This window comes from Thamnophis elegans, chromosome 1, assembly GCF_009769535.1.
Source record: "Thamnophis elegans isolate rThaEle1 chromosome 1, rThaEle1.pri, whole genome shotgun sequence".
Classification (NCBI taxonomy): Eukaryota; Metazoa; Chordata; class Lepidosauria; order Squamata; family Colubridae; genus Thamnophis; species Thamnophis elegans.
The window spans coordinates 119,432,571-119,576,749 of record NC_045541.1 but is presented as its reverse complement, the minus strand read 5'-3'; the positions used below and the strand labels follow the sequence as shown (position 1 = coordinate 119,576,749).

The 144,179-nt window shown below is 37.8% G+C and overlaps 3 protein-coding genes and 1 long non-coding RNA gene across 4 annotated transcripts; 2 read left to right on the top strand and 2 right to left on the bottom strand.

Moving 5' to 3' along the window:
• Nucleotides 1-6,739: 6,739 nt before the first annotated feature.
• LOC116517040 lies at nt 6,740-8,460 on the bottom strand. The gene is made up of 2 exons (XR_004256414.1): nt 8,280-8,460; nt 6,740-7,311 (listed from the first exon to the last, which is right to left on the bottom strand). It is a non-coding gene; the product is annotated as an uncharacterized LOC116517040 (long non-coding RNA).
• A 43,149-nt stretch (nt 8,461-51,609) lies between these two features.
• On the top strand, nt 51,610-64,767 carry THBS1 (thrombospondin 1). Its single transcript, XM_032229763.1, is given in 20 exon segments — nt 51,610-51,906; nt 52,264-52,357; nt 54,083-54,314; nt 54,316-54,655; nt 55,216-55,234; nt 55,237-55,290; nt 55,749-55,936; nt 57,020-57,130; nt 58,658-58,679; nt 58,682-58,750; nt 59,518-59,677; nt 59,679-59,689; nt 60,134-60,310; nt 60,498-60,671; nt 60,953-61,080; nt 61,177-61,329; nt 62,228-62,446; nt 62,991-63,098; nt 63,636-63,795; nt 64,270-64,767. Coding segments are annotated over 19 exon segments (2,559 nt in total). The 5' UTR covers nt 51,610-51,906; nt 52,264-52,290; the 3' UTR covers nt 64,437-64,767.
• A 699-nt stretch (nt 64,768-65,466) lies between these two features.
• LOC116517024 (thrombospondin-1-like) lies at nt 65,467-71,093 on the top strand. The gene is given in 9 exon segments (XM_032229775.1): nt 65,467-65,864; nt 65,867-65,941; nt 65,944-66,069; nt 66,692-66,718; nt 66,721-66,920; nt 67,643-67,910; nt 68,146-68,243; nt 68,365-68,506; nt 68,905-71,093. Coding segments are annotated over 6 exon segments (750 nt in total). The 5' UTR covers nt 65,467-65,776; the 3' UTR covers nt 67,877-67,910; nt 68,146-68,243; nt 68,365-68,506; nt 68,905-71,093.
• A 14,088-nt stretch (nt 71,094-85,181) lies between these two features.
• Nucleotides 85,182-140,255, bottom strand: FSIP1 (fibrous sheath interacting protein 1). Its single transcript, XM_032213630.1, has 12 exons — nt 140,130-140,255; nt 139,709-139,868; nt 138,542-138,640; nt 136,679-136,857; nt 135,971-136,064; nt 135,291-135,386; nt 129,922-130,043; nt 127,801-127,905; nt 125,485-125,649; nt 123,982-124,113; nt 87,903-88,481; nt 85,182-85,238 (listed from the first exon to the last, which is right to left on the bottom strand). Exons 1-12 carry the CDS (start codon nt 140,253-140,255, stop codon nt 85,182-85,184), a joined length of 1,914 nt encoding a protein of 637 aa, XP_032069521.1.
• Between the last annotated feature and the right edge of the window lie 3,924 nt (nt 140,256-144,179).

Here is a 144,179-nt window from a genome sequence, read left to right as displayed (position 1 = left end):
TTATAAAGAAAATTGAGTTTTCCTTCCATGACTTATTTATTTATTCATATTTGTTCAATCAATTTATATCCTGTCTTTCTTCCTAGAGGTCCCATGCCTCTATTCCTCCCCTCCTCCCACCCCAAAAAATCCTATTGGTTACATTGGGCTGATACATTGTGTAACTGGCACAAAGCTATCCAACAAGCTTATATGGCTGGTGCAAAATTTGAATTTAGAATTCCCTACTTTTAATCCAATACATTAATTACCACAATACAATGGCTATCCACACATTTATCTAGACACAAATCTGTCAGAAATGCTCCTTGGAGAATACAGAATCTGCCTTCCTATTATTTTATGAAACCTTGTGCCAGACTAATATGTGGCATTGTGACATCTTGAGCCCCTTCACCATTGATCAGGAAAACAACAGTAGTGTGGAAAGGAATGGGACAAAAACATGGGTTGAATGTGGAAACTTGGCATCATTCCAAGGACCAATCTCAATAATTAAGAACTCCCAGTCATTATGACTGCCTGTGGTTGCTATTGTCCTTCCCTCCCACAATCCTGATCTCCTTAACTCCCTCCATCTGTTTAATCACAGAACAGCATCACCCATGCTATCCCCCCAAACTCAACTGCAGAAAGCAGAAGACAAGCAGCCAGAAGAAGTATTGAAAAGCCTTTTATTCCCCACCATCCTCAAGCCAATCTCCAACTTGGTGCCTCAGAAGAAATGCATTTGCAAATGCTTTGCAAGGAAAATGTTACTTTTAATGAGGGAGAAAAGCAACAACATAGAAGAAAGATTTCCCCGATCACAACAATACCCACAGGAAACATAATTCAAGGGCTGGAGAAATGGGGGTGAGAGGAATAGGGTGGAACTCAGGGTACTTACTTAACATCCAAGGCACACTCTAGGAAAGAGGAAACAGTGTTAGACTACACTGGAAACACAAATAGGGTTTCAAGAGAAGCTCTACCAGGATAGTAATTGACTTCTACCTGGATCCAAGAACTCAGGAGTTATCCAGACAAGGCATCTACCCCTCAAACCCACAATCCATTGGGATGTCATCTACTACAGAATGCTGACTTCACTACTATGCATCCCTAGCAAAAGTAGCAGTTTAAAAAACTGCTATTGCAGAATACAAGGGATGATAGGATGAAAAAGCAATGTGGAACCCATTATATTTCATGTAATGCAATTGATTTGACCGAATAGCTGTGGTTAACATTGTAGTAATACATTTCATAAAATATAAGCAAAAATTGTCTTGTGGACCCCCTAGATGATTCTCATAGAGCCCTGGTGTTCCAGAATTGTGGTTTCAAGACCGCAGAACTAGAGCAATCCACCATAGAATTCCAGCCACAATTTCCTGTAAGTACAATGTATGAAAGCAAAAATTATAGGCTAAGTAAGGGAACAATCTTTCCTTTTATCACTTTTGGACATGATGCACGCCATGTCTTAAATGAATAAAAGTGCTTTCATGACATATGGTGATTGAATCTTTTCAGCTCTCTGAGCTATCACTGGGGTGGGGGGTTCTCTCTGTGTGTGTCTCCCTCCCTCCCTCTCTTTCTTTTAGCCTACTTTAACTTCTATCAGTCTACCTTACCTTCAAATTGATGCCCTCTAGATACTTTGGGATCTTGACTGTTAGGGGACCAAGGATGGCCATGGGACCTAGGATGAGAGCAGCTGCTATTAGCAAGTTACAAGCTCAATGTCTATGAAGATTCTCAGTCATCCAGGTCATGGTTTGTTTTAAAAGTGCTTTTTCAAGAGGCAACTGGACTTTCTTGTTTTTCTTCAAAGACATTTCACTTGTCATCCAAGAAGCTTCATTTTAGGAAATGATAAAGAACAATACTTGAATAATGATTATGAGCTGCTCATTCAATAAAATGCCTCTCTAGTTATCAATAGTTTACTTCAGAGCAGGAAGGAAAGACTGATTCAGCATGATAAATAAAGTTACTGGCCTTTCTTCTTAATGAAAGTTCTCTCTCTCTCTCTCTCTCTCTCTCTCTCTCTCTCTCTCTCTCTCTCTCTCTCTCTCTCTCTCTCTTTCTCCATCCCTCCATTCCTCCTTCCCACACAAGTGATCAGATATCTGTTCCAAAATGAAAGAAAATAATTTTGTAAGGATTATTCTAATTATAGCTATGGTGATTTGTGACTTATGGGTGATCTGTTATGATAAGCACTTCATCTTACAGATGTCCAGGTAAAGTCAATCTGCTTGGGAAATCAACAGGTCTGCCCCACTAATAGCAGCTTATTTGTCTCCTTGTCAGAAGTCAAAGACCTTCATTGCAATCAATTGCACTCCACTCTAGGGCTGCTGGGGTGATGTGTGCAGCATGACTAGTTCAGTTGTTGAAAGTCACATGTACAACTGACCTAATTGTTAGGTTTTTTTAGTTGTGAATATACAGAATGTACGTATTAAATATGAACCTAATATATGTGCTTATAGCTTATTGTGACTATGTTATTGTAAAACTGAAATACTTTCTTGTAAATAAGTTTCTTGTAACTGATCATATAATGAAGTCTGCGCTAGCCTCCCACAATTTGGTGCCCTCCAGAAGTTATACTACAATTGCTATTATCTTCAGACATAATAGTCTGGCTGGGATTCTGAAGATGTAGTCCCTGCCCACGTGAAAGATGGCAGTGGAACAAAGTGCCTTAGGTCAGCGGTTCTCAACCTGTGGGTCGCGACCCCTTTGGGGGTCGAACGGCCCTTTCACAGGGGTCGCCTAAGATCATCCACCTCCACCGGCATCACTCATGCTCAGGAGCACGTCCTGAAGTGGCAGGTGCATGAAGAGCACCGGATGGCAAAGCAGCCTCCTCCCGGCTTCAGGTGCAACCCAGATGTCACCCCGCCCGGGTCTACATGCCAGGGAAAGGCCAAGGCGCTTAAGGGGAGAGAGACGGTTTCTTCTGGGTGGCGAAAGAAAGAAGAAAGAAAGAAAGAAAGAAAGAAAGAAAGAAAGAAGAAAGAAAAGAAAGAAGAAAGAAAAGAGAATGAAGAAAGAAGAAAGAGACGAAAGGAAAGAAGGAAAAGAAAGAAAGAAGAAGAAAATGGAGGGAGGAATGGAAGAAAGAAAAAGAAGGAAAAGAAAGGAAAGAAAGAAAAGAAAGAAAAAGAAAAGAACGAAAGAAAGAAAGAAATAAAGAAAAGAAAGAAAGAAAGAAAGAAGAGAAAGAGAGAAAACTGGTGGGTGTGTGGGGGGAATGGAATTCAAAAAAAAGTAAACTTAATAAAGTGAAACTCAATGAAACCCGACTGCTGTTGGAGGCAGTGGAGGGAGGTCGTTTTATCCTGGAAAATCCAGCCTGGCTGATCTTCTCCCAAACCAAGATTGGCAGATTAATCACTATGCTTTAATTATGGTCATTTGTAATAATGAAAATACATCTTGCATATAAGATATTTACATTACAATTCATAACAGTAGCAAAATTACAGTTACAAAGTAGCAACGAAAATAATTTTATGGTTGGGGGGTCACCACAACAAGAGGAACTGTATTAAAGGGTCGCAGCATTGGGAAGGTTGAGAAGCACTGCCTTAGATCAAGAATGAAGTAATTGCTAGCTAGAGTCCAAATGATAAATCTTGAGAATATTATGTGTTTGGCATCCTGGTTCAACTTATGTTTGTCTCGATGATTCAGTTTTCAAAACTTCTGCATCAGATACAGATAGGTTTTGGCAAAGATACATTTGTGATGGCTGAATCATCTGCCAATTAGTCTATGCAAGAATTTTTTTTTCTCTGCTGGTTAAAAAAGGAATAAAATGAGGTTTTAAAAGTAAAATGAGTGTGATAAATAAATCTTTGTCAAATTCAGTGGAGTTTCCTAAATTCACTCTATGTCACCATGATGCTTTTGGAAAATAAGCCATTCCAAAATATTGAAGAATTTTGTTATAACCAGCAACTCATTAACTACAGGAAATATCATTCAGTATATGAGCACTACAGGAGGGAAAATACCGTTACATATAATTTGAAACACAGGATTACAGTAACAATTGAATTCACATTTGCTACACATATTTCTCAAGTATCCATCAAAGAGATCAATAAATTTATGAAGCTAAATCAAAATAATATATAATTAATCAAGCCCACATATAAGACATTTCTACTGTTTTATGCAAATGAAATGTACTACTACTTATATGTCTATCTTTTTTCAGCAATGCAGCAATTCAGAACAGTGCTAGGTCTACTAATTCTGACATGTGTTTTAGATCGGACAAGTGGAAGCAATTACTTTCAGCAATATACTGGAAATTCAATTTTACACATTGTTGACAGTTCTAGTTTTGATACACCATTGTCAAAATTCAGAAAAAAAGGCTTGTGCTTATTTAAAACATAAGCTTTGTTGAATACAGTATAAATCATATTTGGTTTAAGAGCTGAAAAAAATGCATTCTCAGCAGGACTGGTGATCTGCTATACAGTGGGGGCAATATTTTAAATGTGAGGAATTCATTTTATTGAAGGTCCAGAATTTCATTTTTGCTGAAACAAGATGCAGAGTGTGCAACATTTTCGACTCTTAATATCAAACCCATGTGCAAAAAATATCACTTATGCACACTTACTAGACTTCTGTATTGATGTTATAAATCTGGAAACAATCTACATGCAGGAAAGGTGTTTAGCTGCTGGTTATCCCTCACTCTTGACTTCCTCCACTTGATCAATCATTGCGTAAACCCGTATTGTGGAACAGAAATAATTTTTATTTGTTTATGTATTTATTTGCTTCTTTTTTTCCTCTGCCGAGCAGCCAGGGCAGCTAAGGAAACTTTAAAACATCTTAAAATTAGAAAGTATTTTCACTTAGAAAGTATTTTTATTGTATTAATTTAGTCATAAAATGGTTTTGCTGTGTATTTGTGTGTGTGTGTGTGTGTCTGTGTCTGTGTGTTTGTTTGTTTCAGCATAAATCTGGAACACCTCAAGCAATTTCAGCTAAATTTGGTATACAGATGACTACTCTCTGGAAAGAATTATTGTGTGGGTAAGAAACCCCTAAAGCCCTGTTAAGACACAGCTTGTTGTGCCTTAAAATGGCTTCTACTGTGCAGTGCAATGGAGTTGCAATGGTAACGGCTTCACAGTATTCCACAAGGGGGCTCCCTCTGTTAAAGGGGAAATTACGTTTGGTCCAGACAGTTTCCCCCTATAAATAAATATGCAGGCAACACCGGGTTATTGGCTAGTCCTTTCATAATTAAGACCCTGTCAATTGAGTTTTTACAGATTTGCTAACACCTGAGAGGGGTGGTGCAAGGGAGTGTGAGAACAAGAGAAGGCTTCTCTTTCTTTTTTCAGAAAGATGAGTCTCTGATAGCAGATCTTCAAAAGAGCCTCTTCTTTATATTTTTAGAAACTGAGCAGTTTCATATCAAGGAAAGGCAGCTTTTACATACACAGGCCCTCTTCCCTTTAGAGCTTTAAAGCTTTTTTGAACAAGTTAAATAGTATTCTGCAAGGAATCAACAATTGGTGCCGATCTTTCAGTGCATATCATAATTATAATGTGTATCAATTCATAACCTAATGGCCACATCGTGCACCAACTGCAACTTCCAGACAACTTAACAAGGGGAGTTCTACAGACAGGGCATAGCAGTAATCAAAACAGGAATTTGAATTTATTATTGTTTGCAGTATACATTTATCTAACTGAATTGTCTATTACACAACATTAAATTTAGCTATCATGCAGAATTCACATTTTGTAAAGCAGTTCACCAATTTTAAACATTTACATATTAGGGAAAGCCCAGATAAAAATGCATCAAAATGTACAAAAATGCATTATATTTTGGGGAAGTCTTTGGAAATAGGTAGCAATAGGTAGAGAAAAGTACATTGGGGAAAATGTACAGTAAAATCCATACAATTTAATACAATTTTTTTTTTTAAAAAAAAAACAAGCTTGATGAATTAATTTTAATTGATTTACGAAAACCCCACACCCCACAAACTTAGAAAATAAGATACTGAAAAACCCTTGAAATATATTTGGCTGTTCTTATGATCTGTATCAGCAGTTCTCAACCTGTGGGTCAGGACCCCTTTGGGGGTCAAACGACCCTTTCACAGGGTCGCCTAAGACCATCGAAAACCATACTTCGATGGTCTTAGGAACCAAGACACCAATTTGATGGTTGGGGGTCACCACAACATGAGGAACTGTATTAAAAGGTCATGGCATTGGGAAGGTTGAGAACTACTGATCTATGTGCAAATAAATTATATAAATAATGTAAATGATTCACCTAAGGAATCATCATTGCACAGAGATCAAATATTTATTTATTTATTTATTTATTATTTATTTATTTATTTATTTATTTATTATGTATTAGTTGTCAAACATGTACAAGATAGCAGGTATAAGTATGAACATGGACATGAACAAAGGAAATGAATACAAATAAATGGGGATAGTAGGTACGCTGGTGCGTTTATGCATGCCCCCTTTAGGGACCTCTTAGGAATGGGGTGAGGTCCATGGTAGACAGTTTGAGATTGAAACTGTGAGGGTTTGAGGCTGTAACAATGGAGTCAGAACTTTCCCATTCATAAACACTTATTGATTATTAGTACATATTGCTTAGCCCTAGCTGTAGACTAACTGCATATAGTCACTGCCCCATTGTAACCACTAATGAAACCATTCTTCAGTTCTAGAAATCTTCTCTTCTGAAGTCTAAATCAATGTCTGAAGATGAAAGAGTTGTCCAGGACTCATAATAATTGTTGAAGGACACTTCTCAGAAGCTGTAACTTCAGGGTCATTTGTACTTTTCAAACACATAGTAAATCAATTTTCACAGAGACACAGATTTAGTGATTTGGAATAGAATTTTTTTAGAGTGTTAGACAAACACTGTGTTCCCAGGATAGTGCTACTCATTTCTGGGGAGTTTATCCTGTGATCACATTTATTTATTTATTTATTTATCAAATTCAGGTGCCACTCATCTCACACTTCGAGGTGATATCCTGCAAAGTACCTGGAATGCATCTCCTTGGATTGCACACAGCATTACTTGTTACAAAATGCTTTGGACTAGCCCCGGCCCTCTCCATGTGCTATCCGAACATCTCTTTGCACTTTGCCATTAGTGACGCAAGATCTTTTACAGGGAGGTGCTTTGTAAATATGAAACAACAGATGGTTCTTTTACCATCCAACTAACAGCGTTCCTGTGGTTTTCACACATCTTCCATCAGATAGTCTGATTCCATTATCTTGGCTCTATAACAAAGCGAATATGTTTAAAATAAATAATTGCTGGGACTGACATCAACATAAAAGTTTTTGTCCCCTGATCCTGGAACAATCTTGGTGATTCAGAAATAATTGAAACGTTCTCTATCTTAGCTCAAGGCCAGACTAGACATGATGTGAGCAACTATGCTTGTGTAGCCATGAGTCTTTCCGCTTACACATAAAGTGGGGGAATTAGACCAATTTCTCAAAAAACAGATATGTTAAATTAGAAACTATTGCCCTAAAAGGAAAGTGTCATCAAATAGAGGCCATGGATTGTATACAACATATATGTAAAGATGTATAATTGGAACTTTGTGCTCTATTTAAATAGAAAGCAACAATGAAGGAGGTTGTGAACAAGGTCCTTATTCCCATGCTCAATCTAATGAATAGTAATTCAAGGTCTCCCCACGCTCCCTTCGTTATTGTTAAGCAGAATATATATCAAAAATATGCAAAAAGTGCCTTAAAGGTGAAGAAAACTCTCTCTTCAGAATCGAGGTTGCACACAGTTCATTTATGCCCTGTTTTCCTTTCCACTTTCTTTCATATGAAGTTTCTTTCATATATGACAGAGAAAGGTAAAGAAAGAGGGAAAGGGAAGGAGGTTGACTTCTCTTAGAGTAACCTGTGTAAAATAATGATTCATCAGAACTCTTTAGAAAACTTGGAGCACAGTATTCTTAATTCAATATTGGTTGTTTAGTCTTGTCTTTGTGGTTTAATTAAAGGTATAGATCACATTTCATACAAAACCATAGTGAATAAAATGCAAGACAACAAAAATTAAAACCAGTGCTAGTAATCAGCAAAACACCATCAGCACAAACAAAAGGCCTGCCTGAAAAAGTAAATCTTAAGCATTTGATTTATTCCAGATGTTGGTCTGAAATAGAGGATTCACATAGAAACATACACTTTGAAATGGGACACCTGGCCATCCAACTTACCTTGACACAGACCGAGACAAAAATGCCTCAGGCCATGGAGCACTGAACAATGCCCTTTAGATAGGTTTCCTTTCTCACATGTGAACCAAATTGTCAATCCAGATTGCATTTACTTTGGTCTGGGAGACTTTGTCCTCTCCTGCCTGTTTTGCAGAATACCCAGTGAGCAGCTATTCAAATAAATGCAAGAGAGAAGTGGTTCAGCCTGAAATGCTTGACGGGAATTTGGAGTGATTCTGGATCACTGACCCCTGACCAAAGTCGATCACTAGCTGCAGTGAAGTCCAGAGATGTTGCCTTGGCAACTAATGCCAATTAGCACTGCCGGTACAGTGAGGCTAGAAGTAAACCAGGATCATCAGGTCTTGTTCTTCTTAGAGATTGGAAATAATGGGATTTAACTAGCCGATATGGAAAAAAACAACACATTGTAAAAGCCCAAACAAAGGAGCTGTGAGTCAGAGGAGGCAAACAGCCATTGCAGGCTTAATAGCCATTCTCTCTGCCTGTAGGATTTTTCAACCGTCAAAATTCAGTCCAGCCCAATAGAGGTGGGTGTTTAAGCATAGATTATCAATAAGGAGCTCTAACAAGATAAACACATTTAATGTCAACAATTTCAACAAGCATGCTTCTTCTCCTTTTTAAAACTTAAGTCTTAATGCTTTACAGATTTCACAGGAAATCTCCTATCAGCCAAGCATGATTGCACAAATAAAGCATCTCCATCTTTCAGACAATGTGTGGGCCAATTGTTTGCTGGAAAAGTAAAAACGGCAGACGTTTAAAAAGAACGATACTCTTTTATGCCAGTCATACCCTTGCATGTAAGGGCAAGAGCAAAACTTCCTTGGTAATAGACCAGTGGTTTTTAAGTTTACTTTTTGCAAGCTCCTGCTTGCTTTTGAATGGAAGGAATGCCACTGCAAAAAAAAATTCTCTGCGGCCCTGAACAAAACGTCAATTAGTCAAGCAACAGATAACATTCTATGATGAGTGCACCTGGCAAATTCTTACAACCAAGTTTATTTACTCCTTCGATGTAATGTCTCAGGAAAATTGATGCTGTTTTTCATTAAGGCTTGACTAAAGGCTAAGGCTCTTATAAGGAAGAAAATTCTTTGGAAAAGAAACAACTATTTTAAAAGGCTTTCTACTGCCACTCTACTTATGAGTAAATTCCCAAGGATCTTGGAATTATCAAGTACTTGATACTGCATGTTTATGTGTCTTTTTATTTTGGTAAGGAGCTTGGAAAAAGCAGGCATTGATGCTCCACTAAGTGTCAGCCAAATGGGTTAAATCGAGAAAAAAGAACTGATTCAAGGACATTATATGAGTTTTGGATTTGGTTCCAGAGCCAAATACAACACAGCCTAACCATCATGCCTCAGGGAGCGTGTTGTTGTGCTTAGCATGGTGAGTTACACATTGGCCAAGCTTGAACTAAACATTTCTGAATGATGCTCTCCAGATTATTTCCTTGGAACAGCTCTGCATAAACGGCTCTGATCAATTTGTTTCATTGCTGAACTGCCCTTATAGTAGTCAATCTCAATTTACCTTCCTAGGCCTTGGCCTTGACCTTGAGCAAGAAATATAATGAAAACAATCTTGTCTCTGCTTTTAAGACAAGATAACTTTTATTGTCATTAATTTTTATTGTCATTATTTTTTATTGTCATTAAATTTTTCACTGGCCTACATAAAAAATGAAATTCTGTTGCCTGCTATCAAAAGAAAGTGTGTAGCTACCCAAACACATCCATAACACACATATACATATGCTACAGTATATAAATACATAAATATATACAACATCAACCATCTGTTCCAAACTCAGCTGGCCATTAGAAGCCACTTTCTTCAGCCTGAAGAATAAAGGGAGCATTGGAGTAACATGGTGGCAGAATGGTCCATTCCCCAAGTTATTTGTTCTCTGGTCCATTTCTAAACAGATGCGCAGTTAAGCTCTGGAAAAAGCTTTGCTTGTATTGTTGAAAGCATTTGATGTATGGAAGTAGTAGTGGCATATGGCACAATAATCTCTTCTCCACCACAACCACCATTAAATCTCTTCCATTTATAACAATCTGAAGAATAAACCTTTATCTTTTATGCCCAGCTTTGTCCCTCTGCTTGCTTATATCTTTCAATGAGAATGCCCTTTCTCTTTCCAGACTGTCGTGCGGCATCGTATTGCCGACATAAAGCAGCCTACAAAACTGTACGTAGAAGTGCTTTCAGCAAGCCAAAATGATCGTGCTGGGCCTAGTAGAGCATAGAAAGATAATAGATGCAGCCAAGCTAGTCTGAAGCTCGTCCATCTGTTATTGTTTAAAGTCAATGCATTCAAGGCTGATGAACCAAGTATTCCCTCAGTTACACTGCCTGCAGTAAAATACAGGTCTTGCAAGCAAGGATCTGATCATGTACCTGCAGATATACATCCGTTTATTTACTCTATTTAATTGTTATTCTCCCCCCCCTTTCTCTCTCATAATTCAGAGTCAGATGGTATCAATTTCTTTCAGTCCTGAAGAGTTTGAAACAAAGCAGATTCCTATTTTATTTACTTATTTTTCATTTTCTGGCTTGCCTATCTCTCTCAAATCTACATATTGATTAGACTCATGTAGAATGACTTTTTTTCCTACAAAATGGAGAAACTTCCTTTTCTCTTAACCACAGTGAGCAGAAGGATCCTGCAGATTTGAACACTGGGCCCTATCTAACAAAATAAAATGGGTACCTGAGAGACCGCCTCCTGCCGATCACCTCCCATAGACCGATTAGATCACACAGGTTAGGTCTTCTCCTGATCCCATCTGCCAGCCAATGTCGGCTGGCGACTCCCCGGGGGAGAGCCTTCTCTGTCGCAGCTCCAGCCCTCTGGAACAATCTCCCCGTGGAGATCCAGACCCTTATTACCCTCCCGGCCTTCCGCAAAGCCGTTAAGTCCTGGCTGCTCCAGCAGGCCGAGGGGCTTTCGAAATATCCAATTCGGAAATTGTGACTGTTGTGTATTTTAATATGTTGTTTTGTGTATTATCCCCTTCCCTTGTTTTATTGTAAGCCGCCCGGAGTCCTTCGGGAGTGGGTGACATACAAGATCAATAAAACTAACTAAACTAAATTCAGTGGTGGGAAAAGTAAGGTTCTACATAGAATAGGTTGCACCTGGCTCAACAGTAGTAACTGTGAAGGTATAAGTAACAGATTAACAGAGTTGGAAGGGACCTTGCAGGCCATTTAGTCCAACCAAGCAGGAGTCTTAGTGGACAATCACATAAATATGATCCAGCAGGGTGCTGCATCTGCCAAAAAAAGCCAATGCAGTCCTAGACTGCATTAACAGGGATAGAATCAAGATCATGTGAAGTATTAATACCACTTTATTATGCCTTGGTAAGACCACACTTTGGAATATTGCATCCAGTTTTGGTTACCAGATATAAAAAAAGATGTTGAGACCTAGATAGAGTGCAGACAAGAGCAATAAAGATAATTAGGGGCTGGAGGCTAAAACATATGACTAACAGTTGAAGGAACTGGGTATGTCTAGTTTAATGAAAAGAGGGACTAGGGGTGATATGATAGCAGTATTCCAATTTCTAAGAGGTTGCCCTAAAGAAGAGAGGGACAACCTATTCCTCCAGCACCTGAAGGCAGAAGTAATGGATGAAACTAATCAAAGAGAGAACCAACCTAAGAGAACCAGAACTAAGGAGAAATTTCCTGACAATTAGAACAGTTAATCAGTGGAATGGCTTGCTTTCAAAAGTTCACTGGAAGTTTTTAAGAAGAGATTCAGCACCATTTGTCCGAAGTGGTATAAGGTTTCCTGCTGAGCAAGGGGTTGGACTAGGAGACATCCAAAGTCCCTTCCAACTCTGTTACTCTATTATCATAATACATTAACACAATGGCAGTTTATTAGAGCATGACACATTTGTGCTGCTCTGCATCAGAACTGTGTAAGTGTGACTTCAACGGCACTGATGCTTCAGCAGCTCATTACTTGTGATCACCAGGAAAATATGAGTATAGATAGAAGTTACTGGTTTACTCTTGGTCCCCTCTTTTTGCTGCAGATATAGTTAAATTTTGATCACTTCTTTCTATTTTCCAGGCACAAATGGACAGAGACTGTGAAGTTCCAGTCCTGCCTTAGCTAGGTGACCTTGGATTACATTTTTTCTCAGCTCTAATTCACCCCACAGAATTGTTTTTATAGCAGGAAAAGGAGGAGGAAGGAGTATTAGGTATGATCACCGGCTTGACTTATTAATAAAAAAATAATAAAGTTGAGATTTTAAAAATCTTAAAAAAAAACCAACCCATAGTTAACTAGGTGCTAAGTTTTACCTATCCCTATCACATCATTTCTTAAATAAATCTATTTCAATTGTAGTCATAAAACATGTTAATCACTGCTCAGGTTACAATCCTGCTGTCAGAAATGCTCCTTCTGCACTTACCACCAACAGAAAAAATATTTGTCTGACGCTGAGGTCAACCAGTCAGGATGAACTCCTGGAGTGAATAGAGTTAGCCCTGCAGTACCGCATTTTAACCACTGCACCACAACGGCTCTTAGGTAATATTATATCTACTGTTTGTTTGTGACCTGCCTATTTGTACAGGCTTCTTTATATTGTTCTGTTTCCTGCAACTATCTTTGTTCTTATTGCTCCATTTCAGTGGTGGGTTTTCAAAAAATTTTGGAACCTCTTCTGTAGGTGTGGCGTGCTTTCTGGGTCCACTGGTGGAACCTCTTCTAACCGTTCAGTAGATTTGATGAACCAGTTCTACCGAATAGGTGCGAACTGGTAGGAACCCACCTCTGCTCCATGTGCCTAGTTTAGTTGATTGATTAATGGATTAATTTCTGGTTAGAGGGTTTGTTGTTGTTTTTTACTCTATTGTGAATCCTGAATACAGCAATTTCAATATTTTAAATAAATTAAATTAGCAGTGACTAAGAAATTTGGGGAGAAATGTTGGGACCAAGCTTTCTGAGACTACATTAACACTTCTGTAGATGTTTCTGTGGTACCATACATTATCTGAGGTAGTAGATATACATTGTATTATTGTGCTGGATTGCTGTAATGGACTCAGCTTGGGACTGCCCTTGAAGAGCAATTTCAGCTAGTGCAAAATGCAGTAGGATGGGCAAATTATGTGTATGCCTAGATCAGTGCATATTACATTTATGCTCCACAAGTAGCTGCCAGTTTCTTTCTGGATTCAGTTCAAGGTAGTGGTGATACCTAAAAAGCCATACTTACAGGGGTGGTGCTTCAAAAGTTCAGCAACAGGTTCTCTGCTCATTGGTGAATGACGTGGCTTAGTCAGCCTCCTGCACTACAGCGGGGGGATATTCACCTTCCCCAGGCTCCAGAGGCTTTCCTCGAGCGTCTGGGGAGGGCGAAAAACTGCCTCCTCCAGGCTCTGGAAGTCTTCTGGGAGGCCTAAATCCCCCCTTCCCAAGCCTCCACAAGGGCCCTGCTTTACCTCGCATCCAAAATGGGCTGCAGGGAGACTCCTGTGAGGGGCATGGTGGGGTGGCAGGGGCAGGGCGTGGTGGGCCAGGGGTGGGATTTGAACTGATCATAACGTTAGCTACAAGTTCTCCCGAACCCGGGCAAACCCATAGCAACCCCCCACATACTTAGCATAGGACCAGGGTATTTGAGGGACTGCCTCTTTCCATTGTATCTATTCACCCCACCAAATCTAACAGAAAAGGTGTGTTGCAGGTCACATCCTTGAAGGATGCCATCTGGTGGGGACTCAGGAGAAGAGAAAACTTTGGAATCGCACCAAAGGTAAGGTTGGCCCTGACCTTATTGGCCTTCTGGAAGAGCCTAAAGCCATGGCTTCACCACGTGGTTGGGGATCCAATGATGTTGGTGGACCATACAGATAATGCTACAGATTATAGGTGGGGTTGTAGTTTTAATGGCTTTTTAAAGGTTTTAATTTGTGGTTATACTTTTGGTTGGGGTTTTTTTGTATTCTTTTTGGGATTTTCAACTTTATAAATTTCCCAGAGTCATAGGCACCTTACAATCGAACCTGATTCATGAGTGGTATTAGGACATGTTAATTCCATTCTTTGTAATATACATTAAAACAAACAATTAATATAATAGTATAAATAATTGGATCAGAATCATTTATGTGCAAGGAAAAGCCTAAGAAACAGAGCAGTGATGATCAGTTTGGATTGGAGTCATAAAGAACAGGCCTATTCTTTTTTCTTCAACATCACATCTAGATCCAAGAAAATTCTAAGCCATATGGACTATGTCAGTGGAAATTTAGAAACCAGATGTTTCCTCTTCATATCTAAATACTTGTGAGGAGATTAATTGAGCAGGAAAACATACAGGCCCTTAGAATTTCCATTTTGTTGTTAAACACTGCCTCAAGATAGTGATTTAAGATGGAGAATTTCGTCAAGATTTTTTCATCAACAACAAAATGTTTGTTCCATCTCCCATTCACCATAGTCAAATTCCCAGGCAACTTTCTTCATTTAAAAAAACAACTAAATTACATTGATAGTTCCAGTTACTGAATTCCAATATATATTTTGATTTGATGTAGGTCAAATAAATTGTTTACTCCGAGTATTTTTAGGCAGCCATTAATATAGGGCCGTGATGGCGAACCTATGACCCACGTTCCACAGGTGGCACGCAGAGCCATTTGTTAAGACACGTGAGGCGTTGCCGGTGTCAGCTCCAGTGTGCATTCACGCACTGGCCAGCTGACTTGGCCTTCTTTTCCGGCTGTTTTTCGCCTTCCCTGAAGCTTCACAGGGCAAAAACAACTCAACACGCAAACTGGAAGTTCGGGAACAGGCTTCCAGTTTGTGCATTTGGCCATTACCTCCCTCTAGAGGCTTCAGGGAAGCTCCTGAAGCCTCCCAAGTGTGAAAAACAGCCCTACGAGCTACCCAGAAGTGACTTACAGTTTTCCCGTAAGGCTGTTTTCATCTCTGGAGCCTACGGGCAACCCAGAAGTGACAGGGAGGGCAGGGTCACGTGCGCATGTGCACATTGGGGGGTGTCACACACATAGAATTATGGGTGTGGTCACACCCGCTCACACCCGCCTGAAATCCCCTGCTTTTGGCACACAATGGGGAAAAGGTTAGCCATAACTGATATAGGGGATATGGTGCTGATATTTTACTTGATCTGCTGAAAGCTTGTCTAAGATGAAATATCAGGCAGTATTATTATTCCTTCAATTATACTAAAAAAAAACAACCTCCTGCCTCTAATCACTGAGGCTTTTAAGAAAAGACTGAACAGCCCTTGTCTGGAATGGTCTCCTGCTTGTGCAGAGGGGTGGACTAGAAGACCTCCAAAGTCCCTTCCAACTCTGTTATTCTGTTCTGGTAAGGTAATGGTTACCATCTCACAAACTCATACCATCCATTCACACGTATCACAGCCCAGTCTGTTATTGGGTTTGCATGTTTAAATTTGATTTTACTGTTGTTTTGAGGTTACTTAATCATATAGCTGGGAATGATTCTTTAAACTTTTGAGTCCAACCCTCATCTAATGAAAAACACTAAATTAAAGCATCCCTAAAAAATCTCCATTCAGCTTCTACTCGAATACACCCTGTGAAGAAAAGTTCACATCCTTCTCTAGATTACGGGTTCCGTTCTTATTGTTAGTAAGTCTTGATTTATTCTGACTCTTGCATTCTGAGATGGAAATAACAGGTTTTAATTGTTTGTTATGTCCTTTCAGAGAGTTGAAGATGCTATCACATCCCCCCCCCTCACAGTCATGACGGTGTCTCACGCTGTCATCTTTTTAAAGGACAAAAACATACTCAGTTCCCTCAGTCTCTCCTCATAGGAATTGGTTTTCACCCCCCCCCCAGGTCCCCTGGATGGCCTTCATCTCTACAGGTTCTACTTCATCTGGATCAGTGGTTTCAACCTTTTTTTTACCACAGGCCCCCTTTAAATGCCTTTTGTGGGCACGGATCATGGCCACCGACCACCAAGATTTAAATCATAACATTTCTTTAAGCCTTCGTGGACTCCTATGATCATATCATACCCCTCCCAGGGGTTCACAGAACACAGGCTGAAAACCACTGATCTGGATCTTTCTGAGGAAGCCAGTGGCAATGTAATCATAGACTCAAGGCAGGAAATTGGCCACCACAGAGTGATGTAGACCATTACTGCCTGAGATTAGGCTTACATTGATGCTACTAAAATTCCTCATTACATTCTGCTGCCTGACATTCAGTTTGGATTCTAGTATAATTCTGCCATCCTTTTTACACATCTCTATTGCTAAGTATCTGCCTTCCTATATCTTTACATTTAATTTATTTTTCTACTTGAGTAACTTTGTGTTGGGCTCTGTTAAATTAAATTCAATTAAATTCACTCCCAGTATTTTCAGCCAGTCTAAAATCTATGGCATTCACTTTGAACTTAATTTCTTAGAGCATGAATCACTCATTTCAAACTCAGCCCTCAGATACTAAAAAGATCCCTTTCACCTTCTCATCTGTATCATTATAGAAATAATGAGGAGATACTGGAGTTTTAACAATGGCGTCTTAATAACTTTTTTAGTTTGAGGAGGAATTATACATGTGCACTCCTCAAAGTTTTCAAGCCAGATGTGAATCCTTTTAACAGGAAAGTAATCTAGCTTTAATAGCCAAGACTATATAAAAGATGAAAGCACATTTTAAAAGAATGGGGATAAAATTTATAAGATTTATATAAAACTGGACTTCAAAAGGAAGGGTGCTGGATGAACTTGATGCAATGTCAAGACACTTAATTACTAAATGTTTAAAAGGTTTATTTTGTTAAAATTACTTATGTATGCATACATTCTGGATTTTTGTTTCTTTTTTCATATATACATATATTTCACTTTTTAACTTGGTAATTTCTAGCTTTTGGCTTGTTTTCCTTCATTTTTTTTTGGGGGGGGGAATGAATAAAAGGGGTTTTACATTTTCTGAATCCATGTTGTAAGATAAAACCGGTTATGAAATGTAGGGTAACCAAAGTTTATTTTTCACCCAGTTGACAAATCAGGAAGAAGTATTTGAATAAAAGATGAGTGGTATCAAGTATATGATTTTCCCCTAAATAAATGTCATATGAGGTTATAGAAAAATATGGGTCACAAAAGGACCAGAACCCCCAAAACACTAACTTCCTGTTGAGACTTTGTCTACTCCTGGTTTATACTTCTTTTTGGCAACGATTCAATATCACAATATGATTAATCTCCTGTTAACAGAAGTTTCACATCATCCTACCACAGTATCTAATTTCACTTTTTGATGTTCCAACTATTGTTGATGTAAGACCAAATTTCTGTTTCCTTTAGGAATAGTTGCTATCACTAACCACAATTTATAGGATTTTGTCCAATTCCTCATTTTCATTTTGTCTCTTCTTTTCCCAAAACTAAGGAAATCAGCAATTGGGTTTTACTGGTGCACTCAATTCCAAAAGTTGTATTTTCTTTTGGCCAGTCATTTGGAGGAGAGAGATGTCATACCATTCTAATATCACTTCATGATCAACAACACAGAAGGAGGGAAAGGAAGCCGTGGTGTGAGCTGTGGGAGAACAGACAGACACAATTATTTGTGATGGAAGTAGAAAATGCCTCATATAGTGCCTCTATCTGTGTCCGATGCTTATGAAAGAAGCTCAGTAGACAACGTTCTGAACCACCTTAAACTATAACACATACAAATCCATTGTAAGGAGTTTTGGGTGGAAGAACACTGTGCATTTAAAGTAGGAAAACAATTTGAAAGGCAGTCCTGATAGCTGAGATTTGACACTAATCATATACTTTTTTTTTTTTAGTTCAGAGGAGTTCTTTTTTCCCCTGAAACTACCATAGAGGGGATAAATGAGTCTCAAGACTTAACAGGATAAAAGAATGTATGTCCTCCTCATAGCAGCCCCGCTCCCTTGGCAACCAGCTCCCCAAGGAATTAGGAAGTCATGCCTCCTAGCAATTCCTCTTTACTTAGTCTCAACTCTGCACCTCTGTACTAGGCAATATTTATCATCACAGGTTTAGTTCCTTTTCTAAAGCCTCAGCTGATGTTTATGTGGTGCATAAAACATGGTGTAGGAGAACATTAACTTTTGATAGTGATTAGTGATGCTATGCTTGAAAAACAACTTTTTTTTCCGTTTCTTATTCCGTGCACTATTATGTGCTGAGATCATTTTTTTAAAATGAACTTTTGAACCAATTCTTACTTCTTCAACTGTGTCTTGGGAATATTAAATCTGATAAATTTCTCCTGTTGTTGTTTATTGATATTTGCTGTTATCAAAATCAGCAAAGTATTTTCTGATGCCTGCCAGGCAAAACTATTTTACTGGTTATTACCCAGTTATTCATTTAATAAGATAGATTGTTATCTATGAATATTCAGTACACTGTGCATATTCAAACTTCTTCAAATATCACAGTGCAATTAGTGTTCTTTAATGAATAAAATAGAGATACATAGAGACAAGCCAATTCAATTTTCGATCCAATTTGGAATTTCAGAGCTATTATCATCTGACCTATATCAATTACAGTTAGTTCAGACTTATTAACTTTGTCCCAGATAACTAAAAATCAATTCCAATTCCTCACGATATTGTAATTGGTAGTGGGGAGAGGGGGAAACCACTGGATTATCACTCAAAGATTTGAATAATCACATACATAGATCAGTACAAGTTCAAAAGCAATTATGTACTGTGTACAGAAGAATATACTGTCTGACATGAAAGGTCAGGACCACATACAAAGTTCCAATTGAATTGATTACTACTTTGATCATGTCTATATACAGAAAACCAATCAACTAACAGTTAGCACTATTTTGCCTCTAGATAAGGGTAAGTGGAATTCAAGAGGAGTTGGACTTTGTTTGTAGCTATGCAGAAACTCCAAGCTGATTTGTCTATGGAGATTCTCAATATCTATGGAGATTCTTAATCATTCAGGTCATGGTTGTCCAGGCTGACTCCTCCCCCAGATTCTGCTACTCCTTCTACAGATAGACAGAAAGGAGCCATAAAGCATTTACAACTTGCTAGTGTATTTTGAGAATGGCAAATAAGGAAGTATGAAAGGGACAGAGAAAACATATTGTTTAACTGAGTAGAAGACTGGTTCCGCATTTAAATAATTTGGCTTGTGGCCATGGTATTTTTTTTCATGTATAGAAAAACTTTTGCTTAAAGATTCTGTAAGTACGATGGAAATTTTGTTTCTTAATTGCATTATCAAGCCTAAGTATAGGAAATTATGCTGTACTCTGAACCTTGTTATTTTACTTAAGGAAGCCATAACAAGCCACTGAAGAAGTAAATGAAAGACATCTGGCTTGGCTGGAATTCCCAGATGGTTCCTGTAGCAGTTTTGGCAATCCCTTCTATTGGAACTCACTTACTATGGACGGAGGATCAGAGAGTTGAGTTTGTATCCATGGATGTGGGCCAGTGATGGTATTCAGCCAGTTCAGACTGGTTCAGGCGAACTGGTAGTGGCGATCTGCAGCCCACCTGCCCCAGCTCCCTGTCTATTTAGCCCCATTTTCTAAGCTGTGTGCATGCGTGGAAGCCGCGCTTACGAGCAAAGTGCTCACAGTTTCAGTGCGCAGCGAACTGGTGGTAAAATTATGTGCAACCCACCTCTGATGTGGGCTCTGAGAACATGAGAAGACACGGCACAACAGAAGGGCCCACAAGGATTGTCATTGCATCTGTGTACTGTTCCTATAAATTCCACCCTTTCTTTCTTTACACATGTGTGTACTGTAGTCCTTTACAGAAGTGTCTATGCAGGAGAATGGGGATCAGAAAGGCAAATGCTGCACAATTGAAGTCCTGTCCTTTTTTATCTGCCTCTTATAGCGGCTTCCCAACTTTGGTCATTTTGACAAGATCTGGATTTCAACTCCCAGAATTCTCAGCAATGGCCATGCGGGCTGAGGAATTCTAGATAGTGAACACCCCACACATCTGCAATTTGCCGTGATTGGGAACCACTGAATTATGCAATCATGGCCACCAATCTTAACTGCTTTGATTGCCCCTGTAGATTAGTATGGTCGTTTTCTACTTGCTTAGTCATATTAAATACTTTTTATTTAAAACTGCACAGTTTGGCCTAGTATTTCCATTTGATCTTTTTGATTAATAGTGTTAGGGCATCAAGCTTGTCAGAAAACTGATATATCCAAGTATTCCTTTATTTGTTTGTTTGTTTGTTTGTTTGTTTGTTTTATTCATTCGTTCATTCTCCATATTTCTGAACCACCCATCTCCCTCAAAGAGGAACAATTTTGGTCTTACTTTCTTATGGGACAAATAATAATCATCTTTCTGGAGTTCTTTTGGTATGATTCCATTCAATGCTAACAAAATAATGTTAAAGTAACAACATGTTAAAGATAATTTGTTGTCTAAAATTGTAAATGGAATCATTCTCCATCCTTTGTTAACACATGATAGCTTTACTTCACATATGAGCACATCAAAATACGTTTCTGGGTTTGATTGGAAATCTTGAGATTAATTAACCTTATTAAACTGTAAAAGTTATATAAGATTCCTGAGTAATTGTTCCAAAATTTGGCTCCTTAATTATGTCCATGTTTATGCATAATTATGTCTACTAGCATTTTAGCACCACTCGTGCAAAAGAAAACAAGATGTTCCACTTTGTATTTTTTTTTCTATTCCTAGTCACTGTATAATAAAATTAAATTAGAATTCAGTCCCTAAAGGCTGGGTAATGTATGGTAATAAACTTAAAGCAGAAAATATAACAAATATAGAAACTACAACTGTTATGTTAATGAAAATAATAGCTAGTAGCAAGGCTGATTATTTTCCAAAATATGAATGCTAATTTCATTTGAGGTTGGTTGCTGGTTTTTGTTTTTTGTTTTTTCCTGGCTAGGTTACAATAATGAGCTGTGTCAAAACAAAGGAAAAGGAACTTTAGGAATTTATTTTCACTGTTTTAAACTGGGTTTGTTTTCCTCTGGTCCTATTTATGCATCTTCCCATCAAATTGTAGTGATTTATAATTCTATGGGTATCCCCTACATGTCATTACAAAGCCTGTGTATTTTTTTAATTAGAAACACAGGACAAGATCATTCATTTATTTACGGTGTGTTGTTTATAGTGTATTTTATGCTCTCTCGACAAAAAGAATATACAAGTAGCCCTTGACTTACAACCACAAATGAACTGAACATTTCTGTTGCTAAACAAAGCAGTTGTTAAGTGAGTTTGTTGCATTTTGTGAACTTTTTGCCACAGTTATTAAGTGAATCGGTGCAGTTATTAAGTGAATCATATGGTTATTAAGTGAACTTAGCTTCCATTGACTTTGCTTGTTGGATCAGTTACAAATGGTGATCATATGACCCTGGGACAAGGCAACTCTCATAAGTACATGACAGTTGCCAAGCGCCTGGATTTTGATCACGTAACTATAGGGATGCTCCTATGGTCATAAGCAGGGGTGGGATTCTGCTGGTTTGGATCAGTTCGGGCAAACCGGATGCTAATTTTATATCTAGTTTGCTAAACTGGTAGTTGCAAGGACTGGCTGGCCCAGCCCTCCCTTCCCCTTTCAGGAGTTTCCACATGACCCATTTTGGATGCCAGGTAAATGCAGGGCCCATGTGGAGGCTCTGAGAGAGTGAAAAATGGGCATCCCAGAAGTTCCGGAAGTCAAGAATCGGGCCCAATTCTGACCTCCGGAGGACCTCCAGAGAATGGGGGAGCCCATTTTCACCTCCCGGAGGCTTGAGGAAAACCTCCAGAGACTGGGGAGGGCGAAAACGCCCCACCTCACCGTGGTGCAGGAGGCTGAGTAGGCTACATTTACCATGGCCACACCCACCTAGCAACCAGGCAGAGAACCCGTTGCTAAAATTTTTGAATTCTACCTGGTCATAAATGTGAAAACTGGTCTATGTCACTTTTTTTCAGTGGTATTGTACATTTGAACAGTGACTGAACAAAGAATTGTAAATTGAGGAGTACTGTACAATGAGAAAGAAAAGCGGGGGGAAACAGCTCACTATCTTTCTTTTGTTATTATCAGTTCCAGCATGAAGGTGGAACAGCATAGATGGGGTTCAACTATTGCTGTGACTCAAAATAAAAGTGGGATTCATTCAGAGCAGGGAGCCTGGAGGAAGTAAAATTAGAACCAAGAAGGAAAAAAAGGTTCAACAGTGGACACATGCAGGGGTCGGCTGCTATGGGTTTGCCTGGGTTCGAGAGAACCCATAGCTAACACTATGGCTGGTTTGGAGACTCTCTAAATCCCACCAGGGGCTGGCCCTGCCCATCCAGTTCCACCCTCCCAGGAGTCTCCATGCAACCCCTTTTGGATGTGAGGTAAATGCAGGGCCCATGTGGAAGCTCGAGGAGGGGGAAAAACAGGTTTCATGGAAGTTCCGGAATGCCAGAAACGGGCCCGTTTCTGGCCTCAGGAGGGGATCCAGAGTCTGGGAAAAGCAGTTTTCGCCTAACCAGAGGCTCGAGGAAAGCCTCCGGAGCCTAGGGAAGGCGAAAACAACACCCCCCACGCCTTGGTGCAGGAGGCTGACTAGGGCACGCCCGCCACGGCCATGCCCACCCAGTAACCAGGCAGAGAACTCGTTGCTGAAATTTTTGAAGCCCATCCCTGGACATAGGATAAAGAGGAGAATGTAAGCACAAAAGCTGATACAGTTAGGAAAACTGATGGAAACCATGGCAAAGAAGCAGCAAAACAGAGGAATGAAGAGGTGGCTGTTTAAAAGATTTCAGAAGAATTTTAGACAGGGAAGACTATCTTACAGCAGTGGGAGAAAGGTATGCCCACTAATTAGAATTTCCTCTCTTCCCCAAAGCATCACCCTCAGCATCAGAGAGAGAAACAGGAATTGGCAGAGAATGGCTAAAGGAAGAAACAAGCTGACAGGGTAGCCAGCATGGTACTGTAGCTCGAAGAAATACAGCTAGGAATTGTGGTCAAAGGAGCCATGGCAAGCAGCAGAAACACCCATTTACCACCTAAATTCCTTATAGGATTGTTTAATGTTATACCTAACTCCAGTGATAAAAGATTGGTCAGATCTACACCAGGGTGTTTTTGTTTTGAAGATGCTCTTTCATCTCTGTTTCATTTTAGCTACTTCACTTTATTACATAATTAGCATTACTATTGTTTTTCTGATTGTTATGCTTTTGTCCATGTCCAAGAGATGGTAATTCTAACATTATGCTTACATTTCTCAGGAAGAGCTTGGAAATTGCCTCAGAGCTCCCAAACACCAAACTTTGTTTAAAGAATAAGCACATTTTTGTTACATCTCACTAAAAGTAAAATGTTATATTAGTCCAAGAAATGTTTCCATTCCCATCCCTGCATATTCTCTTGAATTTGATTTGTTACATGTGCAATTAATCAAGGTCAAGAGACTATTCAGGGATGGAAATTAAGTGTTTTTGTAAAAGTTGTTCTCAAGACGCACACAGTGGATGATTCAAAAAGAGAATCATCAGTGGCATAGAATGTGGAATACTACAGCTCTCTAACATTTGGGACCAGCTAGGTTATAGTGCAGCCACTGCAGTGGGAGGTAGTATAAATTTCATGTTCTCGATCTTTAAGGAATTAGAGCCGAGGTGGCACAGTGGTTAGGGTGCAGTACTGCAGGCCACTTCAGCTGACTGTTATCTGCAGTTCAGCGGTTCTAATCTCACGGGCTCAAGGTTGACTCAGCCTTCCATCCTTCCGAGGTGGGTGAAATGAGGACCCAGACTGTGGGGGCGATATGCTGATTCTGTAAACCGCTTAGAGAGGGCTGAAAGCCCTATGAAGCGGTATATAAGTCTAACTGCTATTGCTATTGCTATAGATCTTCCATAAGTAGCTTAGAGAGACGTTTCTGTTCCTTTCTTGGAGTTGATCACTTCTTAATTTATACATGTATTCTTTATGACTTTTTGCATATGTGCATTTTCATTTGACCAGGGTGGATCACAAACTAAGCAACTTTCTAATTTTGAAAACTACTGAGTATCTTCTGATAGGTCTTGGTCTGGTCACCTGTTATGGAATTTATTGTATTCATAATTCAGTCCATTCACAGGATCTTTTAGTTCACTTTATGGCTAAACAGTAAGTCGCTTCTGGTAAGAGAACTCTCTTAATAAAGATACCTTGAATCTTACAGCTTTGCTATAGCAATTTAGGATGTCATGAAAACATCTAAAGCCGGGGATATTGAAAAATTATTATTTTATTTCCTTATTCTTCAACTATACAAGCTTTGAACTAAATTTATATTCTCCAGCTCTCCACCTGACCCTGTATTTAGAAATTCAGCAAAAATTACAAAAGTCTACAGGACTTTCTCAAACTTATAGACATATACACATCCAAATTCCTTAATAATCCCTACATTCATTATTTCAAATGTGTCAACAGATACATTTGAACAGATTTCAAGCATTAGTAAGTTGGCAAATTGAGAAAGGAATCGATTCGTTTATTGAAAATGCTAAGAATCTGTAGAAATGTGGGGAATCAGAAGTTAGTTACAATTTTTTTTAAAGGAAGGGAATAAAGAAATGAGCCTCGGTGACACAATAAGATGGAATTTACCCCAGCTGTTTGCCTTACATGGCTGCCTCAGATAAGCCATAATGAAGACACAAATATGTAACTCCAGATGGCAATAAATTCCATTTAGCCTTCCATAAAACTAAATCCTAACATGCTCCTACTTATTAAAGTTGTTTCAATTAAAAATTTTAGGTAAATGTTTCGCAATATATTTCATATTACATCTGCAATCTGCAGAGAACTCCAGAATAGTTGGGCCTTCTTTGATTATTCAGTAAAATATACAACTCTGCTTATGTTTTGTTCTTTCCTACTCCCTTTAATCATGATCTTGCTGAAAAATAGCCATGATCCCAGTCCATTTGATTTGGGTATCATTGAATACATTGGGCCACCCCTCCCCCAAAATAGATTAATTTAGTAAATAGAAAATGAGTTGTAAAAACGTACTCAAAGTAAGATAGCTGGTTTTCCTGTGTTTCTATCACCATATTGTTTAAATATAGTCTTTGTTTCAATATGGTTATCAAAGTTTGTGTTTATCTTGAGAAAAGCAACGTCCTCTGGCTAACCGCACAACTATACAAGTAAATAACAGGAGGAGGAGGAGGATTAGTTTAGCAGAATCAAATCCCTTTTAATAGCTACTTTGAGGAATGATATAGAGCAAAGCAAATTGCTGACCTTCAACATTGTTGCTGTTGACAATAATGCTTCGGGGACTTATGTAGACTGATAGGTATTCATAAAAAATTAAAATGCTGTATATACAGTATGAAACAATGTCTTGCGGTTGACTCTAAAGAAGGTAGATGCTTCTATCTCCAGCATCTTCCTATATCAGTGGTTCCCAAACCTTCGCAACTTTAAGACTTGTGGACTTCAACTCCCAGAATTCTCCAGCCAGCAGAGTTGTCAAGTTTGGGAACCACTGTCCTATATCACTACTGCTCAGTGTAGGTCTCTCTTGTTTTAGCTAGGCAACTGCAATGACCTACAATAGTCTTGGGTGAATGCTGGGATTTTATTCATGGCATATATTCCTGGCATTCTTCATCCATCCAAGAATCACACATCTTGCTGCCATAAGGTTACACAGCAGGGCTTAGGGAAGTATTGACCAATAGACATTCTTACTGATAGATCATTTTGACAAGTAGTCGTACTTCACAGAAAGGCCATTCAAACAATTTCATATGTGCAGATGGAAAATATGAATTGCATCAGAAATTTGTTTAAAGAGAAAAGCAAGAAGAAAGGGGAAGTAACTTTATGGAGATTTGTCCAAATCTTTCAATTAATCATTTTAAAGGAATTAGTGTTAACAGCCTAAAACCAGATCAGAAAGTTAGATTGAAACAGATCTCATGTTAGATAATTATTTGGCCTCTTTGCAGCACCCAAAGAATAATCAGTACCAGGTGTTTACAACATGGGCTTCATTCCTCAGAGCAAAGCTTCCTTTTTTATAATTTTGCTATATTATAAAAACTCATAATTTTCTATAAAGTATTTCTTTTTATAATACATGTATGATATATTTAAATGGTGAGATTATTTTCTTTTCATTTGCTTAATCTCAAATCTTGGTATAAAGATATGAATAATTGTTCATAAGATCCCATCGGTTGTTTCTCATTCAGCATAGGAATTTTCAATGCTGAATTTTGATTCTGCCTTGGAATCAATACTCCATAGGGAGGGAGGTTCTCAGAATTTACACTACAGTAAGTTCACAAATACACGAGTGGCATCATGTGCAGTCTGTCTGTCTGTCTGTCTGTCATCTAGAGATTTGCCTGATATTGATGTCAAACATTATAATTATATTTGGGTCCTTTCTTTCCCTGTTTTAAACACAGGAACAAAAACTGTCCTGTAGTCCTCTGGTTCTGTATTTATGTTCTATGATTTTTCAAACATTGCAGAAAGAGACTCAAAGATAACCTTCAAAAACGTATTCAGGGCTCTCAAATGTAACTGTCCAGAATGCGGCCGCGCGAGTGATCGTGGGCGCACCACGGTTCGCCCACATAACACCGATCCTCCGCGAGCTGCACTGGCTACCTGTCGATCTCCGGGTGCACTTCAAGGTCCTACTCACCACCTATAAAGCACTCCATGGTAGTGGATCTGGCTATTTGAGAGACCGCCTTCTGCCAATTACCTCCCTGCGTCCCATCAGATCGCATAGAGTTGGCCTCCTCCGTATTCCATCCGCCAGTCAGTGCCGACTGGCGACTACTCGGAGGAGAGCCTTCTCTGTTGCGGCTCCGACGCTATGGAACAATCTCCCCGTGGAGATTCGTACCCTCACCACCGTCCAGGCCTTCCGCACAGCCCTCAAGAACTGGCTAGCCCGTCAGGCCTGGGGATAAGTCTACTTTCGCCCCCCGAATGTTGAGTGAATGTTGTGTTTTACTGTTTAATTTACCTTTGTTCACACCTCTTTTTGTATTTGTCCTACACTCCCTTTCCCCTTTGATTGTAAGCCGCCCTGAGTCCCCTCAGGGAAAAGGGCGGCCTATAAATGTGCAATAAATACAAATACAAAAAAAAAAAAACCTGATCTACTGCTGGAGACTAAAACTAATTCATGGCATTTAGCTGATCTGTAACCATTTTTACTTACTTTACTTACTCCTTATGTCAATTGTTATGGTTAGATCCAAATTCCAAACTCTTGTGGAAAAGATGGAAACAAAAAACTATTTGAGGAAAATGCCTTGTCTCCATCATATGTTACCATCCTATTATCTTCTCCAAGCAACCCCTCTCTTCCTCCCTTTTTCTCCAATACACTTTTCCTTCCATTCCTAAATCCTTTTTGTCCTTTAGTGTTTCTGTTTTTATGTCTGCAGATATTACCTACTTGTTGCCATGCTTCCTTGATGATTATATTTGTTTATTTTCTGTTCAGGTCTTATTTGACTCTTAGATTACTCAGAAGCTGCATATGCATCCACAACAGTTTCTTCAACCAGCCTAGTTCCTACTCTATTGGTATGAGAATTGCTAAAAGAATATGCAGTTGTACATTCAATATCTTATTTTGACATTCTCAACTCTATTGGGTTTTCTTTGAAATATTTTTGTCCATGAGATCCAGTGGTGGGATTAAAAAAATGTTTATTACTGGTTCTGTGGGTGTGACTTGGTGGGCATGGCATGGCTTGGTGGGCATAGCATGGCTTGGTGGGTGTGGCAGGGGAAGGATACTGTAATATCTCCATTCCCTTCCCCTTCCCTTCAAGGGGAAGGATACTGCAAAATCCCCATTCCTCCCAATCAGCTGGTACTCGGGAGGCAGAGAATAGATGGGGTGGGGCCAGTCAGAGGTGGTATTTACCAGTTGTCTGAACTACTCAAAATTTCCCCTCCCGGTTCTCCAGAACTGGTCAAAACCTTCTGAATACCACCTCTAATGAGATCCTAACTATAACTTTTCTAAGCTTATTTAAATTGAGCCTCTTAAAATCTAGTGTGCACGTACAACTATGCAGAAAATCAAACAAATTGGTCTTCAGATTTAAACCTATGAACCTATTAAAATACTTCTGTCTTTTCTTTCAGCATGCATGTATGTGGATCCAACCAATGTTCTAGAAATATGAAGAAAAATAAATTCAGACCAGTATCCATCATTATTCCTATGCTGGCATTTATTTTGCTTTGTTGATGCTTAGAGTCTAGGGTAGCAAAAGGTTGAAAACTGTCGGTGCAAAGGACACAACAGCTGACAACATCCCAGCCAAGGACAAAGAAAAACCTTTCAAGAATTCTTCTCTTCATAGCTTTGTTATAGAACTTTGATGGATTATCCAATTCTGGTGTTGCTAAGTGACCAATGGAATTCATTCTTCTCAGGCTGTAGTGGTGTCACAGAGGGGGTTATGATGTCATGAATTTGTCTCCATGTAGTGCTCTCCTGTATGGTCCAGAGAACATATAGCTTTTCATTTGACTGGAAATGTTGAGTTGAATCATTATCTGGGCAACTTTGTTTACCAAGATAGTGCAACATTTGTGAAATACATTCTTTCCATGTTTCTAATATGAAAGGTTTTAGTAATTATTAGGAGAAGCAGGGGCGGGGAACGGAAGAGAGAAAACTGATATTGGCAGATTTATTAATTTATTCATGTATTCATTCGTTCATTTATTCATTCACCCATGTAGTCATTCATTTACACCACCTAATTTCCAGCAGTTTGTGGCAGTTCATAAATAAACTGTGAACTGCCCCAAACAATAAAATGATCCAATAATAAAAACAAAGAACAGGACATGGCAAAAGATGGTAATTGATAGAAGAAGAAAAACAGAAGAAGCAAATAGACACTGTCCCAGAAGTTGGGCACAAGCCATTTTAGTTTGTGTTATACATTATTTATAACTTGACCAAGATAATTAAGAAAAATAAGTCTTATATGAAAATAACAATTCATATAATATAAAGCAATACAAACCTTTCCCAGGCAGGTTTTAATACAGGGGAGTTTCTCAGTTGTTTAAATTGGGAAAAATGTTTGTTTACATCTATTCATATGCAGCACTTCCTCAAGTCTCCCCAAATCTATGACAACAGTTTGGAAGATATAATAGAATATTGTAGGATAGAAATGTGGACTGTTTTCCACTAGCAGGGACAGTAGCAAAAAAAAATTTAGGCAAAAAATATAGACTGCCACACACAGATAAATAAAGCCACAAATAATATCCTTCAAAAATGAACCTCAGACATTTCCGCTCTTGTTCATATTCAGATTATTACTATTTCACTTGCACCTCTCACACGTCCCTTCTTTTCTCTCATAGTCCTTCTAGCCTTCTGTCTTATCTTTTTTGATTTAGATCAATAACAACTGAGCAAACAACTTGTTAGTCATGAGGGTCACTGGCCTTGTCTCACCTCTTTTTTCTTCTTCTTTTCTGGATTCTGTTGCTGTGTTGTTTTGCAAACAGGGAAGACAAAAATGAAGGCATGCATCCAGGCCATCAAAATAAGCTTCACAGAGTGGACCTTGTAGATCATACACATATATTAGAAATAAATCTAAGAATCTGAAAGTTACATCATCTCCCAATAGACTACATTGTAAATAGAGCATGCAGAACAATTTTGGAAACAGCAAGAATTTACTACGGTGTGATTGAACTTTGGGTGTATGATTTACCTTTCAAAGTGTTGCTGCAAATACTATTGCTGTGTGAGGCAAGAACAATAAATATATTTAAACTCTGTTTCTAAGAATTTCCATGTTTCCTAAGAATTTCCATGTATGAGATCAACAAAGATCCTGCTGGATAATAAAATCTTTTGCTGGTGACAGACTAACAGTATTTTAGATTTTTGATTAATAGCTATGACTTATACTATTCTAAGAAAAGAGTATAAGATAAACTCTGTTGCATGAAACTAACAACCAGTCATACCATACATTATGTCTCTGATATGGCCAATCAGATACCTGCAAAATTTTCTCCTATTTTATTATTCCAAATTTGCTATATTCTAATGGACGTGATATAGTAAACCAGGTGATTGATCCATCTAATCAAGCTCTATGCACTCAAAACCATAGTGATTGTCCAAGCTTTCATGTAGATATCTTCCACTAGACCTTCTACCAGCTCTTTCTTCTGAAAGTTCAGATGCTGTGAAGGATTGAACTTAAACATTTTTAAACTGTATGGCAGTCATGAGTGTCCTAGAAGATTTGAACTAAAAGTCCTAATTCTTCTAAATGAAAATTTAATTTAAAATTTAAAAATTTAAGTGGCAACCATTTTTCTGAAATGGTATAGGGTCTCCCGCTTGAGCTCCTAGGTCCAGGTCCCTTCCATCTCTATTACTCTATTTGCTATATGATTGGGATGCTTCTTAAGTGTGTAAATAAATAAAACAGGAAAGCTGATTCTATGGTTCGAAATGTTTATGCCTATAATTATGACAAGGCAGGTATTGTCAGACTAAAATAGTATAATCTGAGTTGACCCCTTCAGGAAGGTTATACTGCACCATTTAGCATCCTTCAAGATGAGTAAAACTTTCTTCTGATTTAATAAATATATTTGAAAGTAAGCAGTAAGATTTCTACTAATTATAATGGTTTCAGTTTTTATTATTACAGCTATGTAACATATTACTGCTTTCCCTTGTCTAGTATATTTTTGACCAAACTTTAAATATGTAAACATACAAACCAAAATCAAAATTGTAAACCTGAAGAGGTATTGCCAAAAATTATGCAGTACTGTGCTATGTGGATAGGCCTAATTTCATATAATGAGTTTGCCACATTCCTACAAGAAAAAAACCAACTGGTTTGGCATTTGGGAATGTTGTGTTTCTGCTATTGTCAGTGGTGTCCAAGCAATAAAACAATTTCACACTAAGAACAATACATGTGTTATACTGAATTCATTTTAGCTGCTTCCAAAGGTCTACTCTAGGTTTTAATCTTTCCAAATTCAGATTAAACAGACCCAAGGTGGATCTGAGATCTTTTGATAATTGTCAGATCTATTAAGATACCAGGATGCTAACGACATGAGCACATTTGCATGTTTGCACATTTATATATTGGGAGAGATCTGCTAGACAGTCAGTATGGTTGATCAGTGAGATCTACCATCCAGGCGGTGCTTTCCTGATACCAATAGCAGATTTTTTCATCCCAAAACCTCAAGATCATATTTAAACACACATGCCATCTTGCTGAAACACACATCCTTTCTTATAGTTCCCAAAGTAGAAAAATATATTACTTTGTTGCCCATGTTAAGGAAACTTCACTATAGTTTATATGATAACTATCACCATATGATAATAAACATTTCTAACAGAGAGAAATTGAAAAGCTAAAAGGTCTGATCCAGCTGTAGATGCTAAGCCCCCAAAACAAAAGGACAAAGACAGATAATATCAGCATTAGCTTCCCTTCCAGAAAAATAACATTGCTATGCAAGAGAACCGCAACAGAAATTATTTTCTCCTATATCATTACCAAATGTGCCTTTCCCTGCTGTAGTCAATCTTAACTTTTGGAAAGGCCCATACTAGCAGAACTGTTCTCTATAGCAAGGATTCCCAATCTTGGCAACTTTAAGACGTGTTCTTCAACTCTCAGAATTCCCCAGCCAGCATAGGTCTTAAAATTGGCAAGATTGGGAAATCTTGCTCTATACGCAAGATGGCGAACCTATGGCACGCGTGCCACAGGTGGCACATGGAGCCCTCTCTGTGGGCACCTGAGCCATCGCCCAGCTCAGCTCCACCGTGCATGCACATGCGCCTCCCACCAGCCAGCTGGTTTTCAGGTCTCTGCTGTGCATGCAGGAGATGTGCACACATGTGCAAGGGGTGGGGGGAATCACACATGCATGGGGGAGAGGGAGTTGCACATGCATGTGCAGGGCACAGGGGGTCACACGCACATGAGCAGGGGTGCACGAGGGGCATTGCATTATGGATGTGGGCACACGCGTGCACGCTGTCGCACACTTTCGGCACGTGAGGACAAAAAGGTTAGCTATCACTGCTCTATAGTCTCAGGATGTTAAACTACTAAGAGTCATAAACAACATTGGTGATATATTAAAGTTAAACTGGTAATGTATATAGATCTACAGGAGGCAATTCTTTTAAGACCAGAGTTCAATGCTTTCCAAAAGCTATTTCAGATAACAGCCTCGCTGTTCTACCTCCACTGAATTCCAGCTCACCTTAAAAGGCAGACTCACATAGAGTATTTTGCAGGATCCAAATCAGGGGTGGGTTCCTGCCAGTTCTAACCTCTTCTATAGAAGAGTTCCACAAATCTACAGTGCCATTTAGAACCAGTTCCAACTGCCTCCCCCCGCCCGTCCGCACATCATCAAGATGAAGAGCGAGAGGAGGAATTCTGGGAGTTGAAGTCCACAAGTCTTAAAGCTGTCAAGTTTGAACACCCCTGGGGTTTTTTTTTCTAAAGGGTTAGGGGTGCAATGATCTTGTAACTTGACAGCTTTAAGACTTGTGTGCTTCAAATGCCAGAGTTTCTGAGCCAACATTTTGGTTGCTAAGCAAGAGCGTTGTTAAGTGAGTTTCACCACATTTTACAAGTTGGCCATGGCCACCCAGTCACATGGCTGCCAAGCCAGTCCCACTCGGTCACATGGCTGGCAAGCCACTCCCACAAAGCAGGCCACACCTACAAAAGAGGTTCTAAAAAATTTGAAACCCACCACTGATCCAAATGGCTAGTTAACAGAGAGTGAACTACTGGAGCTGAGATATTGCTATTCAGGAAAGGTTGCAAACACCAGGAAAGACCCAGTTGGCCAAATGAACTCTGGCCCTCTGATGCCCTTCAGGCTTACAGTACAAAGTCAATGATATATCCAGCACTGCACTGAGGCTGGAAACAAGCTTCTTTGGAGACATTGCTATCCCAAGCAGAATTAGAGTATAATCTACTTTGTGGATCCATGATCTTCCAGGCCAAAAAGTCTCTGCCATGTTTGCCTTCATCTAACTCATCACAACATAGAGAACTAGTCCAGCATTTTTTTCTAACTATGATGATTTATGAAAAAGAGTGAAATGTAATGAATATTTCAGGGGCATCCAGTCACAAACTATTGGAAGATCATTAGTTGATATGAACCCAGTAGCTTCACATGTCTAAATGTTATATCACAAGTTTAAAATGCAGCTTAGCCACTATGTATTCCTGAACATTCAATATAATACAATAGCAGAGTTGGAAGGGACCTTGGAGGTCTTCTAGTCCAACCCCTGCCTAAGCAGGAAACCCTATACTGTTTCAGACAGATGGCTATCCAACATCTTCTTAAAGACTTCCAGTGTTGGGGCATTCACAATTTCTGGAGGCAAGCTGTTCCAATGATTAATTGTTCTAATTGTCAGGAAATTTCTCCTCAGTTCTAAGTTGCTTTTCTCCTTGATTAGTTTCCACGCACTGCTTCTTGTTCTACCCTCAGGTGCCTTGGAGAAGTCACCTGTCAACCACAAAGGTCAACCCCAAAGGCAGCATTCTGAAATTGAACATAAAGGAAGGAACAAAAATACTGAAGGACAATAGATTTTGCTCAGTGGTGCTATTCAGCTGGTTCTATCCCCTTTGGGCAAACCGGTAGCAGAGGTGGCGGGACGCTCCACCCACCCACCCGTATATCATCACGTCCCATTTTTAAGGTCCTGCACAAGCATGGAGTGGATTTCACCCTTGATTTTGCTTCTGATTTTGCTCTGCACATGCACAGAGTTGATTTCACCCCTGATTTTGCTTCTGATTTTGCTCTGTCAGAAAATCAGTTTAGCAGGAATTTGATGGTATAAAAAGCTCCTGAGAAATCCAGTAGAATCAACAAAATCACATTGTTTTTCTCCCGAGTAATTAGAATTATCACTTGTTCATAATTAGCCAAGACCCAATTAGAATGACTGTAGCTAATCCATATCCAGCAAGAGGTTCTGGAACTGATTAGCTACTGTCCACATGAGCACCTTGTCTAAAAAAAAGGTATTTACAAAAGTAAGGTCTCAAGTAACACTAGGCCCATACTCTTTAGGAACCAAAGATTTTAGTTTCAAAATAATGAGGAATCAGCCTTAATATAATGAGGCATTTATCACTTTCAGAATCAATCTACGTCCTCAGTTAGATCTTAGAAACTTAAAATCTCAGTAAAAGAGAATATATGTAGCTCAGGATTGAACTGTGGAGTCCTTGGTGCTCTTTGAGTTTGATTGCTTGCTTGCAGATGTTTCATTACCAAACTACTGCATATAGCACTGAACATCTGCAAGCAAACAAGCAAGTCAGAAACACCAATGATTCCACAGGAAGAATCCTAATAGCATCTCACAAGCTTATCTTAAAGCTTCAGTCTGTATTCAAAGTTACAGTAGCACTGAAAAAAGAAAGTTATGATGGTTTTTCACACTTATGACCATTGTAGCATTGTCATGACCAGGCACCTGGCAACTGGCATGTACTTATGACCATTCTATCTGGCTTCCGACAAGGGAAGGCCATGAAGGAAGCCAGATTTGCTTAACACACAACATGATTCATTTAAGAATTACATGATTCACTTAACAACTATGGTAAAAATGGAGTGCAACTCACTTAACAATTGTCTTGTGTAGCAACGGCAATTTTGGGTTCAATTATGGTCATAGTTTGAGAACTACCTGTATATTAATAGTTTCCCCATGATTGTTTTGTTTGTTTCCACTATAATTCTGTTGAAAAGTTCCAGGCCTTTAAACTTAATAGGTAACAGAACAAACATCTGGGAAAAACCTCTAACTTTGCTATTTTTAAAAATTATGTTTAAGTTCTGTTTTACACAACAATTCTATTTCTTTCATGTTGTTTCTTTTATTGGCTTTGTTCTAGTGTTTTTTCCTCATTCGTTCACATACTTTGGGTTTCAAATTATCCTGAAAATGTGATTGCCTCACAACCCTCTGTGAATGTTAAATTATAACACAGGTTTTTTTAAAAAAAACAAAAAACGATCTATACGAGTCTGAATAAAGTTCAGTTTGGGCATCTTGAGAAATAGAGCCATACTAAGAAAATCTATCAGGTATGTACTAAATTGAACTTATTTCTAAAGTAGTAAAAGATGTGAGAGGTACATTCATTAAAATGTGAGCTTACTAGAAAACTATTCAACATACAACTGGGCTAAGAAGATCAGAGCCAACATTCCGTTAGACAATGTGGCAACTTTCTTAGGCAGATGATGCAAGAAGAAGAAGCTGAAAGGAACACAGATTGTTTCCACCATTTTTCCAATGTATCCGGACTAATTCTCTGGGGGGAAGGATGTCATGCACTCTGCATCCCCTGGTAACTATTAGGAATGATGGAGAAAAATGTCCTATCCCTAATATTGAAGTAACATTCTAATGCCAGGTTTTTGTTTCTGAGCAAAGGTATTAGACTAAAAGTTGTTCTTAAAAAAAAGATGCTTAAAAATATAAAGTATCTCTGAAGGAATTGCAATGGCTACGCAAGAATTTTGGACTTCCATTTTCATCAGCATAATTCCCCATTCCTTAAATTCTGGATTTCAGATCAAAATCCTAATAATTGCTGATTCTCAGCTCAAATAACTCAGCTCACAATATTTCATTCTGACTGTATGTTGTTTAATGCCACTGTTGTTTTTGAAACAGGCTTTTGTCTATGAGAGAATCCAGACACTGAACATGTAAGATGAAATGGAAATATAAGTTTGTGATTTCAATACTTGAAGTTTTACAGAACAATCTGGTAAATGTGTACGTCCCAAATCTTTCCAAACCAAATGTTTGTTCTCATCCTATAAACTCATGCATCCTCATACAATGAGGACATAGCTGTAACTTTACAGAGAAATACATGAATAGGAAGTGTTTATACATATTTTAAAAATTCAATTAGCATGCTCCATGAACACTCATTCTTTTCCCGTATTCTGTTATATAAGCAATGGATGGATAAATTATTACAAGGTTTGTCTATGGATAGAAGCAAAAAAAGTCAAAGAAACAAGTCACAATTTTCAAAAATGAAAAGGTCAAATGGAATTCATTTTATAGGGTAAAATGTTATAATGGAGGTAATGATTATAATGTGTGTGACTTTAGAACAGACAATAGAATGACTGAAGTACAGTACCCATATGGAAAAATATATAGTGGTTCAATGTAACAACTTTTTAACCTTATTTTTAAAAGCTTTATACCAATGGTTTTTTGTCATGTGAATAAATATTGGTTATAACAGGAGCTATCAACTAAACCATAAGACTGAATTTGGAATGTCAACAATATCCAGAACTTGTTTTCATAAATTACAGTAAAAAACAATTTCAGTCTTACCTTGATGGAGCAACTGCCAGATTAATAAAATAGCCATACAGATTTTGGTGGATGGCTCATGAACACTCTTTCAAATTGTTTACAAAAACTTACCACAACATTGTTGGCTTTGCAATCCGAAAAACCTCTCTTCGTCGATGACATTCTATTCACTTAATAGAATGAGTGAATGAAGGTTCATCATGCCTTTTTTCCTGCTTAAATGGCAACCTCAGAGATCAACCACAATTCCCTCTTTGTCTAATTACACTTACCTTTAACAGAAACAGGCTGTGCTCCTTGACCTGGCAGGAAAAACACATTAATTCCAATGGGATTTAAACCACTGAAATTCTTGGAACTGTCAGGAAAAAGGGGAGAATTTTGACAACTTGTTGTGAACAATCAGCAGAGTATCTCTGAGTACCTTTCATAGGTGAATACATTTAGAATAAGAATAGAGCTGGAAGGGACCTTGGAGGTCTTCTGGTCCAGCCCTACTCCTCCTTAAGCAGGATACCCGTGATGGCGAACCTATGGCACGTGTGGCACAGGTGGCATGTGGAGCCATATCTGCCGGCACATGAGCCGTCAGCTCCAGCACGCATATGTCTATGCCGGCCAGCTGATTTTTGGCCTTTCAGAGGGTGGGGGAGGCCACTTTCACCCTCCTCAGGCTCCGGGAAAGCCTCTGGAGGCTGGGTAGGCCAAAAAATGGGCCCAACAGGCCTACCGAAGTTCGGAAATGATTCATTTCCAGCTTCCGGAGGGCCTCTGGGGAGCCATGGTAGGCCATTTTCACCCTCGCCAGGCTTCAGGAAAGCCTTCAGAGTCTGGCCATGTTTTTCACCTACCACAGGCTTCAGAGGCTTTCCTGAAGCCTAGGGAGAGTAAAAATAGCCTACCTCGGCCTCCCAGAGGCCCCCCCGGAAGCTGGAAATGAATCATTTCTGAATTTCCAGTAGGCTCGTTGAGCTTGCTTTTTGCCCTCCCCAAGCTCCGGAGACTCTCCTGAAGGCCTTGCAGGGAAACAATGGCCTCCCCTGGCTCCCTGGAGGAAATACCAAGCTCAGCTTGGAGGCAAGCAGTACATTACGTATGGAGGGGAGTGGGGGGGAGGAGCGTGCATGCACATGGGGGGCTACGCTTTCCATTATGGGTGCTAACATGTGCGTGCCATTGCACACGCGCATGCATTTTTGGTACCCAACAACAAAAAGGTTAGCCATCACTCTCCTATACCATTTCGGACAGGTGACTGTCCAGTCTCTTCTTAAAAACCTCCAGTGATGAAGCACCCACATCTGAAGGCAAGCTGTTCAATTGGTTAATTGTCCTCACTGTTAGGAAGTTTATCATCAATTCGAAGTTGCTTTTTTCCTTGATTAGTTTCTATCCATTGATTCTTGTTTTGCCCTCTGGTGCTCAAAAAATAAATTGAGCCCCTCTTTTTATCAAATTTGAAGATGACACCAAGTTGGCAGGAACAGCCAACACTCCAGAAGACAGGCTTAAGATACAGAAGAATCTTGACAAACTTGAACATTGGGCACTATCTGATAAAATGGAATTCAATGGTGAAAAGAGTAAGGTTCTACATTTAGGCAAGAAAAACGAAGTGCACAGATACAGTATAGGTGATATCTTACTCAATAGTAGTAACTGTGAGTGGGATCTTGGAGTCCTAGTGGACAACCATTTAAATATGAGCCAGCAGTGTGCAGCAGCTGCCAAAAAAGCCAACACAGTTCTAGGCTGCATAAACAGAGGGATACAATCAAGATCACATGAAGTGTTAATACCACTTTACAATGCCTTGGTAAGGCCACACTTGGAATACTGCATTCAGTTTTGGTCGCCACAATGTAGAAAAGATGTGGAGACTCTAGAAAGAGTGCAGAGAAGAGCAACAAAGATGATTAGGGGACTGGAGACTAAAACATATGAAGAACGGTTGCAGGAACTGGGTATGTCTAGTTTAATGAAAAGAAGGACTAGGAGGGACATGATAGCAGTGTTCCAATATCTCAGGGGTTGCCACAAAGAAGAGGGAGTCAAACTATTCTCCAAGGCATCTGAGGGTAGAACAAGAAGCAATGGGTGGAAACTAATCAAGGAGAGAAGCAACTTAGAACTGAGGAGAAATTTCCTGACAATTAGAACAATTAATCAGTGGAACAGCTTGCCTCCAGAAGTTGTGAATGCCCCAACACTGGAAGTCTTTAAGAAGATGTTGGATAGCCATTTGTCTGAAACGGTATAGAGTTTCCTGCCTAGGCAGGGGATTGGACTAGAAGACCTCCAAGATCCCTTCCAACTCTGTTATTGTATTTGTATTCTTTGTGGCAGCCTCTCAAATACTGAAAGACTGCTATCATGCCCCCCCCCCCAGTCCTTCTTTTCTCTAACTAGCCAAACCCAAATCCTCCAATCGTTCTTCATATGTTTGTGATACATATACAATTGCCAATAGGTGACATACAAACGAGAAGAAATTAATCTTTGGCACTCGAGAGTTGTACAAAGAAATCTATGTTGTTGATGAAAAGATTTTTGTTGAGGCTGCCATTTCTCTTGGTATGATCCAACCAAAGGGGGAAAAATGGTTCATTGTGTCTAATGACTTTTATGTTATGCCTATTAATTAGGTGATATCAAATAAACGGATGTTTTACTGAAAGCCACTATTCATATCACAGAAAATCAGAATATAGCCAAGCCATGGAAAGTGTTGGTTAGATAGGCCAACGTTTAATGAATTGTCTGGGCTCTTTCTCTAATTGAATAATTTGAAATCTCAGTCTCCCTCCAAAAAGAACCATAAGCTTCCATTACTATGACCCATCTCAAGGTTTCTCTTTGGCAACATTACTTGAGCATTACTTATGGTACAAGCCAGAAATAGCCAGCTTTTCAGTAAACACACGTTCTGCAGGAGAAAATTATAATTAGTAACCCTGGAAAGCTTGGACCATTTCTTGTCCAAAAGGTAACTCCTAAATTCAAAGAAGAGGTTGTTCATTCAGAGACTTCCCTGTCATAGGAAAGCAAATGAGAGAAGGGATGAATTATGAGGACACTGAAAAAGATGACATATCTAATGAACAGAAATCTTAGATAGTGTCTGCATAAAATAATCTACACATTTTTCAGACATGTTCAATTGATCTATGATTTTTTTTAAACCAGGTGCTGAAAACCACTATAGGAAAGAAATTAAATTTAAATTAAAGAGCCGAGGTGGTGGAGTGGTTAGAGTACAGTACTGCAGGCTATTTCAGCTGACTGCTAACTGCAGTTCAGAATTCAAATCTCACCAGCTCAAAGTTGACTCAGCTTTGGATAAAATGAGGACCCAGATTGCTGGGGCAATATGCTGATTCTATGAACTGCTAAGAGGGGCTGTAAAAGCACTATGAAGTGGTAAATAATCTAAATGCTATTGCTATTGCTAATATTGCAAAAATGTATTATCTTGATCTTGCAATTAGTTTCATAATCATTGCATCCCAGTCCTATGCCCACAGTGGGAATGGTTCCCCAAAAACAAAATTATGATAAACCCGTCTTCAGCCATAACTTCTTGCTGGATGTTCTGATATATGTGAAGATATCTAAATAGAACAATGTGAACTTGCTTTGCTGATATAGGAGCTGAGAATAGGCTTTAGTTTAGATTCAGATTAGGAAGTAATTCTCATACAAAGAGAAAAGGAGCAAATATGGAGTTGAAAGCCTTAAAAAATGCCAGGAAAATTCTGGAAATAAAACCCTGGAAATTAAGGTGTCTGAAATCTATGAAGCATTTTTGGGCACAATGCAGGGAGAACATTAAAAAGGGCTATATGATAAGGTATGGGATTTGATCTTCTTATTGCAGAGGACATTGTTGGAATGGAAGATGGCAGAAAAGATTTATCTGTCAGAGAAACACCAGCTAGATCAAGCTGCTAATGCATCTGATTTGAACCCCAAAAGAGCAAATCTTGCTACTAATACCAGCAAATCCTTTCTTGATTCTACAATTAGGAAAAATAAGAAGAGTAGATTAGAATAGTGCATACATTGGTTAGGCTTAGATCTTAATTTACACACATATTCATGTTTAGAATTGGCTAGAGCAGAAAGTTGTAATTTGGGGGGCGGGGGGGATGCCATCACTTCTACTTTTGAAACACTGTCTTACCAGCTAAGAGGGGAAATTGCTTGATCTGCAGAGTAACTAGAAGCAGATAATACTATTTCCAAGAATTGCTGTAAATAAACACATATTTCTGTTATAAGTTTTATCAGTAGTTTATCCAAAATTGGGAGGAGGGGAGTGAATGGAATGCTGTTCTCTTCTCCCTCCCCCTCTCTGTAAAATCTTAAATGTTGCCTATGAAAATTCCTGCTGATTGAATTCTCACATCATATTAAGTATAATCCGCTTCCTTATGGTTTAGCATTATTTAACCAAGTATGACTTAGCCAATTATGGTTTAGTATGCATCAATTAGTTCATTCTTTGTGAAGAAAGAACAGTGTCTTTTGTTACACTTAAGAAAGCTTTTTCAGTTTTCCCCTTCTCTCACACTATCTCCACTCTAAGCATCTCTATGTTTGTATACATCTCTCTACTGTGATCCTTTTAAGCATACCAAACCTTTAGTCACCTGTGTACTGGACCCGTGTCCCTCCTGGCTGGTTGCCAACAGCAGAGAGGTGACACGGGGCTGGATCCAGGCGGTTGTTACCACCTCCCTTCGGGAGGGACTCTTCCCCTCCGCACTTAAAGCGGCGGTGGTGAGACCCCTCCTGAAGAAATCATCTTTGGATCCAGCCGTCCTTAACAATTATCGTCCAGTCTCCAACCTCCCCTTCGTAGGGAAGGTTGTTGAGAAGGTGGTGGCCTCCCAGCTTCAGCGGTCCTTGGAGGAAGCCAGTTACCTTGACCCATTCCAGTCCGGCTTCAGGCCTGGTTACAGCACAGAAACTGCTTTGGTCGCATTGACCGATGATCTCTGGAGAGCCAGAGATGGAGGCCATGCCTCCATTCTGGTTCTCCTTGACCTCTCGGCGGCTTTCGATACCATCGACCATGGTATCCTTCTGCGACGACTGCGGGAGCTGGGGTGGGAGGCACTGTTTTGCAGTGGTTCTCCTCCTACCTCTCGGACAGGTCGCAGTCGGTGTTAGTCGGGGGGCAGAGATCGACCCCTAGGCCCCTAACATATGGGGTGCCACAGGGTTCGGTCTTATCCCCCCTGCTATTCAACATCTACATGAAACCGCTGGGCGAGATCATTCGGAGGCACGGGATAAGATACCACCAATACACGGACGATACTCAGTTGTATCTGTCCGCCCCGTGCCAACTCAATGAAGCGGTAGACATGATGAACCGGGGTCTTGAAGCCGTTAGGGACTGGATGAGGGCTAACAAGCTTGTACTCAACCCGGATAAGACCGAGTGGCTGTTGTGTTTCCCTCCCAATAATTTGGCTAGTGTTCCATCACTCAGGCTGGGGGGCCAATATTATACCCCTCAGACAGGGTTCGCAACTTGGGAGTCCTCCTGGACCCACAGCTGACTTTTGACCACCATCTGTCGGCTGTGACCAGGGGGACATTTGCCCAGGTTCGCCTGGTGCACCAGTTGCGACCCTACCTGAACTGGGAGGCTCTCACAACAGTCACTCGTGCCCTTGTGACCTCTAGGCTGGAATACTGCAATGTGCTCTACATGGGGCTGCCCTTGAAGAGCATCCGGCGACTTCAGCTAGTCCAGAATGCAGCCGCGCGAGCAATTGTGGGTGCACCTCGGTTCACCACATAACACCTATCCTCCGCGAGCTGCGCTGGCTACCTGTTGATCTCCGGGTGCGCTTCAAGGTGCTACTTACCACCCATAAAGCCCTTCATGGTAGTGGATCTGGGTACTTGAGAGACCGCCTCCTGCCAATTACCTCCCCGCGATCTATTAGATCGCATAGATTAGGCCTCCTCCGAATTCCATCTGCCAGTCAATGTCGACTGGCAACTACGCGGAGGAGAGCCTTTTCAGTAGTAGCTCCGACCCTTTGGAACGATCTCCCCGTGGAGATTCGTACCCTCACCACCCTCCAGACCTTCCGCACAGCCCTCAAGAACTGGCTATCCCGTCAGGCCTGGGGGTAAATATTGTAATCCGTCCCCACCCGAATGATGAATGTTGTTTCTATATTTTAATTATGTACTGTGTTTATATATTACTGTTTGTATTCCCCTCCCTGTAAGTTGTAAGCCGCCTGAGTCCCCTCAGGAAAAGGGCGGCCTATAAATAAACTTTACAATTACAATTACAAAAATGCACTATTGCAAAGTCCCAAAGGTGCTTTTTCAGGCGGCATCTGGACTTTCTTGCTTTTTCTTTGAAGACATTTCACTTTTCACCCAAGTAGCTTCTTCGGCTCTGACTGGATGGGGGAATGGAAGGATTTATACTTCTTGCAGACAGCTGGTCCTTTGCATCCTTTTTGAGGGTTGTTGAAGCCCTTGGAGGCTTGTCTGTGTCCTTAGGATCCCTGAGTAGTGCTAATGAAGCTATGTAATTTAGGTGTGGGAGTATGAACGGGTTTCCAGAAAAAAATTGTAGACTACAGGAACCATATGAAATATATCCAGAAATATATGCAGGTTATCCTGAGGACACAGATAAACCTCCAAGTGCTTCAATGACACTCCAAAAGGATGCAAAATTGTATTCACAATAGAAATCAGGATCCTTAAGAACACTTACAAAGTTCAATGAAGGCTGACATAGTCCTTTTCCCTTGTAAATCATCATAAAACTTCAGTAGTAGCAAAATTCTTTTTCATTGCTACTTTTCCATAGATCACATTATCATTAAAATACAGTTGTAGTTAAATGCTGTTACAGAGAAAATTATTTTCTTCAGAACACTATCAACAGATTTTTATCGAAGATGTTAGGATTCAGAGTACGTAACAGCAAAGGAAAAAGGGGGGAAACTTTATACTAATTCAAAAAGTAAATTATAAGGAAAAGAAAATTACACAGGAAAAGATAAAAGTTGACTGAAACAAAATGTCAAGTGTTAAATTTATTAAATTGTGTAAAAGATGACAGTTCTGCAGTAATTGAATCAGCAATTGGGAGTTTCCCATGAAATTAGAAAATTTGGCACAGCAGAAATATATCATGAACAGAATAAATGCTATGCCTTCCCACACATGTCTAGTTATTTTACGATGAACATGAAATCTCTTTCTTCTTTTACTTATTTGCAATGATTTAAAGTACAATTATCAGCAATTAAAGTACAAACAGAAGTAATCCCAGGCTCTCTTCTTTTTCCATCCAAATATGAAATGAATGTTTGCTTTCCTGAAAATGTCTGCAGCTGCAACACTTGTTAGACACTGTGCCTTGAATTGTTCCTGACATAAATATGATTGAAGATTGCTTGCATCCAACCAGTCCTATCATCTTGATTGTATGCTTTGTTCTGCAGCTTGGAAAAATAGGATCCAATGCTGCTTACCACCATTGGAATCCTTTTCTTGATCCATTCCAGAGCTCTTAGAAAAAACTGAGATGACACACTGAAGGGCAGAGTACTAAGAAAGAGAGCTTGCTATTTTCCCAGCCAAATAATAAAGGAAATAAAATGGCTATTTACAATTTAAGGGACACAATACAGAGACAGACAGAGAGACAGACAGACAGAGAGGGAGGGAGGGAGAGAGCAGACAGAGAGAGAGAGAGAGAGAGAGAGAGAGAGAAGAATGAATGAATGAATGAATGAATGAATGAATGATGAATGAATGAATGAATGTTAGAGGAGCAAAAACAATGCAGGCACCAAACATCTGTGTGTAGTGTGTATAATATAGATACACAAGGACCAGCCAGAGTAGTAGAAAATGATAGTCCAGGAAAACCAGTTGGCCCCAATTTGCTGTTCTCCCTTCTCTCCCCTGTTGCTATTGGGAAGGACAAAGTGTCATGAAGTCTACTCTATAAAGCAAGAGAGAAGTCATTGGCCAGACGGATTCTCTATCTGAACTAGTCACATGCTCTAAGCTTAAAAAATTGATTAATACATGAGCAAACGATATATTATATAGTGCTCTTAGTGTTGCCCGAGGTACACTGTAAATTTATATTCTATAGGGCATTCCAAATTTAAAAAGAATCAAAGTGAACGATTTCTTGGACCTGATACAAAAACACTATAAAGCATTTTACAAATGTCCATAAAAACACTAAAAGATGTGTGGCCATCTTTATGGCTATTGCTATGGTACATCTGAACACAACGTATTGATGAAATGGGATTTTATATCATTCATGCCAAAGAGAAAAGTGAACATTTTCACTACTTTACTCAATTTCTTTTAAAATATCAAACAAATGATCTGCTTGTGTTCTACTAGTTACTAGGTTATATAAGGTTTATATTAAGATTTCTTCTGCATTTTCTGGAGTTTGAAGTATCAATAGTAACCAGATATTTTAATGTGAAGAAGGAGAGCCATTATTCTAGACCTTTTGTTATTTATTGTACACATTAATTTATATAACTATAGTAATATATGTTGGATTAAGCAATATTTTAGATGCTGTGAGTCATATTAACCTAAGGATAGGATGGAACCAAAGGCCACATTAGAAAGGACTCAGTGATGAAGAAAAGTACAGAGCTATGGTTATAGATGCATAAAGAAGAGGCTGAGATTTCCCTTTGTGGTGAAGGAGGTTGAGCAGTTCTTTCAATATTTAACTAAGGGCACAGACAGATGGTTGCATTAAAGGACTATCCATAAGATTTGAGCCAGTAAATAATATATATATCTCCTTTATTATTTATCAGCACAATAAAAAAAATTAAAACAAACACACACACACACACACACACACACACACACACACACCACACACACAATATATATATATATATATATATATATATATATATATATATACAACACAAACATACACACACACACACACAACCTCTGGTATGCCCAAATATATATCTATATATGTGTGTGTGTGGTGCGTGTGTGCGTGCATTACATATACATCAGGGGTGGGTTTCTCGCCCGTTCCAACCGGTTGGGTTGGAACAAGCGACGGCATCCTTGCGCACGCGCGTGGGGCGCGCGTGCACACGCGCGGCGCACGCATGCGTACTAGCGTCTGTGCGATGCTCCAGCTGCTCCTGGAGGATCGCGCGGCGCTGTATGCGTCCTGCGCATGCGTGGAAGCGCAGAATTCGGCAAAACCGGGTAAGGAGCGGGTGTGGGCGCGCGTGGGCGCGGGGGGGGGCTTCGCTGTTCCTGGAAGTTACTTACTTCTGGGTTCGGCGACCAACCGGATCGCAGGGACCGCCGCGAACCGGTTGAAACCCACCCCTGATATACATATAAATATGCATATGCATATGAGATATCATATACATATACATACATATACATATACATATACATATCATATACATTACATATATACAATATACATATACATTATATATATACATATAATATAATATATAATAATCAGCACTACAATAATTGTAACAGCACTACATTTATGACCTCAGTTGCCAATTCTTACCTTGCCACAATAACCAGGACACCAGCTGTTGTTATCCTTTAAAGTGGGACAAGCATAGATTTCATACATTCCTCTAGATTTTTTCCTCTTCTTCCATAAGCATCATGTGCTAGCCGGAAAATCACGAGACCTTCTCCATAATGTGTAAATTTGGTACTGTCCATAGGGACATGGAATACATGTTCAGATGCATGTCAATAGTCCATTTAATAGTCACTTGACATTAGTCCTGTTTATCAAACACAGGTCTCGAATACTATACTTGAGCTTTAAAAACTAAGCCTTGACTTTATACAGTAAGATGACTACTTAACAACTGACAAGTGCTTCAGAAAATGCCACTCAGGTGTTATGCCTCTAAGGAAGCCAAAGGTCATGTCACTGCTGCACCTTAAAATGGCCATGAATGGCTAAGGGAAGGGGGAGGGGCATTTTAACAGCATTATGGGCCCCGGGCAAAGTGGTGTGGTGTACTAGGGCCTCTATGACAACTACAGGAATAAAATATAAATGGTTGATAAATTTAACATATATTATTTTATTGGCACTTCTAACAAATCACTGTGAGGGATTAAAAATATGCTGTGCAGCAACAACTAAGCAACATGATAAACAATGTACGAGGCTTGAAAAACGCAATAATACTCAGTAAGCCCTACAGTTGCTGTATTTATGATACAAGGTGCATTGAAGGATTAACATACACAAATTAGTAAGGGGCCCCTATACTCGGGGGCCTAGGGACAAGTGCCCATGAAGCCCATGCGTTAAGGTAGCCCTGGGAAGGGGGCTGCTCACAGGAGCCTTAAGTGATCAATAGCGTCTCAGGAAATTCCAACCCCTGACTACATATCAACCACATCTTCTATATAACAGAGTAGATCATATCCACAGCAAATCTGTGTGGGAAAAAAGGGAAACATTATTGGAAACTGGAACCATTACAGGCAATTTTTGCGCTATCTGTGGAGTCCTGTTATCATTTGAGTTGCTCACTTATGAAAAAACTAGGTATTTTGTGTATTGATTAATTTCATTTGAATTCATGCACAAATTTTATATTTTTTAATTACAATAACTACATGTCTGTTTCAGAACAAGGCTTACTTAAAGTGATGTATAAATGAGAATTTAATGAACAGTAAAATCAATGCAAGTAACAAAATCAACTGTTCATACGACAAAACTAGATTAAATGAGATGTTTCTTTCCAAGTATTGCCTTTTGCTCAAATTACAATACTGAAGATACATCAAACAAAACATTGCATTCCATATTCCTATTTGTTTCATTTTTCCTGTGCAAAATGTACATTTTGTAACTTTTGCATTCTTTCTCCTAGGGGAACAGCAGAAAGTGCAAAATTTTGAATGCAACACCATAAATGTCTGCTTAGAAGAACATTGCACAATGTTCAATTGAATTCGCCCCAAAAGTGTGTAAGGCAGCAATAGGAAACCTGATGCCCTGCATGTATTTTGGACTTGGCAACAATTATGCTATCTATACTTGATGACAGTAGTAATCCCATCATTATCATTGTGCATCTATTCCATTAAAGTGCCTGTTATTATTGGAGAGTTTATCAATGCCACAATTAGATGTATTATGATAAAAGTAGTGAATGAGGAGAAACCTCATTCCCAAAGCAAAGCAAACCACATAATTGAAGATGCTCTTTCAGGTACACTTTAAAAAAAAGGAAATGCAAAACTCATTTGGTCTTTCTTCAGTGATCGACACTCATTGGAGAATGAAGTCTCTCCCTCCTCCCCCCTCCCTCCCTCTCCCTCCCTCTCTCTGTCCATGGCTGGCACAAAGCCATATAAAAATGCCAATTCCGCACACCACCCAGGTGTGGGACTGGAGATCCAGATGATATATAGCAACTGAGGAATTAGTGGGAGCTAGATCAGCCTTAAAATTTTTGTATTATGGGAAATCATTGGAATTGTGTGGTGTTATTGTTCTGTGGGTTTACTTTGTGTACTTCTAGCTAAAAGAGCAGTCACTGGGATTAACCCTATAGACATCAATTATTATTGCTTTCAATTCTTGTTCTTTTTTGGCTTCATCTCTTGTTGTAGTATGGAAAGTATGTATTGCAGCTGGTATATCAGTATAATCTAAGAGGTGCTCTTATATCTCTAACGACAGTGCTGGATAAAACAATATCCTCAAATTGCAAAGCATTCTGCCCTAAAACAAGGCAGATCACTTATATCTCTAATGACAATGCTGGATAAAACAATATCCTCAAATTGCAAAGCATTCTGCCCTAAAACAAGGCTAAATACCACTTGACTCTATTGTCAGAAATAATCGTACCTATTTATTTCCTTGATTATTTTGACTAATATGTTTCTCCACTTAGGCCTCTCTAAATAGATGATAATTGGGGAACACTTGGTATTGTGAAAAGGCCACAGATCTAATGCATTGGGTTCCATTCTTCTCATTCTTCAATGTAGAATAGAATAGAATAGAATAAATAGAATAGAATAGAATAGAATTCTTTATTGGCCAAGTGTGATTGGACACACAAGGAATTTGCCTTTGGTGCATATGTTCTCAGTGTACATAAAAATACATTAAAAGATACATTCATCAAGAATCAAGATAAGGCTTGAATGTAAGGCTTTAAATCTGTGAAGAGCCAATAAAATGATGAAAATCTTGCTTATTTGGCTTCAGTCCAAATTGTCTCTGAGGATTTTTTTTTTTTTTTAGATTCCTCATATTGGATGAGGACCTTTCTTTTTTTTTAAAAAAAAAAGGTAATTTGTTCATTAGCTCTGAAAGTTTGCCTTGGTATGCATTTATTTATACTAAGATAGTAGACTATTTAACAATTGGGATGGATGATGGATGGATAATGGAGAGAGGAAAGGAGATCCTTCCTTTATTAATTTTATAAATAACTCAAGGTAGCAAACATAGCTAATTCCTCTCCTCCTCCAATTTTACCCACAGCAGCAACTCTCTGAGGTGAATTAGACCCAGAGTAACTGGCCAAAAATCATCCAGCCAGCTTTTATATCTAAAATGGCACTAGAGCTCACAATCTCCTGGGTTTCTAGCCTGGGGGCCTTAACCATTAGTCCAAACCTAGTCTCTTTGTGCTTATGAATCATCCAATCCTATGAAAAGGAAGAACCCACAACCTGCCCCTAACTAAAGGGACTAGCTCCTGCAGGCCTACATAGACCCAAGGTCTATCTTGTGGGAAAGCTTTTTTCATCTGTCCCAAAGTGGGGACAGAGCTGCTCAGGCTGATATAATTTGTCATGGACCCTAACACTGTTTTCCTCATTAAAACGCCCGGTGTGAGCACTTTTGATTCGATGCTGTGAGAGTAATCGATTAATCGTTCCAATGAGCCAGGGGGACCATCACAATGTTTTTTTCAAGAGCTGGACCCCTGCTTGGTTCTCAGGAAAGCCGGCTCTGTTTTTTGTTGTTGTTTTTTTTAGCGGTCAGGGAATGGAAGGTATTCCCCGTTCCGTTCTTGCTTGGAAGGGAACCAGGATCACCTGGCATTTGCTTACCTAACAGTCACAAGGCAACGAAGCGCAAAGAGCAGCTTCGCCCAGACATTCCAGGTCAGCCCCCCCCCCCCCCCCCCCCGCTTTCCCCGGGCTGCCTCCGGTTCCAGGTTTAGAGGCGGAGGCCGTGAATGGGATTCCAGCCCGGCGGAGTCACTCGCAAAAACCTGCGCTACGCGAAAGCTTGCAAAAGGCACCGCAGGAGCCCCGCACCTCTGCGGAATCTCCGTCTGGGGAGATCTTGCAGCAAGGCCGCAGGGGAAAGGAGGCAGAACCGGGGCCGGCCAAGCCTCATTCCTTCGTATGTAAGAAGCTATAGACGGGGGCAGCCAGTCCTCTGGGTGGTTTCTTCCCGCTCGCGTCCAAACAGGAGCAAGTGCTACGAAAATACGCACGGGGAGGGGGGGGGGAGAGACGTTTGACGTTCCTCTTCCCGATTTTCTATAAAAGGGAAAAGGCAGCCGCCCGACGTCCTCCCTCCCCCTCGGCCGAGGAATGCCGATCTTGAACCGAAACCCTTTTCCTCGCTTGACCCGCAAGATAAAGAATTCACCGGCGCCCCCTAGCGGACATTCCCCGCGCCAATCGGAACAAAAGGGGACGCGCGCTGGTCAAAATGAAACGTGATTTATCAAAAAAAAACAAAAAAAACCACCCATCTTCGATACTCGAAATAGCGGGATCCTGGGTATTGTCCTCTGTTGTGTCCACAAGCAGGATGGTGAGAACAAGCTAGTAAAACTTTGTTTACTTACAGGATGACTTTAATTTTAAAAATAAAACCTAGACACTTTTGATAAACCTGTTTCACACACGCGCGTGAGAACACCTGATCAGCTTCAAGTTAAAAGTCTCTTTAACTGGAAGGGGCGTCAGAACCCCTTTGTGTCCCGTCTCCCCATCCCGTCCCCCCAAATCATCTTTTGTGCTATGGGAAGAGATAACGGGACCAGGGTCTGGTTCCAAGGTGGAAGATGGGAAGAGGAGGAGGAGGAAACACGAAAAGGCGCAGAAGACTGTCAAGAAACTTCGCTCTGATCACTGCAACTCTTGAGACGAAACGGTAGCAAAGTTTTACTTTGGATGCAGGTCTGAGCACAGATGAGGAGGGAAGAGACAGGCAAAGGGCTGGAAAGAGCAAAAGCCCATATTTGCTTTCCCTTGAAGTACTCTTTGTTTCGGCAGATCCAGGGATGGGGAGCCCATCCTTCGGGCATTAGACGCACAGAACTCGCCCAGCGCATTTGCTGGCTGGATGAATAGGGTTGTGAGGAATTTCCCCGCACATTGTACACCCAGGAATTCACAACTGCCTGGAATGTAGACAACATCCCTTTCATTGTCAAATGGGAAAGCTCCAGGGACAACACAGCCTCCCCCCAAGGTGGCCAGGGGGGGAGGGCGGGGGGGGGGAAAATCCCACTGATCGGAACGAACCTGTCATCAACCGCCCCCGCGCATCACTGCCTTCTCCCGGACTGGCTTTTGGTATGGGGGTGCCTGGATGCGCGCATGCCTATTTTCTGCCTCGTTGCGAGTTAATTGGATCCGTTCCAACCCGCTTCCTGTCCGCCCGCCGCTGATTGGCTGGCGGAGTTTCGGGGGTGCGAGCAACCGACCTCCTTAAAGGCGAGGGAACTCCTGCCGCCTCTCAGTGCAAACAGCCAGGGTGACCACCAGGGGAGACCTGGGGGAAGGGCGAGCTCCTCTTGATCCGTTTCAGTCCTCCGGCAGCAAAGACCCAGGATCGCAAAGGACACTCTACTCGCTCGGACGTGTCTATTGACCCAAGGTGTTAAGCCCACGCAGGGGAAACTTCGCAGAACCCAAGAACACCGGGAAGGATTTTTGTACTGAGTTCTATAAAACCACATTTGCTCTCGAGAGGATCTGATTCTGGGGGATCCTTCGCCGCCTCCTACAAAAAGTAAGTCCTGAAGACATTTTTTATTCTACAACTTCGCTTGGAAAAGACAATCAAGATAACTAGAAAAAAGCTACAGCGCTCGTTTTCTTTCTTTCTTTCCGTCCTTCCTCCTTCCTTCCTTCCTTCCTTCTTCTTTCTTCCTCCTTCCTTCCTTCCTCCTTCCTTTTTCTTTCATTCTTTCCCTTTCTCCTTCTACCTTGCTCACTCGAGGCTTTGGTCTGTAGTTACGATTTCTCTTCTTCCTCCACCTCACCACTTGTGCGCTGCTTCTTCGAGACGGCTGCTTGTGGTTAGAAGGTGCGAGGGCGATGTCCGAGTTCATCGAATGACCGGGGACGGTTTTTTTCTTGCTTGAAGGTTGTCCCTGGGAGCGAGATTCCTGCCATGGAGCTATCCGCTGGTCTCTTTCTCCTTCTGATGCTTGGAGTCGGCACAACCAACCGGATTCCAGGTAAAAATTGTGGGATCGCGGAGGGGGAGAAGACGTCGCGGGTGAATGGGGAGGCGATTCCGACTTGGGAGACTTTCCGCTCAAACTCGGGATTAGGTTTCGAGGGAGAGAAGGGAGAAAGTCTCTAGAGAACCCTCGTCCAGCTCACATCCAGGTAGGGCTGGCAGAAACTGCTTAAAACGGAACAACACAATCGCCACCCAGTACAGCTCTCTTTAACCTGGCGCCTTCCAGCTGGACTTTACACCTCTCGTTCTCTTCCGTGGGCAACACTGAGGAGTTGCAGACCGGGTTGAAAAGACAGTCTCCGTTCCCTGGAAGGATGTCACTTGCCGAGTCGAGTTTGCTTGCCAGGCAGTGGCCGCCACTAGCCAGGGGGTGGGAAGCTGCCTGTGGGAAGCTGTGGACAGAAATTGTTTCAACTCCTACCCTCAAAACAACCCTATAGAGCACTGCACACCAAGACAACTAGACACAAGTACAGGTCCCCGTCCTCCCAACGCCATCACTCTGCTAAACATATGCACCAAAGGCAAATTCCTCGTGTGTCCAATCACACTTGGCCAATAAAGAAGTCTATTCTATATTCTATTCTGAGCTGAAGGATGGTGCCCAGATGTGGGCAATTGATTGTCCCGCTTCTCTTTTTGAGCGGCCTCTGGCCGGGGCTTCCCCCAGCTGGGCGGGCTCGGCTGGCTTTGTGGCTTGATATTTGAGAAGGGACGGTGGGGCTCAAGGCGTGCGAGGCGTTTTCCTTCTGGGTGCTGGCTCCGAGCGGACTATTGACCTTGGCATCCGCCTCGCTTGGGGCCAGGGCGCCTCACCAGATGCACAGCAAAAGGGCGGGTTGGTGGGGTGTCCTAGTTCTGTATGGAAGTTTTATTTATAAAGTAAAAGAGAAGTAGTAGGGAGGGTAAGCCCAGCTGCAGGATTCCCTTACGGGAGGGGGTGGTGGCATTACCCTCAACCAGATCCCTGATGCTTCAGGTGATCCAAGGCATTGATCCAGTGTTGAGCCAGACTCTAAGCCAGAGGTCTTCAAACTTGGCAACTTTCAGACTTGTGGACTTCAACTCCCAGAATTCTCCAGCCAACTGGAGTTGAAGTCCACAAGTCTTAAAGTTGCCAAGTTTGGGGACCGCTGCTCTAAGCAATGCTATTATATCCCACCTAGCTGCCCTGGAGCTTTACTGAGCCCCTGCTGTTCGGCTCTCCTTCTTTTGGAGCAGACCCGGCTTTCCATCCTTCTCTATTGCTTTGGGCTCCCTCTTTTGGGTTTGTCCCTCTCACACAGTCTGGATCATCACTCGGGAGTTTCTGCTTTATGTGTCCCTCCACTTTGCAACTTCAGAGTCCCTGGAGGAGGCAAAGGGGAAAGGCAAGAAGAATTCCAGACTTCAGTTTCTAGTGTCATTTGGCCAACCGTTCTCCTTTGATCCTCTTGGCTCATTCAACCAGGAAAAACTGGGAAAGCCAAGTATTTTGCAGCTCACCTCTATTGCTTTGCTGCAACAGAACCCAAGCTGTAGTGATGGGAGATTGCTGTGTGACCGGAGGATTTTAAGATCCTTTACTCTATAACTTTGGGCAGCATATATTTCTTGGGGCTCCTCTTACCTACAAAAGAGAGAGTCCAATTATAACAGCAGTAGCAGCTAGACCTTATGTGCCCTGCCCAACATAACCATCTCTTTCTGTCTCTCCCTCCCTCTCTTATCTTGACAGAGACCAGTGATGACAACAGTGTTTTCGATTTCTTTGAGTTAATTGGCTTTGGCCGCAAGGGAGGTCACAAAGGAATGGGGGTGCATCCGACCAAAGGACTGGAGGCTTTCAGCCCTGCCTACCGCATAGACGATGCCAACCGTATCCCTGCGGTTCCTGATCACAGATTTCAAGACATTCTGTATTCCATCCAAGCTGAGAAGGGCTTCATCTTGTTAGCTAATCTTCCCGATAAAGAAGGTTGCCGGCACCATACTGGCCGTGGAGCGCAAGGACAATTCTGGCTACATTTTTAAGTTGGTGCTAAATGGCAAGGCAAAAACTTTGGACCTGAGTGTCTTTCCCGATGAAGGTAACCAAAGCTTGGTGTCAGTGGAGGAGGTGAAGTTGCCCCTTGCGCGATGGAGTAGCATCACCCTCTTTGTGCAAGAGGATCAGGCTCAGCTCTATGTGGGCTGTGAAAAAATGACAAACGTGGAGCTGGAAATTCCTATTCAAGACATCTTCACTCGGGATCTGTCCAACAGAGCCAAGCTCCGTCTTGCTAAAGGAGGAGTTAATGACAACTTCCAGGTAAGAGACTTCCCAACAGGATGAAGAGTCCAATTCAAGGGAGCCAATTTGATTTGCCATTTTGGGGGAAGAAACAGTTTCAAGAAAGTAAATTTGTTGCCCCTGACTACTCATTGTTGACTACTATCCACAGCAATGGGGATTTAGCTGACACTTGGAATATTAAATGTACAGTCAAAATGCATCCAATGGTGTAAGCTTTAAATTGAACTTGAGTTTTCTCTTACAAATTAGGCAATGTTAGGATCATTGTTGATGTGGAAAGGAAGTGGAAAAACTGACTTATTATCAACTAATGAGAATTCTGGCCAGTATAGTTTATGCTTGCATTACAAATGAAAACAATAACATCTTTAAATATAGGCATGAAAATTCTTACCCATGCTGAATTAAATATAGGTCACTCCTAACCCAAGCTGACTAATAAATTACAGGCAAAAATAATGTGAGAGTTAAAACATAAATTGATGATGTGCCCAAATAAAAACACATATACTGTATATATGCATCAAGAATTCCCCTTGCAATAGTGATGGATTATTTCAATCTAATGTTTTCAGGGAATGCTGCAGAATGTGCGGTTGTGTTTGGAACTACGCTGGAAACCATCCTGAGGAATCAAGGCTGTCAGATCTGTACGTTAGAAACCTTTTTCTTCAAATGTATTGGCCCATTGATTATAAGAGTCCTGTTTATGTGAGGTGAATGAGTTTAGACCCAAGGTGGTATTCAGCAGGTTCTAACTAGTTCTGGAGAACGGGTAAATACCACCTCTGACTGGCCCCAACCCCATCTATTCTCTGCCTCCTGAGTCCCATCTGATCAGGAGGGAATGGAGAGTTTACAGTATCCTTCCCTTGCCACGCCCACCAAGCCACGCCCACAAAACCACACCACACCACAAAACCACACCCACAGAATCAGTAGTAAAAAAAAAAATGAATCCCACCACTGGATTAGACAGAAAATGAAATGCAGCCCACTGTATTTTAAGGAAATATTGCCTTACATTTGTTTAAACTGAATTCTGTCAGTTTTGACAGTGTTTCTATATATAATCTGTATGTGTTTTAATTGGGTTCGTTTTTTTTAGCTACTGGAACACTTATTAAATTAGACAACCCCATGAATGACTCCCGCCCAGCCATTCGCACCGACTACATTGGCCAGAAAACCAAGGACATCTGTGGCTTTTCTTGTGACGATCTAACCAAAATGTTTCTAGAACTGCAAAGGCTGCGTGTCCTGGTTGTAAAAGTTCAAGACTCTGTTGAGCAGATGGTAAGTGGATATTAAATACCCAAGAAAGAATCAAAAGCCTCCTAAGGACTCCTTGACTCATAAACGCTAACTATTTTCCATTCCAAAATGATGGGAAACAGACATTCACTTACAGTACTGTAAGAAAGAAATATTTTTAAGTGAGCAGCCCGGACAACGTTTGAGAAGAAAGCTATTTTTATTTCTTCTCAGCCGCCAACCTAAAATGCTTCATACATGTTAAGCCATAATTAGCTTAACTAATCTGTATTGTAGTATGCTGAATGAAATATAATGTTTAGCTTCACATAATTATGTTAAATCAAAGCCAATATAGCATTACATTAAATTTAGTCTAATATGAATAGTTTTTGCAACTGACCTAAAAGTAAATATGTCCTGCTGTACATGTAACCCTTTACTTACTTACTCAACAAACATTCAAAGTTACAATGAAAAACCTACATACAACCCAGATTTGAAGTTCCAATAGAGAGCCGCCCTCCACCCTATGGTCATGTGATCTCATTTTGGATGCTGGCAATTGGCCCACATGCATGATTGTTTGCATGGTCACATGACTGCAATGTATCACATTTTTGCTGGAAACTAGCATTTACTTCCAGTTTCCAGCAAACCCCCCCCCCATCCTATAGGGCTTACAGCCTTTGCTTAAAGTCATCAAATTGGATGCAGTCACAAGATGACCCACTTAACAACTAGCACAATTATTAGTATAATTGTACGTTCAGTTATGGTTTTAAATTGAGGTCTACCTATAGTCATTTGCAGTATTTTTATTAAACTTTCTCTAGCAACTATGGTCCTCAAAATCTGGCTAAAGTTTGTATCTGTATATAGTCCAGCTTCCCCTGAAGCTTCTCCATATGGTCTAACATAGGTGAGCAATCAAATGGAGAAAAATAAATGTATTACTTTAGTAATATCGTTTAAATACTATGCAGATATTTAGAACTATAGCACTTAACATGGAATCACAATCCTTTCTAAGTAATCAGTGTAAAAGCAATTTTCTTGTCTGTCAGATTCAGACTGATTTATAAATCTTTATTATTATCTATTCCTTTTATGTCTGATGTAAAGGAACTTATCGCCCCACATAAAATAAAGAAAGGAATATGCTTCCACAATAATGTTGTGTATGAAAATGCAGCTGAATGGACCACTGATACCTGTACCACATGTACCTGCCAGGTAAGATTCTTTACAGCTAACCCATCAGTAAACGATTTACCATGTACCTAGTTAGCACATAAAGGGACGTGGTGGCTCAGGGGCTAAGATGCTGAGCTTATCGATCAGAAAGATAGGCAGTTCAGTGGTTCAAATCCCTAACACCACATAACAGAGTGAGCTTCTGTTACAAATCCCCGCTTCTGCCAACCTAGCAGTTTGAAAGCATGTAAAAATGCAAGTAGAAAAAGGGACCACCTTTGATGGGAGGGTAACAGCATTCCGTGCACTTTTGGTGTTTAGTCATGCCGGTACATGACCCCTGTCTTTGGACAGTGCTGGCTCTTCAGCTTTGAAATAGAGATGAACACTGCCCCCTAGAGTCGGGAATGATTATATGTGCAAGCGGAACCTTTACCTTTACCTTACTTAGTACATTATGCACAATGTAACTCATGCAGAGAAATTGGTGACCCAAATATCTATTTACTGTCTTTATAAGAAAGTTTTCAACTTAAACCTGCCACCATCTATAAGTTGTGAATGAATATTTGCAGCAAGGAAAGTTCTACTAAACTTGCTTCCTAATCAGAGCTGCATTTTTGGCAGTTTAAGACAGTTGTATTGGCTAAAGCTTCTGTGATTTTCTTTATACTACTGACATCTAATTCAGTCTTTGTTTATGTTATCCCCTAAAGCTACAAATACATATTGTCTATTATCCTTTAAAGAACAGAATTGGCAAAGGTTAACATTCCTTCTTTTGCACAGTCATTTGTTTTTTGTTTTTTTGGCATAAGATGAAAATACACATCATGCTACAACATGGATTTGTTTGAATGTGGAGCCAACTTACCTAAATCCATTCTATCAATGACTCTGATGATCAAATAAATTCAGGCGCATAACCAAAATGGCAACTTTGAGAATTTTTATTAGCCTAATGAAACAAGATCTGGAAAGCTACTCAACAAGATTTGGTTTTCCCATTTGATAGTAACTATTGATTAAATGAACGAAGGGATACAAAAGAAATAAGGGGCAAATGATTGAAATTAATGATATTTATGGGTTTGCTTTGATTTCAAAAAGCCTCAAAACCAAAAGCCAAACTACCCATTGTTCAGATTCTGTTATATGCTGTCTAGAATCTGAACAATCTTATTAAAATTGCATTCAGCTTAATGGGGCTGAAAGTCCAAAATAGGCTTCAAAACATACAGTCAGGACTAAAAAAAAATCTGTCCTGATTGTAACATTTGAAGCCTATTTCTGGCTTCATGATTACTAACCTGAGGACATAAGTTGTTTTAAAGTCAATTCCTAAAGTATCTTTACCGCTTCCAGTTGGAAAGAAGATGGGCTTATTTTCTCTTCTCTTCTCCCATACTAATTATAGTATCTCCTTTCTAAAAGTTAAACAATTGTTGGGAAAAAAATACTTTGAACAATAGAGTATGACTGGTTGTAGAAGAGCATTAAGGCATTGGGAAAAGAAATGTCAGATGTATGTATTTTTTAATATAGGGGTTTCTTTTCCCTGTTTAGAATTCTGCTGTAATGTGTCATAAACGTCTTGTCCTGTCATGCCTTGTTCCAATGCCACCGTTCCTGATGGTGAATGCTGCCCACGATGTTGGCGTAAGTAACTATCCCCTTAACTTATTTTATAGGATTCCGTTTATTTATTTCTTTGTTTGTTTTTGCATTTCCAGTGCCTGTACTTAGGAGGTAACAGTTACCTCAAAAATTGTATAGTGAGAGAGCACAGTTTCTAGCCCAAAATTCTGAAACTAATGCAGACATCTTTGAAATTGCCACTACATTCAGGATCAGCTACAAAATATTAGATTTTGAACTAAGGACACAATAGCAATCTTTTTTTTTAGTTTGCAGAAAGATGGCTTGTGTCAAAGTAACTTGAATTAGGTAAACATTAAAAGTCAAATAAAATCAAGACAGACCTACAAGTCCAGTCAGGATAGCATACATGAGAATAAAAATTTCTAAGAATGATGAAACTCCCACAAGTTTATTCTGAGTTTGAGGAAAACAAAGCAAAATCTTAATAGAGTTTTTCATATCCCTTGGGAGATTTCAGGAACTGGTAGCATGAATATCTCTGTTTATTTTATTTTCTTGGGTGGGCACAAGGTGTCCTATAAATCTCCAAAATATGTTACACGAGACCTTGATCATCTGGTTCTGAATATCTCATACAAATATTCATATGTAATTTGGATAGTTCGGTTATCAAAGTTCAGAGTAAATGGAAATTTACAGAACAATATAGAATCTTTCACTCTATTATTCTGACAATCTCTGCTTCCTATTGAGGTAACTTGTAAGAAGGTGGTTATTTTTATTTTATTATATATTTATTATATTTATTTTTCTTCTTTTTACAGCAAGTGATTCTGCAGATGATGCTTGGTCTCCCTGGTCTGAATGGACCTCTTGCTCTACAACCTGTGGCAATGGGATTCAGCAGAGAGGCCGCTCTTGTGACAGAATCAACAATCCTTGTGAAGGCTCCTCAGTGCAAACACGGATATGTAACATGCAAGAATGATAAGAGATGTGAGCATTTAAATTCTTTACATTACAGATAGCTGCTACCTATTTTTACTCTGTCTTTCCATACTTAATACTAGGAAACATTGATTTACTTCAGATTAGTGTAAAACATTTAGTTGTAATGGGATGTATGAGATGTCGATGATTAAAACAAAAATACTTCCTATAAAACGACGATTTCTGATTCAAGAGTCAGCAATGTCTAAACATTTTTGCAGCATGGTAATTAATAGAAGAGAATATTGTAGCTCAGGTTGAGCTGTGGGTTCATTAGTGCTCTCTGAATTTGGTTCTTTTCTTGCAGACATTTCATTACCCAACTAGGTAATATCATCAGTTCTAGCATAATCAAACTCAAAGAGTTCCAAGGACCCCACAGTATGGTAATGTCCTAATCGACTGTTACAATATTTTGATATTCACTAAGCAACATTTTACTGCTTACAGTCAGACAGAATGGTGCTTGGAGCCATTGGTCCCCTTGGTCTTCCTGCTCTGTTACTTGTGGAACTGGGTTAATCACTCGAATCCGTCTGTGCAATTCTCCACTTCCTCAGATGGGAGGCAAAACGTGTGAAGGGGAGGCACGCGAAAACATGCCTTGCCAGAAAAGCCCATGCCCAAGTAAGTTCACTGTTTAAAATGATTTTGTGCAAGAAACATGATAGCCTTTTAATATTCATCGTCTGAGACTGAGAACAGGAGTTATTAAATCGTTTTCAAAAAATCACCCAAATCAACCTGAATTTCTAATACCAATGGCATTTCCCCCTTCAGTTCCAAGATGCATAAATATCCTTTTTTTTTACAGTTAATGGGAACTGGGGACCATGGTCACCTTGGGATGCCTGTCCAATTACATGCGGAGGAGGCATTCAGAAACGCAGCCGTCTCTGCAATAATCCAGAGCCCAAATATGAAGGGAAGGATTGCATTGGTGATGCAACAGCCACTCAGATGTGCAACAAGCAGGATTGCCCAATCGGTGAGTAATGGCTCATCGTAGACTATCAAGCAGCATATGTAAGAGTGCTGTGTCATTTTCAGAAAAGTCTGGGAATGCATTGGGAATGCAACAACTTAAATTTTATAACAAAGAAATGTGAAATATTTTGGCAAAATGACTGCATTATGGCTTCTGTGGTCTTGTTGCTACTCCTGGTACTCTATCAGGTATTTTTTAAGGTGGCCACCTCATTCTGTCTAATAACAAGAACAGCCAAGAAAATAAAACTTAATTTGTGCCAATTTTCCTTCTGTTTTTAGATGGATGTCTGTCTAATCCTTGTTTTGCGGGAAGTAAATGCACTAGTTTCCCTGATGGTTCCTGGAAATGTGGTCCGTGCCCTGCTGGCTATCAAGGAAATGGAATTAGATGCAAAGATATCGATGAAGTAAGATAATATTTACATGCATTAATATAGTCAATGTTCAAGGTGTTTGCAAATGAATCTATGGCCAAACCTTTCTCCCACTTCTTCATATTTCAGTGCCAAGAGGTCCCAGATGCATGCTTTGTACTTGGTGGAGTACACAGATGTGAGAATACTGTACCTGGTTATCACTGCCAGCCTTGTCCCTCCCGCTTCACTGGACCACAGCCTTTTGGTCGGGGTGTGGAAGATGCAATGGCAAACAAACAGGTACTGTCAACATAGAGATGTTTCCCGTTTATGAAACTTAAGTCCTTTCTGAATATATGACCAAGAATTAAAGAAGATACCAGGGAGCAGTTTACTTTATTACATGCAGCCATGTGATTTTGTTCAGAAGCACCCAGTTGTATATAAGAAATTCAGTTTGAAGTAAGCTGGAAACCCATAAAATAAGCAAGTGGGGAACCACAAACAATGGGTGGAATTAACTGGGCAGTCCTTTCTTTTGTGTAAAGAGAGTGACAACTGAGAATTGAAGCCCCCATTGGTATCTAAAATATGATAAAGAAAACCATATACCTAATTCTCTTTAAAGAGAATTCACACAAAATCACAGTCAATGGCTGCTTGCTTTGAAAACACAGTAGAAATGTCAGTCCTCCTTGATACATTAAAAGAAGAATGAGGTCCATCTCTGCACAATCCCCCCAAAAAATTGTATCACTAAGATGGACAAATTAACACTAAAATTAAAAGACAAAGAAGAGTCGGAATATTATGAAATTTGGAACAATTGGTACAAATAGCTGCAAAACAAGAATAACATTAATTAATCCAAATATAGATAGAGAGAACTGTGTATAAAGGTTTATAAACATAGAAGCGAAATAATATTTACATGTACAGGTATATGACATAATAATGTTGATATAATGGTGTTGTAGAAGGAAAATATAATAATAATAATAATAATAATAATAATAATAATTATTATTATTATTATTATTATTATATAACAACGTCCTAGGCCCCTGGGTGGGGCCCGACTAGTAACCAATGCCAAATCCGGCGAAACAACTGGCCGCTGTGATACAATTGTATATATAATAATAATGAAGAATAAGGTAAAGACATCTCTGCAAGTGTATTCTTAATTCTGTCTTAGGTATGCAAGCCACGTAACCCATGTGCTGATGGAACTCACACCTGCAACAAATATGCCAAGTGCATCTACCTTGGACACTTCAGTGACCCAATGTATCGCTGTGAATGTAAACCAGGGTATGCCGGCAATGGGGTTATCTGTGGAGAAGACACTGACTTAGATGGATGGCCAAATGAGGACCTTCTCTGTGTTGCCAATGCTACTTACCACTGCACTAAAGTAAGCATATTTCTTCATTACATGCCATTCCACCCTTTAATATCAGGGGAAAGTAGTTTGGTTAGTATTTTAATATAAACTTATTGAATTAATACTTCTTAAATGAATTCATGAGATGAAACAAAGTGGCCCTTTAGTTTTCTCATTTTTCCAAATTTTCTGATGCAATCTTCTGGGGAAAATAATCATATACCTAAAGGAGATAGCACAAAAAAGCACAATATTATGAAGATATGATAGTTGACATTTACTATGCAGTCAATATATTTAAAAATTAGTTGCCATGGTTTTGCCACAATCCAAATTTACTGAAATACATTGATACTCACATGTAGTTTTTTTAAACTGCTTATTTTGTATAAGCATAAGTGTTTCAGATTAATTTCGTGTTGCTATTCAAAAATAATGATTTTAGTGATGCTGACAATGCTCTAAATTAAAGAATCAGTAAGACAGGTGATTAAACAACAACAATACTGTCTTTGTAATCCAAGTACTACTTTGTGTGAAATTAAAGACATGTGTTCTGTATCTTTTTCTGCAGGATAATTGCCCCAACCTTCCCAATTCTGGACAAGAAGATTATGATGGTGATGGAATTGGTGATGCCTGTGATGATGATGATGACAATGACAACATTCCTGATGATAGGGTAAGTTTAATAAAAATATTCATGTTCCTCTGTGACAATGTCCACCTCAGTGATAGCCAAAGACCAAAAGAAAATTGCATGTTCAGTGAAACCTTGGAGTGGATTAGTTGAGTTCTTCCCATGCAGTCAGTGAAAGAAAAAGTAAAATATGAAATAAAAATCCTTACTCATTTCCTACTCTATTCATAAAAGAACAGGTTTGCCCACCAATATACTGTCCCTCTCTACCACTAACATAAACACACAGAGAGAAGGAGATTGAATCCATGATACGAGATGAAAGATAGCAGCAATTTGAAATAGCTAATTTGTAGCTAAAAATTGATTTTTTTAAAAAAAAAACCAATTTTGCAATAAAATATGGATGCTGCATTGCTTATCACCTTTATTACTGCTCACTTTTCATTTACATGTCAAAGAAATAATCCTCGCAACATTCCTTTGCTACCCTTCTTACTCTAATAAATCTACTGAATAGGTTATTCATGACACTAATATAGCATATTTTAACAAGGCTTTTAAATTTTCCTTCTGCAGGATAACTGTCCATTCCATTACAATCCACAACAATATGACTACGATAGGGATGATGTTGGTGATCGTTGTGATAATTGCCCATACAATCACAATCCTCTTCAGATAGACACAGACCAGAATGGAGAAGGCGATGCCTGTGCTGTGGATATTGATGGAGATGGTAAAGTTTGGTTACTTCTTCCTTTCTTCTATTATAGCATGACTGTCATTTCAAGAGAGAGAGCCTGCCCTTGAGCAAATTCTACTCTTAATGATGACCTGGATATACCAAACATTTCAAATAAATAAATGAAAAATAGAGAAACTAAGTTATAAACTTGCCATTTTGGAGGAACATATTCTAATAGCATCCCATGTTTTTCATCTGCTTATTTTATGTCATACATGGCAGCTTCTATAGAAGCAGATTTAATTTTATACTGCATCCTATTTGATTTGTAGATATAGTTGAAAATGTGCTGCCATTGAACGGTTAACTGAAATGTCAGTTCTATTAGTGCTAGATGCTTAAAGAGATAGGCTATGATTTTGGCCTCTATGAACCATTTTTTCTTAATTACTTTTATGCAATAACTTATTATCTAGATGCATTTTACCATTAAAAATACCTGAATGGGTTACTCTATATTTCCAGGCATTCTTAATGAAAGAGACAACTGCCAGTATGTGTACAATGTGGATCAAATAGATTCAGACTTGGATGGTGTTGGAGATCAGTGTGACAACTGTCCAATGGCGCATAATCCAGATCAGGTCAGTTTAACTGCACTTGGGCAAGTAAATATTTATTTAATCTTCTAATTTACAGAATGTCATGTATAGCTCTGCAACAGAGGTGGTTGCTATCAGTTCGCACTGGTTCGGATGAACCACTAGTGGAAATTGCCACTTTTTAAATGTTCTGTGCGGGCACAGACCTATTTATAGGCAACTGCATATGCTAAGTTGCACAACCTAAGTATTTCAGGAATTTAGCAATAAAAATACTGTTAATATGTCAAACAATATATAGTCTGCAAAAAAGTTTTTATCATGACTTATGATGTCCTGAAGCTAGGAATTTAGTACAAAAATGCACCCATAAAAATGCTCATTGGGGGTAAAGGATAAAGTAGTACACCACCAGTATATCACCAATAGGGTTTTTTTTTAATTAAAAAAAAGCTCAAAATAATTTTTAGTTGATTAAGAACTAAAAATATGGAGAGATCTATCTCATCCCATTTAATTCACTCAAGTCTAAATTAGCAGTGGGAAAAGCCTGCATAGTACTCAGCAGCATAATTGAAATGCTTGAATAGTCTTTGTCAAAGTGCAATAAATAGCCAGAATCTAGATTTATCCTGCAGGTTATCTAGTTAAAAGGATATGTACAATCTCAAAACCATATTGGTTTCCAAAATAATGTACCACATTAAGCACCACAATGAATTATGTCTAGATTTAAGAGGAAAATCTGTTTCAGAGGACTTATTTTGTGTGGTGGCTAAAACTAAAGACCAATTGTTTTTTATAGGATTTATTTAATAGCCTTCTACATGCAAACATCGTCTGATTATATTTTAGAAAGGCAGAAACATTTTGGTTCCTACCATCCTTAAGAATGCACTACATATAATAACCTGTTTCCCTAAAATAAGCCCTCCCTGGATAATAAGCCCAAACTGGCTTTTGGGTTGCACTAAAATAAGCCCTCCTCTGAAAATAAGCCTTCCCCAAAAATATTGCAACATAGCAGCAGCCATGAGGTGACCATACTCGCCACCTCCTTCACCTCAAAAATAATAAGACCTCCCTGAAAATAAGGCTAAGTGAAAATAAGAGCGTATCTTATTTTCAGGAAACATGGTAGAAGCCACAGCAAAGTTGACTTTTCCCATATGCCAAAGCAAACTGGATAGGCGCTAAGAGATTATATTCACTAACTGAAGTAAAGCCTAGACAGAGCTAAAATACCCAATAATTCCAAACTTTGAGTGCACATTAGTATCTTACTATACATAGTTATCTCTGTTCGCTTTAGTAAAGTGAAAGGCCCATGCTTGCAAAAACACTTGTCCACAAGCTATTGAAATGAAGAAGTCAATCAGACATGGAGGCTCAGCCCCAAAAGAGACCTCTGGATTGCCTCCTGTTTCAAGATGCTATCTTCTAGGTTTGTAAATCTTTGTCCTGACAAATGTTCCCACATTTTGCTTTCAGATGGATTAGATTCCGATCGCATAGGGGATAGTGTGATGACAACCAGGATATTGATGAAGATGGCCACCAGAATAATCTCGATAACTGTCCTTATGTGCCCAATGCGACCAAGCTGACCATGACAAAGATGGGAAAGGGGATGCCTGTGACCACGATGATGACAATGATGGCATTCCCGATGACAGAGATAATTGTAGATTGGTTCCCAACCCCAACCAAGTTGATTCAGATGGTAAGAAAGATAACTTGCATGAAATTAGAAAGAGACAGCATAACATTAGACATGTAATGCAGTCTTCAATGTGGTTTACTACAAGTGTTAATATGAATGAATATGTTGTTTTTCTGCAAATGCAACATTCCTTTACTCCTTGTAATATTGTAATAATTTGTAATAATTTAAATTTTGTTTGTTTGTTTATTAAAATGTTAGGTTACTCCAATTTGTATATCTCTGAGTGGCAAACTGTCCATACATAGAGTACATATATACATACAGGCACACATACCTTTTCTACATCTAGAAAAAAGCAATAGAACAATGCCTAGAGAAAAAACAATCAATTTAACACTGAAATATCTTCCATATACATATCACCCATGGTAACCCAGGATCAGGGAACATAGCCAGGTTTTAAGGACATGTTAAACAGGCCCTCTTGTTTAAACATTTAAAAGTTGCTGTTATTTAATAATTCTTAGCTACTAAGAAGTCCAGCCACTTAGCTAATTCCTGAACTGGTTCATATGTATAATTGCTCAAGCTACTGAAAGTCTAAAATATACCACATGTTGGTTTTGATGTTCATTTCTCTCTTTCTGAACTCATCCCTTATTCCTCCCTTTTTTGCCAGGTGATGGGCGGGGAGATGCATGCAAAGATGATTTGACAATGACAAGGTTAATGACATTGATGACGTCTGCCCTGAGAATGTTCACATAAGTGAGACAGACTTCCGTCGATTCCAGATGATTCCCTTGGATCCAAAGGGAACATCTCAAATTGATCCCAACTGGATTGTTCGTCACAAAGGCAAGAACTGGTTCAGACGGGTCAACTGTGATCCTGGACTTGCTATTGGTGAGCATCAAAGTTCTGGCTTCTTTTATAAGTGCATGCCTGCACACACATCCACTGAGACTCATCTCCTTCTGATCAAACAAACCCTATTGTTGTATGAGGATAAGGGTATTCTTCACCTCATCACCATGTTTACAATTGTTTTAAAACTTTATTTTTTTAAAAAAATATGTTTTTCATAAGCATTCTTAAAAATACCAGCTGCTCGTTTTTGGAATGAACAGGCACTGAAAGAAAGAGGGCAAGGATAAAAACATTGATTTCAGGAAATTAAACAACAACAATGTTGCTTAAGCTCCTTTAAGCCTTATCCAATAGGACAATAAGTCTGCATAACAGAACTTATGAATATACATACAAAGCTCTTTCTGAATACTGGATCCCTGTTCAGGTGTGCCTATTCTTTTTTGCTTTTGCTGGAAAGATGCAGCATTGCATAATGCAATAGATGTAAATTGTGATTTAAGATGCAATCATGAATCGGAGTTCTAATTCCATTCAATTTCAATTCATTCTTTAAAATAGTTTGGACAGGGCAAATAGTGAGAGGAAAAACGTAATCATCCATAAATATATGTTTTGATTAGAAGTTTTGAGTACAAACCCCAGACCAATTTAGAGAGGGAGAGAGAAGATTGTTAATGAAAACCTTACAAAGGATGGACTTTAAAGCATGAATTGACATCCATCTGACACTAACAGTTACTATTTTCTTTTTCCTAGGTTTGATGAATTCAATGCTGTTGACTTCAGTGGTACTTTCTTCATTACACGGAAAGAGATGATGACTATGCTGGCTTTGTATTTGGGTATCAATCCAGCAGCCGTTTTATGTGGTCATGTGGAAGCAGGTTACCCAAACATATTGGGAATCACAGCCAACCAAAGCTCAAGGATATTCAGGTCTTTCTATCAAAGTAGTGAACTCTACCACAGGTCCTGGAATGCACCTTCGTAATGCCTTGTGGCATACTGGAAATACTATTGGACAGGTAATAGATCATTTCTATTATTAATGAATTCATTTTTCGTTTCAAAAACCTTGGCAAATTATACTATTGAAAGACATAGAGATCTTAAAATATTTAAGCATAACAACTTTTTTTTAAGAAACTCTTCTGTACCTGCTAAGAGCTTATGTTTTATCTCCAGAGCTTATATAAGTGTAATTACAATGTACAATGTAATTTTGTACAATATACAAATCATCCTTACATTTACCTTCAGGTAAAGACCCTGTGGCATGACCCTCGTCAGATAGGTTGGAAAGATTTCACTGCTTATAGATGGCGTCTCAGTCACAGGCCCAAAACTGGCTTCATTAGGTAAGCATCACCGATATAGACTGAACAATTTATATCTTTGGAAAGGCTTATTCAAGGTTACAGTGTAAGTACCATATATTATTTCATGCTAAAGATTAATGATCACTACTCTTCCTGACAGAGTGGTAATGTATGAAGGAAAGAAGATCATGGCTGAACTCTGGCCCTCTCTATGACAAAACTTATGCTGGTGGTCGCTTAGGACTGTTTGTCTTCTCTCAGGAAATTGATATTCTTCTCTGATCTAAAATATGAGTGCAAAGGTAAGAACTTACCTTGTTTGTTAGATTTAATAGCATGAAGTATTTAGTATATCTTTATAAACTTAATATTTTTAAATAATAAGCGTTAGATCACACTTAATAAATATAAATAAAAATGTCTTTGCAAATAGGGTTTTTTTGCTGGATAAAGAAAGGATCTTAAATTTAAGGTGATTTAAATTAAATAACTATTTGAATTACAGATATCTGATTTGAGCAACTGCTTCATTAGAGAATATATTGGCATATTTTCCTTTGAAATAACCCCACCTTTTGTACAAAAACAAGTACAGTTAGTTATTCATTTTGAATGTTGATTACTGTTTTATCAATTTATCCCTAATTGTAGTTGCTTAATTACTAAACAATTGATGGTTTTTTGTCTCTCTTTTTTGCAGATCAATGATTGGAAGGCAATTAATTAGAGAAATTCGAAATGCTGGTATTGCACCTTCTGAACAGTTAAATTTCTAGGAACCTTGGGGGAACCATTTGTTGTGTTGTGTTTTGGCTTTTTGCTCATTCCTCTCTTCCTGCCTTCGTGAGACTCAGACTACCTGACCTGTTTTCGAGGGAATGCTGTTGAGAGAGAGAGAGAAATTTGCAAATCTTCCCATCTCATCTCTGTTAGCAGAGAAGAAACATGTCTTTCAGGAACAAGAACATTCCTCTGCTTCAGAAATGAATAGACATTTCTTTGAGAAATATGTTTGTAGTAGCTGGGCATTGTCACTGCCTCTTTTTAACTGGAGGTCCAATGGATCAGCACTTTTGCAACAAGGGTATTTTGTATGGACTACTTAAAAATTAAACCAGAGGTTTCAACCTATAGAGGAAGGAAGGAAGAAAGTTTGAGTTAGGTTTGAGTTTCCTCCCTTTCTAAAAGACGGCTATGCTTCCTAGGGTTTATGTCAAGGTAAATTGGATGAATTGTTACACACTGTCCTGGATCATTATCCAGTGCACATTTGCTCAGGCATAAGCCCCACTTAATTCAGCAGTATGGATCACTTTATGCTCACACCTAAGATTATACCTTAGTTCTGTGTCCACAAATAGGGCCTATTTTGCTTAATTGTGTAGGAAAATACTTGCAAGTTATACTTGCTAACTAGTCACATGCAATATTAACATTTTAAAAAAAAATTACAATGGGGCAAATGAAAACAATCATGGCACTTTTGATTCAAGTAGGGTTTTTTTGTGTGGTGGGGGGGAGGACAGCAAGGAACATATGGGTAAAGCAAGATTTCCTGTGCTGCTGCATCCAAGATCTGGTTCTCATGCAGATCGGGCAACAATATTAAAAGTGTCAAAAAGCACTTTCATCTCAATTTAGCACTTGTGGTGGCCTTCAGCAAATTTTCATAAACATTTTTATGAAAATTTCAAAAGCACAATGAGTGGCGAGTACAGTTAAATGCAAAATTCTGTTCTACACAATGCAAGGGTAAGGGTTTTTTTTTAAAAAAATGTTCCAAAAAAAGGGGTTTTGTGGAAGACATCTGTAGATAAAATAAATGTAAAATATTTATTTTTTACCTATCCTGCCTGTTCCAAATAACAAGGACTGTAGATTGAAACGGAAACAATGCGTCAAGACTATCCATTTTGCTACATTTTCTATGACAGAAAGATTGTAAATAAAGGTTATTTATTGTTCTAAATGAATTTTGATAGTTACTTTTAATACTATTTTAGATTGCAAAGAGTAAGTTCCCCTAAGCAATGTGGAACAATAGGGTAGGAATTGTTCTCAGTATGTTTTCTTCCTCTGTGCAAAACAGCTGACAAAGTAACCAAGCAGGCTACTTATTGTTGTATTGCCAAAGCAGAAAAATGTATACATGTTGACTGTCCCTGTTGGTCAAGAAAAAAAATGGAATAGCTTCAAATCACCGTAGGTCACATTCCTTTGACCTATGATATTTGCACAGGAGGTATTCATGTGTTAGCTTTGCCACCTTTGTAATATTGCTGGCTAAGATTATGGTACATTCATGTTGGTCAATATGCCAAATAAAAAAGAAAAAATATTTTGGAGGATACGGAGAACTTCATTCCAACAGAATACCCAATTTTCTCACCAGTATGGACTGCAGAAGACACATTGCAAGGGGGAGGGGCATGTTTGGAGCATCATTTGAAGACTGCTTGTAGTGTAAGACTAGCTTCACTTTCTCTCCAACCCTGTTACTAGAAAACAAGGAATGTCAAAGGCGAATTTTTTAATATACAAATATTACCTCATTGTTGTTTGACTGAAAAATGAAAAAAAACCTTTGAATCAAGCAGAGTTTAAATATCTAACAAAATTTAAAGCTACTGTAGTATTAGAAGGAGGTTTTTTTTAATAAAAAAATATATATTGCAAGTTGTATATAGTCAAAATTCATATTCCCAGTAAGAAAACAGCATTGGAACAGTGCTGAGAACTATTTCTTATATTCTGTTAGATTTTTTTCTCTTTGACAACTTGTATTCCATTCCTTGAATTTGTATAAATTATTTTTTTTCATAACTGTTGGAATAGTTAATCTCCTGTTTGTGTAGATGTTCTATTTAAATAAATTATCAGGAAATGCTATCCGTAGAGCTGTAGCGCTTCTATTTTTATATTTCATTTGCACACTGAACTGAAGAATAATTTGATTTTCCTCCCCAGTAGTGTTGCTATTAGTAAATACTTTTTTCAAAGAATGAGCATATTTTGTACACATTTTAACCATTTTACAGTTTTAAAAGATGTTAATTGTGTGATAGAATTTCCCATGTACATGAAATAAAAATTTCAAAGTTTATATTTACAACTTTTAGCTATGGCTTCATATTTTTCTTCCTATTTTTATTAAAACAAACAAAGGGAGTTATTGCAGTTCAATACTTCTTCCATCTATATACCACTAAACCTATCCTGTTTATTTGTCTGTCTGTAACCTTCAATTAGCCAAAACAATTTGATATAGGGCAACAATTTTGGAATCAAGGTACCTCAAGTGCAGTAATTGAAAGAATGCATAGAAAACCCAAGACTCATTAACTTCCACTGGTTGCAACTTTAAGGATCCTCAAACAAGTTGTATGTGCAAATATGTGATCACTGCAATGCCATTGCAATCACCTGAGGTCATATGATTATGGTTTCTGACACTTCCCTCCAGCTTCTCACAGCAAAGGGTCATTCCCAGTCTCACCGCTTTTTTGCCTGCCCATAGTCATTCTGTGTGCATTTGAAATGTGGATTTACAGACAGCTGTTACGTATAAACTAGGTTGACAAAATCACAAATGAGGAGGTGATGAGCCGCCTGGGTAAGCAAAGGGAAATCATCAAAGCCATTAAAAAGTTCAGGTGAACACAGAAAGGCTGGTAAGAGATGGCCCCTTCTTCCCTTTGCAGTTTTCAGTCTATCCCAGTCATGTTTTTAGTCCTCTCCATCCTTCTCTCTCTCATCAGCTGTCGCCACTACCATTGATATCTAGCACTGCCTCTCCCACTGGATTGCCTGCCCAATATTTTCAAGTGCCTTCCCTTTCCTCCCCTAGCTGCTGCTATACAAGATCCATTCATCCAAGTTGTAAGAGCAAAATCAACCCCGAAGACCACACAGATACATAATTAGCAAGGCCATCTCCTATCCTGAACTACACCCATTGATAACAGCCAATTCTCAAAAATTTCCTAATAGCCATCGGGATCCTGTCTATATGGATCTCACGAGTAATATTATTTCAAAGGGTAAACACAACAACAAAGAAACAATATTTTATGGGTTCCAATACTTTATTGATGACACTTGGGGCATGCTGACCTGGTCTGATTTTATAGGACAGAAAGAAACAATTCAAGAGGGGAGAGGTTGCCCTGTAAATATTCATGTTTTATGCCATAAAGAGCATTATAGATGATCACCAGCATCTTGAATTGTTTCCAGAAGCCAACTTGGAGAGAGTGTAGCTCGCAATGTTACAAGTTTACATGGGCATATTGTGGTGTGACCATAATTACCTATGTGCTAAATTCTGGATCAGCTATAGCTTCCAAGATCTTCAAGGGCAGCACCACGTAAGGCACATGCTGCAATCTAACCATGAAGCATACAAGAAATGAGTAATAGTGAAAATGACCTTCTCATCTCACTCATTCTCCTGACCTGTAATTTTCCCAGTCTTTTCCTACCCTCCTACCCCTTCAGCCATCCCGGCTGCTTCCTTTTCGGCTTTTTCCATGCTTTCCCTCATTCCAGTATGTTAGCCTGGAACATGTATGTTTCAGGCAAGGCCCAGAGCAAAATGGTTCAATTGTGTTCTGCAAATGGAACAAAACTTTTGAAACTTGAGTTTCAGTTCTGAACTGAACACCCCCCAAAATGAACTGCGCAGAGAAACATGGAACAATTTGTACACCAGATGTTTTGCACATCTCTAAAAAAAATAGCCTATTGATTCATACTGTTTGTACAGATTCATTACTGTTCTGGTCTTCAATCTTTTCTGACTACTTATTCCAAGCACTTCAATCACATTAAAAAAAAAAAAATGATAGAAAAAATGGGTAGGAAAAAAAAATGCTTTTAAGTAGAAATTACCAAAGGAAAAAACTTTATCAACAACAAAGGAAATATATTCAGAATTTTTTAATTGGCAAGATGAATACGTTAATCAGTATTTAATTTATGCTGGAATTCATGTTTTCTACATTATCAAGCTCAAGGTGAGGAATCTAAGGAGGTGTTTATCAGATCTATATATCAGATCTATATTTATCTTTCATTCAGGAATGCAAAGTGATATATCTTTACCTCACAGTAGTCATTATGTAAAGTCGGTTGTGTTGAAGAAAAGTGATCAGTTTAAAGTCACCCAGAATTTCCATGGCTGAAGGTGAGATTGAACCTGGATCTCCCCATTACAAGGCCAACACCTTAACCACTATACCACACAGAATCTGACTTTATACCTGTGAAGCAGCTTTCCACAAAGTGAGGTTCAAAGTGATCTATCATGCTTCCAAGTAATGATCCCAACCAAGTCAGAACTCTGAGACTGGACTTCTTCTCAAAGATTCTCTTTATTGCGTACATCATATCAGCACATTCAAACGTGAAGCTAACTCTAAACATTTCCTGTGGTTCAGTATAATTAAAAGAGTAGATGATTCCCTCCCCTCAAGTGTCACAGATCATGTTGCCCAACTGGGCAAATGGCAGGCTCTTCAGGCCCTCCCCTCCGTTCTTGCTCAGCACTTGTTGAGATGATTTTGACTCTACCAGCCTCTGCCTGTGTTATGTCCAGCACCTCACAGAATAGCATTCCAACTCTATGCTCCCCACATCTGTGTAGCAACTGAGAAACAAAAAAAAAAAGCCTCAGCCAGAGTTGTTTTGAAAGTTGAAATTGCCCCCCGCCCCCTTACAGAGAAAAAGCAACTGAAAGATAATAAGTAAAGCACACACTACTTCTCCATTAACCCCCTCTTCCCTCAGGTGGTTCTTTTGGTTTCTGAGGATTCTTGTCATTAAATTTCCTAACCAGCCCCTCTGCCCTTACATGCTTACTCTTTACCCATGTAGCCTCTAACAGGGGGTAATCCTTCCAGTGAACTAGATACTATAGTTTCCCTTAATATAGCCTAGAGTCTAGGATTTGTTTTATGTCGTAATGGATTTCCCCTTATACTCAGGGGTGGGTTCTGGCAGTCACTACTGCCGGTTCACTCGTGGAGTGGGCGGCATACAAATACCATTAAAGTTTAAAGTTTAAAGTATGCTTGATACACACTGTGCACACATGCACAGTGCAATAAAAATTATTTTGCTAAACAAGATGGCAGCGCCTATGGCACCACCCGGAGCACCGGTTCGGGGGTATGGCAGGCTTGGGTTGCTGCCAGTTCCAGCGACTCAGGCCACCAAACCACTACCGGTTCGGTCAAACTGGTCCAAACTGGTAGGAACCCACCACTGCTTCTACTACTATGGGACTGGGAGCTACCTGAGCTACTGGTCATAGCTCCAAACCTATTAGTGGCTTCAATAAGCTGCCCTGGAAGATAGGATGTAGGCAGAGAAGTTTTAGCTGCACTGTTGATGACATTCACTATTGGGAATGAGCTTAGAAACTTAGAACCTAGCTTCTTGCAACTAAGCTTCTTAGTTGTAAGTATTTAGTGGAGAGGTAAATCTTTTCCCCAATGTAAAACGGTCTCTGAGGGGACCACCTTTTATCTGCTTGCTTCTTTTGAACCTCTGCCACTTCAGTTAGAGCTCACTTTACATTTCAGGCCCTCGTATCCATTCTTGCTCAGCACTTGTTGAGAAGACTTTGGCATCCCAAATCTCTAGCCTCCCCCCATCTGTGTGGCAACTGAGAAACGGGGAAAAAATGCCTCAGCCAGTGTAGTTTTGAAAGTTGACAATACTATATGGGTTTTAAATGTTACAGCAGAAATAGGAAATGCTTCCTATTTGGATGGCATTTTGCATTCCATTTTCCATGATAAGACCTTAATGGTGTGCAAAATATCACCCAAATAGGAAGCTTTCCTGTTTCTGCTGTAACATTTAGTACTCATATAATGATAGATCTTCATCATGCTAATGTTGCTAATCATTTAATCAGAGTTGAGATTAGCTCAACCCTTCTGGAAAACTCATTTTTTTTCTATCCGGTCTGGGAATTCCCTGACAGCAAGGAATCTGTATGGTGATGACATCACACATAACTTTATGATTTTGACTCTCTTGCAACTTGGTTTTAGTAATTAATTGTTTGAATTGGTTTTATAATATGTATCAGGCATTGGTTTTATTGGAAGTCACTTTGTTTAAGACAGGTGGTCATATAAATTGAGGATAGATAGATGAGAGGGAGGGAGGGAGGGATGATAATCATAAATAAGCTGGTCAATTCTAGTAGTCTTAACATATACCAGGCCAGTTAAATTAAGCACCCACTATCTAGGCAAAGTTATATATAGCTGTGGAACACCACCTCCATCCATGTATATACATGCCTTAATACTGAACATCATGTAAGATGTTTATATACCTAATAAAAAGACATTTCAATGTTGACAGCTTTGAAATATTTTACATAAATAAAAATAATATATGATTGCAGAACTTCTGTCTAATACATGAGGGAAACAGATGTACATAATGCCCTGATTCATGGAGTTTGTTTGATGTCAGTGAGGCACTGGACCAGTTTCACCTGGATAATAGCCAATGCCTTTGTAAAGTGGATAATTGCAGCTCACAGCTTTAAAAGTTTAAAATGGGTATACTTAAACCAACCATTTCAAAATGGCACACATAAATCATCCAGAAATAGAATGCACTTTTGAAACAAAAAGAACTGCATGAAAGTAAAGCCATGGGCTTTCTTTTTATGAAAACTTCACAGCATTATTCGAAGCTGCACAAATTCTTTTTCTTTTGGAAAGTTCAATTAAATAGGCCATGTTGGTGTTTTTCTAATATTCTGTGTTTCCCTGAAAATAAGACCTATCCCAAAATAAGCCCTATCATATTTTTTGTGTGTGCACTCAAATCTCTAAATCTTTAAATCTCAAATAAATTTAGATACCACTAATGTGAATTTTTTTCTACGTATTTCTAGTAAAATACACTATTGGTCTTAGGGAATTTGAGAATTGCCCCTTTGTTATTTTGCTGACACCATGTTATATCCATGTTAATTGCCAGTCTTATGCTTTTAATTGGGGCCAAGTCATCTCAAAACAAAGTCCCATATTTGTAACAAAGGTATTATGTGTATACAAGATCTCTGTTTGTTCCATATTCTAATTACTATTCATAGTGCAGGACCTTCTTTGGTATATAATTATTTCATTTGTGCATAAACCATAGTAATGATATGATATACATGATTGATAATAGAATAGATTTTTATTAATAACAGGCTGTTATAGCATTTTTATTTATTGAATTTATATAGCTGCCCATCTCACCTAAAGTGGCACCTTTGGGTACTAATATGGTTTAAATTGTTAGATTTTAGATTTAGAGAAACAGTCTATTGAAAGTAGTAAATAAATGTGATGCGTTAAATACTTTCTGGATATCAATCAAAACAAATGATTTTTCAGATCAGTCAATAGTCTGAATGGAAAAGGACTGTGATATAGGCAAGAGAAGAAAGCATTGCAGATTTCAACAGCCTAAGCAGTGATTAGAAAGAATATGAAACAATTGAAATGTTTGAATTCTGCTTGAATGTCAACCCAAAGTACATTTTCTGGAACTTTATTTACAATGTCATTTTTTGTAGGGTGTGTTTAAGAGTAATGCTTTGCATATTTGATCATTGTGAGGTGAGAAAACTGTGGCCCTTCAGATGTGGCCCAACACTCACAATACTCCAAATCAATACCCGTGTTTTCCCGAAAATAAGACCAGGTTTATTTTGGGGGATGTCTTATTTTTTTTCCATGTATAGGTGGCCAACTTTTTCTGCTTGCTCGTGGGGGGGGGGAGAGGACAAGTGGTACACTACTGTCGCCGCCACATAATTTAAAATTATGATGACAAAATTGCGTTAGAGAAGTTGATTTTCCCTTTTTGATGTTCTCTATATCCCCTGATTGTGTAAGAGTAAATGTATCATTAAAGCTGTTTTGAAATATCTGCATAAACCTTCTCACGCTTTTCTTTGATGCATTCTGTTCTTACTTGAGGCTAAATCAAGAGTTAATTGTATTCTAGTTGTTTAAATAAAGAAAACACTATAGGAGAATTTCACACAGGATTTCCACCAGCCCATTTCTTCTCCTTGTTCGCATTCACAATGGTTTAGGAGGCTGAGCAACACACAAGTGCCATGACCACAAGGTGAGGCAGGAGGTAGAACTGCTCCATGCGCCAGTGTGAAGTGGTTCCACCACCCTGACTCACTTTGTGATTACAGCACTGGTTCGTGCTTGGCCTCCTGCACCATTGTGGCCACGAGGAAGCAGAAGAAATAGGCCAGTGGCCATGCAGGGTCTTGTTGGATGGGTCTTCTGGAGCTGCCTCTGCAAAGTGAGGTAGATGTCAGGGCATGGGTAGCCTGGCTGGAGGGGCCCTGAGATAAGCTGGTGTGGGCTGTGTGAGGCAGCTCCAGCCCCCTGCCTCGTGGTGGTGGTACTAGTGTACCACATGGCCTGCTGATTTGCTACATCTGGAAGACCAGTGTCCCTCATTCTGAAGACAGCTTCCCTAGGATGAAGGGAAATGTAAATGCAATGACCTCAGAGCTCACATCTTTTGGAACAAAAAACTCTCCATGGAGGAAGATGATCCTTAATCCTGTGTGAAATTCTCCTATAGTGTTTTCTTTTATTTAAACAACTAGAATACAATCTAATCCAGAGTTAGAAATGTTTTCCATGGGCACATATTCAACACTTGATTTAGCCTCAGAAAATACAGTAAAAACAGAATGCATAAAAGAAAAGCGTGAGAAGAGTTATGCAGATATTTCAAAACAGCTTTAATGTTACATTTACTCTTACACAATCAGGGGATATAGAGAACATCAAAAAGGGAAAAAGCAACTTCTCTAACGCATTTTTGTCAGCATAATTTTAAATGTAGTTATGATTTGCACGTTTTCTATAACTGTGTCAGAGTGTGACAGGGTTCATTTTAAAAGTGGGTATGCATCTCTTTGCAAAGGTGATAATGGACAATGGATAATGGGGGTGCTTTTTACAGTTTTTACTATTTGCAATTATTTTCAGCAGGGATTTACAAGAGGTTAAACAACAAAGTGCTGGTGTTGAATTTCCTCCCATGTCTCCCAGCAGTGACTTTTCCCCGCTACCTCTCCTTTCCTCCTCCTTTTGCTTCAACCTTCTCACCTATTTCTGAGTTTGACAAAAGTGAGAAAAGAAAGGAAAAGCATGGACTGGGATTACTGGAGTATGCTCAGCATTGCTTGACCCTTTCCCCCCCCCCCCAATTCAGCCAAAACACCATCTGCAAGAAAGCAGTGGTCTTCTGACTGTGTTCCTTTTGAACTTGAGAATTTGTGAATAATCTGTTTTTATTTCATTTAGCATTGAAAAATCTGTTAATATTATTTAGCATTAAGAATGCTATGAAGATAGTTAATTGCACTTATCAGCTAGCAGAAATGAGCAGCAGAAGAAAGATGATGAAAGGGCAATTGTAGTACTGTAGTAAAAAAAATTGTAATTATTTTCTGAGCCACTGTCTTCAGTAATTGAGTTCTAATCCTAAAACTAGACTATTTAAAGGGCAATTCCATTTAAAGGGCAATTTCTTAATCTGTGTTAAATTGATTCCTCGCACGAATTAACCGCTACGTGCTCCCATGCCTGATTGTAACGATTTGAAAGAAAGAAAGAAAGAAAGAAAGAAAGAAAGAAAGGGGATGGATGGAAGAATGGAAGGAAAGAAAGAAAAAGTAAGAAAGAAAGAAAGAAAGAAAGAAAGAAAGAAGAAAAGGGAGGAATGAAAAGAAAAAGAAAGAAAGAGAAAGAAAAGGGAGGGAGGAATGGAAGGAAAGAAAGAAAAAGAAAGAGTAAGAAAAAAGAAAGAAAGAAAGAAAGAAAGAAAGAAAGAAAAGGGAGGGAAGAATGGAAGGAAGGAAGGAAGGAAAGAAGGAAAGAAAGAAAGAAAGAAAGAAAGAAAAGAAAAGAAAGAAAACTGGGTGGGTGGGTGGGGGGAACGGAATGTAAAATAACTACACTTAATAAAATGAAATTCATGTAAACCATGAACTGCTGCTGGAGGCAGGCAGGGAAGTCGTTTTATCCTGGAAAATCCCAGCCTGGCTAATCTTCTCCCAAACCGAGATTGGCAGGTTAATCACTACGCTTTAATTATGTTCAATTTGCAATAATGAAAATACATCCTGTATATCAGATATTTACATTACGATTCATAACAGTGGCAAAATTACAGTTATGAAGTAGCAACGAAAATAATTTTATGGTTGGGGGGTCACCACCACATGAGGAACTCTATTAAAGGGTCGCGGCATTGGGAAGGTTGAGAAGAACTGGCCTAGAGGCTGCTGTAAACTGCAAGAAAGACACACTGTTGTTAATTGCAGAGTCGTGTCTGACCCATCACAACCCCATGGGATGGGTAGACTCATACATTTGTCAGACACAAAAAGTGAACTGAACGTGGATTCAATCTTCTATCATGACCTCTGATTGGCATTGATGATGCTAGGCAAACTGAAATATGCAATTGCAATGCTTTATGACACATAATGCACAAAAGTAAAGTCTGTGTTTCTTCGTTTTATTGCTGATCTTGATGCCACATCAGCACATGTATTGGGAAATCTGGGGGGGGGGGGGATGAAACAACATGGCAAAAATGTTGTGGCAAAAATGGGACATCAAGGCAAATATCCTCTCCAAAAGAAGATCCTCTCCTGCACAACTATGTTAAACTCTATGACACTTTAATCACCTGGAATTACAGGTAGTTCTTGACTTATAACTGTTCATTTAGTGAAAGTTCAAAGTTACAACAGCACTCAAAAGAGTGACTTATGACTATTTTTCACACTTATGACCATTGTAACATCCCCAGGGTCACGTGATTTACATTTGGGTGCTTGACAATTGAGGCACATTTATGACAGTTGCAGTGCTCCAGTCATGTGGACCCTTTTGGGGAACTTCTGACAAGCAAAATCAGTGGGGAAACCAGATTCACTTACCAACTGTGTCACTACTTTAACAATTGCAGTGATTCACTTAACATATGAGCCAAGAAAAATTGTAAAATGGGACAAAACTCACTTAACAAATTTCTGATTTAACATGAATTTTGGACTCAATTGAGGTCTACCTGTACTACTCATTTCTATTTGAGTCATCTTAATTATTTTTTATTTTATTTATCTTTTTTTTTAAAAATAACATATTGTGGGTATCTTGACTTGCTTTGTTGATGTATACATGGCATTTAAATGAACAACTCCTGCTTGAATTCAATTAGACTTCTGCTGTGAATATATACATATAGTCAATTTTTCAATGTCAACATTTTCTCCAACATTAGTCCCCCAATCTTGTATTGAAGGCAAAGTTTCCCTTATCTGCCCATTGAATCTTATCATTGTTCGAATATACTTTAATAAATTATGGTACTTTTAATTTAAGCCTCTGGAATCATATCTAATAAATATATATTAGATATTAAATATATTAATTCAATTTTTGGGCAGTTTCCCTTTTCAGCATTTTTAATCTTTTTTTCTAAAAAATAATAAATAACTAGAGAAAAATATTCCTTTTTTGTCATTTCCAACATTTATAATTATATAATTTGTTCATCTTGGAGTCACTGGTGAAGATATAAACCATGTATAGAACACTTGCAACAATTTTCCTCAAATTGCAGCTTGGTGTACATTTGATTGATTTTTCCTCATAGTTTTGCCCACTTTTATTACTTCTTTGAGATTTTGTGTCTGTTTTATCACATATTTTTGTCTCTGTGTCATAAATGAGTAACAATATGTAAATATATCCTAATAAATTATCTTAACTCTCTATAAGAGTTTAAATTTCTGTTGTCTTTCTCAGGGTCCTTCCTTCCTCTTTAAGATCACTTTTTTCCAGTTATTTACAAATGCATTAATCATGATAAATTCCTTCTTTCATTAAGCAATTCTTGTTATGTCTTCAGTTTACTTCCTGAGTCCAGCTGTATCATTGACCATATATAATTAGATCAATTTTTAACATACATTCTCTTATAATATATTCCTTCAGATTTTTGTCTTTTGTTTCCTTACACCACAGATATAGGATAAGCTTGTTCCGAAAAGGTAGAAAAATATACGACTGAGTCAAAGTAAAAATCCCAGGTCAAATGAAGAATCTACCGTATTTTTCGGACTATAAGACACACCAGAGTATAAGACCTACCAAGATTTGAAGAGGTAAATTAAAAAAAGCTTTTGCCCTCCCCGGCCCCCAGGAGCGCTCTGTAGGCTTCCTAAACCCTCTGCATGTTTTTTGTGAAAAAGGGGCATGCAGAGAGGGCAAAAATGCAACATGTGAGGGGTTTGGGAGGCGGAAAATGGGCCCATGTTTTGTGAAAACGGACCTGTTTTTCTAAAAAATTGGGTGTTCAGAGGGTGTAGGAGGCCTGTAGAGTGCTCCTGGGGAGGGCAAATAACTGCCCTTTTTTACGAAAATGCCCCTGTTTTTTGCAAAAAAAAGGGGGGTGTCTGTGCAGAGGGTGTGGGAGGCCTGTAGAGTGCTCCTGGGGTCTGGGGAGGACAAAAACAAGCAAAAAAATCCTGTTTTTAGTGAAAATGGGCCCATTATTTTTTTTTTTTTGCAAAACCCGGGGCATGCAGATAGTTTGGAAGGCATCCAGAATGCTCCTGGGTGCTTGGGAGGGCAAAAACAGCCCCATCTTTGTGAAAAACATACCCATTTTTTGCTTGGTTTTGCCCTCCCCAGCCCCCGGGAGCCCTTTGCAGGCTTCCCAAACCTTCTGCACGTCATTTTTTGCGAAAAATGGGATGAGCGGGGCAGGGTTTCAGGAGGCCAAAAATGCTGTATTCAGTGTATAAGATGCACCCAGATTTTCACCCTCTTTTTGGGAGGAGAAAGGTGCATCTTATACTTTGAAAAATACGGTATGAAGTGCAGATTACATGAAAATGACTTGATGTACTTTTTTAGCTGACCAGAATGGGTAGAAGAAGGCACATGTACATTGAGATTGGCCTGATTAATATAGAAAACACCATAGGCCAGGAGTGTCAAACTCAAGGCCTATGGGCCAGATCTGGGGTGCTTAGATCTGGCCCATGGGGCTGCCCTGAAAACAGCAAAGGACCGGCCCACGGTGCCTCTGCCAGACAAAATAGAGCCCGGGAGCCATGCGCAGCCCTCCTGAGCTCCATTTTCACTGGAGAGGGTTGCAGGAGGCCATCCCAGCCGAAAATGAAGCTCAGGAGCCCGTTTTTGCTGGCAGAGCGCTTGGGCCACGACAGATTCCCCCAACAAAAGTGACGTCAAGCTGGCAACACCAACCCTGGCCATGCCTGCAGTCAAACACAACCCTGATGAGGCCCTCAATGAAATTGTGTTTGATAACCCTGCTACAGGCTATAGGTTCAGTGATGAAGATGAAGGCATATCTGTTTCAAAAAGCTATATTAAATACTATTAATAATTACATTTATTATTAAGATTTTAATTGATTTAACTAAATTAAATTATTAAATTACATTATTAAATTAAATTATTAAATTAAAAAATTAAATTATTAAATTAAAAAATTAAATTAATAAATTAAATTATTGAATTAAATTATTAAATTAATACATTAATAAATTAAATTAATAAATTAAATTAATAAATTAAATTAATAAATTAAATTAATAAATTAAATTAATAAATTAAATTAATGAATTAAATTAATGAATTAAATTAATAAATTAAATTAATAAATTAAATTAAATTAAATTATTAATAAACAGAAAATAATATATTGATTTACAAATTGAATTATTTCAATTCAATTTATAAATTGACCCTAGAATTGAAAAAACAGGAACCTGGAATGGTGAGCCAGTTAATTTAAAAAGGCTGAATTGTGGAATACTTGTGGTTAAGAACAGAACATCTGGTGTTTATGAGTAATGTCTTGCATACATTGCTAAACAATGTAAAGTTGTATTAACTAATAAGCTGACAAGTTCTGTCAAACCTATGTCAGAATATAGTGACGCATCTAATTTATTGGTGCTTTCTTAGAATTTTGCAAAAATATAAAAAGAAAGATCAATGTTGCATAAAAACTTAGTTGAACTATAGAGAATGCAAATGAACTGTCAGAAAAGTAGAGATTGCTAGGCCCTTCCTCCATGTTGTCCCAACCAGGACAGAGAGACCCGATTACTTTAGCCCCGTGATGGCGAACCCATGGCACGTGTGCCACAGGTGGCATGCGGAGCCATATTGGTGGGCACGCAAGCCTTCTAGGCCCACCAGAAGTTGGAAAACAGGCTGTTTTCAGCCTCCAGAGGGCCTCTGGGGGGAGGGCATTTTGCCCTCCCCAGGCTCCTAGAAAGAGTCTGGAGCGTGGGGAGGGTGAAAAATGGGTCCACTGTGCCATCTCATACCAAAACCGGGGGGGGGCACAGGGGGGATTGCATGTGCATGCATGGGGGACACATAAAAGTATGGGTGTGGGCATACATGCACGACCCCTCCTGCATTCCCCCTGCTTTTGGCACACGATGGCAAAAAGGTTAGCCATCACTGCTGTAGCCTATTATGAACAATTGTATTAATTTATCTGAATTATAGTCAATGTTTGTCTGCTTCTTTACTTGAGTGAGCATTATTTTTCCCATTATTTTCAGAAAAACAGTAATACACAGCACCATCCTAGGGTGTTCCACTGCTAAACTGATTGCTGCAAATCTATTTGTACAAATGAAAAATCACGTTTGTTTCTGCTTCTTTATTTCATGCACTCTTCTCCTATCTGCCAAAACCTCTCCATGTTCTTAGAACATGTGAAAATAGCAAATCTAAACCTGACTTATTTGTATTCCTTTTGATGTCTGAGTTAGCAGCTGTTGCACCCACCCTCTCCTCTATGACAATGCTTCTTAAGCCAATGTGGTTTTTTAGGTAGTGTGACTAAAAATCCCTTCTCATTTCAAACTTGAAAAGTCACACTAATTGTTAGAATCAGAAGTTCCACACAGGTTAAAAGGACAAAAGAACAACATTAAAAGGAAATGTCAACCTATTCTTGTAAGACAAGACACCCCACTAGGGGTGTCAAACTGGTGGCCCATGGGCCAGATGCATCACATGCAGGCCATGCCCACCCCAGCTCTGTGAAGGAGAAAAACATCACTATATATCACATGACAGCAACGTGACACCACGAGTTTGACACCTGTGCTGTAAAGCAACCATAATCTACCTGCACTTTATTGATACCGGATATCTCCATCTGGTACAGATTCTCTTTTAAAAAATGCAGTTTGCTAATGGATAGATGATCATACGAAAGATCTCAGACAGCCAAATGTCTGAGATTAATAACAGATTAACAGATTAATACCTGCCAATAGCTTGTGTATGTTATTCACATTATTCTTTGCACGTTTGCTTTGTTTTCAAAAAATCCAGGATGTTCAACTATTGAATGATTCAGATAATCATCCACCTCCAAAAATGTTTATTGAAATGATATTTATGTTTACAGATTATTGCACGCTAAGGAGAAATGCCAGAAAATATATGACTGTACATGCACTGGGTTCCTCCCATATGAGCCCTTAACATGAAGGAATAATGAATATAACAAACATAAAAATAGTTATATTAATGTTTAAATATAGTTTATGTTTAGGAAAGTGTTATTATCACTTACATAAATTTGCTGAACAATATAAATATTGATATAACTGAAATATATATGGGCAGATAGAAGAGCTTGACAGTTTTAGATCTGTAAAACATTTGCATGTCCATAAGCCATCCCCAGAAAGAAGTTAATCAGGAGGTATTTATTTAGAAGTCCTATTGCAACATGAAAATGAGACAAAAATATTAATTATGAGACACATTTTCCTGAAACAATACACAAAGAATTAATGAAGTAGATTTTACCAACGTTGTTTAGGTTGGTAGAACATTACTCTTCATTCACATCTTCCTCTTTCAGCTCATCTGCACAGAAATAAAACCATTTCTGGATTAATGAAAGATCTTTAGTATTCAACTTGAAAATATAGATTTTGAATTTGGTTGGTCAGAAGAAATCTCATCATCACCATCTTAATATTTTTCTGCATTACACAGGTCTATAACCACATATTTTATAATATATGTAGAATTTTATCTATAGATGCATATTTGTATCTGTGCTAGTCAAAGTATAATAAAGTTTACCTATCTATTTGATTTAACCTCTGCCAATCAATACTGATATTAGTAAGAGCATTCCTTTTCATATGATCTCTATGCAGTACTGGAGGAGCCAGAGGTACTTTGACAAATTTCATAAATTATACTGCAATGACCTCCATTCTTAATCTTTTCCCCAGAGACATTAACTGCAAATCTGTTCTCACACAATAAATTATTCTAATTGTTATCACTTAAAACAGGAGTACTTAAGGGCTATTATGTACCCTGCTGGAAATACTCTAAAAAGTATGCAAGACCCAGACAAAAATATTTAATTGTATTTAATTTAGTGAAAGCTAAAAACTCTCAGGGAGCCTAAAAATATTCTTAATTCTCCAAATAGATAAAATTTCAATGGCTCAAGCCGCTCCAGAGGAAGTGAGGAATTAGTTAGAAGCAATCTCATCTACCAGATCTAAATTCAAGAGTGGAAAGAATAAGTCTTGCTGTTCACAGATAAAATATGGATTTAAGGAATAGAACTGAGTATCACAGAAATAGTTTGAAACACCACTTTTTGCATTTTATCTATATCCAGTTTCAACAGAATAACTTTAAAGGTTGAACAATATGTATCAATTTTAAAATTCTCTCAGTAAGTATAAGACTCGTTTTTATGTTTTTTTAAAAACTACAGAATCTTTTAAACTATGGAGTCACCGTGTGAGAGTTTTGTGGTCACACAAATCTGTTTAATAAATAAAAAATAAATAATTATCAGACATCTATTGTTCATCTAGATAACTGGGATATTATGAATTTTGATGAAGAATTCAGGATGATCTTAGACAAATTTGGCATTTTATCTAATAGAATAATAGTATCAGAAGATTATCCAGGTTTGAAGAAGGAGAAATAAATACAGACTCAGCTCAAGTGAGACAGAACAGCTGCTAATACAAATGGGCTTGTCTTGGACTCACAAATGAACTGAAAAATGAACTGATAACCAAGATAATAAGCACCCTTCAATGTTCAATAATGTATATTTATCTTCTTAGCATGTGTAACTATATTTATTTACATCTATTCTTTGTTATCATTTTATTTCCACTCTTGTTATTGATTTCAACTTTGGCTATTTTAGATGGCTAATTTCTCATGTATCAGATATGTCCCTTATAAGGAATTATATAATGTTCTAATCTGTGCAGTCGATGTTAGCATCTGCTTATTAAAGTAAACAACATTAAAGATATCAACATAATATATTTAATAAAACATTTCAAATCACTGAGTGAAAAGATCTGAGCAAATAGTTCTGGGTACTACTTTGAGGCACAGGTACATTTAAATAACATGGGAACCTTACAGTCTATTTGAGTGAGGTTAGCATTAATAATCTATCCCTAGGGCATGAATGGTTAAATCTAGACTAAGACTAGTATATTTATTAGGGCAAAGACACTTAACTAAAGCATAATTAACATTAGTAGTAGAACCATGGGAGATATGTAGAGAGCTAACCAAATCTATTTTGTTATCCATGTTCCTTCCTCTCTCCCATCACACTTTTTTCCCATCTTCTGCCCTTATAAAATCCCTCTTTCAACAACTGCATTGTTTCAGAGTAACGACCTCATTCAATGGCATTTAATCCACTAATTTTAACCACAGGTCTTAACAGAAACACAATGGCCCAGTCACAATCCATTCATAATGACACATAAAAAAAGAAAGAAATGGTGAAAGAAGAGTATATTAACTAAGCAAAATGTTTTCGGGGGGAGGGGGACCAACAATCCAGTTGCCTTTTGAAAAGCACATTTGGGATAACCATTACCTGAGGACTGAGAATCTCCATGGGCGTTATATTCTAAATCTGGCATGAAATGTTAGCAAAATAAGAGGTGATATTTAGTAAATACTAAATGCAACCTAAGTTCAGCAAGGAAGGAAAGCAGCAATAGACAATGTAAGAAAGATATTGCTATTTACCTCTGAAATGAATAAATCAGTATTTTTAATACTCATTTCTGAGTATTATTCTGATTTTTTTATTTGATTCAAATTCCTCCATCCAGTACCAGTGTTATTTAACTTCAAAATATTACAAGCAAAAGAGCAACTGGATTTTGCAACAGTTTCAGAGGGATCATCTTATTTCAACAGCAACATTAATTATTTATTGCCCAGCAAGGAGCAGAAGAAATATTGTTGTGTGATAAAAGAACACACTTAAGCAAAGTTTAAGAATATTATTAAATATTGTGAAGAATGCATCAGACTAAATAATATTCCAATTAATGCAATTGATGCAGATGAGAAGCCTGTATTTGAAGAGAAAAATGAGAAGCTTGGTAGCATGTTTAAAATAATTTGCCATGGAAAAAGAGGCATAGCTAATATCCTCGTGTGAATTGAAATTTAAGAAAACATTTTGAAATGGTCTGCTATTCTCAACACCATTCTGTACTTTTGTGCATAACCAGCATAACCACCAAACATTAGTGCATATGTTTGATGAAATCCTGCTTGACTTATCTGGGCTTTTATAATCATAATCAAATGCTTGGTCTAAAAGTTTATTAACAGCCTCACCTCCTCTGGTTTTTAGTGTTATGCTAGGAATGCTGGCATCTGTGGAAAGTTCATTGTTCATGCTGACACAATAAAAAGATTCATCAAGAAAAGGCCTTTTCATCTTGTCTGTAGTGGGAACCTTTGACATGAAGAAATCTTCAGAGCCATTAGCAGTGTCTGGTGCCTCCTCTTGGTTTTCTTCATTTCCCTTTTTCTCTGACATGGAAAATTCAAAAAATGTCTTGCTGGGATTACAGCAGGAGTCTATATTTTCATACTCATCTCCAAGCATTTCCTCCTTTGCTGGTAGTTGAATATAATCTAACACTTCATTCCTAGAGTCTGACATGTTCTCTTCAAAGATGTCACAAGGGCTCATCCTCTCAACAGAATTTTCCTGACATCTGGTTAGATTAAGATCACATCCTCTTCTTAGGCTTTGCATACAGTCTTCCAGAAGGGCATGAAGTTGCTCTTCTGAGAGGCAAGGGGGTACATCTGGCTGCAAAAATAAGGGGGGGGGGAAATCCCCTCCATTAAAATAAAGCTACAAATAATTTTATCATAAAACAGCACAGAAAAATAATGATCCCTGATGCTAAAGGTCATACATTAAGATCCAAAAGAAATGAACATGCCCAGATTATGAATCAAGGCATTTTCAGTGTGATCTGTTATTAGAAATACACTTGTTGCCTTTGATTTTTTTTTAACAAAGCATACACAAACTTGCTAGAACAATGAAATGAAGTGATCCTGGGGAAAAACACCTCACAAGATAGCCCACTGACAATATGCGATCCCATTATTTAGATTTTATCTCTTTTCTTCACTGACCTATCAATATACAGTGTTTCAAATGAATACTAATGTATATTTTAAGAAGGATTCAAATATTAATTACTAATAGATATTTAATGGAGGGGGCGCGATGGCTCAGTGGTTAAAGAAGCTGAGTTTGACAGCCCGTGTTCAAGACCCAAATGCCATGGAAGGGGTGAGCTTCCGTTCCTCGACCCACATAGCAGTTCCTGCCCACATAGCAGTTTGAAATCATGCAAATGAGTGTAGATAAATGGGTAACACTTCTGTGGGAAAGTAAAAGCATTCTGTGTGCCTTTGGTGCATAGTCATTCTGGCCATATGACCATGGAAAATGTCTTTTGACAATGCTTGCTCCCTCAGCCAAGAAACGGAAATGAGCACCATGTCCTAGAGTCAGACATGACTGGACAGGGAAAACTTTAACTTTACCTTTCTATATTTTGTAGAAATTACTGACAAAATATTCATGGAAGGCCAAAATCCCTAAATAATTTTCCTCAGATTTAGACTGCTTTTTGATAGCGGCTTCAAACTACCAGATATTTCAACTCTAACCATTGTGCTTCCATTCTAGCACCTCTATTTCTATGGATTGAGAACTTGTCTAAATATTAACAGCTGCTATGATTCTCCATGATTCTCATTGGAAATTATGAACAATTCCTTCTTCAGAAGAATGGCAAATTAAGTTATGGCAACATACATCAATATTAAAACTTACCACATATCACAAAACATACCTGATCTAGAAATTAACTCATTAGGGAAATCATTTTTCAACACTAATCTTCGTTGAAAATTACCACATCTTAGTTACCACATCTGAACTTTGAATTTTCTGACCTTATAGTCAACTTTTTAAACTTGCAAAATTTTCAACATTAGTCAGAAATTTTTTTGTAATTCTTTTACTTCATTTTGTAATGCATAAAGTAATATTAGTCACAGTTGTTAACAGAACATAATTCTAACACTGTCTAAGTTTAATGCCAGTTTAAATCTTCAAATTAATATATAAGTCATTTCAATATACAAATTTAAATTATTCTTAAATTGTTGTTATTTCAAAATTTTATAGCAAAGTAGCATGGTGTTAAATTATATTCCTAAAAGAAAGAATTTGTCATTTTCTGAGCCATTAGGTTTTATCAAAAGTGGTACTGAGCAAAATACTTTTACATAAATGAAAAAAGAAAAAAAATCCTCTTGATCTTAAGGAATGAATTCCAGATAATTGCTACCTATTTTTAAATATTTTTATAGTCCAAAAACTAGAAGATGGAGCAAAGTATTTCTATATAGTCTATATTTAATGATAAGATGAAAGATATATATTAACATAGTTCCTTTTCCTGTTCATTTTATTTAATAATTATGTAATTTATATCCTACTGAATAATTAGTGGTGTATTTTGTTGTGGTTTGTTATAACCAATGATAAAAAGAAAAACCCTGACAATGGCCCACTGAGTCACATTTTATGAACTATATAGAAAACAATATATAATGATACTTCTATAAAATATAAAATTATCAGATCAAGTTACCTAAACAAATAAAGGAATCAGGCGACTATTATCACTTAAGTAGAGATTACTATAACTACTTTCAAAAGTTACATTTTTTAAAGAACGTGTGTCTATCAATTATTATATTTTTAATTTTTCTTCACGTAATCTGAAAGATTCATTTTGTACGATCTCCAAAGATCCTTAGTGAAGCTTTGGGTCCAGAACAACATGTATATAACAGGACCGTCTGCTTCTCATAAATGCTAAACTGGACCCAATTCATTTTAAGGAGGCTAAATAGTAAGCTATCTGCATCAAGTGATATTGAGAATACTCTAGAATGGGGGTGTCAAACTGGTGACCTACGGGCTGGATGCGTCACACACAGGCCATGCCCTCCCAGCTCTGCAAATGGGGACAATGTCGTGAAACGTCACGTGACAGCAACATGATGTGGCAAGTTTGACACCCTTGATCTAGGACAAAAGTATATTTTAATTAATCATGAGAAGTGCTAGAAATGTAAAAACTGGATAAGTTATGTCACCCTTTCAAATGGCTACTCAAAAAATGATTAAACCCACAGTAACTGTTTTGATTGACCTATTTAGTTAAACATATTTCTAACAATATTTTATTATTTATATTGAAAGCAAATACAGACATAAAATGAATGATATTTCTTGATTAAAAATCAATCAAAGTACATAACTAAAATGTTTGCATAATAAATGACATCTAAATAAAACATGCTAACAGTTCAATATTAACTAAATCAATAACACATATAAACCAGTTAATTCAATATGTAGTACAACAACATTGAAAAATTAGATGAAAGTGATGGCTACTAAATTCCTGCTTAAGAGACAGAATGGGTGGATTTCCACAAGTAAGCTATTCTCTCACTTTGGCACCAAACAGACAAAGTCTTGTTTTGAATGATCAGGCATTATCTACAAAATGTTACGTTTATACTTCTGAAAAATTTCAAGTTCTATTTATCTAACCTAAAATCAGCACATTGAATGTTTTAGGAATATTACCAATTCTTTCAGTAAATCAGTATTGGATTCAATTCAGCCAATCATTTCAATTCGCCCAATCAACCTTGGGTTCACTGGGAAATATTTATATGTATACTGAACAACAACATGAAAATTAATGGAGCTTAAAGGTTTTGGCTGGTGGGGTCTTGAAACTACATGGTCATGGTTGGATAAATTTGATGAGATGCTACAAAAGATAAAGATGAGAAGTTAAAAGCATAAAAGGCAATATAGTAGGCTTTGTTAAGATGGAGGAGGCAAAAATGGTTTCATGAATAGATTGGGACTGAGAGTTGTAATGAATGATATTACATGAACTAGATTTAACTATATTTCCCTTACCTTTCTTATTTCAGATCTTTATTTGGTTTGTGTTTTTTGTTCCTTTTCTGAACTTTACACAATATATTTATCTTGAAAGGAATTAATGTGAGGATTTTGTAAGGACATTCAATTATTAACCGTTCAGGAGAATGTAAAAGGAACAGTTTTGTTGTACAAAATCAAAATGAGTTTAGATTTTGCATATAATTTTCTCTTTTTTTCTGTATCCAGAAACAATTGCCCATTCAGTAGATGTAACAGTAAAATCACTCTTCCAATTTTCTCTAAGGGGAAGTACTTTAGAGAAGGGGGGCTCCTTTCTTCTCATATTTCTTGTGTGTCTCCTTATACAAATAGTTCTTGACAAGAAGTAAATCAGCTGAGACAATCAGCACAAGGCCTGACATTTGGATAAATAATTAAAAGATTGGGTTACCTGTATGAACCCATCTAGTTTTCTGCTTACAGACTTGGTAGTCATACTGTACATAATTGTACTAAAATTGTTAAGCCTGTCAAATGCCAACTTAGAGGAGACATCTATGTTCAATGGAACCCAGCAAAGCTCTGGCAATAGAAATCCCATCTCATTTTTAAATTTTCTCTTGTAAAAGTAAAATGCAACACTTTAATTGTATGTTATTGATGTGTCTAACAGCACCAGAAAGGGCAAAATCTGGCCAAAGACAAAACTCTCTGAGGTTTAATGGGAGAATTAAGTGGAGAAAACCAAATATCTCCCAGAAATCATTAAGACTTGGCTTCTCTGGTCGAATTGAACTGTTGTGATTAGCAAGGTCTTATTTCTTGAAGCTGGAAGAAAAAGAGGTGTAAGGCGAACAGGAAGAATTGGGGTACAAGGTGTTTGCACTATTGCCATAATAATTATGTGGAAGTTATTCCTATTTCTCCAAATAAATAAATAAATATCTGCCTCAATCTATAAACATTTTTGGTCTTCTGTTATTAGACTAGAGAAAATATTGTAAAATTAGCGTTTTACAATATTTTAGAATTTTTAATAAACCCCAATTGACAGGCTGCTGAATTTGCTAAATCATAAGCTACTATTTATAAATCATGAGGCTAGATTCATATAAATAGTAAACCAAAAGTAAACAAATCGCATTCCAGTTTGTGCAGTGTATGAATGCAATTACTGCCTTTCCTTAATTTATTTCACCATCTTTGCTCTGGCCTTTTACTGCAAATTGGAAGCCCTCTGGAATTCACAATACTTCTACAGTCTTTCAATATTTAAAATATTTAAATAAATATTTGAAAGCTAAATTAATATATATTTAAAGGTGAACTATTTAGATATGCATTTTGACTGACATATCTGCATAACACTCATATAAGAAGGCCACATTTAAAGAAGAATGAATGTTGCTATGCAGTTCAGATCGAACTGCAGCAAATAACAGCCGCATTTTTTTTCTTAATTTTTAATCAGATGCTATGTCTATGCAGATGATAGTTTTCATTGCAAAAATGGAGAATGGGGTCTGGGTAAACAAACAGTTCCTTATTCATATTCAGTCATGCTGGATGTCCTCTAAAGAATCTTCCTGCCAGCTCTCTGAACTTTCCTGAGGCTGGAGGGTGGAGCTACTGGCTGTGAGAGGGGAGTCAAAGAGATCCATAGGACTACAATAGAGTAAAGTTATCTCATTTTATTTGAACTTTCCTGAGGCTGGAGGGTGGAGCTACTGGCCTCAAGAGGGGAGTCAAAGAGATCCATAGGACTACGGTAGTGGCCCGCCATTAGGTGTGCAAATCATATACCTATAAACCAAAAATAGCAATAATATTACAGAATAATGCATTCTTCAACAAAATTAGTGGACCAGAGGAATGCCATTGATATAATTTACCTGGACTTCAGCAAGGCATTTGATAAAGTAGACTATAACCTACTACTAGATAAGTAGAAAAAGGTGGGTTAGAGAGCATCACGACCAGTTGGATTCATAACTGGCTGACCAACCGCACTCAACGTGTAGTCCTCAATGGAACTGCATCTACATGGAGGGAGGTATGCAGTGGAGTACTCCAAGGCTCTGTTTTAGGCCCAGTACTCTTCAACATCTTCATCAATGATATGAATGAGGGGATAAATGGGGAACTCATCAAATTTGCAGATGACATCAAGATGGCAGGAATAGCCAACACTCCAGAAGATAGGCTTAAGATACAGAAGAATATTGACAAACTTGAATATTGGGCACTATCTAACAAAGTGAAATTCAATGGTAAAAAAGGAAGGTTCTACATTTAGGCAAGAAAAACAAAATGCACAGGTACAGTATAGGTGGTACCTTGCTCAATAATAGTAACTGTGATAGGGATCTTGGAAACCTAGTGGATAACCATTGAAATATGAGCCAGCAGTGTGCAGCAGCTGCCAAAAAAGCCAACACAATTCTAGGCTGCATAAACAGAGGGATAGAATCAAGATCACACGAAGTGTTAATACCAATTTACAATGCCTTGGTAAGGCCACACTTGAAATACTGCATTCAGTTTTGGTCACCACGATGTAGAAAAGATGTGGAGACTCTAGAAAGAGTGCAGAGAAGAGCAACAAAGATGATTAGGGGACTGGAGGCTAAAACATATGAGGAATGGTTGCAGGAACTGGGTATGTCTAGTTCAATGAAAAGAAGGACTAGGGGTGACATGATAGCAGTGTTCCAATATCTCAGGGGTTGCCACAAAGAAGAGGGAGTCAAACTATTCTCCAAAGCACCTGAGGGCAGAACAAGAAGCAATGCGTGGAAACTAATCAAGGAGAGAAGCAACTTATAACTGAGGAGAAATTTCCTGACAGTTAGAACAATTAATCAGTGGAACAGCTTGCTTCTAGAAGTTGTGAATGCCACAACACTGGAAGGCTTTAAGAAGATGTTGGATAGCCATTTGTCTGAAATGGTATAGGGTTTCATGCCTATGCAGGGGTTGGACTAGAAGGCCTCCGAGATCCCTTCCAACTCTGGTCTGGTCTGGTCTGGTATTGTATTGTATTGTACTGTACTGTACTGTATTGTAGTAAGCTAGAGGGAGGCTACTAGCATGGTTCCCCTGACCCAAGATGCCATTTTCCACCTGACAGTTTTTGAGCTTAGTTACATTCCTCAGTTGTATGAGGATATAGGATAAATCCAATCTATAGGACAAGTCCTCTGCATGTGGTAGGAATGTCCATTCATAATCACCTTGTGCACAAATCCTCTTGGAAATCCAGGGTTTCTAGTTCAAAGTTTTCTAGCTTTTTTTGTGAGAGCACTACAATGGGGACTGGTCACCAAAATAGTTAAAATGTGTTACTTTTTTATGCTCTTTAAATAAATATGTTTAAAACGTAACTTCAAATAGCACTCAGAGAAAGAAAAAAAAGTAGTTCAGTTTGCTTCTCATACAGATTTCGCAAACATGCATTCTAGAAACAAATTAAGAGGAGCAGCACACATATTTTAAATATTGTACTTCTCTAAAATATATTATTCAGATCTACAAATAAAAATACATATAGTGATGGGGACATTAGAGAAAAGTGTGCTGCAAACTTTACGTATTGCTAGAAATCCTACCATATGAAAAAAAAACCTATTTCTTTCAGAAGTACATAAAAAGGTAGCATTGAACAGTAAGGTTTCCCAGAAATGGGTCACCTGGAGCATTATGAACCAGGTGCCTGCATAGTTTGCTCACCAGAGACAAAAACCCAAGGTCCCCCTAGGGGGAGTGGTAACATCTGTCCTAAGCCCATTAATGATTACAATACTTTCATTTCTTATTATTTATAACAACCAATAACCTAAGCTTTCTGCAGGTATACGGTGGGAGAAAAACAGTTTAGATAAAAAAAACAAAGGAGGAAAAGCTTTTGGCATTTCAGTATTTAAAAATTAAATTTCCTTTCCATTAATTAAAAATTACTCTATTCAACAAGATTGTCAAATGATCGAATTATTATATGGGGATGTGTAACAGCTGTGAATCATGCAAACATGTTGAGATTTTCTTTATGAATAATTTTGAAATCATGAAGAAAATGTTATATAGTAACAGCTGGGCACTAGAAGGGAAAGAATAAAAATATATAGATCCAGTTTGTATATTTTTACTAATGGAGAAGTAGGATTTGGTGTACAGTTTTTTACCATGAAAATGGCACTAGAAATATGAGTACTCCCTGCATCAGAGAAAATATTATCTCTTTCTCTTTCTCTTTTTCTCATACATGCCACATAAATACTTACAGCAGCAGATACTGTATACTGAATCATTTCCATTACATATAGTCCTCAACTTATGACCATAATTGACCTTGCCCATTATGTCATAAATCATAATGCTCATAAAATAGATCAACTATGTGACCAACTCAAATTTACAGCCTTTGTAAATTAAGCAAATTAAGCAAATGCCACAGTCATTAAGCGAACCAATAGTTTGCTAGGAGCCAGTTTTGCCAAAAAACAGAACTAAATGCTGGTTTTCTACAAAAATGTTGTAAAATTCAGTCACATGACTGTGGAATGCTACAAATGGTCATAAATCACAGTTTGTTCTTTTCTTTTTTATATAATTTTTATTTTTTCCAGTATAAACATTCATATTTTATGGACAGTAAATTGACTGGGTAAAGTCTTTTTAAACCACTTAAACAATATTAATACAAATAAATATATATACTTCAATTCTTTCAACTTCAAGAATATTCGTCTCTTTTCATAATCCTTTATCATTTTTTCAATAGTTCATTTAAACATAAATAACATTTCTTTTTGCCCTGTATTTATTATACCCTACTAAGTAACATCATTTAATAGTTTTGAAAATTACTCGTTATTCCACCATAACTTCAATGTCCTGAATGTGTAGGGTTGCTAATAACACCAATTACTAACAATATGTAACACAGGTCTGCGACTAAAAATCTGTTTGATTATTTTCATCTAATTTCCATGTATTTTGGTGTGCTGAAAACAAATAAAATATTGAAAAAACTCCAAGATGTCATGATTTGCCACAACATGCAAAATTGTCTTCAAATTTATCATTTTAAAAAAAAATTGGTATTTTTTTTATATTATGGGTTCTTAACCAAATTTAAAGTCCAAATTACTATTAATTAATTCACATAAGTGCATTTAAAATATAAAATGACAAAAAAACCTTAAAGGGTTTGTCCGAGTTATGTAAAAAAAAATATAGCACTGTAAATCTGACAGTATGCAATATATACATAAGCTAAGCAAGTTTTAAGTCTGTGCTTCTAATGGTAGAAGGGGTTAATCTTTCCTGAGGAATCCAGTGGGAGGGAGACACAGGGCAGATAGCAGCATCTCCAGTCAGCACAGCGAGTGTTGCCAGCACTGTGATGTCTCCTGTACAGACACAGAGCTGCTCTCTCCTGCGTGCCACACTTCTGCACGAATCATCATCAGGTTCTTGGTTCTCGGTTGTTCACACTTTTTCATCACAATTCATGTTAGCTCGTCATTCTTCAACCATTATGCTATGGCTCCACAAAAGTGTATTAATTCACCAAACAGTTTCTGTTTCATCTGTGGTGATTATACAGTATTGAAGCAACAGCAGAATATTACAGACTTTGTGAAAAAAATATACTTTGCATACTTTGGACTAAAAATTGGAGATCAAGATAAAGTTTGGGCGCCTCATAAAGTGTGCAAACAGTGTGTTGAGGACGTCCGAAACTGGTTCAAGGGTAAGAAAAAGTCTTTCCATTATGGGATTCCTACTGTACGGCGAGAGCAAAAGAACCATAGTGATGACTGTTACTTTTGTTCATGTGATGTGAAAGAGTTTAATTCCAAATGGAAGCATTCCATTTCATACCCCAATCTTCACTCGCAATTCATCCCATTCCCCCATAGCACAGATATACCAGTACCCAAGCCCCCTGCTACCTTGGAAGGGATACCTAGCTCTGATGAAGGTGAAGTCATACCTGAACCAGATGACGAATCAAGTTCTGACTTTGAAGATGATACAAGACCAAAATTGTTTTCTCAGGAGGAGATTAATGATTTGGTAAGAGACTTGAATCTTTCCAAACATGCCGCTGAGTTACTCGGATCAAGGCTGAAAAGCAGGAATTTATTGTTGCCAGGAGTGTCATCTTCATGGTTCAGACATCGTGAAAAAGAGTTCGTTCCTTACTTCGCCCAGGAAGACAAGTTGGTTTATTGCATCGATGTCGAAGGTCTGATGGGTAAATTTAAAATCCAGAGCAATGGCATCTTTTTATAGAGTCTTCAAAAAAAAAGTCTCAAAGCAGTTTTACTCCACAACGGTTTTTACACTTCCATACCTGTAGGTCATTCTGTACACTTGAAGGAAACCTATGAGAACTTGGAATTGAATCTTCATAAACTTAAATATGAAGACCATGGTTGGCAAGTGTGTGGGGACTTGAAGGTCTTGGGCATGCTGCTCGGGCAACAAGCTGGGTATACCAAATACCCTTGTTTTCTGTGTCTATGGGACAGTCGAGACCGACAAAATCACTGGACCAAGAAGAGTTGGCAGCCAAGGGTGCTAACAGTCGGTGAAAAAAATGTCCTCCGAGAAACTTTGGTACCTTCCCATAAAGTTCTTCTACCACCTCTTCACATAAAATTGGGATTGATGAAGCAATTTGTAAAATCATTTCCAATAGAGAATGCTTCAAATACTTGGTCACCAAGTTTCCATGCTGGTCGGAGGCAAAATTGAAGGAAGGTGTGTTTGTCGGACCAAACATTAGAAGGCTTATAGTTGATCAAGAGTTTGTCAATACCATGATGGATCCTCAAAAAGAAGTATGGATTGCATTTAAAGAAGTTGTACAGAAATTTTTAGGCAATAACAAAGATGCTCACTACAAAAAGATCGTCGGAAGAATGCTGAAAGCATTTCAAGCTTTAGGTTGCCTCATGAGTTTGAAAGTGCATTTCCTCCAGTCCCACCTTGACTATTTTCCTGAAAATTTGGTAGCTGTAAGTGAGGAACAAGGTGAACGATTCCACCAAGACATTAAAGAGATGGAAAGGAGATACCAGGGAAAATGGAGCATTACAATGATGGCAGATTACTGTTGGATGCTTCAGAGAGACATTCCAGATGCTACTCACAAGCGTAAATGCACCAAGAGGAGCCTCACAAGGAAGAAGAATCCAGTTTAGTGTGTGTAGGTGAGCTCATTTCAATTCAAAAAAGGATTTTCATGAAAATATTGTAATAAAACTTTAATTTTATAAGTCTATTTCCATTTATTTTGAGGTATTGCCTTATTTAACATAGTTACCTAAATTGTCAGGAAAAGTGATGTCCTATGACAAAATGGAGGTCATTTTCAGATTCAGCGCACCAAAAAACATAAAGATTACATGGAATAACCAAAACAGCTCTCGAAAAATTTTTTTTTGCAGACCTGTGAATCAATCCCAGGAATATATTTTGAACTCCCCATAATTTTTATTCTTTACTATTTTAAATTCACAATATACTTTAATACATTATTAATGTTATTAACACAATTACATTATATAATCTTAAATCCCCACCTAATAATGTTTACTTATTGAGGTCATAACAAATATATATTGTCTATTAATGTACATTTTATCTATAGATATCTTCCGCTTTTATTAATACATTTACTCATTATCCATTACCTCTTAATCTCTTTGAAATTCGCTCAGTTATCGACTCTTTAATCAGCCTTTTAACTTTCTTTCTTAAAATCTTGTACCTCTTTGATTTTTTTATACCTACTAAATTTTCTTTTCTGAGCATCTTTTATCACTTTCTGCTGTTCTACTTGAACACCCATCCACAAAAAAAAATTTTTTTGAAGATATTTCCCCTTTTTCTCAGTTCTATTATAGATCTTCAAAAAATTATATGATTGTCTTCTACTTATTAATCAGTGGTGGGTTGTAGTTGGTATGCCCCGGTAGGGGCATATCGGAGCCAGCCTGGAGCACCGGATACCGTTCCGGTACAGTGCTCCAGAGAGCCCACCCGCCCAAGCTCCTTACCTGTGTTTTAAAGCTTCTGCGCTGCCGTGCATGTACATGGCACATACAGCACCTGTGCGATGCTCCAGAGCAGCTGGAGCATCACGGAGGCGCTAAGATGCATGCATGTGCTGTGCGTATGTGCATGCATGCTGCGCACATCCATGAAGATGCTGCCACCCCGTTCCAACCGTACCGGTTGGTCAAGATTTGAAACCCACCACTGTATTAATCCTTCACCCATGTTTTTTACCATAGCTATCAATTATTCATGCATCTCTAATGTCTCTTGCGAATCCATTTTAAAGTAGTTTGTTCAGAATTATAAAAAAAATGTATTTTTATAGTTTCAATATCTCTGTGTTTAAAAACTCCTGCTGAATAAAATTTCATCAATCCCATAATTAAACCTCCCAAAGCCCCACAATTTATAATCCTAACTTCCTAATGCTTATGCAGCCTTATAGTTCCACAATTATATATCTCCCAATTATCCAAATTTTAAAGTCTTTTAGCTTTCCTTCTTTTTTTCCTTTCTTCTGGCCCTTTTCTTCTTTTGTCTCGTAGAATGTTCTATCCAATAATTTTAATAGTCCAATCCAAATTCAAATTAGTCCGCTAAAGTCCTCCAATCACTCAAGTCCAAATCCAGTGTCCAATTTTAGTAAAATTTATTTATTTGTAAGTTAGTTCCTTTTATGAGTCTTCAAATGTAAAAGAAAGGAAAAAAATGTTCTCTAATTGTCCCACTCACCTTCTAGCCAATAAACTCAAGGTTAGGTTGTCTTCCAGATATTGTTACTTCTATTCTGTGTATTGTTCTTTATGTATATTAAATTAGCTTCCGCTGAATATGCTGTATCTATAGTGCTGTAGTACTTCTTTTCTTCCGGTAGATGGCTCTATTATTCCCAAATCCAATGCTAAACAGTCTATCAAAAATAGCTGATTATCCAGTAAAATCAGGGGATTTAAAGCCACCAATAATCAAAATAATTTCTCCCTAAATTCTCTTTTCAAATTATTTGTTCTTTTTTTCCTGAGCTTTCTGTATTTTTATAGCTTCTTCAGGGCTTCTCCCGCCTTCAATTTACAGTCCTTCTTTTATTTTTTTCCCACCATGTGTTAGGTCGCCGCTGTTTTAAACTTAGAAATTATATTTTAACATTCTTGTTGTTGTTATATCCAATCTTTAAGGTAAAAGATGGTAATTATCTTACCCAGTTTCAATGATCTGCCCATACACAGCTCCTGCACAAATCTTATTGTCCGGTTGTCCAAGCTTCGTGACTGCCCAAAAATTGTGATTGTTTGTTGCTGATGTTTGGGGAGACATTTTTTTTTTTAGACATTTTATTGGGATTTATAGGCCGCCCTTTTCCCTGAGGGGACTCAGGGCGGCTTACAATCGTAGGGAAGGGGGTGCAATACAAAAACAAACAATATGTGAACAAAATAAAATGATAAGACACAACTTGCATTCAACAGTCAACACTCGGGCGGGTAAATTGGGAACCTATCCCCAGGCCTGATGGGATAGAGCTTGCTCAGTAGGGGTTCTGGCAGCCACTACTGCCAGTTCGCTCAGGGACGTGCCACATATGTGTGTGTGCTTGATGCGTGCTTTGTGCAAATGCACAGTCCAATGAAAATTGCTCTGCGCATGCACAGAAGCAAAAAACAAGATGGTGCCACTACCGGGAGAACCGGTTTGGGGGTGTGGCAGGCCTGGGTCGCTGCCCATTCCAGTGACCCAGGCTGCCAAGCTACTACTGGTTCGGTCAAACCAGTCCGAACTGGTAGGAACCCACCACTCAGCTTGCTTCAGACCTAATGTGACATTGCGGATTCCTCGTGGTCAGTGAAGCACCTCTCCTTCATTCACCTCCCCTTCAAGGAGGCTATGACCCTGTGGGGCCTCCTGACAGCAGTTTCCGGCTGCATTTCGTGGGGCTCAGCAGAGCCTCACTATTTTCCAGCCGTTCTCACCGCGACTTCAACTGGAAGTCAATTACAGCTGGTTCTTGAGCACCCAAAATGTGGCCATATGACCATGGGGGCAGCCTTCACAACTTGGGTTGTAAATCCCCCCTAAAGAAATCCATCATAACTTTAAATAGTTGCTAAGCAATCAGTCATAAGTTGAGAACTACCTGCATAACATGGAGAAATGATTTCCAAAAGATTGTGTAATAATAGCAGATTTCTGTTTAAACTTCACCACTCCCAAGAGAAACAGTCTATTAGTCAGCGAGTGAGAGTTTTCAATAAAGAGATCTGACCTCTTTCAGATCTTTTGTTTAATTCCTGCAGCTCCCTTTCTGAAATTCTTTTCTACTAACCATGCATCATTTTGTAATTTCATATATATCCGACACATGTACAGTTCCCCTCAAATTATTCTTCAAGCATATAAAGAGACAACTACAAACCACTGAAAAATGGTGGATGACACATAGCAATAACACTTAGACTTATATACTACCCCATAATAGTGCTTTAAACTAATCTCTAAACAGTTTACAGAGTCAACCTATTGCCCACAAACAATCTGGGTCCTCATTTTACCGATCTCGGAAGGATGGAAGGCTGAGTCAACCTTGAGTCGGTCAGGATCTAATTGTTGGCAGTCATCAGAGTTAGTCTGCAATATTTGCATTCTAACCACTGTGCTACCACAGCTCTTATAGATTTTATAAATCTTGCATTTTAATAATCTCTTGCTTAATAGCTTTCATTCCTGTATACAAATACTGACGTTTTATATTATTCTTTATACTAAAATGGCAACTCAGCAAAGAAACAAACAGAAAAATCTAACTACCATACAGAGGCAATCCTTAAAGAGGCTCTAGCTCCCCACTTAAACATTGCTTCTGCTCTTAAATGAAACCTTAAAATGGTGCCTTTTCAAAAATCTCTAGGAAGACCTGAGGTTAGGAGATAAATCTGTTACTGCCATATATGCTGCTTGAGCCTCACAAAGAAACCTTTCAGTCTACTATTTGACAATCCAATTTAGCTTGCTCCGATACGGGCATGTGCATACACACACAGTATTTAATTATTCCATATTATATGCCAGCAAATTTTTAAAAAGAAAAATATGAATCTTGTTTCATCACATAGTCCTTAACTTTGTCTTTCAGTTAAAGCTTCTCTGTATGCCAAAAATATTTCAATGTGGTTTTGGCTCTTTTCAATGATAAAAAGCCACATAATTCCCTAGTATGCTTTTATTTTCTACTTAGATATCTAGTGATCTCAATGCTCACCATCTGAAAGTTTATATTGAAGATGTTAGGAAAACCTAAGAATAACATTCATTATTTTTGTAAAGTTTTAAAGAGGGTTTATTAATGATGCTTTGTATGATAACAAAGATTTTTGAGCAATAACTCATCTTGTTTATTCAAACAGTTATTTTAGTTCCTCAAATACCTTTTTAATAGCTACCTTGATTCTTAAAGGCAATTCATTTTCAGATGAATTGCAGAAAGAATAACAGGATCTCACTCTTTCAAGAGAAGAAGCTTTATGTATTTCCTTGTTCCTCTGAACTTTATGGAAATAAGTTTGAATGGAATCGGAAAAATTCATAAAAGCCCAGTACCATTTTCCCCAGTAAGAAGAGGGAGCACTAAAGCCATTCAGCATTCAAAAAAACCCACCAAATTAATGAAAATATTTTTTTAAAAAAATACTGCAGAAAAGAATAGACAATTGATACAGTCACACTTTTAAAAGAAATGGATGCCACTACATTTGATGGTGCTTCCTCCCAAATACATGTTTATATGACTGCATTTTGAGAAATAATTTAACAGAGATAGCTTAAATATTACCACCCTTAATTTGACAGGGAAACAGGCCATTGACCATTGGTCATTGCACTCCCATTCTTAATTGATCCCAGATGGAAAAAATAATCATTGCCAACTGCACATAACTGTTTAAAAGGTCAACTATTTTGCTACCATTCCCCAATGCATTCTTTAGTGTAAACCTTTTTGAATTGTCTCGCATTTATTTATATATTTTCCATCACAGACCAAGACATGAAAAATCAGAAAAGGGGAGGTGAGGACCTTTAAACTCAATTTAAAAAATTTATGCTTTTCAATAAAATGTATTAGTTGGAAATGCTGCTACCAGGCTGCTGATCATTTGCCAGCATAAATTACCATGGTTTTTTGCCTACAAGGTATTATGTAGACATGATATGCCTGCTTAGCTAATTAAACTGGGATACATACTACCGTATTTTTTAGAATAGAAGACTCACTTCCCCCCTCAAAAAAAGTGGGTGGAAATGTCTGTGCACCTTATACAGCAAATGTTGCCAAAGCACCGCCCACCAGTCAGCCCCCACCAGCCGTTTTCAGCCTCCACGTGTCGGGTTTTCAACTTCCGCATGCCCTGTTTACAGCCTGTTGCAGGCTGCGGGGATCACCACAGCCCATCACTGCCTCCACATGTTGAGTTTTTGGCCTCTGCACACCCCATTTTTGGCCTCTGTGCATTGCATTTTCAGACAGTTCCAGGTGGCAGGGATTGGCAATGGTGGTGGCGATCCCCACCACCTGAAACAGGCCAAAAACACGATGCACAGAGGCTAAAAATGGGGTGCATGGAGGCCACAAAAGTGACACGTGGAGGCCAAAAATGCAATGCACAGAGGTGAAGATCGGTGGCAATGTGCTGTGCCGATCCCTGCAGCCTGGAACAGCTGATTGGTGGTATTCCGGGAGGCCGATCCAACCACCAATCAGCTGCTCGTGCTGAATCAGGCTGCAATAACGTGCTGACACTGACCAGGCTATTTGCTGCAAGGACGCTTCCCAGATGAATATTAATGAATGCTGGTAGACAGAGGCAGAATTTTTGTTATTGTTTTCCTCCCCAAAAACTAATGTGCGTCTTATACTCTGGAGCGTCTTATACTCCCCAAAATACGGTAATCCCCAATGTTGCTACTCAGAATTCCATTCAACTTATGATTTTACCCAGATAGTTAGTCTGCCATCTCAATCCTTTTGAGGATTTGGATTTTTTTAATTGTCCTATTTTTCCAGAGTCAATGAAAGTCAGGTGACATACAAATTTAATATGATGATGATGTGATGATGATAATGATGATTCTTTGTGTGATTATGAAGTGTTACACAGGGACCCACAAGATAGCATGACTCTTCTTAGGGCAAGAAAAATAAAGTACACGGTGTAAGTACAGTTTAAATCATGGATGATACAGAACTTTATTCAGATAAGCAGATTTGTATGTGAGGTCTTTGATGCTCTCCAACCTTGCACTGAGTTGCACTGATGATGTTACCTAGTTTGGTAATGAAACATCTGCAAGAAAACAGTGGAGCTCAGAGAGCATGAAGGATCCCACATTTCAACCCTGAGCTACAAATATTATCTTCTATCAATGTTTGTGTGTTATTATTAAAAGCCACTTTCTGATGTGAATTCTTATGAGTGTAATGGTAATCAATGGATAAGAATACATCTAAAGAATCTTTTAAATGATGTTTAAGTAGCACATGTACAACACCATTACGCACTATTGGTTATATTTGCTTTTTCTGACTCATCATGGGAAGATTATTTGGTTTGAACTTAAACTGATTTACCTGATCCCTGGAAGGAAAGCCATTCCTGATTTTCTTTCTAGTGGTCAGATCATAAAAATGCAGAGGAGAATAAGAAGCCACAGAAAGGATAAACAACAGTAACAAGCTACAGAGTTCTGAAGATTAACAGCTGAAGGGGTTATGGAACTTAAAATATGTTGAAAATGCTGGTCCCTAATATAGGCTTTTTATTAAATGTCATTCACTCATGTCTGATTTTTGGAGATTGCCTAACAAATCCATGCAGTTTTCATGGCAAAGTTCTGCAGAAATAGTTTGCCATTGCCTCCTTCCTAGGGCTAAGAGAAAGTGGCTGACCCAAGGTCTTCAAGTTGATTTTGTGACTAAGGCAGGGCTGGAACTCATAGTCTCAATGTTTCTAGCCTGATGCCTTAACCACTATACTAAACTCTAATGTAAGTTTTACATAAAGGAAAGATTTATTTTTAAACTATTCCTTCTTAAAAGACACAAAGCAAATGACATATGTCTCAAATTGACATAAAATGGCAATCTTATGTATGAGAATCTATTATAAAAGTAAGACTGTTCATTGTTTCCCCTTTTCTTTTATTTCCTATGGTTTACATTTCTTGATGAGAATTAAATAGCATTTGGCTCTTTTCTCATATTTCTTGGTTCATTAGTTTTGATTTCACAACCCTTAATAGCATCGCAAACATTCCCTTAAACCATTTCTGCCTGTTGTTAAACTGATATAGCACACCATCGGTTGTCTAAATTCTGCACTATTTCAAGGGGATGAGTGCCTAATTTCTGGATTGTTTAAACCAGAAAATTAATTCAGCTGAACTCTTTTGTGTAGTACATTACACATCATACAATAACTACAACAGCGTTTGGAGAAACTCTGGTTAATATATAGCTCCTGTGAATCACAAAATAGCCCCTTGGAAAGAATCAGCTGAAATGTCTCTGAGAGAACAATTACTATACGAATACCTCTACCAACTTGGCCTCTGGGAATAAACAACACTGCTTTGTCTTTAAATCAGAAATGACTGAATGGCTTCAGCAGCACTTAACCCTTGCTCAATTGAGTTAGACGTTGTTGCTCTGCTTTTGTTTGCTCCTAATCAGGAGGCAAATCTATGGAGAAATACTGAGAAGTGTATAACTCTTGTGAGACAGATGATTTTTATCTTTATGCACACTAAAACCAACTGGAATTGTAAATGTGAAGTGCACCTCTTAGTCTAAGGTGGGAAAGTATGTTTCAGCAGTCAAATACTGTTAGTGCTTCAAGCTGTCAGTCACTTGTAAGCAATTTGTTTTTCCAAGAGGAAAGAACTAATCAGCTAAAAGTCAGGTAGAAATCAGAGCATGGGAATCAGCTGGAGAATCACCAATGTTATACTCCAGAATGGGAGTTCAACTCCAACTCTATCTGAAGTGCTGTACCCTGGTATAAATAATGATATAAACTTTTTATATAAAAGGAATGTGGTAGAACAGGTTCTTTCTTTTTTAGGTAACCTTAACTCACTGGAGGAATGTTAATGTAAGACCAAAATGGACAAAAAGAAAACATTGCTTAATTTTTCCCATCTCTATCAAATGATCCCCAGTCTTTTTCTCCCCTTTTAACATTTTATTGCCAGTTTGAGCCTGTTCAGTGGGAAATAGATTTGGAAAAAAAACTACTTACGGTTTTTTTTTTTAAAGTTTGGCCTTTTAGGAGAAATTCATAAGGCAGGCAAGTATGTTGGGGCCGGCCGTAGGAAAGGGAGCAAGCAGCCTATTTCCCTCCCCGCAGCCCTGCCATGCTTGTCTAGTTTCCACGAGGCCTTCCCGGCGGTCTCTCATGCCCGCTTGCCTTCCAAGATCAGCATCCAGCAGTGCTCCGCCACCGCTCCTCTCAGCCCCAGAGAGTGGCTGCATCTCCACCAAGGGCCACCCGCCCACCCACTGGCCAGGCTGGGATGGATGCTGACCTAGGAAGGCAAGCGGGCATGGGGGGGGGGCTCTGGGAAGGCCACATGGAAGGCAGGCAGGCAGGCAAGAATGGCAGGGCTGCAGGGAAGGGAGTAGGCTGCCCATGGCCAGCGGGTCCCAACATGCTTGCCTGCCTTGCACGCATATTTCCGCTTGCCTGCCTTTGCAAGCTGGCCAGCGGTGGCAGTGGCAATGGGGGCAGAGCTTGCCTGAGCTCTCCACCATCCCAGAACTGTTTCGCACTGGGGACTTCTCCTGTGCCCGGCAGCAGCAACAACAGCAGTAGCAGCAGAGTACACCCTGAGAGAGAGAAAAGAAAAGAGAGAGAGAAAAGAAAGAGAAAGAAACAAACAAACAAAAAATAGGAAGGGGGAGAGAGAGACAAAGAAAGAAAGAAAGGGCGAGATAAGAAAGAAAGAAAGAAAGAAAGAAAGAGAAAAAGAAAGAGGGAAAAAGAGGGAGAAAGAAAGAAAGAAAGAGAAAAAGAGGAAAAAAGGGAAAAAGGGAGAGAGAAAAGAAAAGAGACAAAGAAAGAGAAAGAAAGAAAGAAAAAGAGGAAGAGGAAGAGGAAGGCAGAGAGAGAGAGACAAGGAAGGAAGGAAGGAAGGAAGGAAGGAAGGAAGGAAGGAAGGAAGGAGGGAAGGACTTATGACCACAACTGAGCCCAACATTTTGGTTGCTAAGCAAGAGTGTTGTTAAGTGAGTTTCACCACATTTTACAAATTGGGCATGCCCACCCGGTCACATCACCACCAAGACACGCCACCAACCCATGCCCACAGAACTGGTAGGGAACATTTTTGGATTTCTCTACTGGCTGAAAGTCACTCTAGCAACCAGTTAAAAGTCACAAATCAAAAAGTTACCATCCCAAGATTGTTTTCAAATGTTGCCTTGAAATGTAATATCCAGATTCTGCTGTATAATTCTAACTATACTCCCAGCAGGATATGCTTGGGAAACATAATAACAATATAGAGGCATTAAACATTCCTCTGGCCACAAGATAAATAGCCCACTACAATATACAGAAAGAAGAAAGCATTATAGGATTTGAACATGGATCTGCTTTATACATGACTCAAATTTTGTAGCTACAAATTTTGTTTTACTAACATCTTTTCCAGTATCTGTAGTAAAACTTACAAATAGTTGTACTTCAAATACTGGTATAGCTGGTCAGCTAAGAGTTTAGGAATTAAGTATTTATTGTTACTTCTCTGCCAGCAACCACAATAGATCGACCATTGATAGTTTCTGAGAAGCAGGAAATATAATAAAGAATTTATATGCAGTTCTTTAAATCCAGCTGCTCTTTTCCCGTGTCTTCACATCCATTGAGGGGTCTTAGCCTTTCTTTTCTCATTTCCCCAAGTCTCATCTGTTGAAGGTTGTTGCAAGTTTGCATATTCTACATTCCTGCTCTCCTGTCCGGACAATCCCCTCTTGCTGTGCTCAGATTCTTCTGCAGCTAACACAGTCTTGCCAATTATATCTAATGCATCTGGGATGCATTACATTGAAATCCTGGTATACATTTTAATAAATAAAAATGACAAATAAACAAGAATTAAATTGAATGCTACTGACAAGATATGAAAAAACTACAGCCTTGAAACAATAGCTTGATAAATCACACTGTACAAAAAAATTATACTTCGGATCTGAATTGTTTTTGATGGCAATTGAGATGCTAATATTAAATCAGGCCAATACTGAATATTTTATGGGCTACTGCATCTCATGATATTCCTGAAGATTATAAATTACTTCTGAAAACAAATAATTGTTTATTATTCTACAACATTTCAATAATCATAATCACAAGAGTTATCTAACATTTATTTTTAGTAGTTTGCATGTGAGCATGTTTTTCTTTCCTTACTGGTTATATATAATTTATTTCTCTTTTATTTTATTTTCTGGTTTACTTAAAATAGTGCCAGTCACAGAATCACTTGGATTTGAGCGTTAAGCCTATGAAAAAAACAAAACAAAAAACCACATATGGCATTACCAATTCAAATCAATATTAGTACTGTTAGAACAAGGGAATGCAAGAGCATAGTGTCTAATTACATTGTTAATTTTGATAAGACAAATTTTGATAGGACTTTTCCAAATGACATGTTCCTATTTATTGAATTATTTCAAACAATTATGCCTAATATCTGATAAAGAGGCTTTTCCCTTTCTTCAATTTATATACCCTGCCCGTGATTAGAAAACAGATCTTGTCTGTGATAGCATCCAAGTTCTAGGACCATTTGGACCACAAAATTAATCTGTGTGGCTTTATTGAATTTTCTATCAGCTAATGAAGTCCATTCTGAGGGGAATGGGACAACTTGTCACAGTCAAGGCAACTTGCTGCAGCCAACTCATCACGGCCAACTCTTTGCAGCCAACTGATCATGGCCAATTCACTGTGGGACAACTTGCCATGGTCAACTTACCACAGGACAACTTGCAGTGGGACAAAGTAACAATTCTGTTTAATTATTTAAAATAAATAAAACATATTTTAATTTTTTCCATTTACATTTCATTCTGTCCCTTCTTTTGCATCATTTGTTTAATGATTCTATTCCACCATTTCTTTGATATTGGTATAATTCTTGTCCAACAGCAAGTTGTCCTGTGGCAAGATGACTGTGGTCAGTTGGCTGTGACGAGTTATCCACAGTGAGTTGGCTTTGGCAAATTGATCAGGGTGAATTGGCCATTGCAAATTGTCATAGACCCATTCTGAGCGCTGACTACTTTTATCTGTACCGCCTCCACTGCATTCTATTGAAGCTGTACTTTTATTGTGGCATTTTCACTGGTATTACATCCAATGGCAGGTATAATTCACGGCCATGTTTTTCACTTTAAATAAAAGAAAATGAAACAAAACACTCAGCTGGTCTCCCAGGGCATGCAATCCATGGAAAAGCCTTCCTCCACTCTTTGTTGGCTGCACCTGGTATTCAAAGTATGTCATCTTTGGATTTCATTTAATAATAAACTGTCCATCATAAAATCTTTATAAAGTTATGCTATTTGTGTCAGCAACATTCTTGAGTTTATTATGTTGTATATGAATGGTTTCTTTTTGGTTTTGAATGAGAAACAATTTTGTTAGTTCTGAGTTTGGTCGCCACGATGTAGAAAAGATGTGGAGACTCTAGAAAGAGTGCAGAGAAGAGCAACAAAGATGATTAGGGGTCTAGAGACTAAAACATATGAGGAACGGTTGCAGGAACTGGGTATGTCTAGTTTAATAGAAAGAAGGACTAGGGGAGACATGATAGCAGTGTTCCAATATCTCAGGGGTTGCCACAAAGAAGAGGGAGTCAAACTATTTTCCAAGGCACATGAGGGTAGAACAAGAAGCAATGGGTGGAAACTAATCAAGGAGAGAAACAACTCATAACTGAGGAGAAATTTCCTGACAGTTAGAACAATTAATCAGTGGAACAGCTTGCCTCCAGAGGTTGTGAATGCCCCAACACTGGAAGTCCTTAAGAAGATGTTGGATAGCCATTTGTCTGAAATGGTATAGGGTTTCCTGCCTAGGCAGGGGGTTGGACTAGAAGACCTCCAAGGTCCCTCCAACTCTGCTTTTGTATTGTAAACCCCACCCCTTTCACCAAAATAGCTGTTCAGAACCTTTAGGAGGCTTCCAGAGTGCTCCTGGGGGCTGGGGAGGGTAGAAATGAGTGTAACACAGGTAATTTTGCCCCCCTGCCCCCAGGAGCACTCTATAACCTCCTATGCATGCCTTTTTTTTGATAAAAAATGGGCCCATTTTCGCAAAAAACAGGCCTAAATTTGCTTGTTTTTGCCCCACCTGGGGAACACTCTACAGGCCTCCTAAAGGCTATTCATGTCCTTTTTTGGGGGGGGGGGGAAGGCACATTTTTGCAAAAAACAGGCTATTTTGGGGACATCTGCAGAGTGCAAGAATTTTTTTTTTAATTGCCTCTTCAAAATCTTGGTGCATCTTATACTCCAAAAAATGCAGTAACTTGTATAAAAGATAAGATACTGAATACCATTGAAGGTTATGGGTCTCTTTTTATTTCTTTAATCTGAATGAATCAAAATACTGTATTTTATATAGTTTGGAGAGTATGATATCCTACTTGATAAGCAGAAGTGAAAAATTAACAGAGGAAGTTTCATTGCTATGTGACAATGTGTTTCAGGTAGCATATACACAACTTTTCTTCAGTAGCATAAATATACAGCCAGAAACTAAAAAGAAGATATAATTTGTTCTAGCTCTGTACCGTAAAATCGGCAAACAAAACTGTGACTACATGCATAGTTTTCTGCCATGTATACACACCCTTTCTTTGGAACCAAGCCCAAATCTATTACAGTAGTTTGTTTAAATAAACTTAATATACACAGCAAGCTAGCTGTTTAGTTTACTTTTCAAGCATATTAGCAATCTTATTCACAAAGCTCCAAAGTAAATAACAACCTTCATTAATGCCAAATACTAAGAAAACTATAAAACATTTAGAAAACAAAGACAGATATTTTTAAGTATACTAGAAGGAACAGTTTTATTCTTTTCTTTCAGAACTTTTGAAGATTATCCTCCAAGTCTATCAGTTTTAAAGATCTCTAACAGCAACAGGGCTAAAAAGATCCTTGAGATTAAAAAAGCTGCTATCATGATGGAAAGTATGCTAGATGCTACGATGATCTTATTCAACTATGCTGTTCAGAAAACTAAATTTAGATATCACTGTTTAGCCCCCATGCAACTTCTACAAAGCCTCAACACTTTATAGGAATTTAGTACATGCATAGAACATATGGGAGTATTATGCACATTTGTGAAAGTTTCTATACTGATATACTATGCAGTATCCAGACTGTAAAATTGTAAAAAGCTGCTTGATAATATGTGATTATGGAAAGAAAGAAAGAAAGAAAGAAAGAAAGAAAGGGAGGGAGGGAGGGAAGGGAGGGAGGGAGGGAGGAAGGAAGGAAGGAAGGAAGGAAGGAAGGAAGGAAGGAAGGAAGGAAGGAAATGTCCATAGATACTTAGATGAAGTAAATCAAGAGAGGAAATCTACATACACTTTTCCTGAATAGTACTACTACAATCTGTACATTATTGATTGGGATGATGGGGATAAATTTAAATGTTATCACACAAAGCAGATTCCATTCACACAAATGTAAAATATCACAAAAAAGTCTAAAGGAAGCTCTCCTTAACATATATGTTGTCTTCAAAGGAGCAATATAATGAAATCTTCAACCATAATGGGCAATTGAAAATTTATAGTTTAGAAGGGTTGAATTGGGGAACTAAACTACTGTATATACTTGTGTTAATCTTTTTGTACCCTCAAGTTAGCTCAAATAGTGCATTACACCAAACATTTTTAAATCAAGATATATAAAATCCACTAACTTAAAGAATCTGTCAAAAATTGGGACCCATTACACCTGTGAAATTGAAATTTCAACAATGTTCAAATTAGTTTTATACACAAAATTGTGGCTGTTGAAGTGTCTCTGTAGTCACTGCAGATCATGATTTCTTGCATTCATCAAGCAAAGTCAGTGAGGGAGCTAGCAGGAAGTCAGAAATCACTCTAAGTTTTTCGCTTGTCCATAGTCACTCTGTGACTCTGTTTAGATAAGTTAATATTAGCTTATTATTGAAATTGGTTTGCCACTGCAATGATTTTTCTATGTACAATATACAGTATATTTTTAGATGATAGATTCTCTAAACTGCTTAGAGAGGGCTGCAAAGCACTAGGAAGCAGTATGTAAGTGTAAGTGCTGGTGCTAGTACTGTGATTATGATTAAAATTTAGTGTTCATTCTGGCAATATCCAACTCATCTTTCCCACAAAGGATGACCAAACCGGTTGTCTCATTAGGAGTAAAATCATGGAATCTAAAATCATGGAATCCCAAGTTCAACTCCATCTTCAATCATGGATACTAAATGGTTGGTTTTCTTTCCTCTCAGGCCAACCTATATCACACACCCTTTGCTAGCCACACATCCTTTTCCTGTTTATTGGACAGAGTAGCCTTTTGCTTCTGCACCTGTTGTACATTTCTTTTTAAAAAATAAAATAGAACATTCACTATATTAAAATATGTAACCTAATTTGACTGGTTTCTTAGCACTGATATTTGTGTGCAGCTTCAGTTAAAGCCAACCACTAAATCTCAAGACACACAATTTCTAAGGTGTCTGTTTGTAATCATTGTTTAAAGGAGCGGAAAATGCCAGATTCAAATTTCAAATCTTAGATTGCATCTAGGATTCAGTCCAGATTACCCCTTGGGGTAATGCATTTGTTGTATCACACTGTTCCTTTGAAAGCTAATGGATTACCATCATATTAATTACCCTTTGTTGGCAATACAACTAAGCCTATATACATGGTGACTAATTTAATATACAGCAGAAAGAAAGCAGATATCCTGTACTTCCAAGGAGAGAAGAACATGGTAGGGATCCCAATTTTTTTCTTGTTAAGGCATCAGAAAACCATACATAATTCTTATAATTGAACAGAATTAGGTCAGAGGAAGATATATTTATCTCTAGACTAGTTTCTATCTATTAAGTTTTCCAGGAAAAAGTAACAAAAGTCACAGATTGTACTTATCGGGAGTTTGCATGATGTCACTTGTAAAAATACCCTGTGATGAAATATGCTGGCCATGTGCAAATGCCTCTTAGAATCAGGCTTTTACTTCATACTTACCAAAACAGGTGGGAATACTTTAAATCGCCTGCTTTATCTGTTTTTAATCAGTCTGAAAAGACATTGTGCCATTTGAAGAATCCAGAGACAGAAAGCAAAAAAATATATGAAAGATTAGAATTAATGGTGACACTTTAAAAATGGAAGGGGGCAGGGGATGGACTGAATTTAGTCCAGACCTATTCCTTTAACTCCAGACATTTATACTCTGGAATTTTTACTTTATAATTTGCAATTTCGTAAACATAGCAAAAATAAGATAACACCACCTTTGTACCTAAAGTATGTTTAGCATTGTCTGCATTAATTTAATCTAATTTAATGCTAAATTATATTTAGCACTGTCCCTTCTATTGCAGCTTTAACTCTTAAGCCTAATATCATACACAGACAACTTCCAGTACTTTATTTAAAAAAAAAACCTTTATCGTGAAATCATGTCAGTGTTTTCAGCTGCATTTATTAAAATACTACATTTATTGAAGTACTGATTAATATATTGTAATTTCATTTAATAATGTAAAGGCAGCATTTATCACATAAAATTTGAATAGAAATATTTACATTTAAAAAGGACTGAAGACTGAATAATTATTTATTTTGGAGGGTAGAAAAATAAACAATGTCAATGTCGAACATATGCACAGAATTTCAGTGGAAATGTTTATATGACAGTTTGGGACTTGTGTAGACTAAATTAACTCATTGAAGGGGCATTTAATTTGCCTTGTTTGTGTTAATGATTAATTAAATTATATTTTAAAATACAGCAGTTCTTTTCGCAATTGGAAGTTAGATTACTTTGTTCCAATAATTAACTTTTGTAAACTAAACAAGTTCAGCAAGCCTCCAAAATGGAACAGAAGCTTGTTTTATTTTCTTCTATTATTCAAACTAACATTTCTCAAATTTTTCAAGACTAAAGAACCCAAACTATATTTAACAATAAAAAACCTAGGTGAAAAATAACATAAGGCTTGAGGAGGAGCCACATCGCGACGTTACAACGTGCGGTCTCGACACTTTGAGACCGCCGTTGACACTTTTGCCGCTGTTTTTATATTATAAAAACCGTCCCGTAGAGACGATGATCAGGAAGACAAAGCCTTGCTGGTCTCAGCGATATAGAAAAATCCGTTAGACCCAAGGAAAGTGCTTCAAGCCCACAGTGAACAGGCAGCCCTTAGGCTGATGAAGTCGGGACGGAAGGAAGGAAATGAAAAGGGAAAGTGAGGTATCTGGTGAGGTATTTTTTCTATTTTGCTAAAGACTGCCCAAAGAAATGTTTCCTTAAAGCCAAATTGATCCTTAAACAAAAGAATTGAGCTGTGAAAATAATCCTAATGGGATCGCTGTGGAAAGTTTTTTCTCCTTTGTCATTGTAACTATTTTTGTGGATTGAAATGTCTGTCACATTCTCCATTTCTCCTCTTAAAGTGAACGGATTGATTTTTTCTCTTCTGCTTCTTGTTGCTTATTTTTTGACTTCTGGATTAAAACCTTCCTTTTTATTTTAACAGTTCTTCCTACTACTTGTTATTAAATCACACTAAAAGCAATCTAAAGAACTTTGTTTCCTACAGAAGGTGAAAATTAACTGCCAGTTGGAGGTTTTTTTAAAAACAACGTATCCCTTTATTTGACTTCACTAACTCTGCAGCTGAAGGGTTTGCAACTTGTTTACAGAAACTGATAAAAAACCAAGGGCACCAACTGTTTTCACAGGTGCCTCTGAGAACTATTTTGGCAGAGAAAGAAAGAAAGAAAGAAAGAAAGAAAGAAAGAAAGGGGGGATGGATGGATGGATGGAGGGAGGGAGGGAGGGAACAGAACACTTCCCCTTTGAAGAGCATAAAAGAACTTGTGTTTAAGTCAACTTAAATAAAATAAAACCTAAGAGAAGCCTGGAAGACTAGACTGGCAGTCATTATTGGGTTTTTTTCTTCTTTCTCTCTCTTCTGTTCATGGGTCAATACTTAGATGAGGAAACCTTAAAATTCCAAAATATCTTGGCTGGAATTCAAAATCTATTGGAAGGATATGGGAGAATTGAGAAGAAGCTGGAAAGACTAGTCTTCCTCACCACAAAAGATGATGGGGTTTGAGCCCCCAAAATTAAAGGGGAGAATGAAGATATAGGAGATAAAGATAAGAAAATAGATGAATTTAATAATGGAGCAAATGTGGGTGAAAATGAAAAGGGAATGTGGAAAAGGGAATTCGACAAATTGGAGCTCTACCCTAGATTCCAGGACACAGAAGAGAAAAAAATACTAATGATGATAGATATAAGAAGAGAATTTTTTTCAGAAGCAAGATTGACAAACAAAGACAAGTTAACTTTAGTAGCAACTGGTGGGCAAGTAGATTATCTGAGAGACCCTTCAAGCAACAAAGTGCGGAGAGAAGCCTATAAAAAACCTTACAAAGGAGACAAAAAGAAAACTGACTCCTCAATTGGCAAGAGAGATAAGACTGTTTTGTTATTGGAAAGATACAGATTGACAATGAAAGTTGGTAATAAAAAATTAGGTTTTTTATTCTTGGTGATTAATAAGTAGGAACTTTGTAACTTCTAGATTGTTTTAGATTGTTTTAGATTGTTATTAAATGTTTACTCGCTAACAATTAATTAACCATAAATAATAATAATGAAATGATAATTGATACAGCGTAATGATATATACATGTATTGACAATTTAGTAAAAGAAATTTGGATATAAATTATAAATTATGACTTGGGAAAAAGACCTATAAATTTCACTAACAAATTTTCATTTAGATTTTGTTATAAAGGTGTAAGGGTTTTTTTTGGCGGGGGGGCTGATGAGAGGAGATGGGGCATAAATAGTAAATGATTTTTAGCCAATTATAACAACAAGGAAATGTTAATGGTCACTGTTTAATAATATATACATGCTATGGTATTGGCTAAAGTAACTTAGATATAAATGTTAGTCAGTGAGTTGGGGGGCAAAGGGGGGGAGGTTTAAAAATGTTATCTATTGACTTTTACTTAAAAGATTCTATAAAGGTGTAATGTTATTGGAGGATTTTTTGAAATAGCTAATGAATGCCATTATGTGGTTGTATCTTTAAGTATGAATGATTTGAGGTAAAAGCATGTTCAAATAATTGTAGTCAAATGAGAATTGTGGTATATTGATAGTAAGATATACAAAGATTTTTTACTTAAAGTGTATAATCTAATATGAACTATAAGTAATTTCTTCTGTGGAAGAAATGCACGAAAGTTATCTGTAACCAATCGACACACTTTCTACAAGATGTAATGAAGGATGATTCTTTTTTTGTGTTTTTGTTTAATTAAAATTAAAAATATATATATAAGGCTTACAGAAATGTTTAATAATTATTTTACCTTGTATTTAAGACACTGTCCATCAAACCTAATGGTATATACGTATATGAATATACATTTGAAAGCAACAATATCTGAAGTGAGATTTTTGTAACCAAGGATGTCTTAAACGTGGGATAACATTCAACTACACATTTGGTCTAAAGAGCTGAAAATTCACTATCATGCATGAAAAGCTTTGTAGTGAATTTCTGAAGGAAGAAATGAGAGTTTGAAGAAAGAAGTAAACTGAAGTAGGTTTTAACACCTGCTGACTTTGCATATGGTGTCACACCATAAAGTTTGTTGTTATCAGTACAATGCATGCAGAAAAGGAATAGAGGTGCAAAGACAGTTATTTTCCTCATTTTGATCTCCCCGACTACCTCCCTGTTTCACCACTGCCCCTGACTGTGGATATTCAAGTATTAAAGGGCAAACGCCATGGCTTCTGCAGTCAGAATTTAAGAATTATTGGTCAGTCAACTAAATTAATAATTATTGTATTGTTGCAGCCATGAGAGGTAGGGTAGGGCTTTTAATGATTTTATTAGATAATGGATTTTTAAAATGTTATAAGCCATCTGAAGTCACCTATGTATGAGTTGGATAGCAATACAAATTAGTAAATAAAAAAATAAAATAATAAAATAGCCTTTGTTCAGCATGTTACCAAACTCATTGCAAATGATGGCTAAGAGCCAAGATGGCGCAGTGGTTAGGGTGCAGTACTGCAGGCCACTTCAGCTGACTGTTATCTGCAGTTCGGCGGTTCTAATCTCACCAGCTCAAGGTTGACTCAGCCTTCCATCCTTCCGAGGTGGGTGAAATGAGGACCCAGACTGTGGGGGCGATATGCTGACTCTGTAAACCGCTTAGAGAGGGCTGAAAGCCCTATGAAGCGGTATATAAGTCTAACTGCTATTGCTATATAAACCTTATCAATCTTGACTTGAAACAAAAGTTTTAATTGTGTTAAATATTTGAATAAACTCATTTAAAGAATGAAAAAGTACAGAGTTTACCTACCCATCATGGTTTTAAAATTAATTAAAATTTACTATGGTAAGAAAGAATGCATAAGGTTTAAATCTTACAAATGCAACCTGCAATACAATGAGCTGCTATGAATTAACTTTGTATGGATTAAACTCATTCTTGGAATATTATTACTGAGAGCATGTTGTAAAGAAATAATGACCTTCTGTTTGCACTGTAGCTAAATAACTTCAATTTACTTTTGACCAGAATGAATAGAAAGAAAGGGACAACACTTCAAACTGTGGCATTCTAAACATAATTAGCCTGCATTATGCTTGTTTTACTATGCAGAATCTGGTTACTGGCATAGAGGATAATTCTGTATTAAGCTTATTTAAGTGCTTAATTTATATGATAATTAGCACAGTATATTCAAGGTAGAATCTTCCAAACCAAAGATGATGCAATAATAAAAATGGAAGTGTGTTATAATATTGTTGAAATGCTAGCTAAAAGTTTCTTTATCTCTTCTTTCAGCTATAAAAATGGGGTTCATGTTAGGACTAGTGTGGAATTTTAATAGCACTGACTGCAGAGACAGCAATTATGTAACACATGGGCAAAACAACAGAGTTTCTCATCATTTAATAAACCCTTGAGATTTCCTTAGTTCCAGTTCTCTCACTGGCTAGATTTTATGGTCTGCTGGCTCCATCTGACCTTCAGAATACCCGAGTACATCCATAACAAAAGCAGGGAAACATTTCTAGAAACAAATGATATAGATTTGCATTTGATTTATTTGATGAACAAGATATAGTGAATATTTATGATATACTGAAAAGAATTTGCTCAGTGACTTGGTCTTTGTGAATAAATTTGCTTCAATCTATTATTCTTGCAAAGGCAACAGCACTGAGATCTAAATACAGAGTGGAACGCCTATGAACAAGGGTTTCCTCTTCACTTCAATGAAGAAGAGATTCTCTTCCCTTTCCACAAGACCTGGGCAGCCTTATAATAGATTAATCAAATTCCCAGTAACTTGATAATTACAGGGAATATAGTTAATTATGATATTGTTGCTTGCGGTCTCCAATAACAAAATGAACAGATTCGGTGTGGGGGAGGGATCAAATTTGATGGTCGTGATATTTGGTCATTTATATTATATTTGGTCATGTATTTTTTCCTTATTTAACAGTCTCTCTCTCTCTCTCTCTCTCTCTCTCTCTCTCTCTCTCTCTCTCTCTCTCTCTCTCTCTCTCTCTCTCCCTCCCTCCCTCCCTCCCTCCCTTCCTCCCTCCCTCCCTCAGTGGGAGAAAAAAGCAACTACGGAATCCTTGGTGCTTTTTGACCTTTGTTTGCTTCCAGATATTTCATTATCAAACTAGGTACCAATAGCATTAATATGTCTGTTATTCCACTATGAGTTAACTGCCGTTGTTTTTAGAATTTAGAAACATAAATGGAATCATTTGAGCCCTAAATAATGTCATTCAAAACAAGATTTGGATTTATTTTATCCTTCCTTAACTGTAAAATTTATTCAAGGTGATTATGGTTTCAATAAATTAGCATTTACCCTTACTTGCACTAAACAAGTTGTTACTAACCAATAACAGAGCCTTGAAATATCCTCCTTTCACATGGAAAAAGAGCAACGGAAAGAGCAAGGTCATTACAGCTATAGAAGATCTATATGCAAAATCTCTGTAAAACAACTTCAAAAATGTGATTAAAATAATTTGTTGGCTAACAACTGTTTTTTGTTGCATATTTTTTATAAAAGAAAAACTATGAGGGCCACTGCTGACCTTACATAACCTCACAGCCTCATGGGATTTCAGTGGACTAAGAAAATGAACCAAATTAACTCTGCAAGTTAATTAATTTGGCTTCTGCTCAGAGAATATACTCTGACAATATTTTCACAATATTCGTTTTTGTGCTACATGATGGGACAGTTTCCCACTGGCAGGAACTGTAAGTGAAAGAACATAGAAAAAAGAATAACAGTCATATACAAGAGGCAATGAATTGAGCTAAAATAATCAAAAGCAGATTAGGAATTGATAAGGATGTTGCTTTTCTTTCATTGATTTAAAACATAACTATTTGGATTAGGATGGTGGTTAAATCCCTATTATTTGGGGATTTTTTCTTCTCCTCAGCTGCATTCTTTTTCATTGATAATGTCAATTTTAACTGTAAGCAGCCCAGAGTAACTAGATTTGGAAGCCTCAAACCTGATATATTTTGTCCTCCTGTCTTTAGCTTCGAATCCTTCTATTTTTCCCCCAACCCCACCCCTCGCTGATGCCAATTTCTCTGCTCATACAGTCGGCTTTTTAACTTGCTATTGGATCCTTTGCAGCGTTATACAATACTTTAAACAGCTATTAGCACTTATTTTTGTACATTCATTTTGCCATCGTAACACAATATATCACAGATTTTTATATTAGAAAAATACTTTCTTAGTTGTTTTTTTAATAATGAGGTCAAGAACACAGTGGCATTCTTAGCAAAGTGCAATGATTTCAAAATATTTACATGTGTATGATGAATGATGTGCAAATGCTGCTATTTTATATTTGTGTCTTGGTATCTTCAGCAAGTAAACAAGGTATAGAATTTGCATAATTAAATTATGCATGTGTCATAATTTGCCTTCTCCTGTCTTCCTGGCAGATAATGCTTCAGAAAGGTCTTGCAAAAATGTATTAATGTTTTGACCCAAGCTTCCTTAAAAAGCAAGAAGCAGAGTCTTGGTCCCGGCAAAAACCCTTTTATTTACACGACTGTGAATTCCTTTCATTCACACTCCATAGGCTTAGCAAACAGTCTTTCAGAGGAATGTTTATCAATATGAACCTTATCTTGTTTGGAGAGCTGCCAAATAACTAGTTTCCAAATGCAGAGCAAGGCAAAACTTGGCACAGAGTCTCTTATAGTCACAAACAGAACTTTTCACTCTTGAAATAACCGAATGAACGAATTGTTTCTGCAAAAGCCTACTCCCCGTTCGCTCCTGTTTTGTTTCCTATGGGAGGGGCCAATCACCTACAAAGTGTGGCTTTACTCCTAAGTCGACCCTGCTTTCTTAATTCTTGTGTTCTGGCAGCTTTGCACATGCACACACTGGGAACAGGCTCCAGCTGTTTCTCTGCCTCACTGCTGTCTAGCTTCCTCTCTGCCTCTGAGGCAGAGCCCTCATCTGAGCTTTCCTCAGCTCCCAGGACTGGCCCATGTTCCTCCCCAACTTCCTCACTGTCTGACTCTGCTGCCAGCTCCACTGGCCGCCAGTGGGCCACAACAATTAAATAAAATGAGTAAAATAACTGAACAAAGCAATTACAAAACTTACAGAAATGTACACAATGCTGGTATATGCAGATGAGGAAAGAAGAATGAATAAGGCATGATCCTTAGTATTACAGATATCTCAAGCATATCTCCTTTTACATCTGCACTACATTGATAAATCTGCAACTGAATAAGAGTCATTGTTTTTCTACCATAATATAGCTTTTTTTCTTGCCTATAAACTCTCCCAATACCTCACATATCTCCTTTGAAAATGAGGGTCAAAAGTACCAAAGAGTTTTCACAGTATAAAGAAATGCCAATCTGGCTCTAGGTTATGCAACAATGCAGGTGGTTTATTTGTTTATAATTTAATAAGTGAAGAATAGTTTCTACTTCCATAATGTCTTATGGGCATTCTCTCGTCAAGAAAAAATGTCTGGTATGCAGTGAAGGAGTGGTAAGTACCTACTAAGCAAATTCCAAGGAACAGTTTTATACTAATCAGACCTTGAAACTGACCTGTGAACATTCATTGTATTTTAATGAATCAGTAGCCCAAAGCATTCCAAAGCATTGGTTATTGCAGACTAAGCCACCAATGTGAGGGTTCCTGTCCAGACTTGTATTCCCATAAATAGAAAGGCTCAGTGACCGAGTGGGTGAAAGGGAGCAAAGGTCAACAGCAAAAAGAAATTACACAGCTTAGATACGTTTTATTTGGAGGTTTCACCACTCACTAAAATGATATTACAAAACCGATATAAGCTACTGTAGATATGTCATTCTAAGAAGGAACTTTTGGACCATAAATTTTGATAAAATGGTATCTTACCATTTGTTTGCACAAAGGCAAATCTCATTTTATGGGATTAATTTACGTTAAAATGCAAGGTCAACTAGGTGGCAAACTACTTCTCAAACATAAAAAGTGAAAACAGTGACAGGCAAACATTGATTCACTCTTATTTTCGGTTTGGCTTTTCTTACCCTACTTTAAATAAGATAAAGCTTTTTTTTTTCCCCTTACAAAAAAACCTCTCGTTGTTCTTTGCATTAACTGAAGCCTCTTACTGAATAAGAATGTTCTATTGCAGGGCTGCATCAGAGTTGTGTTTGACCTGGGGGGGGGGCAGAATAGGTGTGACCAGGGTGGGCATAGTCAGCTCAATGTCACTTGTGTCAGGGGCACCTGTGGTGGCCCGAGCACTCTGCAAAAACAGGCTCCCAAGATCCATTTTCGGCTGCGACAGCCTTCTGCAAACCTCTGCCAATGAAAATGGAGCTCAGGAGGGCCACAAACAGCTCTGTTTTCCCTGGCAGGGGCACCGTGGGCCAGTCCTTTGCTGTTTCCAGGGCAGCCCCATGGGCTGGATCCAGCCCCCAAGCCTTGAGTTTGACACCCTTGTTCTATAGGAATCATTAATACAGATGCCTCAAAGATGTAACATCTTTTCAAGACGTGTTTCAGTCTTTCTCCACGTTCTGCTTTTAAAGTGGGGAAACACACAAGGAGATTATTGCTGACTTTTTAGCCCCTGATATTTCTGTCGGTTTACTGGTCTTCCAATATGAAGTTGAAGAAGCAGCATAGAAATAATTTTGACATTTTTGAACTTTGGAGTTAGAGAAGATTTCTGAGAATACCATGAACAGGCAAGAAAACAAACGAATGCATCTTCAAATAAATCGACCCAGAGTTCTGTGGCACAAGTGACCAGGCTCAATTATCCTAGTTCAGATACATTATGGAAAGACTTAGCTCTCTGAAGAAAGCTCTAATGCCGAGAAAGGTGGAAAGAAAGAGAAGAGATTAACCAAGAGCATGGTGGATGGATTCCATTATTGTAGTGATGGATATATTGGAAGACTGAAGGATCAAGTTGGGAGCAGATGATTGTGGAGAAAATCAATCTATGTGGTCACTAAAAGTTGACTCCAACCTGATGATGCATAAATCAATTTGATATAGTTTTAGGTACATACAGTGTGAAGATAGAAAATGAAGAGAAAAGTTTGTTTTAAATATCTTTAGTAATATATTTTAAATGATCATACAATCTAATCTTTTTCATTTTATCTAGACACATTATATGTTATAAATAAGCAAAATACACACTTATTTCTAAGCTACTTAGACACATTTATCTGTTGTTAAGATCACAGTAGTATTGCAACAAAACATTTACTGATTAATCAGTATTTGCAACTTTTTCTTATGCTTCATATATAATACTTTTTAAAATTATAAACTTTAGGAGACTTACAGTTTCTTCTAGGTTTTTAAGTTGATGGTTGATTTCTTTAAGTCTGTTTTGTTGATCACGTTCTTCTTTAGTATCTCTTAAGATCTTTTCACCTGGAATGTTCAACTTTCTATTTGCGTAAGCCAAGGATTCCTTTAAAAAAACAAATAATAATAAGAGTACTGAATTTTAAAAGGAAAAGGAAAGGTAACAATCTCAACCAATCCCTTGTTACCGAAGCATGGTCCCCATACATTAAATGCCTTCTACAAATTAGCTTGAGTTCCAGTTCAATTATGTGTGTTAAGTAAAATTCATTTGTAAGTCTGGCATTAGCTAAAATTTGAGTTTAGCTACAATATAATTAGCATATATATATAATGCTTTAGAAAATGTAAAATTGTCCTATTTCTGTTCCAAAATAAAAAGCAATTGGTTATGCCAGCAATGATAAAATAATTTAAACCGCTAATTAGAGTAAGCTCTTTTCTAAAATACTGATTAAATTGGTTATGCCAGCAATGATAAAATAATTTAAACCGCTAATTAGAGTAAGCTCTTTTCTAAAATACTGATACTTTTCTTGGTAAAAGTAGAACCTATGTATAAGTCAGATTTTTAAAAAAATTCAAATCTATTTACACAGTGATCCCAACTGGGGCAAGGGGATGATATTAATGGTGTCAGGTGAGCAATCTAGTATAATAAATTGCTTACAACTAACCCCCAAAAGACAGACTTTATCCCCAAATAACCTCATGGTAATGTGGAGCTAAACAGTCCCATGCAAAATATGTCTGAAAGGGTTACCTATCCTTTTCTGTTTCCAAAAATAAGATCCTACCTACAGCAACTCTGTGAAATCAGCTTCTCAGTTTGTCTATTTGAAAGTATAGTGGTAGTGTAGTTAAACCAAGGTCCCTACCAAACATTACTGGTATAAAAAACAATGGCTATTTCTCACTTTAAAAACGTAGATTTTGAATTGGAAAATCAAGATTTTAATTAGAAAAATCAAGCTGTTAAATGTATTTTCCAGGAAAAACACTAAGGTTCCTTGTTAAGGGGGAAAAGGAAGATATCAGCCCAGCAAAATTGAAAGACCACTTTTAAGTACACGATGAAATAAAAAATAAAAACTTAGCAGCTTTACTTAGAATTTCCTTGGGGAGTTATTCTGTAATCAGTGTTTCACATTGCATTTGTATAAAAAATAATTATTACATTACATTAATTAAATAATAATTAAATATTAAATAATTAATTAATAATTATATTAATTATTACACTAATTATATTAGGTTTTTTTTAACAAACCAGCTGAAAGTGATTGAATAGTACAACTCTCAGACTTCCCAGTCCCCAACCACATTTCCTTAAACAATCTTTATGAGAAACATACTTTCCTATCTGACTGAATCTATTACAGAATGTATAGCAATTAAAAAATATTGTTAATATTGTCAAAATAATTTTTAAAAGTATAATATTGCCTCAGCAAGGCATCCTCTACCTATTCTGTACCTCATAAATCTTACTGGAGGCTTTTGAACAGGAGCCTTGAAATACAGACAAATCTCCATCAGATATTATTATTTTGAGTTTAGCATCAATTTCTGCAAGGTGATAATATTCCATTGGTTCGGGTGTATATCCTTCACCTGGTACAACTATTCCAATTGTTTCTTCCTATTAAAGAAAAATGAAATAATTATTTCCCTCTCAAATTACATGATTAGAAAAAATAGATTATAAATTATATAAAAATGTTATACTGTACCCACAGAGTAAGAAGTTGGTTTACTTTTATATGCATAGCTAATATGTAAGAAGTCATTTGTTTATACTTTTTTCTCCTTTGTTTCTTTTTCTTGCACTTTTGGCTTTGTCTTTTTCCTATTTCATTTATTTTTTCGTATCTTTATTCTAAACATTTGTTCTTATTAGCATTTATCTTTTTCCTTCAATTTTTTAAATAAAGTTATATGAAAATGAATATGTATTTCTATTGACAATGCATATTCTAAATCAGAGCATGTATTTCCATTATCTATTTAAAATCATATGCAGTTTAAATGCATCATAGTTTTGGAAAAGTGGAAGACCATTATGTCCTCTAATGAGTTCTTAGAATTGTTTTAAATATTAACAAAAAAAAAAGTCTCCAAGGCCATTTCCAAATTACAAGTGCACCCCCTACTGGCATATAAATACAGAAGGAAGACAAGGCTTGATCTTGAATTTACAGTAGACAGAAGACAGAATTTTTCAATATAGCATGTTGGAAAATCCTGTGATAATTGGGTTGCTGATTTATTTATGGAAAGAATTTCCATAAATATTTTGCCTTCAAAATAAGTTTCCATGTGGTACCTTGAAACATACATAGAATGACCCAGATTACTCAGGAAATGTTACATATCTTCAGCTGGGAACAGTGGTTGCAACTGCACAAACCTAAATTGTTGAAATGATGATTCTAAAAGAAATGTTTGGACCATTAATGCCATGTAGGAATCAAAAATCACATCTGCCACAAGAGATTCAGACAATTATGTCTATAGAGCAGGATGCATAACTTTTTTGATAATGGTTTGTCAGTAGGCGAAGACAATAAAGAAACTACTTGGAAATGTTTGTTCCTTTGACCTTACATTAATCTTGCCAGACTCAAGACAACAATCTGCATATCTGCATACTAGATATATTTGAATTATGAACTATTAGGAAGGGTCCACCTTTGCCCTTTTCCTGCATATCAGAGACTCCAAGCTTTTCCATCTCTTTGGTTTCAAGGAAAAGGCCCCTCCCTCCTGTCACTCTGGACTACATTCTCCACAGATATATCCACTGACTAGGATGGATTCTATCACTCAGACCTCCCACTTGATCAAATGTATAGCCGATGGCTGATTTATTTGAGCAAGTTGTACTGGAATGAGTCTCTGGCTTACGTTCCATGAAAGATACACATCAATACCAGCTTCACTTAAGTTGTAATCAAAGCAGGTACCATCCATCCTTAGCTCCACTTTCATAACCAACAATAATGTTAGTAGGTCTCATCTTCCTGGTTATGAGGCTCTAAGTAGGATTCCTCAAAGATGGAGATGATGCCTTGGATGACAAAAGTTCAGATGCAGAGAGGATTCTTCCTGCTTCATGCCATTTCCCACATCAACTTAGACGCTAGGATACTGTTACTCTTTAATTATAACTTGCTCATTAAGGAAAGTTGGATATAATCTGAATAGATAAAGCAGTGAATGCAAAGGTGCATGATTACATGTATACTGCTGTACTTTGTCTATACTGGATACTATGAGCATGAAATTTAAAGAGTACCAATATAATGCTGATTTGAGCTGATTTGTTGAGTTTGTAAATGCAACGTATGCATGCCTTTGTAATGCACTGAAGTTAAATTTCAGGGTGCCATTAAAAGTGAAGAAAATTTACATTGTTTCCAATAGTTGGAAACACATTTTGATTTTTATTCTGACAGAAACTGGAAAACAAAGTTTTATTCCTTTGCAACACAGTAGATTTGGAACATTGATTTCAAAGTACTCTGCTCCAAACTCAAAACAAAATACACTTCCATTTTCTTTAACCCTTAAAATCTCCTGAGAATAAATGGCCCTAAGTCACAGTGAATTTCATCATCAATTGGAGATTTGAACATGGATCACCAATCCTGGGCTAGTATCTTCTCCACAATACCACATTAGTTTTTCTCACTGCAGCAGAAGCCTAAGAAAATAATACTACAGTGAATTATTTCGGTTTCCCAGAGCTTGTGTTGAAAAAGTGCTTTAAATCAATATTATTTGTTCTTACCTCAACTTGAAGTTTATTACTATCATTTTCTGTATCTTTCAGTAATTCGGATAGTCTCTGTCTCTCTTCATCTAGCATAACTTCACTTGACGAATCTTTGGCCAGCTACATAAAAAGGAAAGCAATTTGAAAATTGATAGTCTTGGGAGATCAACAATAGTCTTTTGAATATCAGTATGAATTAGAGATGTGCATGTTTCAAAAAACAATATGGATGGAAAATGTGCTTTCAATCTTACAAATCTGCCTGCTAATTCAATAAACAACAGGCTTTCTGACCAAGAGAGAAGAAAGGGGCTACAACTTTAAGGGATGATTCTTTAAACAGTAGCAACCTTTTTTCAAGGTCATCTGGAAGTATGGAAAAAACAGGTACATACAGTAAATGAGTATTGTAGAGGTGCTGCACCCGACAGGCTCCAAAGCATTTCTTCCAAATCATTTTTGAACCAAGCACATTCTGAATAAAGAAGGAAGAGGACTACATGTAGTTCTAGATTAGCAACATCATTTGGAACTCCCACATTGATTACTAAATGAAGCAATTGCTAAGTGGAAAATCACATGATCATGATTAAGCTTTCTGTCAAAGCTGAAAAAAGTAACCAATTTCATATCTTAGCTTTTGTTTGCCTCCTAACTGATCTCTCACCCTATAAAATGTTCACTAAGGTGCTGGACAATAGATAAGAATGGAATTAATATTTCTATTTACATTTATTGGAGAGAAAGTAATTAGAAAAGAGTAATCACATCAAAAGCAATGTGGATGTCAGCAGCCAATTGACAAACAGCCTGTGTATTCACCATTGTGTGCTTGTTTACTATACTCTTCTTTAACCCCATTATCAGCAATCTCTCTATTCCGATGAGGGATGCGGGGCAGAGGAGAGATTGCCTATAGAAATCACTTGGCAGGGCTCTTTTTTCTGAGAGCAGTGAGGGAAGAAGAGGGGATGCAGTTGGCACATGAGAGGGAGCACTGGAAATGATTGGTAGCCATCAATTATTTTCCCAATGGGGTGCTATGTCATGATGGAGCTTGGGGTTAGAGGAGAATAAACAGGCATACAATGGCTGCAGAATACCTCAATGTTCCTGATAGTTTTATCAGCACATTACTTTTCATGTCTACTCCCCATTGTGTGCCTGCTTACTCTCTTCTAATCTCTTCTTCTCCAGTCTCCCCATTCTGCAAGGGTAGAAAAAAAAAGATCAGACGCAGGGCAATATATATTAATTGTAACAGAGATCACATGAATGAGGGAGGCTGAGAATGTCATAAATGGTCATAAAGTTATTTTTAGCACTGTTGTAACTTTGAATGATTGCTGAATGAGTAGTCGATAAGCTGCAGTACCTTTACTGTACAATATAGTCACTCAAGTTGACACTACATGTGCCAGAAGCTATGTATATTCCATAGAAATCTTTTGACAGTGTTACCCTTCCACTACCTCACTCATAACTTTTAGCTACAATGAACTTTGTAAACATTCTTATCAGCAAATATCAGGCACAGCATAAGAACAAGAAATAGGATGTGCAATTAGCAGAGGACATTCCATTATGTAGATATAATTATGTAGTGGTTTAAAACATTCTATTTTTCCAGCAAAACCTGATATGGAAAATAATTAGAATCCAATCATTAATCTCATATATTTCAGATACACTGCAGAGAAATTTTAATAAGGTGATTTTCTAAATGAGTAACAAGATATAAATGTCATGGAGCTTAGGTCCGAGGAAGAGGAGACGGAGCCAGGGCTGATGGAGAAATGACCAAAGCAGGATGAAGCAGTCCCAGGTCCCTCGGGCCTGGGAAGGGTCACCGGTGATTGAGAGAGGGTGCAGGATGGCCAAACAAAGGGGGAAGAGAGGGCAAGGAAGCAAAGTAGAAGAGCAATGGAGCTCTGGCAATGAGCAATTACCTCTACACCAATCCCCAAGCACCGAGAATGGAGACGATGCGGGATCAGCACAGAATGCCCCAACAACTCGGGAGGAGGGTGCCCCACCCCTCTTCACAAGGTTCACTTGGGGAATCACATTTAAAGAGATGCTGTTGGGAGGGGCACTTGACAGGAACAAATTTTAATCTTATGTTTAAATACATACCTCTATGTTCTTTTTAACAAAGTTTTGGGTTTTTTTTAAGCTTGCTGTTCTTTTTGGGCAAGTGTTTTCCATTTTCTTCATTGAACCTCTTGCGCTATCAGTTACGCTATCAGCTGAATCACCTTCAGGTATTGAAAGAGAAAAAGAATTATTGAGGAAACAAATAATAAAGAAAAAATTAGCCATCTCAATTAAATTTTGGAATTGTGTTTCAGGTTTAGGTTTATTAGATTTATATGCCGCCCTTCTCCCAAGGACTCAGGGTGGCGTACAACATTAAAAGAAACACATAATACAAAAGTTAGAAAAAAATAAATAGAATATCCCAAACCCAATTGAAATTGACAATGATATTTTTTTTAAAAAAATTCAAATTAAAATTAACAGTGATCAATAATTTATTTTGTTTTGTTCAAGCCAGGCTGGCTTGCTGGAAAAACCAACTTTTTAGGGTGCGTCGGAAGGACCGGAGGTTGGGGATTATACAAAGCTCCAGGGGCAGCTCATTCCAGAGGGAAGGCGCTCCCACAGAGAAGGCTCTCCCCCTGGGGTTCGCTAGCCGACACTGTCTGGCCAACGGCACCCTGAGGAGGCCAACTCTGTGGGATCGCTTTCACTATTTTGTATAAAAGTTTTTATTTTGTTACTATATTGTACATTGTAAACTATGTTTCAATATTATCCCTAACAAAATATTACAGCTTTACCACATTGATAACACTAATTAAGAACAAATTGCAAAAAAAGAAAACTACTATGAAATGCAAAGCCACACAAACCATTCTCAAATTCAAAATGCATTTTTCTATGAATGGAAGTGAACATGAAACTGAAACTTTTGATCAGTGTAATAAAATGTGAGGGGAGGCTTGTACAAAACAATTCTTAGGAAAAAGGAGTTTTTACAGTATTACGTCTAAATATCTCCAATGGTGGACCAACATTTAGGCAAAAATACCTTTGAGCAATACCCAAAAGGCTACTTCGCTATTTGGAAATTTTAAATTTATCAGACTTGAACATTCTGATTCTACAAAAAAACGCCCTACTTGGAACAGCTTATATCCTCCGACATTACCTTCCTAGGTCCTTGGTTAGGACTCGTGCTGTTGAGCTACCAACCAGCCCCAAAGGCTTTGAATCTCACCAAAGATTAACATTATTATTATTATTATTATTATTATTATTATTATTATTATTATCCGCCGTTGCTGGTCCCAAGCCCGGATGAGAAAGGAGGAGGGTTGGGGTCAGGTTGGCATCTGGTCCCGTAAAAAAAACCCCGCCAACCCATACAATATGGTGAAAAAAACAAATAAGAATTCCATACCGCATCGGTCGTCGCGCGGGTTAACAAGTGCCGTGGCGGATGTTGGGGTCCCTGGACATCCGTCGACAAGTGGGCTACAAGTGGACCAGCCAACAAAACGACAAAAATATAGTGCAGATGAAAACCGTGCCATAATGGCCTGTTACTACAACTCAGAGCCAGAAAAAAGAGGATATTTAAAGCGAATGTATGAATTATGGAAACAACAATATCCAGATTCAAATGTTAGTGAACAACAACTAGCAGATCAAAGGCGATTTATTACACGGAATAAAGTGTTTAGTGAAGTTGAACATGAGGAAATTCAGGCAAATTGCAAAACCCAAAAAACAATATCACAAGCAGAAATAACTGATATTCAAGACACAACTAAAGACATTATAGTAGAACTCCCAGAAGAAGCTCTCGGGGAGGAAATAACATCACCACCACTAGAACCAGTTATCACTGAACCAACTGATGAACTAACTCAAAAACAAAAAGAATTGAAGGATAAGATCATGGAGCATTTTCTGCTTAATGAGGAAAGGCAACGTTTACCATCACTAAAAACTGTGCCTAAGAAAATTTTGGCCCCTATCATGAAAATGGTTAATGCAGTGTTTTCAACAATTGAACCGGGATCCATCTTGGAAACAAACCAGTTAATGTACAGCGCAGCTGTAACAGTCACTAATGAACTAGGCATTAAAATTAAAGTACCTAGTCACACAACAGAAAAAGCATCAAAGCCAAAGTGGAAAATCCGTTTAGAACAAAAAATCAAAAAATTAAGGGCAGATGCTAGTAACTTAAAGAACATGCATGAGCAACGGCTTAAAAACAACAAAATCATAGATCGGCTAATCAGAAGATATAGATTGGATACAAGAAACATCAATGAAGCTGTAGAGATTGTAAAACAGCAGATAACAGCAACAGCTAGAAAAATTGAAAGATATGAGGCTCGAATCATCCAATATAAACAAAATCAGCAATTTCGATCAGACCAACGGCGTTTTTATCAAAGTCTTAATGTGAATGGTGACACCAAAAGTGAAAAACCAGAAAAACAGGCCACAGTTGAATTCTGGAAAGAATTGTGGGAAAATGCAAAGGACTACAACAAGGAAGCAAAGTGGATACATGACTTTGAGAAAAGCATTGGCAACAAACAAATGCAAGTATTAGAAATAACAACTGAGATGGTCAAAAATCAAGTTAAAAAGGTAAAGAATTGGACATCATCTGGAAAGGACCAATTACATGGTTTCTGGCTCAAATATCTGACCAGTTTACATGCAATATTGGCCAGGCAACTGAATGAAATTTTACAAAAGGGCCAAATTGATGAATGGTTGACAACTGGAAAAACATACTTGATTCAGAAAGATGCAACTAAAGGAACAACACCTGAAAACTACAGACCAATAACATGCTTGCCAACAACCTTCAAATTACTCACAGGCATTATTGCAGATAACATGATGGATTATTTGGAAACAAACAACATCTTGCCAGTAGAGCAAAAAGGCAACAAAAGAAGGAGCAGAGGCACAAAAGATCAGCTTCTAATTGATAAAATGATATTAGAAAATTGTAAGAACAGAAAAACGAACTTGAATATGGTCTGGATTGATTACAAAAAGGCATTTGACTCACTGCCACATAGTTGGATCATAAAATGCTTAGAAACAACTGGCATTAGCAAAAATATTACATCCTTTACTGAAAAGGCGATGAAACAATGGAGAACTGAGTTGGCAGTAGGGAATGAGATCTACGGAATGGTTAATATCAAGCGAGGAATTTTCCAGGGTGATTCACTTTCACCTCTTCTCTTCATCATCGCAATGATCCCACTATCAGTAATCTTAAAAAAAATGAAATTAGGCTACCAAACAGCCAAAGAAGCTGAAAAAATTTCGCATTTACTATATATGGATGATTTGAAACTCTATGGAAAGTCAGAAATAGAAATCCAATCATTGACAAACACAGTCCGAGTATTCAGCACCGATATTTCAATGCAGCTTGGCATGGAAAAATGCGCCACTGTATCCATAAAAAGAGGCAAAATCACTGCATGTGAGGGAATTGAAATGCCCAATGGCCAATTAATTAAATGCAAAGAAAATGAAGCCTACAAATACTTAGGCATTCTGCAGTTGGATAACATCAAGCATGGAGAAGTAAAAACTATTGTCAGGCGAGAGTATACCAACAGAGTTAGGAAAATTTTGAAATCTAAATTAAATGGTGGAAATACAATGAAGGCCATAAATACCTGGGCAATACCAATTATAAGATACACAGCTGGTATAGTTAACTGGACACAAGCTGATTTGGACCTCTTGGACCGAAAAACCAGCAAACTAATGACAATGCACTACAGTTTACATCCACGTGGTGATACTGATAGACTGTATCTGCCCCGAAAATCAGGTGGCAGAAGATTATTACAAGTGAAGCAAACAGTTGAAGAAGAAAAACATGCACTGGCTGATTATTTAAAAGAAAGTCAAGAACATCTATTAATCGAAGTAAAGAACAAAAATCTACTGAAGGCCCAACAGACGAAACAAGAATACAGAAAAGATGTGATAAAATCAAGAATGGAGAGTTGGCAGAACAAAGCACTGCATGGCCAATTTCTGGAAAAAATAAAAGATAAAGTGGACAGTGAACAAACTTGGTTATGGTTAACAACAGGTACATTAAAGAAAGAAACAGAGTCACTAATCCTGGCTGCGCAAGAACAAGCTATCCGCACAAATACCATTAAAGCCAAAATCGAAAAATCTTCTGATGATGCCAAATGCAGACTTTGCAAAGAAGCTGATGAAACTGTTGATCACATACTCAGCTGCTGTAAAAAAATCGCGCAGACTGATTATAAATTGCGGCACAATTCAGTAGCACAAATGATCCATTGGAATTTGTGCAAAAATTATAATATTAAAACAGCAACAAACTGGTGGGAACATCAGCCTGAAAAAGTCACCGAAAATCAGATGATCAAGATCTTGTGGGATTTCCGTATACAAACCGACAAAATACTGGCGCATAATACACCAGACATCACACTGGTTGAGAAAAATAAGGTCACAATCATAAACATCGTAATACCAGGTGATAGCAGGGTCGCCGAGAAGGAACATGAAAAAATCGCAAGATACCAGGACTTAAAAATCGAAATTCAATGACTATGGCACAAACCAGCAGTGATAATTCCAGTGGTAATTGGCACACTGGGTGCTATTCCAAAAGCACTGGAATTACATTTAAAACAGTTAAAAATTGACAAAATCACCATCAGTCAAATGCAAAAAGCCGCACTGCTTGGATCTGCACGCATATTACGAAAATACATTACGACGTCCTAGGTCCCTGGGTGGGGCCCGACTAGTAACCAATGTCAAATCCGGCGAAACAACTGGCCGCTGTGATACAATTGTATTATTATTATTATTATTATTATTATTATTATTATTATTATTATTTAATTATAATTATTATTATTTAATTATAATTATCCTAGGCCCCTGGGTGGGGCCCGACTAGTAACCAATGCCAAATCCGGCAAAACAACTGGCCGCTGTGATACAATTGTATAATAATAATAATATCTACCAAGAGCAGAAGATGGTCGAGGACTCCTACAAGTAAAACAGACTGTGGAAGAAGAAAAACACAGCTTGAATGATTACATTTAGAAAAGTGAAGAACCAATAATTAAGGAAGTAAACAAAGGATGCCTTTTAAAGACAACTAAGTCAAAAGCTGAGTATAAGAAAGGCGTAATTGAGAAGATAAATCACCATCAGTCAAATGTAAAAAGACGCACTGCTTGGATCTGCACGCATATTACGAAAATACGTTACGACGTCCTAGGCCCCTGGGTGGGGCCCGACTAGTAACCAATGCCAAATCCGGCAAAACAACTGGCCGCTGTGATACAATTGTATAATAATAATAATAATAATAATAATAAAAAGCATGCTTTCACGTATTTGTTATTCTTTTAAAATTATTTCTGGAGAACAAAAGTCTATTGTACCTTGCTTTGTTTGTCTTCCGTTAGTCTCATAATTTTCTGGAGGAAGCTGAGTTTTAAATATGTTAAACGTTCCATTATCTTCGCAAGCAGAAAGATCTGTTAATGAAACATATACTGTGAAATAAGATGATTTCTATTCAGGAAGTGAGGGATCAGTTTGGATCTAAACTGATCCAAAGAGGCTGCTGGATTGGATCCCTTAGCAACTGTATTAGGCTGAACTAAATTAGCTACCGTAATCACTTTCCCAATGTTTTCAAGGTGAATTTAAAATTAACAGACGTACTTGGTCAGGAAAGTGTATGCTCTTGTATACCATACAGTCCCGACTGATATGAGTTGAAGGAGTTTTGAATTAGAGGACAAACTACCATTTTGCTTCAATATATCAAATAAGAGGGGTAAACAACCTTTTGACAACCAAAAGTTGCCCTCAGTGTTTAGGAGATGCTATGAACCACAGTGATAATACAATAATGCAAACTGGGTGGATTTTTAAAAATATGTGAAGAACATACGCTACAAATCTGATGTTTTCTACTCAAAATGCCATCAAGCCACCAATTTTCATCAATCACATTCAGAGGAGGTTCTGAAAGCTGTTATGAAGGGTTCAAAGGTTGCAGGTAGCTAGCCCTATATTAGAATTAATCCCAAAAATTTAATTTTTTAATTCTTACCAGGAGTTCCAGATAATGGTGAGTTCAAAGCTAAAAATCTGTTTGTGTTTTCTTCCTCTTCAGTAATTATTGAAGAACTTCGGGATGTCATTGACTGCATTCAAATAGTGAAATACATACATACATATAAGGATAAATGGACATTGCAAAGTATTTATGCATACTGCTAAACTAAAGAGTTCCCCCACAAAACTGCAGGTTTTACCACTTTGTTTTTATCCACACATGATTTACACACACTTCTATCATTGGGCTATGTATCCAACAAAATTTGTTTGGAAATTGCAGCTTTTAGCAACAGATTACAAAAGTTATAAGCAAGGATTTGAGCAGAGTATTATCAGAAAATACTGCACGATATGCATCTGTCATAGAAACTCTACAATATAGTAAATTCATATAAATTTAGCACAAAAATATTTTATACTAAGAGATTTTGATATTCAGTTCTGTAACAATTCATGAAAAATATCCATAATTTATCAAACTAGATGAACTTCTATCAGGCCATATTTACAGACTTCCTAAATAAATCAACAGCTAGCTTAATTGAGCAAAAAATTAGCAGAGAAGTCAAATACTTACGTAATAGATAAGTTATTTTTATATGCCAAAAAGCAATTCAAATGTAAACAAACATTGCCATTCATCATCCTATATAAATGATGGTTCATAGAAGTATTCTGGAATCAATCTTGTATTTCTAACCTGAAATTCTTCCCATAGTTTTGTTCTCAATTCTCTGCCTTGCTTTTTGACTGCTCTTTCCCGGGATTGTTTATTTGCCAATATCTGGTCCAACCTTTTCATCTTCTTTATTGCTTTCAGAATGAGAAGATCTACATCTTTCTCCTTAGAATCATCTAGGTTTGCAGACCTGGATGTCACTTAAATATAAAACTGACTATTAAAATCAAATTATCTTTCCATCAAAAATATTCTTAATAACATTTCAGGTTGATCTACTAAAATGTCATCAAATGAAGAATATTATTAAGAAATCCACTAGGAATACAACACCAATGCTACAATATTTCAAAGAAAATATTGTTCTTCATTAATGAAGCTGAAAATTGTTTCAAAACTATTATTGCTAATACAAATATTTATGAAATAAATGGATGTCCATCCGTAATCAGACAAGTGATGCAGTGGCAATGCAGGCCAAGTGCCTGGAGGTTGTAAAGATCTGGATGGGGAAGAACCAGTTTTGACTCAACCATGGCAAGACTGGCTTTTGTCCCCAGGACCAAATGATTCTCTATCTTTGACTCTGGACAGGGTGGCATTTCCCTGGACTTTGTGAATTGGTGCATAATTTGGGGGTCCTCATGCTCCAGCTTGAGAAGCAGGTGGCAGCTGAGGCCAGGAGCCTTTGCACAGATTTGTCTAGTCACTCTAGTGCACTAATCACATCTTTTTCTGGCCTGGAAGTCCTTGCTCAGTCAACCATGCATTGATCATCGCTTAGTTGATTATATGCAAAGGAAGATGGAAGAAATTCTAGCAAATATTTATGCTGTAATACATTCTACATGGAGCTGTTCATCAAGACCCCCCAGAAAATTCAACTGATCCAGAACAAGATCACACACACAATAATAGGGATACCTAGGTCTGCGAGCTACATAGGCTTTCAATTTCTTCCTGGTTGCAACTCCAGGTACTACTCATCACTTTTAAAATCCTATATGGCACAGGGTCAGGCCACTTGGAAAACCACCATTCCTTAAGGCATGCCAGATAGGGTGGGCATGCTCCTGAATCCTTCCCCCAAATATTGTTATCTCATGGGAAGCATGCATTTCCATGGTGGTCTCTGCCCCATGGAACATCTTGCCCCCTGAAATTCAGCAAATTCCCACCCTTTTAGCCTTCTGTAAAATCTTAAAGATCTGGTTTCCCCCCAAGTATTGGGAGATTAGACAATCTTATCTCTAATCTCTCTAAGGGAGATTTGCTTGGATTGGTGACAGGTTTTTGTTTTGATTGTTTTTTTAATGTTTGGTGTTTTAATTTTTAAAATTTAATGTTAAGTAGTGTATTGGACCGATTTTTAAAGGATTGTATTGGGAGCCGCCCAGAGTTGTCTGAAGGATAGGTGGCTATATAAAAGTTATACGTAAATAAACAAGTTAATAAATAAATACTAGAATTTTTCCCATCCTCCCGTTTTATATGTGCATAATCATTCAAATTATCATTCTGATACAGATAGAAAGCTCAGAAACAGAAAACTGTATTGCAATAATTAAAAAGTAGAAGGGAATTGGTATTCAAGTATCCAAACCAAAGTAACAATATCAGGACAGGCAGGAAAATAGAAACCTCTGAGGTGCCATAGGACCTCAAGCTTTCATCAAAATGACAAAAACAGCATTATAGCATCACAATGCAATCTCCATTCCTTTTGTACAAGTGTGCACCATCATGAGACACATTAAACAATTGCAAGATTTGTACTTACACTATTTCATAATTTGCACTTCCTTCTCATTACAATTTTTAATGCTTGTAAACTAAGCTGGCTTTCTAACCCTAATTATAAGAGAGAGTACAAAAGATAAATACCTTTTTGTGGTTCAACTGGCTTATTCCGAGAAGCACTGCTGCAAGAGAGTTTATTTTCAGCAAAATCATCTTCAGAATCTACTGAACTTGAAGAATGTTCTAAAAAAAAGAGAAACGGTTCATAGAAGTGCTATTTAAAAGTGTTATTAAAGAATCAAACCAACTGTAAAAGAGAATTACTCCAAGGTGGCTGCAATCTGCAACAAACTATTTAGTCTTATGTTCAGTGCACTGATCCCAATCTTGTGAAATATTTATATATTTTCTTTAATGGGTTTAACATTTATATTTCTATATTAATTGTTCCTTATTTTTCCACATTGTCCTAAAGTTTTATAAAGATTCAAGGAGAGTTGGATCGCTCTTCTTTGCTGGCAAAACTTAACAGGCAAACAGAAATTCAGCAATTGAAATTATCTTAGCATGTAATTGCTATAGTAAGAAAAACTATACAACTGTTCAATGCCACAGCCAAAGCCTAGACATAAGCACTAATTTAGCCAGTTAAATTTACTTTTTTTCTTTTTTTATAGTCATCTAATTCACCTGAATCTCATTTTTATTAAAGTTCATAATTACAGTAGTAAAAAGCAACATAAACTAGAATTTCCAATTCTTTAAATTCCTACACTTATAGTTTTGTTTTGTTTTTTGCTCCAGAAGAGAAGTAAAAATGGCTTTTCAAACATGTCATTTGAAGATCTCTAACAGCCTTAGAATAGTAAATACCGTAAGCAATTTCCAAAAATAATTAGAAAGTGAAGTTTGCAAACTCCGCATCCTTTGAAAGTCTCCACTACAGCTGTGAGCATGATGGCTAATTTTTTCATCTCTCAGCTCTTAGACCTGCAGAAAACTGCTATCTTGCAGTGTCTGTACAAGGAACAACCATCCAAAGCACCTGGTAGTCATCCCCCATCCCTCACAATTTGGAAAAGTTCTGAGGAACTTTATATACTCTGGTTCTTTGGTCTTTGCCATGGTCATTGTCTCCATCTTTGTTGGAGATATGTTTCATTTGCCTTCTTTCCATTGGAAGTTCCTTTTGAACCCAATAAAAAAAAATATTTATATTGTTATAACATCGTCGCAGGTCTTATTATACATTATTATTTACTCTAAGTATACATGAATAAGGTTACATTGATCTTGTAGTACTTGCCATACCTGCGACCTGATTTGTATGCTGTCCCACCAGATGAAAATCAGAAGTTTTTTCTTCAAATATTTGTTCTGAGAAACTCATTTGTTGAGTTTCATACTCCTCCCCATTTTTATCATAATTTTCTTTTGAGTTCTCCCCTATATGGTTATTGCAAACATCAGCCTAGAAATGATATGAAACGGAAAGTTTTAAAAGGTATATCAATCTTTTTATCCAAAGCTCCTGATTTATTATCATAACCTAATATCCTTGAGTAAAATCCACAAATTTGACTTTTTATACTTTTTTTTAGAAAACAAAATTAAATAAAGCATGCAATTATTCAATTACCTAGTGGCCTATGGTAAACATCTGAAATTCTATGCAAAACTTTGAAAGGCCTATAGAGAGTAGAACAAGTAACAGGGCAGAAAGAGAAACTACCTTAGACTGGTCTGGTTCTGGAGTTAAAATCTCTAGAGATGAACTTAACATTTTGCTTCCATGATTATTTCTTGAGTTAGATGCTGGTCTTGAAATTCCATCCAGACTTCCTCTTGTGATATCCATTGTAGCCTTAAATGATTAGAAAAGGAGAACTTAATTATATGGAATCTATTTTTAAAATTCTGCATGCTTCATTTTCAGTAATGAACTTCCATTATCTTCTTAATTTTGCAGTTTATATCAGTGATTCAGTTTAATAGGCCAAAGAAATGAATGGATATTATTTTATACTCTGCTGCCAAAAGCAATGGACCTTCTATGGTCAGGAGACTGCAAGACCTGACCTTGACTGGTTGGCACATGACTAAGAAATGGGAAACAAAAGTCTGGGATTTTCACAGCTTTGAAGATACATGAAGAATCTTCCTCTTCTCTTTTATTCAGAAAAAAAAAATCAAGCAGGCTAGATCAGAATGAATTCTAAATTTCTACATTTTTCTTAATATGAAGGAAAAGTATGTCACTAACTTCTTGCATAACGATGGTTTTCCCATATTGCCACTACAAACAAATCCAACGACAGCCCTTGTTAGAAATATAGGGGCAATATCAGTTACACTATGTCTAGATTGAAAAAAATAAGTAATTTCATGAAAGTTAGGGGGATCCTTGAAAGCCAAACACCAATAGTAAAAAACGTTACTTCTGGAAATAGCCTGATTTCACCATGGAAACCATGACATAGTTATATTTCCATATCTACTTCATCTGCAAATATATGTGTTTAGGTAACTTTATGTTCGGGATATTTCACTATTTGCTGATAGTTTGCCATTGCAAAATAAAATACTGATTGTTTTACTATCACTGTGTAGATAATTGAAACAGTCATAGGATAATGAATTAATATTTAGAAATTATTATTTTTGTGACTCTTTGGTCCATAACAAACTTCATAGCATGGTTTTGTATTCGAGCATGAGTATTCATCCAGCAAATTGATACAACAGCCCAGCCATGAAACATCAACCGTCAACCCCTCACAAGGTCATTGTTATGGGGAAAATAGAAGGAGCAAGGAGTATTAGATATGTTCACTGCCTTGAGCTATTTATAAGGTAATGAAGGCAGGATAAAAATCTAATAAGTAAACAAAGAACTTAAAAGCATTGCAGTCAAGAACCAGTAGATCTGGTTTTAATTGATGTTTTACACACTGTGTAGATGTATTTTAAATACATCTACACAGTGTAGATGTATAATATTTATATCATATATTTAACATAATTTTATTACATGCTAACCTGCTATTGACTGTACAATATAGTACATTTTGTCCCAATGTTTAGACTAAATAGAAAAGTGGTCAATTATTAGAGGTTTTCTTTCATCTTCGATTTTCAATGCCAATGTATTATGGAAACTGTCGTGTGCACAAATAATCCTATTAAGAAAAGATCCAGATCATAAAATTCAAGCAAAAGCCCAAAGTAACTATAAATAATATGTCTCAAAATGGGTGTGGGGGGGGGGATCATTATTTGAAGACCATATGCAATCTATGCTTACTGCTTTGGGAGTAAGCCCCACTGAAGGAAAATAAATTAATTCTGGTGCTGCCTGTAAATGCAGACATATAGAAAACAAAACAAAATGCTATTGTATTGGTATCCAACATGATCATGAACGCAAAAGGTTCATCATTAACGATCGCTGAAAAAGATAATTTCCCCCCACCAGACCAAAAAAAAAAGGGGGGGGGGATCGGCTACATACAAGACGCAGTCTACTTATACCCCGAAGCAATATTAGAAATGCACCTCCAGAGGCAGACAAAACAAGAAACAGTCTCCATCAAGAAACAGCAACTAGTCACCCAGCTTCTGTGTTGCTATGGCAACCCAAGAAATCGAGCCGAAACAGGACGTAGGGCAGCCACTAAGGGCGGAAGTTAAAACGCTGGCTTTTTGACGCTTTGCAGCTGACGCTCAGCAATTTAGTCGTCGGCGTCGCTACGCGGAAAAAAGCAAGAGCTCGTTGGCAGAAGTGAACTGGAGCATTGATATAGATCAGAAGTCTCCAAACGTGGCACCTTTAAGACTTGAATTCTGGGAGTTGTAGTCCACACGTTTTAAAGCTGCCAAGTTTGGAGGCTCCTGATATAGATGCTCGGGGATTGATAGCTTTTTTTTTTTTTTGCTACACCATCTAAAGAGTCTCCGTCTCTTCCGATTGGATTGCAACACTCTGGAGAGCGCAATGAATAGTACAGTGGGGATCCGGATTTTTGCACTCCGAATCTAGTGTCCGTATATAACCTAGGCTCCTTTCTTACGGAGCCTCTGATGATTTTATGGAAACATTCATGTAATTTTCTTTGTAGCAATATCTTTGCCTTCCATTGTTTTGCCATTGTCCAGTCTTGTTCTCTAAGGGAGTTTTTCCTCAACCTCAGCAACTTCGTGGACTCTTTAACTTTCAGAATTCTTCAGCCAGCATGCTTGCAATTTAGGGAGGTGTGGGATATGGGGGGTTTTAAGTGGACTTTTTAAAAACAGTATTTCTTTGGGGTGGGTGCATGAATGAATAACGAAGATAAAAGATTCTAAGCACTTTCCCTGGGTATGACCAAACAAATATGTTATTTTTTAAAAAACAGTTCATTTTTTATTGTGGGAGGTTTTTTAAAAAAATGTTGCTTTAATGTAGTCTTAGTATATCAGCAGACATGTGATGCATATGGTGTGATATGCACTCATTATAACTAAAGGTTTTCTAGTATCTATTTCCCTGGATTTAAGAATTTCGGAAAGAAATTGCTTCGCTTGAGAATAAAAGCAGAGAAATGCCTCTCTTTCCTTTATATGTGAATAAGCAGCCTAAAAACTGACAATGGCAGTGAATGGATGGTTCAGCTTAACCTGTAGACAACCAGAAATTCTTTGATTGATTCTTCTTCAGCCACCAGACGGAGTCCTCTGAATTGCATTCTATTACTCTTTTTTTTCCTGAAACAATGGTTAATTAGCTTATATCAGTACAGTGAAGACCAACTAAAATAGGCTGCACAAACTTTGATTTTCTTCTTCATATTCAGAGAAGCATAGATTTGCTATGTCAAATTCATTCTGCTTCTTTTCCAGATAAATCTTTACATGGGAAGCCAGCAAATAGAGGGGGCAGACCAGACTTGAGAAATTGAAAAATCCAGGACAAAGGCAAATGACAAATCACTTCTACTGTGTTGTCAAGAAAACAACTTGGACATAAACACATATAATTGGGAATTGAGTTTGACTTGGAGTTGACACCTGTGGAGTTGTTTCAAAGGGGTAGGTGGTGAAAGTAATGTTACAATGGAAGCCCTACCCCTTTTGTCTGTACAAAAGGAGCAAGACATGCATCGTGATATTGCTTCTACTCTTTTTTTGACACACACAAACATAATTGACTTTTTAGATACATACATTGTGAATAATAGAGCGCTTTCTTGTTTTGATTTTCTTCAGGGATTCCAAATGCAAAGTGAAACTGACTATATGACTGACCCACACAAAGACTGCATTTGTGTGAGATACTTGCTCATGGAAATCTAACCATGATTTGCTCATTAGTTTGCATAATACATTGAAACATAAAGAAGCTGTTTAGGGTGAGTTTGTCCAGCATCCTAAGTTGACTAATTTATAGTTCAGAGTGTGATGAGTAAATAAGCAATGAACTGAAAAGAGGGAAATAAGCACTGGCAATTAATGGAATGCTATTTAGTGATGCTAAATATACAGTGGTTGTGGGAAAGAGATGTAAACATGACATACATATTGACATTGTTGATGTCATTGGAATGAAGGAGCAGAATAGAGTCTCTTCAGAAAAGCTGGCAGTGGCAAAGTCCTACATCAGATTTGGCATCATTTCTTCACCAACGTTTTGCCTAGGAAAGTTGGAGTGCCTAACTGCATTTTCAGAATATTAACTAAGTGTGATTCACAATCTTCAGAGATAATGTTAAAATATGTCAGCTTTCTGCTGGTCTATTTGCAGAAA

What these genes read in the sequence shown, in the direction of transcription:
- FSIP1 (XM_032213630.1), bottom strand. Translation starts at nt 140,255, where the DNA reads ATGGATATCACAAGAGGAAGTCTGGATGGAATTTCAAGACCAGCATCT. An exon ending in GTAATAAACTTCAAGTTGAG is followed by an intron (nt 125,650 to 127,800) that starts GTAAGAACAAAT and finishes TTTCTTTAATAG; the next exon opens with GAAGAAACAATTGGAATAGT. An exon ending in TTAAAAACCTAGAAGAAACT is followed by an intron (nt 88,482 to 123,981) that starts GTAAGTCTCCTA and finishes TTATTTTTGCAG; the next exon opens with CCAGATGTACCCCCTTGCCT.